Source organism: Toxotes jaculatrix, chromosome 2 (genome assembly GCF_017976425.1).
Source record: "Toxotes jaculatrix isolate fToxJac2 chromosome 2, fToxJac2.pri, whole genome shotgun sequence".
Classification (NCBI taxonomy): Eukaryota; Metazoa; Chordata; class Actinopteri; family Toxotidae; genus Toxotes; species Toxotes jaculatrix.
Window position 1 is genome coordinate 20,262,015 of NC_054395.1, and position 144,179 is coordinate 20,406,193.

At 38.6% G+C, this 144,179-nt stretch overlaps 1 protein-coding gene across 1 annotated transcript; it reads right to left on the reverse strand.

The window, feature by feature from the left end:
• Positions 1 to 48,324: 48,324 nt before the first annotated feature.
• On the reverse strand, positions 48,325 to 100,733 carry opn7b (opsin 7, group member b). Its single transcript, XM_041059417.1, has 7 exons — positions 100,562 to 100,733; positions 59,824 to 59,911; positions 59,570 to 59,732; positions 58,147 to 58,274; positions 49,415 to 49,420; positions 48,931 to 49,265; positions 48,325 to 48,825 (listed from the first exon to the last, which is right to left on the reverse strand). The coding sequence occupies exons 2-7, from the start codon at positions 59,909 to 59,911 to the stop codon at positions 48,325 to 48,327; spliced, it is 1,221 nt and encodes a 406-aa protein (XP_040915351.1). The 5' UTR covers positions 100,562 to 100,733.
• Positions 100,734 to 144,179: the final 43,446 nt, after the last annotated feature.

Below are 144,179 nucleotides of genomic sequence, written 5' to 3' on the forward strand. Positions count from 1 at the left end.
GTTTTTTATGACATTTTGAGGTCAAATTTTTTTTTGATTTTTTTTGTCCGATTTTGACGCCTTACTATACTATGTTTTTTATGACATTTTGAGGTCAAAAAAAATTTTGACTTTTTTTGTTCGATTTTGACGCCTTACTATACTATGACGTTTTTTATGACATTTTGAGGTCAAAAATTTTTTTGACTTTTTTTGTCCAATTTTGACGCCTTACTATACTATGACGTTTTTTATGACATTTTGAGGTCAAAAAAATTTTTGACTTTTTTCGCCCGAAAAAACGCCATACAACACTATGATGTTTTTTATGACATTTTGAGGTCAAAAAAAATTTTGACTTTTTTCGCCCGAAAAAACGCCATACTATACTATGACGTTTTTTATGACATTTTGAGGTCAAAATTTTTTTTGACTTTTTTCGTCCGAAAAAAACGCCATATTATACTATGACGTTTTTTATGACATTTTGAGGTCTAAAAAATTTTTGACTTTTTTCGCCCGAAAAAAACGCCATACTATACTATGATGTTTTTTATGACATTTTGACGTCAAAAAAATTTTTTTGACTTTTTTCGTCCGAAAAAAACGCCATACTATGACGTTTTTTATGACATTTTGAGGTCAAAAAAAATTTTGACTTTTTTTGTCCGATTTTGACGCCTTACTATACTATGACGTTTTTTATGACATTTTGAGGTCAAAATTTTTTTTGATTTTTTTTGTCCGATTTTGACGCCTTACTATACTATGATGTTTTTTATGACATTTTGAGGTCAAAAAATTTTTTGACTTTTTTTGTTCGATTTTGACGCCTTACTATACTATGACGTTTTTTATGACATTTTGAGGTCAAATTTTTTTTTGATTTTTTTTGTCCGATTTTGACGCCTTACTATACTATGATGTTTTTTATGACATTTTGAGGTCAAAAAAAATTTTGACTTTTTTTGTCCGATTTTGACGCCTTACTATACTATGACGTTTTTTATGACATTTTGAGGTAAAAAAAAATTGACTTTTTTGTCCCATTTTGACGCCTTACTATACTATGACGTTTTTTATGACATTTTGAGGTCTAAAAAGTTTTTGACTTTCTTCGCCCGAAAAAAACGCCATACTATACTATGACGTTTTTTATGACATTTTGAGGTCAAAAATTTTTTTGACTTTTTTCGTCCGAAAAAAACGCCAATTATACTATGACGTTTTTTATGACATTTTGAGGTCTAAAAAATTTTTGACTTTTTTCGCCCGAAAAAAACGCCATACTATACTATGATGTTTTTTATGACATTTTGAGGTCAAAAATTTTTTTGACTTTTTTCGTCCGAAAAAAACGCCATACTATGACGTTTTTTATGACATTTTGAGGTCAAAAAAAATTTTGACTTTTTTTGTCAGATTTTGACGCCTTACTATACTATGACGTTTTTTATGACATTTTGAGGTCAAAATTTTTTTTGATTTTTTTTGTCCGATTTTGACGCCTTACTATACTATGATGTTTTTTATGACATTTTGAGGTCAAAAAAAATTTTGACTTTTTTTGTTCGATTTTGACGCCTTACTATACTATGACGTTTTTTATGACATTTTGAGGTCAAATTTTTTTTTGATTTTTTTTGTCCGATTTTGACGCCTTACTATACTATGATGTTTTTTATGACATTTTGAGGTCAAAAAAAATTTTGACTTTTTTTGTCCGATTTTGACGCCTTACTATACTATGACGTTTTTTATGACATTTTGAGGTAAAAAAAAATTGACTTTTTTGTCCCATTTTGACGCCTTACTATACTATGACGTTTTTTATGACATTTTGAGGTCTAAAAAGTTTTTGACTTTTTTCGCCCGAAAAAAACGCCATACTATACTATGACGTTTTTTATGACATTTTGAGGTCAAAAATTTTTTTGACTTTTTTCGTCCGAAAAAAACGCCATACTATACTTTGACGTTTTTTATGACATTTTGAGGTCAAAAAAAATTTTGATTTTTTTCGTCCGATTTTGACGCCTTACTATACTATGACGTTTTTTATGACATTTTGAGGTCTAAAAAATTTTTGACTTTTTTGTCCCATTTTGACATTTTGAGGTCAAAATAATTTTGACTTTTTTTGTCCGATTTTGACGCCTTACTATACTATGACGTTTTTTATGACATTTTGAGGTCTAAAAAATTTTTGACTTTTTTCGCCCGAAAAAAACGCCATATTACTATGACGTTTTTTATGACATTTTGAGGTCAAAAAAATTTTTGACTTTTTTTGCCCGAAAAAAACGCCATACTATACTGTGACGTTTTTTATTACATTTTGAGGTCAAAAAAAAATTTGACTTTTTTCGCCCGAAAAAAACGCCATACTATACTGTGACGTTTTTTATGACATTTTGAGGTCAAAATTTTTTTTGATTTTTTTGGCCGAAAAAAACGCCATACTATACTATGATGTTTTTTATGACATTTTGAGGTCAAAAATTTTTTTGACTTTTTTCGTCCGAAAAAAACGCCATACTATACTATGACGTTTTTTATGACATTTTGAGGTCAAAAATTTTTTTGACTTTTTTGTCCGATTTTGACGCCTTACTATACTATGACGTTTTTTATGACATTTTGAGGTCAAAATTTTTTTTGACTTTTTTCGTCCGAAAAAAACGCCATACTATACTTTGACGTTTTTTATGACATTTTGAGGTCAAAAAAAATTTTGATTTTTTTCGTCCGATTTTGACGCCTTACTATACTATGACGTTTTTTATGACATTTTGAGGTCTAAAAATTTTTTGACTTTTTTGTCCCATTTTGACATTTTGAGGTCAAAATAATTTTGACTTTTTTTGTCCGATTTTGACGCCTTACTATACTATGATGTTTTTTATGACATTTTGAGGTCTAAAAAATTTTTGACTTTTTTCGCCCGAAAAAAACGCCATATTACTATGACGTTTTTTATGACATTTTGAGGTCAAAAAAATTTTTGACTTTTTTTGCCCGAAAAAAACGCCATACTATACTGTGACGTTTTTTATGACATTTTGAGGTCAAAAATTTTTTTGACTTTTTTCGTCCGAAAAAAACGCCATACTATACTATGACGTTTTTATGACATTTTGAGGTCAAAAAAAATTTTGACTTTTTTTGTCAGATTTTGACGCCTTACTATACTATGACGTTTTTTATGACATTTTGAGGTCAAATTTTTTTTTGATTTTTTTTGTCCGATTTTGACGCCTTACTATACTATGATGTTTTTTATGACATTTTGAGGTCAAAAAAAATTTTGACTTTTTTTGTCCGATTTTGACACCTTACTATACTATGACGTTTTTTATGACATTTTGAGGTAAAAAAAAATTGACTTTTTTGTCCCATTTTGACGCCTTACTATACTATGACGTTTTTTATGACATTTTGAGGTCTAAAAAGTTTTTGACTTTTTTCGCCCGAAAAAAACGCCATACTATACTATGACGTTTTTTATGACATATTGAGGTCAAAAAAAAATTGACTTTTTTGTCCGATTTTGACACCTTACTATACTATGACGTTTTTTATGACATTTTGAGGTCAAAAAAAATTTGGACTTTTTTCGCCCGAAAAAAACGCCATACTATACTATGACGTTTTTTATGACATTTTGAGGTCAAAAATTTTTTTGACTTTTTTCGCCCGAAAAAAAACGCCATAATATACTATGACGTTTTTTATGACATTTTGAGGTCTAAAAAATTTTTGACTTTTTTCGCCCGAAAAAAACGCCATACTATACTATGACGTTTTTTATGACATTTTGAGGTCAAAAAATTTTTTGACTTTTTTTGGCCGAAAAAAACGCCATACTATACTATGACGTTTTTTATGACATTTTGAGGTCAAAAATTTTTTTGACTTTTTTTGTCCAATTTTGACGCCTTACTATACTATGACGTTTTTATGACATTTTGAGGTCAAAAAAATGTTTGACTTTTTTCGCCCGAAAAAACGCCATACAACACTATGACGTTTTTTATGACATTTTGAGGTCAAAATTTTTTTTGATTTTTTTTGTCCGATTTTGACGCCTTACTATACTATGATGTTTTTTATGACATTTTGAGGTCAAAAAAATTTTTGACTTTTTTTGTTCGATTTTGACGCCTTACTATACTATGACGTTTTTTATGACATTTTGAGGTCAAAAATTTTTTTTTGATTTTTTTTGTCCGATTTTGACGCCTTACTATACTATGTTTTTTATGACATTTTGAGGTCAAAAAAAATTTTGACTTTTTTTGTTCGATTTTGACGCCTTACTATACTATGACGTTTTTTATGACATTTTGAGGTCAAAAATTTTTTTGACTTTTTTTGTCCAATTTTGACGCCTTACTATACTATGACGTTTTTTATGACATTTTGAGGTCAAAAAAATTTTTGACTTTTTTCGCCCGAAAAAACGCCATACAACACTATGATGTTTTTTATGACATTTTGAGGTCAAAAAAAATTTTGACTTTTTTCGCCCGAAAAAACGCCATACTATACTATGACGTTTTTTATGACATTTTGAGGTCAAAATTTTTTTTGACTTTTTTCGTCCGAAAAAAACGCCATATTATACTATGACGTTTTTTATGACATTTTGAGGTCTAAAAAATTTTTGACTTTTTTCGCCCGAAAAAAACGCCATACTATACTATGATGTTTTTTATGACATTTTGACGTCAAAAAATTTTTTTTGACTTTTTTCGTCCGAAAAAAACGCCATACTATGACGTTTTTTATGACATTTTGAGGTCAAAAAAAATTTTGACTTTTTTTGTCCGATTTTGACGCCTTACTATACTATGACGTTTTTTATGACATTTTGAGGTCAAAATTTTTTTTGATTTTTTTTGTCCGATTTTGACGCCTTACTATACTATGATGTTTTTTATGACATTTTGAGGTCAAAAAATTTTTTGACTTTTTTTGTTCGATTTTGACGCCTTACTATACTATGACGTTTTTTATGACATTTTGAGGTCAAATTTTTTTTTGATTTTTTTTGTCCGATTTTGACGCCTTACTATACTATGATGTTTTTTATGACATTTTGAGGTCAAAAAAAATTTTGACTTTTTTTGTCCGATTTTGACGCCTTACTATACTATGACGTTTTTTATGACATTTTGAGGTAAAAAAAAATTGACTTTTTTGTCCCATTTTGACGCCTTACTATACTATGACGTTTTTTATGACATTTTGAGGTCTAAAAAGTTTTTGACTTTCTTCGCCCGAAAAAAACGCCATACTATACTATGACGTTTTTTATGACATTTTGAGGTCAAAAATTTTTTTGACTTTTTTCGTCCGAAAAAAACGCCAATTATACTATGACGTTTTTTATGACATTTTGAGGTCTAAAAAATTTTTGACTTTTTTCGCCCGAAAAAAACGCCATACTATACTATGATGTTTTTTATGACATTTTGAGGTCAAAAATTTTTTTGACTTTTTTCGTCCGAAAAAAACGCCATACTATGACGTTTTTTATGACATTTTGAGGTCAAAAAAAATTTTGACTTTTTTTGTCAGATTTTGACGCCTTACTATACTATGACGTTTTTTATGACATTTTGAGGTCAAAATTTTTTTTGATTTTTTTTGTCCGATTTTGACGCCTTACTATACTATGATGTTTTTTATGACATTTTGAGGTCAAAAAAAATTTTGACTTTTTTTGTTCGATTTTGACGCCTTACTATACTATGACGTTTTTTATGACATTTTGAGGTCAAATTTTTTTTTGATTTTTTTTGTCCGATTTTGACGCCTTACTATACTATGATGTTTTTTATGACATTTTGAGGTCAAAAAAAATTTTGACTTTTTTTGTCCGATTTTGACGCCTTACTATACTATGACGTTTTTTATGACATTTTGAGGTAAAAAAAAATTGACTTTTTTGTCCCATTTTGACGCCTTACTATACTATGACGTTTTTTATGACATTTTGAGGTCTAAAAAGTTTTTGACTTTTTTCGCCCGAAAAAAACGCCATACTATACTATGACGTTTTTTATGACATTTTGAGGTCAAAAATTTTTTTGACTTTTTTCGTCCGAAAAAAACGCCATACTATACTTTGACGTTTTTTATGACATTTTGAGGTCAAAAAAAATTTTGATTTTTTTCGTCCGATTTTGACGCCTTACTATACTATGACGTTTTTTATGACATTTTGAGGTCTAAAAAATTTTTGACTTTTTTGTCCCATTTTGACATTTTGAGGTCAAAATAATTTTGACTTTTTTTGTCCGATTTTGACGCCTTACTATACTATGACGTTTTTTATGACATTTTGAGGTCTAAAAAATTTTTGACTTTTTTCGCCCGAAAAAAACGCCATATTACTATGACGTTTTTTATGACATTTTGAGGTCAAAAAAATTTTTGACTTTTTTTGCCCGAAAAAAACGCCATACTATACTGTGACGTTTTTTATTACATTTTGAGGTCAAAAAAAAATTTGACTTTTTTCGCCCGAAAAAAACGCCATACTATACTGTGACGTTTTTTATGACATTTTGAGGTCAAAATTTTTTTTGATTTTTTTGGCCGAAAAAAACGCCATACTATACTATGATGTTTTTTATGACATTTTGAGGTCAAAAATTTTTTTGACTTTTTTCGTCCGAAAAAAACGCCATACTATACTATGACGTTTTTTATGACATTTTGAGGTCAAAAATTTTTTTGACTTTTTTGTCCGATTTTGACGCCTTACTATACTATGACGTTTTTTATGACATTTTGAGGTCAAAATTTTTTTTGACTTTTTTCGTCCGAAAAAAACGCCATACTATACTTTGACGTTTTTTATGACATTTTGAGGTCAAAAAAAATTTTGATTTTTTTCGTCCGATTTTGACGCCTTACTATACTATGACGTTTTTTATGACATTTTGAGGTCTAAAAATTTTTTGACTTTTTTGTCCCATTTTGACATTTTGAGGTCAAAATAATTTTGACTTTTTTTGTCCGATTTTGACGCCTTACTATACTATGATGTTTTTTATGACATTTTGAGGTCTAAAAAATTTTTGACTTTTTTCGCCCGAAAAAAACGCCATATTACTATGACGTTTTTTATGACATTTTGAGGTCAAAAAAATTTTTGACTTTTTTTGCCCGAAAAAAACGCCATACTATACTGTGACGTTTTTTATTACATTTTGAGGTCAAAAAAAATTTTGACTTTTTTCGCCCGAAAAAAACGCCATACTATACTGTGACGTTTTTTATGACATTTTGAGGTCAAAATTTTTTTTGATTTTTTTGGCCGAAAAAAACGCCATACTATACTATGATGTTTTTTATGACATTTTGAGGTCAAAAATTTTTTTGACTTTTTTGTCCGATTTTAACGCCTTACTATACTATGACGTTTTTTATGACATTTTGAGGTCAAAAATTTTTTTTACTTTTTTTGTCCGATTTTGACGCCTTACTATACTATGACGTTTTTTATGACATTTTGAGGTCAAAAAAAATTTTGATTTTTTTTGTCCGATTTTGACGCCTTACTATACTATGACGTTTTTTATGACATTTTGAGGTCAAAATTTTTTTTGACTTTTTTTGGCCGAAAAAAACGCCATACTATACTATGACGTTTTTTATGACATTTTTAGGTAAAAAAAAAATTGACTTTTTTGTCCGATTTTGACACCTTACTATACTATGACGTCTTTTATGACATTTTGAGGTCAAAAAAAATTTTGACTTTTTTCGCCCGAAAAAAACGCCATACTATACTATGACGTTTTTTTATGACATTTTGAGGTCAAAAATTTTTTTGACTTTTTTCGCCCGAAAAAAACGCCATAATATACTATGACGTTTTTTATGACATTTTGAGGTCTAAAAAATTTTTGACTTTTTTCGCCCGAAAAAAAACGCCATACTATACTATGACGTTTTTTATGACATTTTGAGGTCAAAAAATTTTTTGACTTTTTTTGGCCGAAAAAAACGCCATACTATACTATGACGTTTTTTATGACATTTTGAGGTCAAAAATTTTTTTGACTTTTTTTGTCCAATTTTGACGCCTTACTATACTATGACGTTTTTTATGACATTTTGAGGTCAAAAAAATTTTTGACTTTTTTCGCCCGAAAAAACGCCATACAACACTATGATGTTTTTTATGACATTTTGAGGTCAAAAAAAATTTTGACTTTTTTCGCCCGAAAAAACGCCATACTATACTATGACGTTTTTAATGACATTTTGAGGTCAAAAATTTTTTTGACTTTTTTCGTCCGAAAAAAACGCCATACTATACTATGACGTTTTTTATGACATTTTGAGGTCAAAAAAAATTTTGATTTTTTTTGTCCGATTTTGACGCCTTACTATACTATGACGTTTTTTATGACATTTTGAGGTCTAAAAAATTTTTGACTTTTTTCGCCCGAAAAAAACGCCATATTACTATGACGTTTTTTATGACATTTTGAGGTCAAAAATTTTTTTGACTTTTTTCGCCCGAAAAAAACGCCATACTATACTGTGACGTTTTTTATTACATTTTGAGGTCAAAAAAAATTTTGACTTTTTTCGCCCGAAAAAAACGCCATACTATACTGTGACGTTTTTTATTACATTTTGAGGTCAAAATTTTTTTTGACTTTTTTTGGCCGAAAAAAACGCCTTACTATACTGTGATGTTTTTTATGACATTTTGAGGTCAAAATTTTTTTGACTTTTTTCGTCCGAAAAAAACGCCATACTATACTATGACGTTTTTTATGACATTTTGAGGTCAAAAAAAATTTTGATTTTTTTTGTCCGATTTTGACGCCATACTATACTTGGACGTTTTTTATGACATTTTGAGGTCAAAATTTTTTTTGACTTTTTTTGGCCGAAAAAAACGCCATAATATACTATGACGTTTTTTATGACATTTTGAGGTCAAAAATTTTTTTGACTTTTTTCGTCCGAAAAAAACGCCATACTATACTATGACGTTTTTTATGACATTTTGAGGTCAAAAATTTTTTTGACTTTTTTGTCCGATTTTGACGCCTTACTATAATATGACGTTTTTTATGACATTTTGAGGTCAAAAATTTTTTTGACTTTTTTCGTCCGAAAAAAACGCCATACTATACTATGACGTTTTTTATGACATTTTGAGGTCAAAAAATTTTTTGACTTTTTTTGTACGATTTTGACGCCTTACTATACTATGACGTTTTTTATGACATTTTTAGGTAAAAAAAAAAATTGACTTTTTTGTCCGATTTTGACACCTTACTATACTATGACGTTTTTTATGACATTTTGAGGTCAAAACATTTTTTGACTTTTTTCGCCCGAAAAAAACGCCATACTATACTATGACGTTATTTGACATTTTGAGGTCAAAAATTTTTTTGACTTTTTTCGTCCGAAAAAAACGCCATACTATACTATGACGTTTTTTATGACATTTTGAGGTCAAAAATTTTTTTGACTTTTTTCGTCCGAAAAAAACGCCATACTATACTATGACGTTTTTTATGACATTTTGAGGTCAAAAATTTTTTTGACTTTTTTGTCCGATTTTGACACTATACTATGACGTTTTTTATGACATTTTGAGGTCAAAACATTTTTTGACTTTTTTCGCCCGAAAAAAACGCCATACTATACTGTGACGTTTTTTATTACATTTTGAGGTCAAAATTTTTTTTGACTTTTTTTGGCCGAAAAAAACGCCTTACTATACTGTGATGTTTTTTATGACATTTTGAGGTCAAAATTTTTTTTGAGTTTTTTCGCCCGAAAAAAAACGCCATACTATACTTGGACGTTTTTTATGACATTTTGAGGTCAAAATTTTTTTTGACTTTTTTTGGCCGAAAAAAACGCCATACTATACTATGACGTTTTTTATGACATTTTGAGGTCAAAAATTTTTTTGACTTTTTTCGTCCGAAAAAAACGCCATACTATACTATGACGTTTTTTATGACATTTTGAGGTCAAAACATTTTTTGACTTTTTTCGCCCGAAAAAAACGCCATACTATACTATGACGTTTTTTATGACATTTTGAGGTCAAAAATTTTTTTGACTTTTTTCGTCCGAAAAAAACGCCATACTATACTATGATGTTTTTTATGACATTTTGAGGTCAAAAAAATTTTTGACTTTTTTCGCCCGAAAAAAACGCCATACAATGCTATGATGTTTTTTATGACATTTTGAGGTCAAAAAAAATCTTGACTTTTTTCGCCCGAAAAAAACGCCATACTATACTATGACGTTTTTTATGACATTTTGAGGTCTAAAAATTTTTTGACTTTTTTCGCCCGAAAAAAACGCCATACTATACTATGACGTTTTTTATGACATTTTGAGGTCAAAAAATTGTTTGACTTTTTTTGTCCGATTTTGACGCCTTACTATACTATGACGTTTTTTATGACATTTTGAGGTCAAAAAATTTTTTGACTTTTTTTGTCCGATTTTGACGCCTTACTATAGTATGACGTTTTTTATGACATTTTGAGGTCAAAAAAATTTTTGACTTTTTTCGTCCGAAAAAAACGCCATACTTTACTGTGACGTTTTTTATTACATTTTGAGGTCAAAAAAAATGTTGACTTTTTTTGTCCGATTTTGACGCCCGAAAAAAACGCCATACTATACTTTGACGTTTTTTATGACATTTTGAGGTCAAAATTTTTTTTGACTTTTTTTGGCCGAAAAAAACGCCATACTACTATGACGTTTTTTATGACATTTTGAGGTCAAAAAATGTTTTGACTTTTTTCGTCCGAAAAAAACGCCATACTATACTATGACGTTTTTTATGACATTTTGAGGTCTTTTTTTGGCATATTTTGAAGCCTTACCCCCTATGATGTGTTTTATGACATTATGAGGCCATCCTAAAGTATGACTATTTTTGGCTGATTTTTAAGCGTTACTAAACTATGATGTTTTTTATGGGATTTTGAGGCCATACTAAAGTATGACTTTTTTTGGCCGATTTTGAATCCTTAGTATACTATGACTTTTTTGATGACAGTTTGAGGCCATTCTTAAGTATGACTTGTGTAACTGAACGGATTATTATCACTGTCCTCCTCTTTCATTTTTCTCCCGCTGCTTTGTCGGCTAATTTGACCCCATGAACGTGCTCAAAAACTCACCAAACTGCCCAAAATTTGCCCCCAACGAAAGTTCTTGTTTGTCACTTTCCATGCGACCGAGCGTGGCCAAACGGCCCTGTAGCGCCCCCTAGAGTTTGAAAATATTCCAAGTAAGACCCACGGACTTGAAATTCGATACACAGATGCACTATGTTCATACGAGAAAAAAAAGTCTCTTGGAGGAACGTTCTACGATGTACAGGAAGTCTGCCATTTTTGAAAAATGCCACCATTCTGTGTTTCGCACAGCTTGCACTTTAACGAACTCATCCTAGGTGAATGGTCCGATCATGCTGAAAATTGCTCTGTTTGCTCTTAAGGCTTTCATAACTAAAAGTTGCGAAAAGCTTTGGTCTGGGTTACACGGTCTGGCTGTGGCACCGCCACGAAATTGACCCTTCGCCAACACACAGGAAATGGATGTATTTGTGCCTGTATCTCCCACATACTTCATCCAGTGTGGATCAAACTTTACAGTCATGTTGATCATGTGATTCAGAACAGATTGATGTACTGATATCATGATACACAAATAGCGCCAACTACTGGGAATAGGAAATATGTGTATTTTTCATGTAGTTCACTGTAAAGCAGACCAGATGAAGAGGGAGAAACTGATCAGCATACAAAAGAGAACACAGTGACATGCTCATATTATGCTACACACATACAGCACCTACTGGGGGAGAAGACATGTCTTTTGTACATGTGTATGTCTCTGTATCTCTGGAGAGCAGATGAGATTAGGGCTGTTGGAAAGAAGAGAAGATAGTGGAGGTATTGGTGCAGTTGAGCTCCTTTTACTTGGACCCATAAATGTCTATGTCAGTGTGCCATGTGAGCTATATAATGGAAATACATACATTCTACATAGATGTGTTAACATGGAGTTGTCATGACAAGCTGTGTAGATTTAGGATTTTGTGTGGATCTTACATCATCAATCTATTAGCAGGGCACTGCAGGGAATTGAACCCCACCCTAGTGTACTAGTTGTACCATAATCAGTGCCTTTTGCTTTTTGAAGTGATGTAAAGGTAAAGCAAAACCTATATTTCAACAGCATTTCTTAAATATTGTGTTATCAACATGTCTAGTTAGAATGAGATATGGCATTCGTGGAAATGCTGTTGTAATGTAGGAAAGAAAACCTTACTTTGAATAATGTATGTGACATATATGTAGGTATTACTGCTATAGAATCAAAGCATGGATTTATGACATATTATCTATAATGTGTTATGTATTTTTGCGTTACGTCTGTGGGTAAGTGGTGATGTACATGATTGTATATGATTTGAAATAGTTCTTAATTGTTGAGAAAGTAGAGAAAGCAAAGGATTTGGACATGTAAAGAGCACACAAACACCGTAGAAATGTAGAAAATGCACCAGAGCTCTGTTGTGCTCCAGCATTAAAAACACAGTACATATAAAAATTTAAGTTCAGAAAAACAGGTAAAAAAGACTGCAACATATCTCTGTTCTGCATCATATCTCAACTACACCAAAGCCAGAGCTGTTTAAATGTGTTTTAATAACACCTGTGTACAGGGGCGCCGCCAGGGGGGGAAAGGTTAGGACGATTCTAAGGGCCCAGCACTGACAGGGGCCCTGGGCCGACGACTGAGGGGCTAATAATATTATCTTAATAATTTTTCGTTGTTTAAGCTTTTTAAATAAAATATTACATAAATATTTCGTCTGTTAGAATAAGCACATTGAACATGGTTTTCGTTTTCTATAACATTTTCCTTGAATTCTTTATCATGTCCTTTACCCCCCTCTCTTATTAAAGAATGGTACAGTCTGACTCGAGCAGAGCGGGAGTGTCAAATGCGTATGCTGGACTCAGAGAGTGATCAGCTGTTCTGAGCGTTAGCGCTGCTGCAGGAGTAGGTGAAGTATGAAGTCATGTTACCAGAAAAGAAAGGAGAGGCAGGAGAAGGCTGAGAGGGAGAAAAAGGGCAGACAGCTGCTGACACAGTTTATCCCAAAGAAAGGTAGGCTATTAGCAGGTATTAGTCGTCATTCACCTTAGTGTTTACAATACCTACAGATTTCCCATCAAGAGAACAGTTTACAGTGCCATTTTATTTAAATTCTCTACCTTTATTGCCACGGTAGATAAGATGAATGTACAAAAGTGGATAAATATGTGTGATAAACTAGGCTGCTAGGCTAATATACAAGATAAATCATTACATTATGCTGGTGCTACTGCTAACTAGTTTCATAACAAATGAAGTGCCCTCAACATGCACAGATTCAGCCTCAGAGGGACACCTGCCCTCACCCTCAAGCGCAGTTGAAGGAGAGGAAGGTGAGCAATACAATCCATAGATAAAGGCTTTGGAATTTTTTGATATTGTTTTGTAGGTATCGACCTTGAATGTCTGAACATTTGCTGTGCTTTTTAATAAGTGAGTGTTGCATAAAAGAAAGCAAAAACACTCAGTGGATTTCTTGCAGTTCATAGCCTATAGCCTAGTTATTTATTAAGGCATACATTTCATCATATATGCTACAATGAGTCCAGAAATGTAGGAAACAGAGAAAATAATTTTTAGGTTTTTGCAATATCTTAAAGTCTAATTCTGACAATGGTGCATTTAAAATAATGCCATTTAATGATGTTACCATGATCACCTAAACAGATTTTCGCAAAAAAGGAGGGCCCAAAATTCTAATCTTTCATGGGGCCCAAGATTTCTGGCGGCGCCCCTGCCTGTGTACATCAACAAGCCACAACCATTGTAAAATTGCTTTTAAACACTAAAACATTCTCAACCTCCATCCACAAACTCTAACCAACACTAAGGTGATTTACAAATAACACACTGTCCATCAAACCAAATTACATGTTTTATCTGCACAGATAATTCATCTTACAATGCAGATCAACATTTGTACTGCCAAAATAAACCCCATCTAACAAAAACCAACACACTATACAAATTATACAAAGCTTTAACTTTTACCAAATCATCCACATGGCAAAAATGTCTACCTAAACTCACCCTGTTGTTTTATTTACACCCCCTTTTGTTTTGGCAGAATTCCCAAAACAAAAGGGGGTGTGGCCACAGACATCATTCATCAATCATAAGACACCACTGAACCAAACAACTAGTCCCACTCAACTAAAGTCCCACCTCCCTACATTTAATCATGAAATGTGTATGGTTAAAATACAAATTACACAATGCTTGGAAAAACAATGTCTAACTTTTAACAGGCTCCATTAACCTGCTTCATCAACATCTCTCATACTGAACACTGACCGCGTGAGTTATCCTCTGACAAACTTCATGATACTTTTTCTTAACATGTGCAACTTTCTTGTAACCACATTACACATGTAGTCACATAAACACAACTCATTCAAAGTACAAATGTCCATTAAAGTTAAGTTTTTCATATGTATATCCACAAATACCAGGATATATTTAACCAAGGACATCCTGGTATTCTTAACATATAGGTGGCTGAAAATAACACCATTGAAATGTCTACACAAACTCTAAACAACACTAAAGTCATTTACAAATAACCCACTGTCCATCAAACCAAATTACGTTTGCTATGCACAGATAATCAGGATGACCTTCACACTCTCAGCTCATTTATATGCTCATATGATGATACACTCATAGCGCCCCCTGCTGGGAGGGGGCCATGTCTTTTCTGTTGCTGTATACTGCTGTGCTTCTCTGGGGAGAAGAGCAGGAGAGAGGAGAGGACATAGAAGAACTCTTGTGCGTGGCTGCTCTGGCTGTGACTCCCGCGGCTCGCAAAGGGACCGAGGGTCTTCCCATTGCTGCTCTCAGCTTTAATTTTTGTTGAGTTTGCAGACTGCCCAGTTCTGTATGGTTTGGCTTTTCCCTGTATGACCAGTAGATGGTGATAAATACAAATGCATAAAGTGGCTGAAGTTGTATAAAAATAAACACCAATTCTGGTGGATAACAGTTGCGCCAACATATGTATGAGTCAAAGTGAGACTTTATTGCATTTAATTCCTTAGCTTGGTCTACATTAACAGTTATATCAATATTAATAATTATTATGAGCAGCTGTATGGATATGCTGTAAGACAAGTTTGAACTAGACAATTCCTCTTCGGGAGAGTGGTGTGGTGTGGTGTGCTGTCCCATTCATTGTCTGTACTGTTACTGTAAAGCAGAAACCAAAATATATTCATGACCTTTGTAAATGAAAGAATGATAAAAGAGAGGGTGGGAGAAGAAGAGGGAGCATAGGACGGATAGAAAAGGGTGTGATTCACAGAGGGGAGAGGAATGATAAAAATGGTCAAGTATGGAAAATCACTGTAGGAAGGAAAAAAAGGAGGGAGGGTAGAGGAAGGATACAGAAAGGATGGACAGATGGGGATGGGGCACAGAGGGGTTAGGAAAGGGAGGAAAAGATGGATAAAAATGAGTAAGAGATCTTAAGAGGAGTTAGGATAAAGGATGGAAGACTGTCAATAGTAGTCAATAGTGAATGTCAATAATGTCAATGGTAGTGTGTGTCTGTGTGCGTCTGTGTGCATTTCTGTGTGTGTGTGTGTGTGTGTGTGTGTGTGTGTGTGTGTGTGTGTGTGTGTGTGTGTGTGTGTGTGTGTGTGTGTGTGTGTGTGCGCGCGAGAGAGAAAGACAGGTAGCACAGTGGCTGATCAACACCTCAAAGCTTATCAAGCTCATGATGACAGGGTGCCATCAGAACACAACAGGGTGTGAGTGTGCGAGAGAGACAGGCAGAATAACAATTTTACTTACTATTCATTGATTTATTCTCATTCTGATCTGTTTGTCAACCTGAAGAAGAAAAAGAAGAAACAGCTCAGTCTGAGTCTGCAGATCAGAGCCAGTTCACCTGAAGACACAGGGTGGACTGATCCTATCCAACACTCACACTCTGGGGACATCAGTTCACTCACACACACTGATCAGGGAATAATCATTTCCTGTCATAGTTATTGATAGTATTGGAGACTGTGATGTTTGAGTGAGGATGACTGTGGTGCAGCTGAAAGATGATTTCAGACTAACTGCAGGTTAGTCTGAAATCATCTTTCAGACTAACTGCAGGTTAGAGATCGTCGTTGCATGTTCTCTTCACTGAGTAGCATTTCAAACTCTACAAACAGTCCCACAATGGGGAAATTACACTGTTACAGCAGCAAAGAGCAGATGCAATAGGGTACAGGCACTCAGAATATACAGATAATACAGATACGAATATAAAGACTCCAAGAAAAAAATTACTTACTTATTGTTTATTGATTAAATTCTGCTCAAGGTGTAAAACGGAAAATCAACACTTATCAGACTGATGAGGTTTATGTGGGTAAAAACTGCGTCTCTGTCTAACTCTGAGGAATTACAGGCCTGTCTCCACATACCCCTGATAGCCTGAGCACGTGGGAGGTGAACTGAGGGTTTACTAACGTTAACTGAGGAGGCCACTGAGGCCTAATTACATCTGTGCGGCTGCCCTGTCCCACGTGTCATATTCAGCATTTATCTTTACCACATGAACCACATCACGGTCCAGAATTTAAATATGTCAAACCACCAAGACTGAAGGAATATTTGCTACAGAACCAGGTGAGCTCCGCCTTAAAACATAACCCCAGGTGCACCAGTGCACCGTAGCACTAAAAACTGTGACTGTTTTCGGAACTATGTTGTTGGCGCGCTCGTTGGGGCTCGTCTGAAGTCGTGGACTGAAATGTTGTGTGAACTCACTTTTCGTATAAAGTCCAGAAAGCCCTTTCCAAAGCGTCTGTCCAAGGAGAGCAGTAGGATGAAGACACGCACACTGTGTCTGTGTGCGTGGGCGTGAGCGGAAAATGGCGTCTGTGGCTCACGAGGTGGAAGGCCTGGACGCCTCTGGTGCAGCATCTGAAGCACAGAGATTCACAGGCTGACACAGCTGATGTGTTTCTCTCAGTGTGGTCACACTGTCTCCATACTCACTCAGAAACTCGGTGGAAGTCTGTGTTCCGCGCACACGCGCTCTCCTTTCCTCCGAACCGGCGCAGTAATGTTGGACTCCGCCTGGTGGTCACAGTGGTACCGTGGTTTAGCTGAACTAGGAGCTGAAACCAGCTCCAATACACGGCTCAGTGTCCGGTTTTATCAGGTCACATACTGACTCAAAGTCCCGGGTCTTCACCTGATGAACAACAGTATTTAACAGATTTGAATGAACTCACAACCCGCGTCTCCCTGTCCACCTGTTTCTGGCTATTGGCTGTCATTCACGACCTTTGGCTAATGTCCTCTTTTGGGCCCTGTCCCCATGTTTAGAGCTACAGATTTATAGGTTTTTGTTCAGAAACAATAATGTTTACATTTTTCCCTTTTATTGCACTTGCTGCAATTGCAATTGCTGACCACTAAATCTGCTACTGCTACTACTTTTATCTATTTTATATTTGACTTTTACTGCAATTAATATGACTACTGTTATCACTGCTAATCAGAGAATAATTTGTCTGATCCTATCAATGGATCTAATGTGCCTGCACCATGTCAGGACACTGGAATCATTCAGATCATACCTCTGCAGTTGTACCAGCATTCCTTGCAGACGTGCTGGTCCTTTCTTTTGACTAAAGGACAAATGGAAACTTCCATATTGGTTATAACAATTGGATCAGTGTCTGGATCAGCGCCTGCTTCCAACAAACTGTTAGATGTCAGATAACTGTAGCTGAGATTATCCACAGAAGGAGACAAGCAGAGATGGACATCAGCAGAACCTCTGCGGTGACTGAAATGCCAAATGAGTGCCAGTCCCTGCGCCCTGCATCATCGTCTCCTCTGGGACATGTCAGAACTGTGCTGACTAACAGCGTTTACCGGCCTTGAGGAAACCTAAGACATACAGAGTAAAGAACATTGCGGTTCAGCGGGAGAGAGAGATAATGAATGATGGCACACTGCTTAGCCTTTGAATAAATCCACCAGCAGCAGCAACAGCAATAAAGCCATCGTAGTTCATGGTCTTGTTGAAAAGGGGCTACCAAAGAAATAATTACAGCACAGATATTTACACTGTTTTAACACAAGATCTAGAGGGTTTCTACCTGTATTTTCATGTTACAAAATTCATATAGAAATGTATCTTACATGCACTGCATTCTGTAATGCATCGGGCCAACTTTTTTCTCCATAATTGCCTCTACTTTATTCAACCATCTTTATAGTAACATTTAACCATAACTGCTGAAGAAAATGGACCAATTTCAGCAGCAAAAATTTCCACAGCTCGAAGCTCACATCAGCTGATCATTAGTCGAAGAAGGTGAGCACAGTTTTTAACAGACTACATTTAGAATCTGAGACCATGTCACTCTTAATCAGGTCACTGGATGTTATGTACTTATGTGTGTTCCACCCACATACAATCACAGTCTTACCTAACACTGCACCTACGCCCAGTATAATTCATACAATGATGCATACACACCTGCACAGACATGCATTTGTGACAATAATGAGGTGAGCAGTACCTGAGAACCAACAGTTAGAGAAGGAAGCCAAAGATTTGTGAATGTTAGAGATGAGATTTAGACCTTAGACTTAGTGTCAAATGTACCAGAGGAGGATTGTGATGGTTACTCTCCTTATGTGTCACTTGAAAGGCTTCTCTCTCTCTCCTCTCTTGCTCAGCATGTTTTGTTTATCTTGATGGTTGAGTAACGCATACCTTCATTAAATGCATACTCAGCGTTTCACTCTCAGTAATTATATTAAGCCCCACACTTTAATGAAAAGCATTTTAACTTGTCCCATGTATGTCAGAGTTGTTTGAATACCTGAACCACAACAAATGCATGTGTACACACACATAATGTATATATGCAGAGGCAAGCACTTAACCGCTACCCATTATCTTCTCAAGGAAAATTCTACTTGAGGTCTTTGCCCATGGTCGTAAATATTCTACTATGCACTACATAATTGCCTGAAGCAAATCTGTGGTTTTGATTTATAATTAAAGTTGCCACTGCCTCCCATTCGCTTTAACTTTGAAGCTTCATCTCGATGATGTCCTTGCCACTACAGAGCCTCAATTCATCACTGGTAAGTGAGTCTTTTTTTATGTTAACATTTTTCAGATGTGTGTGATGTGTGTGAAATATTGAGCACCCACTGACAATTATTAACTTTCACAAATGGCAACAAGTTGAGTGTATGTAGTAAGAATATACAGTGCATTGTACAGTTAAAGGTGACCCTGAGAGCTCAACATGCTGCAACTAAAAAAATGCAAATACCACATCATTTTCCACTATTTGACAATACAGGTACAGCCTTTAGATAAAAAAAAAAGATTACTGCAAAGTGAGAGATCACCACTAAAAACACAAACACACTGCAAAAACATAAAACAACCACATACTGAAACTCTTCAAGTAGCATATACTACAACAGAAATGTTCCTAAGGGGACACTAAAAAGCAATCAACACAGCTGGGACACACTTGTTGTTGCCATGGTGACTCATGAAGTTAATGAAGTCGATTAACCATTAAGGCTGTTGGAAAATAAGCTAAAATGCTTTTTTAGTTGTTGCTCTGATCTAATGAGCCAGATATAATTACAGATATCTGTTGTTAACCCAGCAGCCTTTCTGTACTTCGTTCAGCATTTGGTTTTGTTTTTTTATATTTGTAGTGTGTTTAAATATTTGGTTACGTTTAGTTATGTATTTGCAACTTGTCTCTGTATTTGGTTGTGTTTTCTTAAACTGCAGTGTGTCGAGTTCCTGTTGCCGCCTTAGACAGTGATACAGGTTCCTGCAAATACAATTCTCCCCACAGTTTAACTGAAGGGTTTAATGGTATTTTAATAGTTGAATTAACCTCTAATCTAAGAGGAAACTAACAATCAATATGAATAGCAAGACAAAAGCCAAAGTTATGGTGAAAACATGGACAAGTTAATGATAAATAAATTATTCTGGATCAAGTAAACAGATGTTAGAACAGTTGATGCCTCCTGCCTGCTGACATTTCATTGTGCTTCATCTCTTCGTGCCACCCACACAATATCTTGCTGGCAACAGCTCATTGCTTTACATTTGCTTTCACTTCCTTGTCTTGATTATAATATCTGGCACATTTAATACACACGAGAAAACTGAGTGGACTTTATATTAAAGCTAAACAAACAATCACAGCATGCAAATCATAAGGTCTTAAAGAAGGTCATTCAGCAACTCTGAAAATAAAACCTTAAGGCAGCATCACCAGACATCAGATTGACCCTCAGTGCAACAAGCAGACCACTGCCAGATGGCTTTAGGGGTCAGACTCGCTCATGGCTCATAAACATTTCTTTCATGAATTGTGGAGCGAGGCCATTCATTGCTTTATTGACTAGCAATAAACCAAGTCAAATCTTGGAGGACTGGAGTTAAGCAAACAGTATCAGGCCATCACACCAGCCTGTTCTGCAGGTTATATAGCACGTACAAGTGTCTTCAGGGCTGGTTTTGATGAAAACGTATGTGGACTGTGGAAACTGAGGTGAGCATCAAGAATAACAGTCTTCACTTCATCTGCACTTTTAAGGGGAAGGGATTAAAATAAAACTTTATTTCCAGTATTGAATTTCCGGGAGCCAAAAATTTTAAATCACATGGAATGTACAAATTTTACAAACAGTATGTTTCTGCATGGCATAAGCAAATGTGCGTTTAAATATTGTAGTGAATATTTGCTCAAATCTAAATTCATTCTTGTCCAAAATTTGCAGCCTGACTGGATTTTCCAAACAATCAAACACAGTTAACCATCATTTTAACTTGAGACAAAGACTTTGTTTTGTTACTTTGAATTATACAAAGACTGCAAGCCAAAACTTTTTTTTTTCATAATAACTTCTGGTAACACACTTCTGTTAGTGTGCATATGAATGTTCTCAGTATTTTCTGTCTTCACTCTCCTATTTCTTCCCAGTACACTGGCCTTCTCTGAAGAATAAGAAAATTGGATTGAGGTTTGATTGAGTCAGCCACTCAGCCTTGACACTCTACTTATCAGCATCTTCCACCACTTCAGCTTCTCATTTCTTTCATACCCTAACAATTATAAAACAGCTTTGGGCCATTGTTACTGCAAAAAAGGTGTAGCACATCCCCCATTTCATGGTGCAGAGACAATATTCCAGCAGAAACGCTTTGTTGTTGTGGCATGGTTACTGCCAATAAGATGTGATGAGTGGGATTCAGTGCCGTGCCCATAGCAAACAGCATGAACATACTTTCCACTGATACCACTTCAACACACACATATACACAATAATATCAAATTTACACATAAAAACAGAAAACTGCTTTTTACTCAAGCAATTTCCTACTTTTGATAGTGAAAAGTGCCTTTCCCCAGCCATAGATAGAATCAAATAATGTGTATAATGTGTGTGTGTGTGAGCGTTAAGTAATAGCTGTCTTCTACTCTGATAAGCCAGCTCAGTGGCCTGCAGCACGAACCAGAAAAGTTAAATACATTACGTCTGTTTTTATTGAAAACACTTCACACTGTCACGTAATACACAGTATTATATTGTAGGATGGCAAATTAAATTCAAATTGAAACTGCAATTAATGTTATGTAGCTGTTATTAATGGTGTCACAACAAGCTTATGAAAATGAACTGTGGCTACATGGGTAGTACTAAACAGACAAAAAGATCAATGTGCTAGCAAGAATAATGAAGAAAAGAGGGTTGACACTGTCTGTGAGCTTGCGTGTGTGTGTTTCTGTCTACAGATTGTTTTTCACCAAATAACTGCTTTTAAGCATCAGTGTTTGCTCAGGTTCCTTTCTGTCCCCATGCCCCAAATGGTTATGTATATATCTGGAAAAGGACATTGAATACTGCAGTAAACAAAGAACGCTTTTGGTAATAAAAAGTCAAAGTCAAAAATGGGGAAAATGCAAATGGGATGTTGATTTTGCATCAGAGTCCTCCTAAGAGGGTAAAATCAAATTTTCCTCCATTTTTGTGGAGATTTTAATGCATTTTTACTTAAAAAAAAAAATAAAAAAATGTTTAATATAATAATAAATACATTATTCCTTTTTTTAAAATGTTGCTGAAAATATCAAGCCACACCTATTTATGTTGAGCCAGAGATAACAAATACTAGGGAGAGACATACAGAGTCATTTGCCTGCTCTAACATGTAAAATTCAGCTGACCTTGTGAGAGACGTATGAGAAGTGTGATGGAGTCAGAATTGCAATGGTCGGTATTGATCAATATAAAAATACATCCAGGTTGATTTTGGTGCATTTTTGTCTCTGTGCATTCATCCTGCTCAAGGACACTAGAGTCAAGGGCACTGGAGTCAAGTGAAAAACATTTGTCACACAGGTTAAAAGCACTTTGGAAGTAACCGTTACACACAGCTTGTAAACACCCTATTACATCAGTCTACTAGGATTTTGATCTTTCAGAAAATCGGTTTTGTTGTGGTAGTTGGTTGCTTTTGTGGGTGGGAGACATGTTTGATAGATATTGTGCCCACGCAGGCACACAGTTAATAATCTCTCTAAATGATTTTACAGATATTCCTCTGGTGACACCACAAATCCATTTTTATTCTAGTTTTTATTCATGAAACTGCATTTAGGGAGTGGTGGTGTAAGGAGAGTCCAGCTAAATTAGAAATTAGGCCAACCAGACTTGAAGTCCCAAGAGGATTATTTTCTCATTCTCCCCAAGTCCATGGGTTAGTGTGCATTTGAAAACGAGTCAAAGTGTGAGTCTGACAGTGTATTAAAGTCCAAGTTTGAATCCAAGTCTTAAATAGCAGCGTGACACTGACATGCAGCATTCTACTATGCATGCACTGCACAGAGAGTTTTCATTGTGCATACACAGGTTCATCTTAAACCTGCACACAAATACTTTGGTGGCTTGTACTTGAACCAAGTGAGAGGAGAAGGAGTGTGTTTCTCCAGGAACAATTATGCAGCATAGTTTAATTCTCTTGTTAGTGGGTGTATTAAAAGATGCACTTTATTCTTTGACTTTTTGTTACCAAGTGATGTCCTCATGAACATTCTTTTGTTCTGCTCTTGTTACATCCCAGTAGGAAAATTATGAAATAGGAAAAATTGTATAGTTGAGCACAAGCTGTGCTGCAAATCATAAAACATACACTCAGTCTGAAATGTGGGTTTGGGATCACAGCCCAATGACTAAATAGTGATAGTTTCTCATAAAGCAAGAGATTATGTGCGCACCTTTATAAAGTGAAAACCTGAAGGATACATTTGAGGATTTGATATGGGTTTTGCGTGGTTTATCCTCTTTTATTGCTGTCCATTGCATCACACATTGGATTATAAAATAACAGATATGCACATTAAGTAATATAATACCTCAGAGCAAATAAATATATAATATTGCAGTGGAAGTGTGCAGAAAATCAAGAACACAATGCATTAATTTTACATTGCTCTCAAAACATTTACTATAAGAATCATGTCACTGGGATCTTATAACCCTATCAAGAAAATGGTTTACCATTTTGTTATAATTCTTCAGGAGCCATCCAGAGTGGTGACTAATTTCTTCTTATGGCCACAGGTGATCAGTCTTCCATTCACACAACTCAGTGCAGAGGAACTGTTCTTTATTGCACAACTATACAGAGTGACGCAGTGTATGTATCCAAACATTAAACAAAAACAACAGTTACATCATACAGATGTGTGAGCTGTCATGGTCACTGAGATGCTCATGTTCCTCTTTCCTCGCTTTTTCTTTCCTTCTTTTTCATATTTATTTACTGAGAAACGATGGACAATGGGTATATATGGAAAGATAAGAAAAGGTCAAATACTTGGCCGACAGACAGACACATAGATAGAAAGACAGATCCCGCCAGATACACTGCTTTCGTGATGTCCCCTTAGTTTTCTGTAAATCCTAAAAACTAATGATACTGTCAATCCAAAACTGGGCAAAAAGACACATATAGGCTACTGTAGGCAATACAAGGTATAGTGAGCACTGTCTTATCAGTTGTGTCCATCCTCAACAGAATTGTTACAAATTGGCTTTGTGGTAGCATCATCATTGTATTCTTTTTTTATACACAATCAAATCAGCAGGGTCACATGTTAGGATGTTGTATTGTGTCTTTGAAGGTATTGTTTAGTATATGAGTGATGACTGTAAAAGTTTTTATTGCGCTTCACCTCCAAAAACAAGGTTCTTAACAAGAGAGTAGAAAGTTCAAGGAACATGTTCATATTTTCCCTCTTCTGTCCACCACATATTTAGATAGGCTGTGTGATCAGCTCATCACTGTTCATTTATTTCAGAAACACACAGCTCTCTACCAGCCTCTAAAGAGATGATCCACAGGAAGAAAAAAGGCAAGATATTCCCTGCATTAAAGTGCTGTTTGGTTACAGGAGTTGAAGCTGGTTTGATTTTTAGATTCAAAGAAGAAAAAGAAACGTGGTGCTGGTATAATTTAATGTGTGAGAATATACAGTACATGTTGTGTATCTGGTGGAGCGAGACAGTTTCATATCTCTATAAATCTTGTTCCCTTCACCCTTGTCCTGAGCTTGGTTAAGGGAATTTGCATCAGTGTATAATGCATAATGAAGAAGTCATGGAGCATATATCACATGTTGTGCCATGTGGGTTGCCATGAAGTTGTAGCATGAAAATGAGTATATACCATCACTGTGGCGTTCACACACACACACACACACACACACAAACCTATTCTAGTGAGCGTTCTCTTAATTGTACACTGAAGCAAAGGGAAAGGAAAGCAGTTTTGATCAAATGAACACCACATTAGAATGACTAAAAAAAAAGGGAAAAGAAGAGAAATGTTTTGTAACTGGTTACATAAGATGTGCATTATGTAAGTGCTGAGGGAGAACATACATTCTACATGTTAGGGCTCCCCTCAGAGGAGACACCAGAGTGGAAAGCCTCAAAGTGTTAAAGAATCACTGGGTGTGAACACAAGAGTGAGTGTGTGTTGATGTGTGCTCGTGTGTGTAGGTTTATGAACCGGAGAGAGTGTTGGGTTTTGTTTTGCTTCATGGGTGAGGAGCCAGTGGGAGACACTTGCTGATATAATGAAGTGATGAGAAAAGATGAAATGGATGAAGTGCAGTGATGCAACAGAGAGGAAATGGAATTTGAGGAATATGCTGGAAAATGAGAAGGAATTGAGAGACGGAGAACAGGGAGGGGATAAAAATCAATGGAGGCAGTCAACAGAAGAGCTAAAAGGGCTGAGTGATCCACAGAAATGGACTGAGCCGCGGACAGATGTGTCGACAGAGAGTGAGACGAGGACTGACAGTGGAAGAGGCTGAGACAGTGAGAGGAGGAGATAGGGAGACTGACTGAGAGATTGAGGATAGGCAGGAAACAGAGTGGTGGGGCGAGAGAAACAGGAAGGAAGGGTGGACAAAAGGTAGACCTGATCGCTGTGACTGCAGACTGTGTCAGACTTGTAGCTGAATCATCGAGCATGAAAACAAATAAACCAAAACTGTTCACCCTGTGACACTGGGAGAGACTGTCCTATAAAAATGACCCCATAGCTATCTGTGCAAGCTGCTCATTATGGCCCATAGTTATAGTTTATTGTAGTTGATGGATGAATGGGTGTTAGAGACTGTGACACAAGACACCATGGCTTTCCATTTGAAAGAGATAGTATTTTTTCTTTTAATTGTGACAGTTTCACAACCTCAACCAGTTGTTTGTTACGGGAGCCATTAAAATAGAGGTCATTTAACCTTAAGAACTACTCATTTTAACCTAAGTATTTTTTACCTCTAAACCAAACCAAACCAAACCAAACCAAACCAAACCAAACCAAACCAAACCAAACCATGACTGTTCCACAATCCTAACTGCCCATTTATTATTCTTACTATGACAACAAGGGCTATATACACGAGACTTTGAACTAAAATGTAGTTCAGATTATTTGCTCACTAACTTTTCATTAGTAAGCAACACATTTTCATTGTGAGGAACAAAATGTAGATGGTTTTCATTTAATTTGTTTAACCTAATCTGCAGTTGTACTCTGGTTCTGGCAACTTAGATATTTTATCACATATTATTTCTGTACTATAATTGCTGAAGTTTTCGCAGTTTTTGTCTATTTACAAACATGCTTTACATTTGAATAAGACAAAGAATTTTTTTGCATAATCCTACTGACAAATAAACAAACCAACAAACAGACATGGGCGAAAACATTATTCCTTGACAGAGGTAATAAGAAAACACAATGAATTTCTCTGGTACAGCAGATGAATCTTTTATCATACTTTGATAATACTTTTTCATCAATGCAGATGGGACTGAGCAAACAGCCATGCAAATTGAAATTTGCTTTGCACTCGTTTGCAGCTGTCTTGATGAACCTAACTAAAATGCAAGATGACAGATGGTCTTCAATCTTCAGCATTCACATGCTGCTTTGTTTATTTTTTAACTCTTTATGTCACTGCTCTCTTGTTGGCTGTGGTAGTTTTATATCACCACCAGTTTTGCGTTTTATTAAACAACTCTTGTGCACACATGAAACTGCATTCAGAGGCACACATCCAAATACATACACTGTACAGAACTGCTTTTGAAATTCTTACAGGAGAACAACATCATCAATAAATAAGACGTGGCTGTTCTGGTTTTGGTAAAGGCACGAAAAGCAATAATAAGCAGTCTGGACACAAACACACAGTCAAGGGTAGCAATACAGCAATGCTGGCCTCACTCTGACAGCCATAGCTGCAGGGACACTGTAAAATGTGCTGTATGTCCCGATCAATGAGTCATTTATTATTACAGTTTTTATTGTTGTTACTCTATATAAATGAGTAGGCCAGTCTAAAGTATGCAGTTTTGTTTCCAGGCTCACCCATTTCAGGTGACTGGTCACTCAGGTCCTTTGTAAAACTACCGAATAACCACGACCCAGAAAGAAAGAGCATTAATGAAGTCTACCTCTCTTCGACTGTACGTCTCAAAATTTTGATTTATTTACTACAGGATTATTTTAAACTTTTCATCAGTCCCAGCTGCTCATGTGCTCTCCCTTTTCTCTATACAGGATTTAGTGGAGTAAAAGGATGAAGTTAGGTGGAACAGTCTCAGTGGAGCAGCTTAAATTGATTACAGTGGCAGTGATACCTTGTGGCTGTCAGTGAACAGCCATGGTGCTTGGCAGAACAGACCTGTATTCATTCAGTGGAAATCTAGAGAGACTCACCTCAGCATCATTACTGGCCTTACAGTATGGAAGCAGTCTTGTGTGAGTGCTGTTCATGCTCAGCAGGAACACTGCACTTTAATGAGGTGCAGGGCTAGCTTTCAGGTGATTAGGAAGCAGCAAAGGCTTTTCTCAATACAGAATATAGTAAAGTATCAATACAGTATACATATTTGTAAACAGAGAGAGTAAATTTTTTTCATAGTAGATGTTTTGACATATCTTCAAAGGAAAAGCACAAGAATGTTTCTCTCAACCATGACAATGACAACCATGACAATTGTCATCACAGTAACAATTGTCATCATGGTTGAAAGGTGACAGCTGTTCTATAACCTTAATCATTATTGTAACCATGATGACGAAGGTCCTTTAACAATTAAGGATGTCCTTGGTTGGGGGACTTGTTGCCCCATGAACACAAGCACAGACAAGAGCACAGATTGAGAAGGGCTTAAGAAAACAGTCCACCTTCATTTTGCGCATGGAAATCGACAATACAGCTGTTGTGTGTCCTGTGTGAACAAAGTGTACAGACAGCATAATGATATCATCATACAAAATTTCAAATGAAACAAATGATGAACTGATTATTAGCCATTAAAATTGTGAAGAATATTAATTGTGCCATTAGTTTCCCTTGTCCATGCCCTTCCTTGTCCTTCAAGTGTAATTCATGTCTTGTGTGTGGGTGAAGAGCTCTGATGAATGTGAGGATGGATGTGTCCAGTGAAAAGTAAGGAAATGCCAAGATAAGCTGTGAGTAGATGAGTGAGAAGAGAGATTAGAACCATGAGTCGCACTACCACGAGGATGAATATATAGCAAATCTGGGGTAGAAACTATATCTCTATAAGGTAGATAAGTTGTAGTCCCCATGGCAGCTGGAAGCCTTATCAGCTCACTTTTGCATGATAATGAGGGGATAATTTCTCAGGACTGTAAAAAAAATTGGAAGCAGATGGTATGGATTGTGTTTTAGAGAAACATCTGTCTGACTGTGTTATCATGAACAACTGTGTCTTTGCGTCACACCGCTCTACCTAATTTGGCACTGGCAGCAGAATTTGATGTGCAGCACCTTAGCACATTGGAAGGAGGATGAGTGAAAGATGTGGTGATGAATGGAAATGAGGGAAGACTTGAATAGCTAAAAGGGCGTATGTGCACTGCTTTCTTTTGGACTACTTTGCAGTTTTATTTGAGTCTCATCTATATATGATGAATAGAAAAGATATTGTAAAAATGATGATCATAAAGACAAAAATGCATTTTTTGAGATTATCTCTTCAATGAATAACATCTGAGAGAATCTAAGGCCTCTGCTTTCAGTGTACACTTTGGAAATCGCAGATTTCTAAGGACAGGTCTATGGCAGAAAGTGCAGATGCACATTACTATCCCAGTTATCATCAGGTTTTTGGAATATCTTGTTTCTGTGTTTGTACATTCAGAACCCTGTGTACTGGTTTTGAAAAAACAAATGAAGAAGCACCTCAACCTCATCGAATTCATGCTGACACTGGTGGCTTTGGAACTCTTAACAACTTAAAAGAGAAGGACTGCACATCGACTTGCACGTTTCATAAACTTCTTTTCCATTCAAACAGCATTGTATTGAATCAAAGCCCAGTGTTTACACTCTGAGCCTAACAAGGATTCTGCAGTATGTAAATGCCCTCTCCAGTTGTTGTGGTTGCACTCAGTGTATCAGAGAAGACTGCCACACCTGCGGTCACAGCGGCAAAACCTTGAAAGTGGAAGCTTGGCACAAAATGTTAGTAGTGTTTGTCTTTCTTAGCTTCAGTTACTGGTGAAAAACAGACTGCACTGATACAAGCCCTCAGTCCAAAGTGCTTTACAATTTGCCTCTTGCAAATGGCAAAATGCAGCAGTGTTCAGGCATCCATAAACCAAATAAGGTCCATTCTCAACTGTTAAGATATCTGGTACAGATGTCATAGAGGTCAATGGAGATGTCAAGAAGTCAAAGACACTGATCACAAACCTGGATAATGTCATAATAACATAGAGTTGGACATGATAAATAGCCAGTTTACTCTATGTTCCATGTACTGTATAAATCGCATACCAAATATGATCAAAAACACAATGTGAATCATAACTTGGATACTGGGATGCATGTAAGCGTCCTTGGTGAAAAGAGCTTATTTCAAAATTCAGCTGTACTAGGGATTATGAGTCATTATGGGTGTTGCGAATGTGGGGTGAAATTAAATGGAGAGTAATAGAGAGGGATAGAGAGGAAAACATATGGTGGTGTCACAGTAACAGAAGGGACATGGAAGCACAGTTAACATGTGCACGTAAGGAAAAACGAAAAATGCAGGGTCAGCAATGGCCTCTGTGCATGCGCGCACACACACACATTAGATTATGTAAAGTTGATGTATTCATACACTTATAGAAGCATAATTTGGCAGGATGCTTGTTGTCTTGTTGTATGATGTGCCCATTCAGTCGTGTAAAAAACGTGTTGCGTTAATGTTGAAGCTTCTTATAAACGGTGCACTTGAAGATGAATGTAAACAGGGAGATTACATTTATAATATATACAATATAAATTCATAATTATATGTTGAGCTCGTCCTGCATCAAATCCCTCAGTAGAGGCTTGCAATTACAAAAAAGCATACCAGAAAAATAGAACAAGGTGGCAACACTCCATAAGGGTGGCAATAGGCTCGTCTCCCATTTTCATCACAAATAAACATCCTGTAGTTGTACTTTTGGGTGCAGCAGAGTTGATTTTTTTTTGTACTTTTGAATATCAGTAATTTATTTGTATAAATTCAAGCATGTATTTCAAAACATTTCAAATTGCATCTGTGACAGAGTAAGATTAAAACATCACCTAGAAGATCACTGGAAACCATGTGAGAAGCAAACAAAAAGAAGCAAAATCAGCAACTGCAACCTGTCAAGAGAAGTATAGCAGGCAGCTGACACTGTGAAAGATAGATGTATAAGTTTACTAGTGGAATGTCTCGTGATACCGGTGGGCGGCCTGGCCCTTTGTGAACAGCACAATAATACACATTAATGCAGCAAAATTAGGGATAACACCATTATGGGTATGGTAATGGTAAAGGATATCATTACCTCATTACCATTAATAAAGAAAAAAGCTTGCATTACTATAATTAATCACTAATATAATGCATCACCCTGCGAGTAAGCCAAAACAAACACACCTACAATGTTGCGTAACCATGGGCCTTTGTAATAAGCGAATCCCTCAGCGGGAACTTTTGCATTTATGTGGGAACTTTACAGTCACGCCAGTGTGCCAGGCCTTTCCGCCGGACACCTGGCGACCCTTCAGCTCAAAATGTTTGAAAGCTTTGAGGAGTGCAGTGGCACAGGAGAAGTTGAATTGCTAGCTAATATCATGCGTTGAGAATGAAGGAGCAGGGGATTTGGATGTAGGGAATGTGCCTTAAATTGGCCCCTGGGAAATAATAAAGTTCTCTGAACCTGAATCTGAGGAGAACTTCGTGGTGCAGAGGGACTTTCAGAATGACGTTCAGACAGGTGAGTCCAACAACAGACCCACTGAGGAAAAAGTCTTCTTTTTTCTTTTCTTTAAAGTGTGTTCGTGAGCCGTAGTTGTTGTTGAGTTAAATTGTTTACACCTCTGTGTCGGCTGCCATGGTTATGTAACTTATGTACCCTGATATTAGATATAACTTTTTTATTTGTTGACGGTCATTTTGTTTTGTTTTGTTTTTTAGTCTGAGGTTCGCTTTATTTTCTTAGTGTTTTCCGGGGGCGGGGTGGGGGAAGTTGACTAGATTTTTTGGAGCATACTTGACCCAAACTGACCCAAGAGTAGCCTCATGACCTGTCAGATTAGATAATATACAAGTCTGATTCTTGTAAAAGGACTGAGGCTGAAAACAGGTCAGAGATGTCGTAAGAGACAACTTTTAATTGTCTTACGGTTTCTGTGTAACTGAACTGTGTGTCCAAAGTGCCACAAGGATTTCAAAATCTCCTCTCCAGTCTACCCCAGTCTTATGTCTGACAAGCTGCCAAGATACTGGAACATGTCTGACCACAGGATCTGTAGCCTCAGCTAATGTCCACGCTCTGATATCACTATCAGATGACTTACTCCCTGTAAGTCATCCTGCATTATGTCAAAAAAACATGAGCTGTCCTGTTAAATCTGGAAGATTTTGCAATTACTCACTGTACAGGTACAGCATTATGAGTTTGCCCTCTCCAAAAAATGCAGTAGCTGAGATTAATCTGGAATGTGCACTCACAAAGAAGTAATTATCCAAAACATTTAGTGGACAAACAACTCACTCATCACAAGCTTGCTGATCAGCAACCAGACATGAGGTCAGCTCACCCAGGAAGAAATAATGGAGTGCTTGGATCAGCTGACACTGCTGCTGGGAAGCCTACTGTGCAAGTGTGTCAATGTCACAGCACAGCAGGAGGCATCGCAGCCAGCACTCCTACTCCACTTCAGGCATGATGTGTATTTCATTTTATAATAAATTTATTGTGTGTGACCACACGGTCTGCCACTTTGGAGGAAGTCACCAAGAGGCAGAACGCATTTTACCTGTGGCGTTAGTCGAGAGAGATCAGAATCACTGTTAGACTTTCCCCTGAGACGTTCCTGTGCAAGTACCTCTATCCCAGACTGAATGGGAATTTACATGCTGTAGCACACACCACCAGAGAGAGTCAGAGCCCACTGCCCTCCTGTGGCTAGAGAGCTGTGGATGTTCACTCGCCTGAAAAGTTTTGTTATGGGGAGTCCTGACTGTCTGCAAGCCCACGTGTCATTCTGAGCACTGAAGAGCTACTGGAAATCAAATACCTTTGCTTTGAGAAGCTGCTGTGGGACATCCTCTGCAGCAAATTGTTTGAGGTGAAGATGATATCCCATCTGCAATGTCATGGCACTTTTATGGGCAATCAGGCATGTCCTGTGTCAGACTGGAATGATGCAAAGTGATCCCCTGGAAAGGTGAATATATATATATATATATATATATATATATATATATATATATATATATATATATATATATATATATATATATATATATATATATAGAGAGAGAGAGAGAGAGAGAGAGAGAGAGAGAGAGAGAATGGTATTAACAAAAAAAACTCTGTCCTCAAGTTTCCTGTGTCCGCTTCCACATAACAGTACACATTTCCACATTTGTCTCTAGTGACCAATAAATCACTGAATAAAAATTATTCAGTGATTTATTCAGTGTCTGCTCCACTACTTGGTTTTGTGAAATCTGCTTATCCCTCCAGCTCATTATCTAAATGAAGACTACATGGTGTCACATCATGTCAACATATTTCTGATGCAGTTACAATGGAATTTAATAATTTTATACATTGGCTTTATGCAGTTGAAGAACAAGGGCTTACGATTAGGATTTACAACTGTCACGCAGGGAGAAACCCATTGTGGATGAGTTTTTTTTCACTGCAGTGCAACTCTGAAATCTAGTTTTTTGAGTTCAAGGCTGTGACTAATGTTTTTTTTATTGTTGTTTTTCTGCTTGGAAAAAGAACATGACTGTTGTGTACGTTTTTATTGTCTGTGTTGCAGAAAAGATAGGGCAAATCCATTTGCCACAGAAAATCACTCCAGTCAAAGCAGGCGAGACACTGGATAATGCTGAGGGACACATAAGGGAAGGTGAGGATACACATACATGGCTTTCAACAACGATACAATAATAAAAGAGAATGAGAAATTGAATACACTGTCAAAGAGAGACATAGACAACAGATCTGTAGATATTGATGTACCACAGTGTAAATCAAAAACCAAAATAATAGCATAAATACAGATAGCAACACACACACAGTCCCAGCGTTTACGTAATTTATAATTTTCTGTATTTTGTCTTTTTTATACTAATTGCATTCCAATACAGTAGACGCAACTACCAGGTACCTACTCGACTATATTATTTCAAATAATAATGTAACATACATGCCCGCTTCAGTACCTCACATGCACAATTCAGTCAATTCCTGTCTTGACAATTGGTCTGTCAAGACAGGAAATAGATTCTTCAAGAAGAAACCTCTCATTTTCCAACCAGCTTTAGATTTCAGTTCAATGTTTTTAGCTATTGCCACTTTTGTCTTTTCGATTGTTTAGTATTTTAATTTGGTTTGACATTTTATTTCATTTTAGCCCTTACTGTTTTCTTTTTTAATACAGATGTTGTTTTAGGACTTAGACTTGAGAAGCGTGAGGTAGCACAGGTTTATGTGGCTGTATATTGTTGTTATGGACTAAGATTATTGACTTTTGCTCTCTCAGAGAGTAGCAGTCTTGAACAGTGGAGGACACAAACATTATAGTCACTGAAAAACTTTGAGTCATTGCACAAAATTGGTCATGCTCATGTAGCTCAAATTAGAATAAGTACCAATTAGTTAAAAAATACCAACAGTAAAAGGATTTTTTTAAGTTCCCCAGTTGTTACCCTCTCATTCCTTAACTTCACATCTTGTTCCCTTGTACCTGCATCAGTACATACTGTACTGGAACACTGTAAATTGATAAGAATTATCGTGTGCACTGCAGGCAGTAATCTGATATATTACCAACAAGTTACATGAATTAGGTATATTGAATAGGCAAAGGAATGCACTTAAATCACAGTAAATACACTGAGGATATTTGGCAGAAACAGAGTACAGGGGCTTGTAACTAGATTAGGTAACTACACTGACTATGATTGTGGGGAAGCATCCAGTAAGATTGGGTGAATACTAGCAGAAACAGACAAGCATATTGGAGCCAAGTGTTGGAAGTATAGTTAGGACTGAGAAGAAAAAGAGATTTGGGTGCTTGAAATTGGAGAGCAGCAATTTATAGTGGCTACAAATAGAGTTGGCAAAAGATTGAAGGGAATGTAGTATTTGCTTTGACTTGTTGAAGGATACAGGATCAATGAAAAGGATGCATGATGCAAACAAGATGTTAAGCAGATTTTGCTTTCCTGTAGGAAGGACCTTCAGGATGGTACTTACTGTGAGAGAAAGATGAAATAAAAGGAAAACTATATGTTTCACATGGAAAGATGAAAAAATGATGAACATAGAAGAAGAAAATAGCACATGAAGCCAGGAAAGGCACCTGTTTCTTCATAAGGGGAAAAGAGATACAGCTGAATCTGAATCTCAGCTGACATTTACATAACCTACAGATAGTTCATTCTCTTTCCAGTGTTTACAAAATATTTATAGCACTGTCCCGAATCATACTCTTACCTCTTAAGACCCTTCACACACATACAAACACACATCTGTTAGTGTTCAAGGGTTCCTATTTTGAGATGTTCCTAAGGCTTAAATGTTTAATCCAGTTAAATTTGTACTTTTGAGATTATTAAATCCACCGTGAGGAATGTCAGCTGAGTGTACAAGGTCAGCGAAATGTAAAAAGTGATTATTCATTGACAGTCACAGGCTTTCTCTCTTACTTTTGCCTCAAGGAAAACAAGGAAAGAACCACCTTATCTTTTCAGTCTTTTTATTTTTACTGTCCCCGCGTGTACCTGGTTTTAACAAAAGTAATACTGTGCTACCTTGGCTTACACATGCGGCTTGAAGGCTGTAATGGGCAATACACACATGAAAACAACATTTGATGGATTCAAAGTGGAGAGAAAACTTTGCTATCCTTTGATCAAACTAGTGAAGCATAAAAAGAAGAATAAGAAACTTTTATGACCGTAGTGGGGATTCAGACCAAAAACTCAGTGCAGGTGGCTGCATTGTTTAAGTTTTGAAATGAAATTCAATTTTTTAAGTCCGGTTGTAGAAACAGATGCCAAAATACTGCTCAACAATTTGTCACAGCCATGGTCGTAGAAAGACTTTGCTCAGCTTTAACCAATCCACCTGTATTTTGCACACATGAAAATGCATGTGTACACATGCATTTAGCATAATGCTAATGTGTGCTACCATACTGACGCTGAAATGTTAACATGCCACAGCTAATGTTTAGCATGTTAAGTTCAGCTGATGTTGATAGGAATTTTTTACCTGCTGATGGCTCCAGATGAAACATTTAGGGATCACCAAAGTCATTGGGGGTTTAGCTTCTGAGAGCTCTCTGAACCAAATTTCAGCCCTAGTAGGATTTAAGTGAAGAACTGTTTTTGAGTTGTATGAATACCATTTGTTGATTGTTGAAAATTATTCCTTATGCCATCTTTCAAGAATCAGGCAGTCATCTGTAGGTACAGGCACATTTGTTGCAGGTGCTATGTAAGTGTTTCAGTGACAAATTATCTTTTGTCAGGTAGAAGTAAGTGTGTGAACACATCTTTGGCTTTGTAAAAACTGAGGCATAGAAATTGCATTTCCATCAATCAAACCTGAGTTGTTATATCCAAGACCAGTAATGCTTCATGTAATAAAGCCTCTATTGGTATTTAAAATTATTATTTTGAAGTTATCATATCCACTAACAATTTGAAATCTGAATTAAGCAACGTTATTGGACAACAGCTATCTAGAGTCAGATAACCCTTTGTTCTGTGCACATTCATCAAATAGATTCAATTTTCTCTCTAACATCCCATTCTACTCCTTTCTAATGTAATTCACTGTGCTTCTCTGACCTAAAGGATAACATTGTTTTTGCTCTGAGATCATGAAAAGTCCACAAAGCCAGTCTTTTCATGGCCTAGATATACTAAATTTAACTTAATGATGTGTGAAATTAAGAACAAAGGAGAGTCTTTTACCTAAATTATATCCTGGTCATGTGGTCAGACTAACCACAGTTTGATTTCTTTTTCTCCATTGAATCATGGAAGTCACATGGCATATGACATATGAACGGTAACTGATTTGTGTAGAGTTGAGGGTTGGGGGGAAAAAGTATTTCATAACAGATTCTGATGAACAGTGAGGAACAACATAAAATAAGAAACAGTGGGATCAATATGTCAACAACTTATGAGAGAAAGAAAAATGTGCTGTAGATTGTAATAACAGCCAAGAAAAGAAAGAGGAGATATGGTCTTTGTATCTAAGAGAAAACAGAGGGATGATGATGCCTCATCTGAAGTTTTAAAGAATATCAGGAGAACATTGTTAGACCAGAAAATAATACAAAATACACACTAAAATATAACCAAAATAACTTGCTTAATATTTACATTAGGAATTTTGGAGCATGTATTATTTTTGATAATGGACATGAACACAGTGCCATCGAAATTCCATTATTCTTGATGCCAAATTCTGGAATTTTAGCATCGACTTGGTACCTAGGTATCGGTTCTCTTGGCATCCCCAAGGAATGATACTGACTAAAAACTGTAGTAAAAAGAACTCCTCTGAGGCTGAATTTGTGGCAGTTACCACCCATGAAGGAACATATAAGGCATGAAAAGTTATGCTGATTTCTAAACTTTTTTTTTTTTGTGGTGGTTTAAACTTTTTCATAAAAGAAAAAAAGTACCATGTAAATGATTTAACTTGATTACTTTATGGCTGTATTCCTTCTGGGCATGTCCTCCATCTTGACTTGAATGCATGGGGACATACGTTTCCTCATTTCCCAAAAATGGCAGCTTCCAAGCTGAACACTCCTGTAGAGAATCAAAAAAGGTTTATGATGAGTTTCTAAATTTGGACTGCATGTTTTCTTAACACCATGGCACCTGTACACCAGCCTTAGTTTGTGTAAACACGGATTCCACCTCCCCACGTTTTCTGCAATTGCTCTGTTACATAGTCCGCTCGGTGGCCAGGTTTCAAGTTAAGCATAATGGAGCTGAGCACTAAAACTCACAGTTTGTCTTGTTGATGAGCAGCAGTTCATCCATTGTGTTGGCTAGAGAACAGAGATTTGCCAGGGGAATGGATGGAAGCGGTGTTTACAATCCCTGCTGTCTTAACTTCACCAGTGCACTGGCTTGCTCTCTGGGCCTTCACTATTTCTTCTTTAGTGCAAGTAATTGTCATTAACAGATCATTATCCTTTGTAACTTTACTGTGCAGTTAGCATGCTTAATTTGAGTCCACTCTTAAAACCTTACTTTGCAGCCGCAGTAAAAATGAATTCTGAGGCCAATAATTCATTACTGATCTTAAAATCAGTAATGTTCTTCTTTTAAGAGCTGATGCAGGGGACCTCAATTCTCTCAGACAATAATTCAGCCTTTGACACTGTACAGTTTTACTGCCTTAAGCTCTGGATTGGTTTGCTTATCTGTACTACACTATTGCATTCTTAGCCCTTTTACTACTGTATAAACCACACATACTTTACGTTACTAGCATTCCATAGTTATTTATATATATATAATTTATAAATTATTTGAACAGTGATAGCTCATGATAATTCACCCATTTGTAAAAACCCAGGTGTAAAGGTTTGTTAAATCGAAAATTCAACAAAAGTAAAACTCTCTCTAAAATTCTCTTTTTTAGTTTTGTCCATACGGTGTGTCTTACTTGAAAAGGAAATTCTGCAACAAGCTTTTTGTTGTGGTTTCATATCAGTGTCAGCATGGCTTTGGATGTTTTTAAAGGAGCTAATTATTCTGACAGGTGTGATAAGAGGAGATTCTTAGGTCTTGGATGATGTTCAGAGGATTGAATGAGGAATGTAAAATGATGAAATTATATTGTCTTCAGGAGAAAATGTTCAGTATGATTTTACAGTTTTACAGTATTGGTCCCCTCACATGCCAACATATTATCTAGTTTTGGGTTTGGCATGTTTTGTTTGTCATGTTTGCAAGTTTTTCTGTCACTTAACAAAAAGAAAATTTAGCTTCAGCTGAACTTCAGAATGCATTTTCACATTACAGCTTCAACGGTGGCAGACTTATACTTGTGCATGCACATTGTATATCTGGAAATAGCTGTTGTGTTGTGATATGCTTGTATATTTGAAATTTGTCTAATCTAATTCAGTTCTCTGCCTTGCAGAGAATCAAATTAGACTAATATCCTGTGTTAGTGGATGGCACATTCATGTATGGGAGATTGGATCTTAATGTTCAAAGATGAAATTATTTATATTCGCAATGTAGTGCAATTTGGTTCAGCATACCATACAGACTGTGGGAGCGAAGACAAGGACAGTCGTTCTATATGAATTGTTTGTTTTCAGGGAGTCTGCCCAGGGGCAACAAATGCCTGGCTTTGGTCCCGACAGACACATTTTCACATTATGAGAAGTGGGAGTAGCACCAGGAAAAAACAGAATGATATACTGTGAGATGTCAGTGAATTTGTGTTAGAATAATTGCTGTCACTGCCATTGAAACCTTATTAACTTTACTTCATTACTTTATTCATAGAAATACAAAACATCCTTTGTGACTGGTCACTTACCAGTGAACTGTCTACACAAAGAATTTGGTATTTATCAAATGTACATACACACAGCTGTGTTAGCGCAGCAAGGTCAGCCAATATCTCCATCATAATGTCCTTCACCTACTTTTAAAGTGCTGGCATTAATGTTCTGTGCTTATTAATACCATGTGCTTTCTGAACAACAAAATCTGCCTTTTTAAGTTTTTTTTTTGCCCTGTTTCGTTTTTGATAATAGCACTGAAGAGAGACAGGAAATATGGGGAGAGAGAGGGTAGAGGAGTGACATGCAGTAAATGCTCTGGCCATCCAGGAGTCAAACCAGGGACCTACTGCTCAGGGCATTACACCCACTCAGCTATCAGGTTGCGCTCACAACAAACTGTACCTTTGAATTGTTACTCCTACTGCCATTTTGTAGTGGAGACTAGCAGCTGAAAGGACTGATGTTTTGTTTTTAATTTCTCTTGGAAATAAATTTTCAAATACCCCAAAAGAATGTTTACTTTCATGTGCCCTCCAGTAGCTGTAGAAACCGACTGATTAAGAGAGTAGTGTAACGTTGCTATAGAGCCACATAAGCCTTCATAGGAAGGACGCTGGGGTTGATAGATGGATCAATAAAATTGCTTCCCCTATCCAGAGACCGTCAGCTTTGGTTTTGTTTAACCACGACCACGATTGCTTCTTAACCTGAAGCAAATAATCATTGTTTGTTATTGTTTTTTCCTCTTAACTTCTGCCTCTTAAAGTCCACCACACATCCACATTTTTGAGGAGGATATATGTCCTGGTACTGCTACATACACCACAGATCTTTAATAAAAGAGTTGATTTTTGGCACAAAGTTACATTTAGTATTAACTACTTTACAACTAGATTAACTAGCTTGATCTGCGTTACAGTGGCTTTTTCGATGGTGACAATTTTTATAGCTCACTTACTCTAAACAGTGATGTATTGATATCATGGGAAACTGGACTGTGGGTACTGTAGTGTGACAAACAAAATGAGTCTCCACTGTGCACTGTGTTTAGATGAAGAAAAATTGTATTAGCACATTGTGTGTCAACTTCTGTTATGATAAATTGTTATAGACACTGCCAACACATTCTGATCAGTCACCATAACTATCATATCAGTAACATGACCTGCTAATCCTAGAGCTGTGTGGACAAACTGATGTAATCAAAATGTGTATCCGCCAATATGTGTAAAAAGCAGCTGATGCTTGTCAGACTGCTGTAGAAAAAAGTTAGCCATTTTCTTCCAGCTCTGACAGTCCTTCACTGTCTTAAACTGGTCTGATGTTTGATAAAATAGAGGCAGACAAGTAGCAGATATTGATCTACACAACATGATGCATGTCCACTTCTGGTGTAGAGATAAGTTAAAATGCAAAGTAACGGAGTTAGAGCATTTTACAAGGTCACTAAATTATAGGATATACTTTTTAACACTTAATCAGTTTTTTTGAACAGTTATGGTCACATATACTGTTTATGTATCAGTGATTAAATCACACTTAGAAATGTGAATTAACAACTGAGTGTAATTAAGCCATTACACTCAGTTGTTATGTGAAGCCCCTTGTGTACCGCTTTCATATCTGCTGAAACACCAGCAAAGCTCATATGTCAGTCACACACATTCATGATTGACATAAACTTATGCTTGGCTGCTGCAGTCCAGCTCACAGTCACACATTCCTACACATCCTGAATTCTGCTCTAATATGGACCTGGCAGATTGTGGATGTTTTGGCAGATGGTTGTTCAGCAGGGGCATATTGTTAAGGTGCAGCAGCCAGATCATGTCCATCTGTTTGCATACGCTGCAACTGCTCTGGACTATGCCTATTTCTGTGGGGTTAATGCAATAGGCCAGGTGTGCAAGGACGAAGCAAGAGGACAAGGTGTAGAGCAGGAACAGTGATCATTCAAGGTCATATTGCACCAAAGCCTGTTAATGTCATATTAATACTAATACTAATACTAATACTAATACTAATGGTTTAGCTTCTCAACAGAGATTATTGATTTCAAGACTCTGTTAAATAATGAAAAATAAGGGGAATTTTGTTGTTGTTTCATAATGGGGCAAAAGCAGCTGTGTAGAGTGAAGTGTGGTTAGTAAGTCTCAGCTTTCTGCATCAACAGGAAATACTCATGAATCTCAATCAATAGCCTTGTTTTGGATCTGCAGAACACTGTGACAAAACCAATTAGAGCTAAAAATCCATGCCAGCCTGCTAAGAGATCCCACAAAAACACTATGTGTGTGTGTGAGAGAGAGAGAGCGAGAGAGAGAATGTGTGTGTGTGTGTGTGTGTGTGTGTGTGTGTGTGTGTGTGTGTGTGTGTGTGTGTGTGTGTACATGCAGTACAAAATGTAAAAAAAAAACAAAACATGGATAGGCACATGAGAAGAAGTGTTGGAGTTGATCTGGTGAGACAAGCAAAGCGTAACCACAGCAGCTGACTCTGACAGGCTGACCCCCATCTCAATACATATCTCTGTTTAGGACTTAATAGCTCCTCAATGGAAATGTTTTTTTTTTTCTCAAAATTACTACCAAGACACACATGAGCAGAATTAAAGTTCCACTCAGAGCCAAACTTGCTGGTGGGGAAAAAATGTGGTGACTTTGTATTTCAGGAGCAAAGTTGAAGTTGTTTCCAGTGATTTCAACAAGTTATCATTTTCTTGGAGTATAGTTCTAGCTTAAAGGATAGTTTTTTGGGTCTCTCTTAATACATTTAGCTTCAACTGAATTTCAGAATGTATTTTTACATAGAACAAACCAGCCACTGAGCCATTTCTATATGGACATCAACACTCAGCTGTGGTGATTGCCACTTTGTTCAGTCTTGCTGATTATGGACAGCAAATGTTTTGTGGTGTGACCTTATTTTTTTGTTTATTTATTTTTTAGCATTTATGGGATGGCAGTATCGGTCAGTTTGTTGGTACGCTTGCTCTCACCACCTCTCAACATCGTTCCCATGGATTAGTAAGTAATTTTGAACGTTCATGGCCCCAAAAGGATGGAAAATACTGACACTGCTGATCCTCTGACTTTTCCTTTACCATGAGGTTGACCTAGGGCTGGTTTAGGGCCTGAGGCTATAATGTAGGCTATGATGGAGATAAAACACAAGGACTGCAAGAACTGTGATTGGTCAGCTTGGTCTGCTTGTGTTTTCTCCCACAAGTTTCCGACGCCTGTAGGTTGTTCAGAGTGAAGACGTTATAAAGCAAGCTGAAGAAAGACTCTCAAGTCTTCTCCTTTTCAGTAATGCACATCTAACAGATCTCCACTGCGAAACCTCTGCTCACTAATCTCTGCTCTCTGTCACAGTGAATGAAGGAGTGAATGACAGAATATTAAATACACAGTGGCCAATGCTGAACTACAAATTAAAACAGTTTGTATTTCACTACAATGAGCATTCCAGCCTCACAGAACAGCTAGATTAGCTGTAAACCCTTCTAGAGGTGTGTACTGTATCTTCATGCTTTACTGTAACTATTAAAAACCATTAAAGAAGGAGAACATAAAAGTAGTGATATTTTCGTTTATAGAATCCTGAATTATATTTATTTATCTTTCCATTTTACCCCAGAACAAATGGTACGCCCTTGGAAAGATGTATTTAACTCTTTTCATACAATCCTCAATATTTTTCAGCAAAAAAACCCAAAAAACAAAAGATGTAAACATTTTCACAGTGCATCTGAAACTTCACTGACAACAATAATTGCAATAATTGTAATGTAATAATAATAGTTTAAAACCTATATAGATAGATAGACAGACTTCCCATATACAAACATACATATATGTACAACACATTACATTCACCCTTGTTTGTGTCTTTGAAACTGGGGGAGAGGGACTGTAAAACGTCTGACGTGTGTGTGTATTTCTATTTACATATGCTAGCGTACTACAGTGCAGTCTAAATTTGCAAATCTCCTGAGGACAGACTGTTTGCTTTTCCAAAGACAAAAGGAAAATAGGGCTTCATACAAAGACTCTGCTTTCCGGCTGCAGTCAGAAGATTCAGATTCTTGCTGCATCCTTCTGATCGCATTTAACTTTATTTACAGCGGATTAGTGCAGACATATAGAGAGCAGTGCGTATTTCATTTATCACATCATTCAGACCCAGAGTAGGCTTAGAGAGTTCAGTAAGTGCTTTAAAAACCATAATAAATACTGCATAAGGAATTTCTGCTGATTCAGAGTCTTGTGTCTCAAAGGGATTAACAAAGTCTTTGTCATGTTTCCCAGGCTGCCTCTTGACAGGTAAGATTCAGAAAGTAGAGAGAGTTAAGATTAGCATGTTTAAAAAAAAAAAAAAAAGTGTTGATAAGATACCTTATATTGTACTGGTGACAAGAGACAATTATTTGATACAAGGGCAAATGATAATTACATCTGGCTTGAGCAGTTTCATGCACAGTATCGACATATTAGCTTTTTTCATTTTTATGTAATTAAGATAACTTGCATAACTGATAACTGCTCATCCAAGTGGCTGTAATCACATCAAACACTAATGCTACTTGGATTCTATCATATTAAATGCTGTATAACTCCAATTTAAATTCAGCAACAAGAGCCACAAATACATTCCATGATTAATTGGGAGGTAGAAACAGTCACCTTCATAGAAGCTGCAAATACAATAACCTCAGAATAGATTAAAATTCCCACTTGGATTATTGTGTCTCTGTGGAACCCAAAAACTCCATAGTGGGAAATGCAGCTTAAGTTATAATAGTCAAAAGTAATGGCCATTATATTACAGCTGTGAAATATTACTGATCTTGCTATTAGGATATAAGGTATGCTAAGTCTATCCTTCTCTCACACAGCTATTAAAAGGGCTAAAGGAAAACAGATTCCAGCTGCAGCGAGTGAAGCCACAAACCTGGAAGCTGTTTTCCACTAAAACCTTTTATAGTAAGAAAAACATGGAAACACTTTCAGAGCTACCAGTCAGAAGCTGCAATAACAAAAATAAAATCCACCACCCCCATTTCAAGACACGGCAAGGGGTTTCTCCATCCCCTATTTATACATTTAGGCTGATATTCATGATAATATATGAATTATATTTGGTATCTGTACATACACATAATATCTACATACATGCAAACCAATGTCTACATGAAATCCCTGACATCTGATTTATATATATATGTACATTGTGTGAATGAGTAAAGCCAGCAGAGATGACCCAGGTGGGAATGGCTAGTGATACAGAATATACACCCAGGTACTTACAGTATTTGTTCCTTGAGTAGAACAGAATAGAAAAAAGAGACATCAGAATCAGATTTTCACAGTTGTGTTACCTTGTTTGAATGTCCGTCTTTGCCCAAAAACAAAGACTGTCCAGCACAGGAGTGGAAGCCAAGTCTCTGATATGTATGTTCTTTTCATGGTAACCTGCATATTGGTAGAAAAATATGAGTGTCCAAAACAACATTTTGGCTTTGACAGCGAGTGTAAAGGTGACTGTAACCTTTGGTTCCAGCAAGACGAGCAAAAAATTCCTCTTGCATTTCACTGATCCTTCAGCTTTTACATCCTTTTTCCCTTTAATCTTATAGCCAACATGAAACCAGTATCATTCTTGACATACCAGAGTAGTAAGTACAATCGTGCAGCTTTTTTCCAGAGAAACAATTGTACCATATGCAGTTAGTAGGCTACTTGTTCGGTTCATCCTGGAGGTTATAGAGCAAGAAACAGTAATGAGCTGCTACCTTGTAAATCCATGTGGTCATATTAGGGCTGGGCAATATGGAACAAAAATCACTTCTTTGTATTTTTGGGTTGAATGGTGATAAATTATGTATATATACTATATACTATATACTATATATACATATACATACACACACACACACACATATATATGTATGTATGTATGTATGTATGTATGTATGTATATATATATATATATATATATATATATATATATATATATATATACACACACACTAACTGCATATGGTGTATAAATATATATAAGTATTTGTTAAGAAATAGGCTGATATACACAATAGTTGTTTTTACATAGATCAAAGAAAGATGACGATAGCATCTTGATAAGAATCATTGACTACATCAGTGGAAAAGCGTGTTTGTCTTTGCAAACAGTGCTTCGTTTTACTGTAGTAAGGCTTCTCACATGTAGATGTTAAGTCAACCCAGTGCTGAAACTAAGTCAGGCAACAGAAAGCCTGGGGCTTCCTTCACCTTATCTCACTGCTTAGCCCCAGCTCAAGGGTTCACACTTGAATGTCACAGCTCTGGGTTACTGTTAACAGAACGCATGCAGCATATGACTTGTTTGCATTGACTCAGATTTAAACTTTGGGAATGGATGTCCCAAGAGTGTGAAACAACTTTAATTGGACATTCAGACCAAAAGCAAGCAGGCTTCTCAGAAACCAAAACAATACTATGAGAAATTTTACAACCATTCATGTTACCAGGAATTTGATATTTGATTGAGTGAGTAGAGTGAGTTGGTAGATGCATTATAGCAAAAAATGATGTTGATGTATTTAAAAACAAAACAAAAACTGTTATTATTTTTTGCAGGAGCCCTCTGCATCAATGTAGGGATCTCTTTTAAATGAATGCCTGTGTTTTTTTTTCATGCAGTGCTAATATCGGTCTGAACATGGCCTAAGCCTACAGCTAACAGGTCAGTAAGCCCTGAACTAACGAGGGTCTTACCCCAGGGCTAAGTGTTCTGTGAAAAGCCCAAGCAGGGTGGTTTGGCATCAGTTTCCTCCTACTACCATTGTTAGAGCAGTAATTCAAGAGGTGCAGCCAAGTGGCAGAATACATCACATGTGCTGACATGGTTGTTTTGCATGACTTAAAGCAAATTATTTTATGACAACGTGAGAGAACTAAATGGGAACCCCTTTTATAGCCAGGTATTCTGTGAAAACTGCAAGGAATTGCAGTCTTTACTCTCATCATGGCAAAGAAAGGAATCATGACATGCCATGAAAGTCACACCAGTCAACCACAACATGCGATTGAGCAGATCTAATTAATCTTGTCCATGGCAGGTCTTTTTGTACCTTCATCTGATGACCTATGCTGCCAGGGGAAAAATACAAAACTGCTTGTTGGACAAACTGCGGTTAAGCTTAGCAATGCTCACTGGGCATTTTTCATTAGTATAATTTTGGTGCTGAGGCAAAGCCTTATGTCTCTCATGTCACAGATCTTTTTTTTTGAACAACAGGCCTTCTCTTTTCAAAGACGCAAGAGGAGCACTAAAGGCAAGTGGCCTATATCCATGCATAGACATAAAGTTAACTTCTCTTTTGTTATAATGGCTTGAGGAACATGTTTAATATGCACATTTCAGTGTTTTTTTGTTTGTATTTTTTTTTCTCTTTTTTTTTTTTTTTTTTTTTTGGTTGTTTGTGCGTCAGACCCAAAAGAATTTGCTGATACACTGTTGGTTTCTCTTAGGAACTGCACACTTGTACTTCTGCCCATGAAAGCACATGCTCACAGAGGCACATTAGAAAAATACACACACACAGTATAAATAAACCACATGATTTTCCTTTCTCTCACTTTGATGCACACACACAAACGAGCTTCGCTAAAGGTTATCTGAGCACTTCAAAAGATAATTCCAGTCTATCACAATTTGGGTCTTATTTTCATAGGTGGGACCCTCATTGCTGTCGGTAAAAAATTAACATATTAACCAAGGTAATTGCTCAAATCTGGGAATGTGGCAGCATAGCTCAAAAGTAATCTGATCAAAGATGCAGGTTTTTACCTCATACAGGTTTTAAACAAAGCCCCAGGATAGCCAGACTTATTTGAAAGAGGAAAATAAAGGCAAAATTTATTTCCCCAGCTGTCCTTTGTAAACATCCATCAGAGTTTATAGATAGACCCCCCTCAGCAGCTTACTGAATTTGCTCCAATTGCGTGCACAGTTTTTCCTCTGCAATTAAGGATTGTTTTCCGCTTTAAGCATGCTTTGAGTTTAAAATAAACTGGTTTAGATAGTCATCTGGCTAAAATATTGGCGTATTTACAACCTCATCTGACTATTCTTTCCTTGCCTTCTCAGATTTTGTTGTAGCCATGTTGCTGTCCCCAAATCTCAGAAATTACTTTGGTGAGCACATTTTTATCATAACCAAGAGAACACAACCCAAGATATGAAAACAAGACCTAAGTTGTTTATAAATAGAATTGTTGTTAAGACCGCTGCAGCTGTCTTTTTTAAGATGTGATAGGCCTGACCTGATATGTGAACACAGTTCTCTCTTCTTCTCTTCTTACTCTCCCACCATGTTAATAAGAGCCACCTGTCTGTTTTATGAACACTTATGGATTTTATAGCACGGCTAAAGAGCTACAAAATTTTTATATAATTTGAAACTTGTATTTTATTTTATTTCACACTGTCATCTTCACCAACTGTGCATTTTGGTTAGATGCTCAAACTGTTTTTCTGTCGCTATCTTGAACATTTTTGTCTTGAGGTCTCCAAATAGAATAAATCAGGAGAGAGTAGAGCTTACTGAGGGTTATACATTTGGTTATACAAAGTCTTCTGCTTGTATAATTCAGTCGTGTCTTTTGTCCTGGACACAGCCGATTATGCAAAATTGCCATTGGCAACTCCTCTCTGCAGAGGGAACAATACAACAACCCTGGGCTAAAATGTTCATGTTCATATTTATACGTGTAACAGGGGGCTCACTAAGCCTAATCTTTACCTCACTGCTTTGTTCTTAACCTCATAATAGGCCTAGTTTATGAAAATGAATGTAGAGACTGACACACTGTAGTTAAAGTAACTGGGGCTTAATTTAAACCTTTTATCATTTATCTTCAGCAATGAGGAGACATAACTAATTTCCTATTAGATAACAACAGCAACCCTGTGGTCCTTCAGTCTGAGGCATGCATGAATAAATACCTATAACATCAAATACATCATCAAATACAGTACTTGTAATAAATAGATAAAAGGTAGTTTAGAGAATATAAAGTTTCAGTATTAGCTCCTCCCTCTAAGTCCAGCTTGAATTGATTTGCATCGTGACTCCATGGATGCTCAGTCTCATTTGCTTAATGCTGATCAAAGTGATTTAATAGTTATTGACGCAATTTTTGACCTGAAGAGATATTGATGTACACATCTGTGCTTGCATGTTGGCTGTTTGGCTCACTTATCCTCCTGCACTGACTCCTAACTTTATTGTCTTGTCATGTTTTTTTTTTGGCAGTATCACATATTTCCTTCAATCACTCTCGATCTCTTTTGTTTTTTAATTACATTTCCCTTTTCCCTAACTTGCAGTTAGTTTCTTTCAACCTTCATTTTTGCTGTGTTTTTCTCCTCTTACCCCCCTACCCCCACACTTTGTCACTGTCTGGCTGCACTTTTTTCTCTAGAGGAAGTCGCTCTGCAGCTCATTGGAGAGCTGACTGACAGCCACCTCACTGTGCAGAGATCCTTTGAGTATCCTGGCAGTTTGCTGGGGGCTGTAGTCTGTAAGGTTTTCTCTGGTACCAGTGCCTGTTTCAGGGAAAGGACAGTGTCTGCAGGCCCTGTGGTTCTCTGGTAGCCCATTGGACAACCTTGTAGAGTTGCACTCTTCTTTGTGATGAGACTGCCTGCAAGTTCCCATCTGTGCGGAGCTGTGCTGACACAGACATCCACAGAGTGTCCTTCTGCACTGGGCCACATCCCGACACAGGAACTTGCGGAAGTTCGGCTTGAAGACCAGATAGACAATAGGGTTGTAAAGGGTGGAGGACTTGGCAAAGATAGCTGCCAGAGCAAAAGCCATAGGTGGTACAGTTGCTGGGTTACCAAACGCTGCCCACATGGACACAATTGCATATGGACTCCATGCTGTCAGGAAACCAATGCAAACTGCCACAGAAAGCTGAAAAGAGACATGATAACATGCAAAATATATTTGTCATGTGAATACATTTACTCCAAAGTATCCAGAGTAATCTTGGAAAGTGAGTCTACAATGCGCTTTTACCTTAATGATAAGTGTGTGTGCATTGGTGATCTTGTTCTGTGGGGACATGTGCTGCTGCACAGCCTGGCGGGAGCCTCGGACGGTCAGGAGGATGAATGTGTAGGACAGAAAAATGACAGTGCAGGGCATGATGTAGCAGAAGAAGAAGAGGCAGATGATGTAGCTCATAGCTGCTGGGTTTTGGCTGGGCGCATGCCAGTTGATGCAGCACGCTGTACCGTATGGCTCGGCTCCATACTCTCCCCAGCCCGACAGGGGACCCACTGCAAAGACTCCAGCATAGCACCAAACCCCAGCAACCAGGAGGCAGGCATGGCAGTACGAAAACTTGTTACCTGAGAAAGAGTGTAAGCGGGCAGAGACAGAGGCAGAAGCAGAGGAGGAAGAGTTGAGGGAGTGATTACTGACATGAGGACATAGAGGAAGGATACAGAAACAACAGCATAGCAACAATATGCTACTAAAGCATATTGAGTCTGATTACCTGATGCTGATAACATGATTGAGGAGGAGAGAGAGGAAGACGGAAAGAGGAGGAATTGGAGAGATATTGTCCAATAAAGTGAATTTGACAAGGAGAATGAAGGGCATTCTACAGATAAGACATTTATTTTATCCTTTGTTTTGGCCAGTGTATATTTTGATGTGGCCTCAGACCTGTTTGAATGAGAGGTCACATGGCCCCCAGGAATGCACATGTGAAGTCAGTAATCTTCATAATGCCAGGGACTCAAAGGTAAACATTATTCTGAGTGTAAGGAGAGCAGCTGCACGGTATGTTTACTTTGAGGCCAAAGAATGTGAGAAAAACCATTTGAAAAGCTACACAGTTATTTTCCTGTACTCTCCAAAGTCTGAGCACTGTTCACATTATATTTGCACCAGGATTGCACTTGAATATCTGAATATCTTGTATATCAAGAAAATTTCAAAAGTTTTATTTGTGATTCACAAAACTCGCCATTGTCTTGCAGTGACAGTGCCTTGCTATTTCATTGGTCGCTTCAGCTGTACAGAGTTATAGTTTAATCAAAATAAATACGTTAATCTAAATGGTGAAAAATGCATTACTCTAAACCTTTCAGATTTTACTCTCAAGAAATGAATAGACTGCATAGTTCGTATGAACATACAAAGTCACAAGGATGTAGGAAGTTATCCTTTATCCTCTGCTTAATGATGATTTGACACACAAAATCTAAAGTCAATAACAAAGTTTTCTTTGTATGAGAAGTGACTGCTGCAACAACAAATCGAATAGTTGTACAGTGTAATTCTTGTATACCTATTAAGACCTATTAAATGTGACTATACTGCATTTATGATGCATTTCTGTTAGCACTCACTTGTCATTATACTCGTGCAAGAGTGTGAATAAGGGAATCCGTGGGAAAAAGTGAAACTGTAATTGATTTAGACAAGAGCTTCTTCAGTGTGGAATCAGTGAGGAGGAGAACACAGGGAGCCTTATCTGCTGTACCACACAGCCTCTTCAGCTGGATGTCATCCCCCTCTTACAGTTCAAGCTGAGAGCCGGGTGTGGCGGGATGATAAAGCCATGTGGAACTCGCTGAACTGTGTGGTGGGGAAGAGGGCTGGTTAGCAATTTGAGATGGCTTTTATCTGATGTGAAGCGTCCCTTCACCGATCAAACTCTCCAGCTATCTGAGTGGCACATGAAGGATTCAACCTGAGCTCTTTTTATACGGAGAGCTGAACTCAATTTCTAACAAAAGCCCTCAAACATACTCTTACATTTTGATGCACCAAACTTTTTTACTCCTGATGCTGATTCAGATACTTCAATCTTCGTATCTGACAATATCAACTACCTATCTGATATGAAGCTCTCTTTTTTTTCTCAAAAATTGAAAATCTGGGTATTGCAGTGCATGGGACTCACTAGAATAATTTTTCTTTTTTTTTTAAATAATTTTTTTGGGGAGCATTTTGCCTTTATTTGGAGACTCAGCGCAGAGTGCAAAACAAAATGTTGGGGAGAGAGAGAGTGAGGGTTGCGACATACAACAAGGGTTCTCTGGCCAACAACTGAAATTTGTACGTTGTGGTTAGTAAGCGTACCAGAATGATCCGAAATGGCAGCACCATCAATAAACAAGTAAACAAGACAAAGTCAAAATCTGGTAAAAAAAGCTGCTAATTGTTGCTCAATGATGTAATATTAGTTTGTTGGCATATTTATGATGTCATTGTGTTGTATATGCATTCTGCCTGGTGTCAGCAGGTTTCAGCCCTTCATCAGTTTGCTTCTCTCTGTGCTCACATATACACTATTTTAATATAGCAGAATTCCAAATTAATCATATCATGTACATGTTTTCCTGTTTCTGTTGTCAGACAGCGGAACACAAGCGTGTGCTGTGTGCATGTTTTGGGACTGAGCTCAATAGCCAATCAGTTTAAACCCCCTCACCACACCCACTTTAACCTCTCTCCTAAACCATTTGGCCACCAGGGCACCCCAGAATAATTTTCATGTGAGCTAAATCAAGGGATTGCTGTAGCACAAAAAACTGAGTTGGGGCCTCGCTGTGACTGAATGAATGTAGCTGAATGTAGCAATAGCCAATTCTTCTTCTTTAACAATGTGAGCTTGTTTGGCTGCACTATTAAATGATGCACCAGCTGCTCTCCCAATTTTATTTCTGGCACAGTAGCTGCTCAGGAAGTATCTGCTGTAGCATTAAACCACACTTTCTTCTACCATCATAACTTTAGATATCACTAAATCAGTATGGACTGAAAATTTAAAGCAGCTATAATTGATATTTTTCTAATAGCTATTTTTCTAATAGCAATGTATCAAATGACTTTAGCTTTCGTTAACCTTTATAGCGTTGTTTTTGGCTACAGCAAGCTGCTGTTTTTAGTGAAAAACCCAGTGTACACTATTTGCTCAGCCCCAAACAGCAGATAGACACAGTTAGCAACTAGCCGGTGAACATAGTGGCACATTTAGCAGCGAAAAAGCCAGATATTTCCCTCTGGGGTGCCTATCAAACAGAAAGAGGTTACGCGAAGACAGCGAGACCAGTCAGTCCATGAATTTGTAGGGAATGGAAATGCTGACACCAGCCTTTACCCTTTCAGTCCACCCTGCTCACTGTGTATGTACCATTTCATACACACAATTTTATGTGTGATGTTGGCTTTGACTATGATTGAGGTCTGTTTAAGCCCAATGGCACCTGAAAGGCTTCAATTTTCACAGCTAATACCACTTAGCTTCAGGACAGATATCCCACATTGATTCTGTTGTCAGTTAACTGTAAGTCAGTCCTTTTAAACTGTAAAGCAATTCCCCAGCTCCCGTATTCATTCTCTGCTATTCATGCCCCACCTCACTCTTGTCGGTAGACCCTCTTATTCAGTGAACCACAGAGGGGGAGGATAAGTCCTCCTAATGAGAACGTGCTTGACTCATCCACCCTCAGTCTTTTGTTTAATGGACTTCGATCCAGCGTTCACAAGTTCATCAGCACTCATGGGTGGCGGTAGATTAAACTAAATAGGAAGCACTAGATCCATGTGCAGCTGTTAGATCACCAAGTGCGGGGTAATTTGTCAGCAGGTGTCTATTAAGAATAGCAATATACACGTGAGGTAGTACAGCTGTGACAAAGAACTAATAAAAGAGAGAAAGGAAGAAGCACTCTCCATCACACTCACCCATCTCCCCAGTACTCTATCTCTTCGCCTACCAATGTGTTTAAACAGTTGGTCCTCGAAGAATGTTCTAGGGTATTTAAGCAAGAATGTGACATACAGTTTCAGTTACATGAGCGGTAACAACACCCCCCCTCCCAGTAGATTTAATGATTTATATCCTCTGCAGTTTGGTTTTCTCATCTGATTTTGAAGTTTTAATATTCAAACTCGGATTTGTGTTTGAAACTGACAAATCCTGGGAGAAGAGTTTAAAAAAGGAAATGCAGTTAAATACCTTGGAACAGAAATCTTAGTAGAAACTGATGAGGGAGTTTGCTGCCTCATCAGTTCTATGAAGAAATGTGTGTAGCTCTAGACCGCAATCCCAGTTCAATATCTTTTTACACAGTCAGTGTCTTTAACACTTTAAGACTTTAAGATGGTATTTCATATTGAGTCACGAAATTCGCTCATGCACATCCAGTCCAATTAAACCAGTTTATTGTCCTTTGAAAACTGATACAGTAACCCATGCTGAATGTAATGTGATAATCTCTCCATAATAATGCCACATGTGGAAACTGAACCTTTTGTCAACAGTCCATATATGTTATCATTTTTTTCCTCTCTGCACCCCAGAAATCCAATCATCAGATTGATATTTTTGTCATTATTCTATAAACAGAGTTTCTACACTACTGTTTTTTTTTTTTTTTTTTTAAATCATGATTATGCCGAGCACTCCATGGAACTAGCTTGTAACTTCTTAATAAATGCATTCCACTCTGTCACTTTTGGCAAACTACAGATTCTTCTCATGGGGGAATTGATTGGTCATTGCCAGGCTTCTTATTCACATGACTAAAAGAGCAGCAGCAGTAGCAATTAGGCCTTCAGGCAAAGAAAGTAATAGCTTCTGCAGTTTTAACGTCTATGTCACCTGCAGACAGTGAGAGCTGCAGTTTTTTGGTTTTATTTCTGCTGTTTCTTCTTTTGTTGCATGTGTGCTCAAGGTTTTACATTTGATGAATAAATTCAGCTTGTGGCTGTAAAACACCAACATTTAGTTTATGCTGTTTTTTTTTTTTAATTTCTTTCTTTCTTTCTTTTCATAACCATCTGTTACATGTGCATGTCCTTTAGCTTTTTCAGGCTCCATCAGACAACGAAATAAGTAAGTGTTAATTGTTTTAATTGATAATTACTCTTCTGGAGCTAACTACTTTGGCCTCTTGAAGCCAGAAATTTTGTTTCAGTTCTCAGTTGCACAAGTAAAGCAAGTATAAGAGACCCTTTCTGCAGCCTGGGCAGACAGCTGTATTGATGTAAATAGAAATTACGTGTTCCATTAGAAGTATGTGAGGTGGACAACTGAAACACGCAGCTGAGGAACTTCCTGTGTAGAGAAGACGTAACATCATGCTGATGGTGATAATTTGTCGCCAGTAGGTAGAGCAAGTTTTTCTAAAACTGCTTGTGCTGCAGGTCTGGAGTTATTTCCTTGGTCTGATTTTGGGTAATTTTTTGTGTGTCTGTGTGTACAACTAGGGAAGCAGACTGGTATAGTATATAAAGTAGTTTGAAAGAGGACAGTGTGGTTTAACAGAGTGTCTGTAAGCTGAATACATTTGTACAAGGTTCCTTGCAAAGAAGTCTCATAAAGGCATAATTATTTGTGCTCATTTGCATTTCAAACACTTATTTGTGAGGCTTGTAGCCTCTGGGGTTTTACACTCTCCATTATAGACTATGTTCCTCTGGAAAACAGACAAGAGGAGCCTTTTAACAACACAGCCTTGACTTCAGATATAGTGTGCCTATTAGCAACAATTGTTGAACCTACTGGAGTCTGGAATAGACTTCTAATTCCGTTCGGAAATTGCTAGCTGGTGCACTAATTTTTCAAAGCCTTGTGAAGCTGGATATAAACAAAACCTGAATTAGTTCAGTTGTGAAATAAACAATGTTCACTGTGTATCAGATCTATACAATATCCAGCCGTGTTTGATAACTCATCCAGGCTGCCAGCATGACATTTCTTATGCTTTCTGCTACATGCTGCCGTTGAGTTGTGACTTGTGAATTACTATCTTAACCAAATCTTCCTTATTTGTTCTCTTTTAATGTTAGAGTGGTTATACTTTTCTATTTCATCTTTACCTTGTATATTTGGCATTATAAATTCCATTGATGCTGAATGTGTCACATTAACTCTGTTCTGTGTACACTGAGGTCTCTATGGGTGAGTGTGAGTGTGTGAAGCCTAGCATCCATTCATAGAATATGGAGGTGAGGAGAGCTGATGCTGAGAGTGTTTCGGAGTGAAATTAAATTATAAACAGTTTCTGTCAACTGCTACCAGTTCATACATATTGCTTCTTAGATGTTTCTAAATTAATTATGATTCATGAATTATGGCTAAGTGATGCTGTGCCAAATGTTATCATTTTCACAGAAAGACTAAAAAATTATCTAATGATGGTTTAATCAGCAAATTAGGAGAGATTGATGATTCTTGGGAAAAACTGAATTAACTGCCTGCAAAAACAACTAATGGCAATGTCTGTGTGAAATCAAAGGTTTAATATTTTAATTCTAACTGCGTATTTAAAAAGAGAAAAAAAAAAACCAATATGGACCTTAACTCGACTGTCTGTGCAGCTTAGAGAGATTTGGCTTAGACTCAGGCAATCATGTAAATAAATCCTCATTGGCAAAAAAGATAATTATGCTCATTTAGCAATTTGCTGTTTGAACAATTTGCAGTCATACCGAAGTGCAGTGAAAGCAGCTCACATGCACAAGAGTAAAAAAACTGGAGAGTTAAGGTTAAGTGAAACTGCCTGATAACTGAAGAGTCAAAGACTTCCACTATATGTCAGATATTTGAGAACTTCTCAGTCTTCTGTTTAAGGCAGTATTTTGGAGCTATGCTGTTGCAGGATCTCTCGTCTGTGCATAAATGTTTCTGATCTTAGAATGGATATGTCAAAGCTCCATGTGTCGTCCAATAAAACACTTGGTTTCAAGAGGCAGGAGTCCCATCAGTTTGGAAATTTGTAGGAGTAAGACTTGTAGACAGTGAGAGCGAGAGAGAGCTAAATCCCGGTATTAAAGAAAGCATTACATAAGTTTAATCTAAAACAGAAATAAATCATAACTCAATAACTAGCTGATCCTATTAATGCCCTTGGACAACATCAGAATTAATTTGCATGATTACATTAACTGGATGTGAGTGAAAAATTACCATGAAGTCTAAAAAAAAACATTAATACGAGGTGCGATCAAAAAGTTTTGAAACTGTTCCTGCTGCGGACAAAAGAAGCGCTGCACAGTAATGTAAGCAGTGACTTTTGTGACTCAGTGAGTCTCACAATCAACATGGGGACCTGTTCTACACACAGAACAGGACTTCCAAGGTTTAAAGCACATACCGTTGTGGCTTGTTATAGGAGTAGTCTCTGAATTTTTTTTTTTTTTTTTTTAGCACAGCTCCTAACTACAGGATAACTATGGATAATCATAGATAACATAACTATTTACAGTATGTTATCTATATGGATAACATCATCTCTGTTGGTTAGTTTCAGCTTGTGACTTCTGTTCCTCTTTGTTGTGACTGTTGTGTTTGACATAATTTGTTCTGACTTTTGGGACTGTTCCTCTTGATAATTTTGCATTTTTTAAAACTAGACCATTTGCATTGTGGGCACATTTGATTGGCCTCACTGGAGCAGTCTTAGTTTTCTTGTCTTGTTCTGACAGTATCACAGTGCTGACTGCCAAGCCTCTCTATTACTGTTAATAGGCAAATGCAACTAATTAACATTCCACCCACAGTAACAATTTTTAATTGTGACGGAAGAGGATTTCATTATATTCTTGTGTCTCCTCTGTGGGAATTTCATCAAAGCCACCTAACGTGCAGATCTTTGGAATGTGTGAGAAATTCAGGGCAAACAGGACATGGAAACCTCACACAGGCTTGGGTTCAAACACAGGTCCTTCCTGCTGCAAGGCAACAACATAGACTATCGTTTAACCTTGCTGCATGATTAAAGACTTGTGCAATATGTCACACAATAACTAAAACTTGTATTTTAAGCATTCAAGGTCATTACTGAACATTTGAAAAGTAGTTTGATAAATAGAAAACAGACAGTGAGTTGGGGTTGTTTTGTCCTAAAACTTTTTCTTTCTTAGTCAATTGCAAATGTATCCAAAAAACTTTTGAAGCGGACTGAAATCCTATTGCTCCAGTTGCTATACTTAACAGATGTTGAGAAGGTGGAAATGCATCTGTCTCTCCAAGAAACATACATAATCTTTACTCCTCCCATGTTTTACTATGCTGGTAAGCAGTATGTAGATGTGGACTCTACAAGGTCTGTTCTCTGTGATAACGGCAGAGAAATTAACTGTCATTCTCCCTGCCATATCAAAGCGACAGGAAAAGGTGACAGTGGTTTCAACTCAGACAGTCATACAAAAGGTGCATTCAGCTGTTGTAGCATTTATCTGATCCCTGATCAGTTAATTCACTGAATGATCTATGCGGGTGAGAAGGTGGCATGAATGAAAGCCATTAAGATGATAAAGCTTTTGCCTTGTGTCGGTTAATGGGTAGCTGTTAGTTTGAAATGTATACTATAGTTGAACTAAAATTTGCTTGTGTACATAAGTTATATTTCTTCTGGTGTTTTTTTTTTCTTTTTCTGCAGTTTCAGCTGCATCACAGCCACCGTCTGGACTTGACTGAATCTGACCCTGACCTGCTTGCAGCCCATGAAAACCAAGAGATCTGACCAACAAAGATGAGTATATTTACATAATGTACATTAGATCTTTTTTTTAATTTTATCCGGCCATGAGACACTTGATATGACAAGTGGGGCCAGAGCCATCCTTGACATATATTTAGTCTCTCTCTGACTTTTTTTTTCAGTGAGCACTGATGATGGATTTGTAAAGTGAGAACAGCTTACTTTAATCCACACTAGGACCTTTAAAAATAAGAGAACTCTTTTTACTTGACATCACTGTAACCTGTGCAAACATCTACTATTTAATGCTTTGAAAAAGAATTTGAATTGTACGGTTATCTTAATTGTACTTGACATCTGAAATTCAACTGTAAACCTTAAGTTAACCACACGTCATTATCGCTGCACGTTGTGAATAAACTCTTTTTAACTGTAAAGAAAAGTGTTTCATGTTGTAAGCACCACAATGGCTATACTTAAACCCCAGCTAAATTCATCTGTCAGTCCTCATAGGAGTGGTACTTCCTGTTAAATTCACATGGGCCTGTCATAAAAAAAGGAGCTTTCTTTCTTCAGAATAAAGGTTTTTGGCCTGAAGGGCAAGAAGTGAAAATTGTCAATACAGGGAAAGCAGCCCTGCAGCCCTCTAGTTAATCAGTATGAATGAATGAATGAATATCAGCAACACTTTTAGTAAATTCTTCTGCTTAAAATAATGTGTTCTTTTCACTGTGGATTTTAGATATAATATGTAGTAAAGCATAAAAACTGTATGTCTTACCATAGTTTGGGCAGCAGACCTTGAGCCAGCAGACGCAGGAGAGCACCGTGAGATTGGTCAGACTGCTCAAACCAAACAAAACGCCACAGAAGGCATAGATAGTACATGTTGTCTTATTAAAAAGCCACCTGAACACAGGGAGAGAAATAGAAGAGGACATTTGTCACTGACTGTCTTCCTGATATTACGCCAAGATTTCTCTGCAAAATCCTTTTGGTGAATTACACAATTCATACCCGGCAGATGAAACGGCTAATACATTTTCCGGGCTTCCCTCTGGTCTTTGCTTACTGCAGTCAGCAGTGATGCATTTTGACCCAATCATGGCATATTTGACAGCTATCAGCCATGCATGCTCAGGGGATCAGAGAAGTAAGCAGGGAAAGCCAAGGGATGAAACATGAGGCATAAGAGAGACAAAGTGCATGATATGAAATGTTTCATTTACCATTTTTAATGTTATTTTTTTTTGTCTGCCTTTCTTTTTTATGTGTGACTAAGATCTTGTGCTCCTCTAAGGCACATAGCCATGTTTTTGGAAACACCGAGGTATGGGTCCTAATTTCCGAATACAACAACACTACCCCAAAGGAATTTTTGGATTCTCCACCACTGAAAAAATTTCAGTGTTTTTTTTCATCCATTCAGTTATCAAGGGTGTAGGTGTGGTGTCAAAAGTGGGATGATAACAATGAAATCTGAGGTTCTTCCAAAAAACAAAAGTGAATGCTATTTCCACAGTTTATAAATATTTTTATCAAGCTAGCAAATAAATGATGTTTGGTTATTGTGCTTTCAATAATAATGGTAGTATAATAAAAAAATCTAACCCTAACTAAAATCACATTCTCTTTCGTTGAGTTAAAAATGTTGTATTTACATCTTTTCTACAGAGAGCACTGTCCTATGCTGTTCTCTTTGATTGATGCTCAGTCCATTGTTACTAGTGTCTTTTTACAAGAATAATAACTGTAACATTATTACTGTAACAGGAGGTGTTTTTTTTTTTCAGGCCTGAGAGGATGGCTGCAGATGGCCACAATAACCTTCACCTACAAGGTATATGTTTTATGAAACCTGAGCGGCAAAACCTAAGGCATAAAGTCTAAAAATCACTTATCTTCAGCTTTATGCAGCTTTATAGCGAGTTTTAGCTCATTGTTTAGCTGCCTGCACCCAAATTGTACTGTTTTAGCTCCTTCTCACCACTCTCATAGCGTCAGTTTTGGCCATAGCTTGCTTGTCTAGGATCTTGAAAATTAGGGCAGCATGTCATCCTATCCCCAGTGGTAATTACACCTTTGTTTGTAATTTTAATTGTTGTTACTCTCTTATCCCTCAGGAATACACTGAACATGAAGATGACATAGCAACAGAATAAATGAAAAAAGGAAGAATGGTGGAAACCTGAATGGTCACTCACATGTGAGCGTAGGCTGAGGGGATAGCCAGTGGGAACAGGGTTATGGTCATTCCCAGGTCACTGATGGCCAGGTTAACCACAAAGAACTCTGCTGGCTTCAGGGAGGACTTCTTTCTATAGGCCACGAACAGCAGAATCCCATTCCCCAGCACTGACAGCACACCTGGGATACGGAGTGACAGAATAATATTAGGATGTGAACACACAGTCATGCAATTGAAAGGTGCAAATCTAGGGGAAAAAAAATCACTCACCAAAAATGGTGTAGAGAGTTCCCATGAGGAAGTCATTGTCTTTCGATATTCTGGACACGAGCAGAAATGTTTCTGAGGCATTTCCCATCTAGAACAAAAATGAAAAAAACAGACAGGGGAAAAGAGAGACAGAGAAAAATCTTTAAACTTGTGTTTTCACCTTCAGGCAATTAAAAAAAAAAAAAAAGCACAAGTACCGGTAACTTCCTTACAAACTTAGGTCCTGATACCTTAGACAGGACATAACGTGTGGATCAACTACAACGTCTTGAAACAAAAGTGCAATAATAAACCAGATTCATACAGGCCCCAGTGCTTCTTGTGGTTTATATTTGCACTACTGCATCTATAATTTCATGATGCATATCTCCCACTACCACTTAAAACTACAGAAAACATATAATAACCTGCATTACAACACAGCACAGACATGTACTTGCTTCAGTATGTGTTTGTAGTTGTAGTAGCTGTAGCTGTATTTAGTACTCCCTCTGCCACTGGTTAGTTCTTTACTCAATTACCCATTTATTATCGCGACATAATAAACCATGAAGGACATCTACATGTCATTCTCTTTTTATAATTTTGAACCTACACCATCTCATCAAAGTACAGGGAAGAGAAGAGTTTTCCCTTTGTACAGTTTTCCCCGAACAAATTCAATATCATCCTTCAAAATCAGTCTCATCTTGGACACTTGGCATACACAACATCACCTGCTGCCAATACCATATCCCTTGTGGCCAAAACAAGTTGCTGAGGAAATGGAATTTATAGGTGGAGATAAAATGAAAACATATTCATAGCCTTTCTATTTTACTCAACGTTACTCAAATACTTACAAATTAAAGAGAACCAACAAAGGAGAGAGACATGTTCCATCACCTGGTGTTATGAGTGGAGCTGCTTGTGGATAAATCCATATTACCATGCACTCAGGAGATTATCTTCAAAGAGAACCAAAGGTGAGAAAATTATTTAAATGTTATTCTGTGTGGACTTTCTAATGGAATTTTATATGGCCTCTGGTACATTTAGCACACGCTGTATGAAGTCCTTTCCTGTATTACTGCACACTGTATGTAAATATAAACACTTGTACATGAGTGTACAAGTGTTTATATTTACATACACACTTGTACATGAGTGTGTTTACGGCTTGAGGAGTTTCATATGTACAATGTGCACGTGCACAGCAGAATCATCTACAGTACTACTTTGTTCAAAAACAACTACTAATTCTTACTCAAGTGATATCAAACAGAATTACACTGTTATATCAAGACATGCAATATAATTATTTTCCTAAATTACCCCAGTGTGTTATGTCCCCAGTTTGCTTAGTCATAACTTGCGCTTGGGATAGGTCAACATTTGTCAACATTAACTCTCTTTGAGCGTCACAGAACATGCCTTGTCTTGTGATGTTGCAATATGTTCAGCTTTTATCCTTTTCAGAGGTTCCCACAGATATTCAGGGGGGCTGAGATCTGGTGACTGTGTAGAGAATGTGTGGGATATGATTCTTTACTGAGCTTAAGATGTCACACCAGCAGATGACTACATAGATAAATTCCACAACTAGATGAAAGGATACACTTGTTTTATACAAAGAGTACATAGCGTACACAAGTCATTACATTATGTACAAAAATAACATGAAGAGACTAGTTCACCAGTTAATTAAATAAAATACAGTGTATGGAGTTGCTAAATACAGATATATACCAAGGAATGAAATGAATACATTAAAAAATTATATATAGAATTTAATGCATTCAGAATATGAAGTACATGTTCAGAACTTTATTCTTTCTAGTGCTGCATTGCTATACTAAGTAAAATTAATTTACATAAGGAGTGAGACACATCAGTGAAATCTTCTGTATCGCGAGGATGCCGGGAATTAATGATTTTCTCACTGGCTGACAGCATCATACAAACAACTACATAATACATAAGGTATAGTATTGTTTTTCAAAAAAATCCCCATTGGCTGATGAATGAGTAATCAGCTAGTCCTTCTGATGGCATCCACATGTAAAAAAATAATCTTCTTAAACATACAACATATGCAACATAAACATAATAAATATTTCTAGAACGCTCAATGCAGAAACTACATTGAATAACAAACTGCGTGACATGAATGACAATAACATAGTTTTCCTTATACTTATCTCAATACCAGGAATGGGCTCTGATAACTAGTTCCATTTTGGATCCGGCTCAAAATGGTCCATTATGGAATTTTTGAAAATTTATTCACGTTCTTTGCTTAGTTAGCCTCTTTGGCCTCTCTCTCTCACACCACAGGCATCAGCAATGAATAAAAAATAGACAATGTATACAACAGTGGTGTTGTTAAAAACACAACAACAGCTTAAATGTTCCATAGTCACCGAAACAACTGAAAAATGAAATAGTTGCAGGTAGAAGCGACAAGTCTTTCGTCTAGTTACTCCGCTACTGTCCAACACATTAAAGTGAGAACTTTAGTACAAATTTTGGTGAATTTTTGTTAACTTGACCCATCGGTGTTATGCTGTATTCTGTAGCGGAATTAATTCTGCTTTATCTAGAAGCAAATATGAAGCAAAATTAATATTCTGCTTTATCATTAGCTTCTGCAGCTGCAGCAGCACAGACCCCTAGTGAGAAGCAAACGCAGCAAAAGGAAAAACAAGGCCGGACTGGGTTAATGAATGTCACAGAAAAATATGGGGTGAGAGCCCATGTCCGTGGTGTAGGTTTGATCTTGAATTATTCTAGTTTATATTACAGTCACACTTTTCTGGTTATTGGTCCCTAAATAACAATCAAAATTATCGATTGTTATTCAAGTGATTAGAAGACGGTAGATTCTTGAGTATTAAGTTGTATCTTTTGTTACATAAAATAGTTGAAATTGGTTTTGTTAATATGCTGACTGAAATAAAAACAGTACATTTTTTTTTAACTAAGATATTTTCATTTTCCAACAAACTACTAAAAAAAAAATCCAAAAAGGGATTTGAGAGGTGGATTTGGAACTGGATTCATGCTCAATAAAATGCTATTGAACTCCATCCCTAATCCACACTACAGTTAATCTTCACATTAGTGTGAGTGCCTCCTGTTCTTGCCTTCTCATTGCTCTTGTGACTACAGAGAAGCGCTCTATTTCCATATAGCAATCTGGGAGCCAAGCTGAATTTCCATCAGGGTTTTATACGCCTTAATGACTCTAAATATTTTTATACAGACTTCACATCATGGTTGGACGACCGGCAAGTCTTTTATTAACTTTGACAAATGAGTCACCTTCAACAGTTCTCAGACCTGCACCAGCCTATGCCAAGCTAATGTGTCTTTGTGGAAATGTATCTCCCTGCAGATACTGCTGTAAGTTTGCTGAATTCCTCCTCTATGATGGCATCTATGTGTTTTTCTGCACATTTACTGGTAGTGATTTTAGTCCATACTGAGACCTGAACAACATTTTTTTTTCTTTCTTTCAAGAAAGAAGTAAGAATTCTAAGCTTTAAACATCAATTTTGTCCAGCCTATTTTACAGTCTTTGTATTCTCCAAATACATGACCTCCTGGGCTCATAAAACCATTTTAAATCATTGGCAGTAACTTAAAATTGCATGGTGGTAAATTCTGAAAACAATACTACTCTTTCTTACAAGAGTACTTCACTAAGTACAGACATCAACTTTAAGTATAAAACTCTGAGGCAGAACTAGAGGTCTTGTCTTTTTTTATTCCATGCTGCATTACCCACAATGCAACTCTGACTGTCGACTTGCTAGTAGTGGTTAATGTAGTCTCAAACCTCAAACAGAGACGAGGAGAGGGCTACAGAGGCCTTTCAATCTCAGCCCATAGTCTTCAGCACCAACCGATGTTAACTTCAATGAAATCATTTGAGGCAATTCATCAAACATGGCCAAATTTATACAACTTGTTCTATGCAAATAAAGTAGTAAAACCTGTGTAAAATAAGTGAAGTTCCCTTTTAATTCCTGAAAAATTGACATTTGGGATTTCAAGTGGTTTTCAAGCGACAGTGACACTGTGTAGCAGTGATCTTACAAAAGCTTAGTGGAACATCTGTCAAAAACAGACAAATTTAGTACCTTCAGATGATACTGTGTCTGCCTGCCTGTCTTATTATTTACATTAGTGCCCACTTGCCCTTCTACTGTCTGCTCTCCTCTCAGCGGTGTCAGGAGTACAAGGGGCAAGACTGGATTAACAGTCTGTCTGAGAGGATGAAGTCAAGAGAGAGACACTGAAAATGAGAGAGAGGCAGAGGAGGGAGGGGGGCAGGGTGAGAGGGAGGAACCCATCAGTTTGAGAGGGCAAAAAAGTGCGATAAAGAGTAAGGGCGAGTCATAAAGTCACTGTCAATCTGCAGCTGAATGGTGGAATTGGGGCTAATCATTGTTGAGGATGCCTGTGACAACTTAAGCCCTGCTGTCATACAGCATGGAAATTACACTCTATAGACACACACACACATAAACTACAAACAAAAAGAGAGAGGGTAAAATCGTCAAGGAACGTGAGGGAGGTAGGGCATTTGTAAAAGAATGGGAGGCTGGAACGAATAAGCGAGGACAAGAGAAGAATGAGAGAAATCCCATAACTGGAACTGTCGGAAGCATGGGATTGAAAGCAGAATGATGGAGATTACCCATAAGACCAATGGGACAAAGGGACAATGTCAAAACTCAGTGAGAATGAAAACATCTACTGTGCACACGCATGTCATCGAATGCCCTTGTGGAATGCATTAAAAGTGTGCGATACAACTGAGAGTGAATTTTCTACTGAATATATTTGAGAAAATATTATTACTGTAGTTATATTTACTCATTCACTGATCCCATAAGTCTTCAATGCTATAGCATATTTCCATTAAAAATTCCAACTAGACACGTCATTTGCTGATCAAAAACAACTAAAAAAATGATACATCTATACTGTTTAGGCCTACATGTGCAGAACAGTTGAGCAACAATAAAAAAAAAAAATGCACCACTTATACAGGCATCATCATGCGTCATATTGTAAAACATAAATGCTATCCTATACAGTTTTGCATGGACTGTCAGTAGCAGATACTTCATCTAAGTACAGACATCAACTTTAATTATCACTCCAATTACAGATGGGGCAGAAACTGAAAGTCTGCACACTAATTCATCTGCACTGTTTGTGTTGAGATCTGCCTGATATGTGCCAACAGCTACTGCCTAGATTATGTTTGCTAACAATGTAAGTAGTCCCCCCATTTTGTCTAATCCAAGTTCAGAGCCCAGGGGTTTAATGCTGGAGTTTCCGACCTGTGATCCATGTGTTGTTGGTTTAAAGCTACAAAAAATAAAGAATTGAAGATTTGTTTTAATGTTCAAAAATAAAACGTACCTTTTTAAGTATGTATATGCTAACCACCTCCTTCCACAACCAACTATAGAACTGACCTGAGTTCAGGACACAGCCTTGTCTAAACCGTTCTAAATTAATCAACGGTTGTAACTCACCTTCTGGTTTAAAACCACCACAAAGACAGATCCTGCGTTTCATTATAGTGGCATGAATCTGATAAGGAGTCTCATTTATGAATTTATCTCTCATCTATCCTCACTATTCTTCAGTGTTATGTGCCAAGACACTGTATGTGATTAAATGTTGTAACGCTGATCATCTCATTCATTTCCAAAAGGCATCACTCTTCTGGCTGTCATATATCTTCTTCAATTCAAACTCGTAGTTGATCATTGCATGCATTGCATTCTTTCATACATTACTCTTTCTCATCAGAAGCACTATCTCCTGTATCCAGTAGGACATACAGGACATCTTCTACAAAGACACAGGTTGCTTCGAAACATACACTCAATATGTAAACAATGTGTTTTGACCTACATAGATTGTAAGGGGAAAATGACTGAAATAAAAGACGAGAAAAGCGAGATATTCTAGAAATTGTAGCATGATGTATTTAAATATCTACTACTGTATGTATGTACAGTAAAAAAATAATTGCTGCAAGCAGAGCTAATAAATTATATATAAAACACACACATAGCGCATGTAAATTTGGAATTAAAAAAAAAAAAAAATTCTAAGATCTAATTCACTGTCTGAGCCCAAAATCAAGAGGTACATATGGAGTTCAGAGCAGCAAGACTCAGACAGCAAAGACCCATTTATCCTTGCTAATTATGTGTGTTTTTGGAACAACCACACCAGGGGCTCTAGGGCTGCGCCTAGTCTCATTAGGAACTAACAAATCCAAAGTGTAGCATGACCCTTAAGACTTTCAATGTGAGTGAAATCATAATAATGTAATCATGATTACTGGAACCTGACAGAGCCCAGCTGCATACTCTATCAGCTGGAGGTGGGAAATGGTTTTTCTGACTGAGTCTGGAGTACAGGTGTTAAATTATTCCACCTGCGATGAAATAAGGGCATGAATTCACTTTTCAAGGTGGACAAGAGATAGAAAAGACTGAATTTGAATACAAAATGTGAATACAAAATGTTGGTTAACTGACATCTGAGAAGCGGGCACTGTAGACACTAGCTCAACACACACACACTTAAATATAGCCATACGAGAGCAAGTTGCTCTATTTGCTCAACGCTGGGCACTTACTGAGCCATTACAAGTCTAGTTAGACTCATGAATAATGAGTCAAAATGTTGCTACGGTGACTGAAACTGTGTGTGAAATAAGATCCAGCCCTCTGGAGGGGTGACCACACATTACCTTCCAAATCACAACTTATTTAAAGGTGCAAGTCTCGCTTTTTTTCTGTTATATAATACAGTAAGTTTGCTGTACACTGCGACATGAGAGGGCTGAAATTATTTTCTTCCAGAGTGTTAGAAAGACAAATGAGCGAAAAAGAGACCAGAAACAATGAGCAAGGGACGCATCTTCAAGAGCTGAGCAGAGTCAAGGCTCAAATAAATGATACAGTGGGAACCAATTATAATAAATAAGCATGATTATGTAAACAGGACATGAGTGATTATCCTATTTCCGCCAGAAATTACTGATGAGAAAGATTCGAAAGACCAAGAATCCTTTTCTCCCTCTCCCACTGTCTCTCTAACCCTTTTCTATTTTTCTCTCCCTTGGTGTTGTGTCTCTTTACCTTCTACAATCAAAACTCACTCACCCTTTACTCCACAAGCCAGAAAAAAAAAAAATGCTAACACATGTTTTTGCTGTCCTGTAACACAGATAGCAAGAGAAGCCACAACTCAGGACTTTTCCACAGTACGACACATAGGTGTAGCATTCACAGGAAGTCATTAACAGTTTTGAAAGGTGACCTGAGCTTGCTCTGGACAGCATTTAGCTGGAAGAACTTGAAAAACACAGCACTGCGATTCAGATTTCGGGCTTGGTCTACATCACTTCCGACAGGCCCACTTCACCCATAATGCGTCCATTTTTAATGACGCAGTGGAATATAAACTGCCCCAAATGGCCTCCATTATGGCTGACTCCCTTCATTCCTCAACTACGCTCCTCCTGTCAGTTCCTGCAAGTCCCTACTTGGTGAGCGAGGGAATGAAAGGAAGCAAAATGAAAATGCTTTTAGATCCACCCCATCTCTCTTCTTTCCTTCCACCGTCTCATGTCTTCATCTTTCATCCTCATGCTCCCCCTAAGGGTATTCATTCATCTACAGTTCCCCCTGCTTTTTATCCTTCTTATCTCCTTGGTCTCTTTGCTTTTGCTGTGAAAGCAGAGTACACTGATTTGCTTTATGAGTGCACATGAAGAGTTCTGTGTCTGCTTCTCCTGTATGAAGCCAATTGTTAACATTCACTCACAAATGGTAAAACCAAACAGAAAGTTTTGAGGCTCAGAAGTAAAAAAATAAAATAAAATAAAATAAAATAAAATAAAATAAAATAAATAAATTGTGTATGGAAGTATCTCAGAGGCTGTAAATGTGTTTTGGATCAGCAATTTGCAGCCATGTGTTAAGATGTGCTTTTATAAAACGCTTATAATTACACTTCCACCCACATGGCCTTGTCCTTTAAATACAAGTACCTAAAATTTAATATTCAAAGAAGGGAAGATATTTTTTTATGCACTCTGAAAAATAGAAAGGCTTTTTGATTATTCCTTTTTCAGATGTTTTATTGAACAAAACCTTGCTGTTTTGGTTTTCCAACTAGACAAAATCTCGAAATGTCACCAATGACTTCAAATTGGCATTCAATGTCTCTATATCTATTTGTTGATTTAGATACAACCCCCAAATGAAAAATAAAGTCTTCACCTTGCACTAAACACTAAAATACACTTTCTCCTGAGTGGTTATGGTTAATTTGCTGTATATCCTTATTTTGAAATTTAGTTTCCTGTGTTGCTTCTTGAAACATAAAAATAAAAAAATGTGTATTTTCTAGTAATTATTTATTTATTTATTTAGTTTAACAGACAACACATTTAATTACAAGCAATACAAATTAGAGATAAGAAAATAGAGCAGTTTTATACATCTTCCAACTAGTATATAAAATGTAGAACTGCTCACTATGGTGTTGAAAAAATAAAAAGTCCCGATTTACGTTAGTTTACGATAAGTTTTTTTTTTTTTTCCAAGAGGAAACCTATCAACATTTCTCTGGAATCACTTAAAAGCTCAGATGAGTCCTGGAAGATGACCCGACAATCTAGACACCTTCTATAATTCACCTCAAGAAAATAGGAGGTGATACTCTGCCTGTCAATCTCATGAATACCAGTGCAGGAAAATCAAGCCTTGCCTTGGAGGCTGAACAGGTAGAAAATGACAAGACAAAATGGGTCTTAAATTATTGAGGGCACGAGCAGGGTATCACTGCGTTGCCCTCTCAGTCGACATAAAAGGGAGATGACAGTGATTATATAACATCCCCTAAGCTGTGCATATGCTGAGCAAAATGCTGGTAAAGTTTCTTGTGCATTTTATTTCAAGTTTTAAATTACATACATACATCAACATAATAATATGTTATCCACATTTTTCAAAATAACAATTCTATCTCTTTCATTTGGTGGCGTGAGCAGAAGCATCCTGTGGCATTTAAAGTGACAGTCATCGCCCAGAGGTTATTGGTTACTGCATTGCATGCCACCGAATGTATATCTTGCAGCACAGTTATACATGAGACCATATTTGAGTGTATGTGACGTCCACTTCCTGCGAGCCAGATGGAAGGTTATGTTTTCTCTCCCTCTTCCTTTCCTTTTATTTCTCCCTCCTCCATACACTCCTTTCCACCTTTCAGTCATCTACCCATTTAGCCAACATCTCCCCTTTTAATCCAAACATTTACCCAAGTTCATGCAAATTACATCTGTTGCAGTGGTCTCATGCATTCCCCACATGTCCTGTCCCTCCGTCATGTATACATCCATCTGTTCACCTCTTTGTCACTGACAAAAGCCTTTCAAACAGCACAACGCTCAAACACTGACATCCTCTCTTGGTGCTCTTAGTTTGTCTTTAATATTACAAGCAACTCCAATCACTCATCCCTCACTCTCCCATTTGTTCACCTCAAGTCAAGCTGCTGCCTGCTGCAAACTCGAGCCTCAGACATTCCCATATCTCAGAGGGGGTTTTATCTTTGTGACAAACAGACCGACGTAGACTTGTGTGTTTCAAAACAAACAGATCGCGCTTGGGCTTCATTCCTCGGAAAAAAAGTTATCATTTTTTACTTTGAAAAGTTTGCAGAAAGCCAGGGTTCGAGCAACATCGCTCAGGACTTCCTAGTTCTGTCATGTTTGCTAAACAGTTTGGGGCTAAAAGGCAACAAACATTCTTCCTCCTCCATATATATCATCTTCTTTATTGCTAATGTGCTTGCCTCTCCGTTTCGCTATCCCCCTCTCTCCATTCTTATTCAGCCTCTCTCGAAAATGGGGGCTTTGAGATGCAGCGTTTATATTATACATATGAATAACTTCTTGTTCTTATATTTAAATATGGTAATTGCATGGTATATGGAGGAAGGAAAACATTTCACTTTGATGGGCAATTCTCCAACGAGCCAACAATAGCAGCATGTGTCACAAACAACAAGCAGGTGTTTGATAAACAACAAACCTCTAAGCCGAATCTTATTACACACTGAAAGAAGCACACACGGAGAACACAGATGAGAAACAAATAAATCTGCCACAGATGGAGAGAAGACTCTTTCTACAAAAGAAATCTCTTTGTGTGTTTATGCCTCAAAAATATGTGGAAAGTTTCAATAATCAAATCTTGTTACCTTTATCACAAACATCATAGCGACCACAATGAATTAAGACAGTTCTGTGGTTCTAAATCGTAATCTGAAACACTCATCATCATTGGTAAGAATCTCATTTCTATGCTTACGCAACACTGGACAGTTCACTGTACCACACATCATTTAAGAGGTTGGGATCTAGGTTAACTGCTGTCTTCAAAGCAATGTGTCCATTTTTTCTTGTACCTAATTAAAGTATGCAATTTGTCCTGTTTGTTGCTAATCCTCAGATCTTGCCTGAAATCTTCACTGTTCAGCTTTTGTGCATGTTGCTCTCAGCTCTTAAAACCTTAAAACCATAATCGGTGTCTTTGGTTTATTTCATTAAATACTGAAGATAAGTATTAAAATCAACATCACACTTATTTTTTTTAAAATCCCTTTAAAAAGAAAGGACAAATAGAAAAGAGAGAAGAAAGACTTGGTGAGAAGTTAAACCACTGGATTCCTTCTGATTTGTAATGACTATCATTGCATCTGCTGCGTTTTATCCAATACTGTTTTCAATTTCACAGTTGCTTCCAGTAAGGCCAACATCTGTCTGCAACCTTTATTGCAAGTGTGTTTAGTTTGTTGCACAGTTGTGTACCTACACACACAGTGAGGGCAGAACAGCTCCATTTGTAATGTGTCATAGTAGTGACATACTCCAACAGGAACATGCACAAAACCCATCTAATATATTAACTATTAATGCACTCTATGCCATTTTAAAGACATTGTGTCAACATCACAGCATTGTCACACTGCATACATTCTTGCTGAGGTTTGCTCAGATCTTACAGGTATGACACTTACTACCCATCAAAGGCTAAATCACTTAGCTCTTACTGGAATATCATACACAAATGCTTGTTGTTTGGGTTGAAGGAATGAAATGCATTGAAGGATTGATATAGGTATACACATTCATCCATCAGGCTCTTAGTAGAAAGAAGAAAAAGAGAAATAGTTCAAAATGAGAAGAAAAGATCCTCTGCTTGTCTCTTTTGGACACCCCTCTACAGTTGGTGAGTAACGGTAAGTGCTGACCCCATGCTGGTCCATCTGACTCCTGCATGCCCTGCCTGAGAGCTCCTACAAGGGTAACATAGGGTTCAGTGTGGGAAACAAAGAGATACTAGTTAGCCTAGACCTTTACTATCTCCATAGGTCATACCTGCTGAAGACTGCAGGATACATGGCAGAGACGGATGGATGCACATATGTGATACGAGTTGGCAAAAAAAACACCAGCTCTAATATCCTGTATGTGTCTGTGCTCCATTAGTACTGTACAGTGGGTAATGACAGCATTGTGTTTCAGAAGTATTTTCATCTCATTGTTGATAATAAGTGAAAATGTCACCCACTGAACAGGTAATGTGAATGTTAACGCCTCCACTCAAAAATAAAATGCATTTTATAACTTTTATTTCACTTGGATGTCCTTTATTGTGCCGAATGTTGTGTGTAGTTTGATACTAGAAGATTGTTTTCACACTCATCAGATGAAGGGGAAAATAGGAGTGTAAGACAAGTAAATGTGAGTATGATTCATACCATCCCAACTTGTTTGGAAACCAACTGTTTTCCAATACGTACCCCCACAAGTGTGATGTGGAAACCTGAAGCCTCCAGTGCACATGCACTGAAAGCGGACTTTTCAGTAAATTAGGACACATCTTGCGTCCAATATTTCAACTCAAAATGAACAATATTTCCATATTCATACATTCTGGTTTTTCCAAATGACAGAGGAAAATTAAATGTAATTTTATGAATTTGTAACTTTTCTGGAAAAACCATGTAAAACACAATGCTATTCCAAGCAGATTGTTTTTAAATGAATTAAACCATGTCTGGGGGCAGAATCCGTCAAACATTTGTGGAGTGAATAGGCAGAGTGTCTCTAACTAAAAGAACTATTTTTTTTGTGTTTCCCTCAAGTCGAGTCAGGTTCAGTTTATTGATGTATCTCTAAAATATAGCCACAAATTTGGCTCAGAGGCCTTTACAAACCATATGACTCCCTTTATCATTATAAAGAAAAGCTCTCAAATGAAACCTTAGTGAGAGCAACAGAGGAAGGATCCCTCTTCCCAGATGGACAGACTGCCATGTGTACAGAGTAGACAGTGATAGCAGTAGCAGAATTACAATTACAGAGAAACAGTTTTCCAAAACTAAGTGCATGATGTATAATTTAAAGTTAAATAAATATTAAATATAGTTTGTCAAAGAGCTCACTCCTCCGTCTGTCTGCTTTGCACTGATTTAAGCTTCATATCCTTCTTGCCTCCCCTTCTCATCTCATGGCCACCTCTGTCCCTGCCAGAAGGGCTATCATTTATCAGGATGTACTTGAAAGCTCTTTAAATCACACAAATTCTCCCAGTGTTCCTCCTCTTGACAAATATAAAGTTTTTTGCAGAGAAACTGCAGTTGAGGCGAACGGAGTGAAGATTGCAGAGAGTTGGTTCTGAAATAAAGGAGCCTCCAGTGTCTCATTTTGACTGGCTGTTCAATCCTTTCTGATGTAGTTTCTGGCCTCAGATCAGTTTCACCATTCTTATAGCTGAAACAAAGTCACAAAATCTCTGATGGAGTCTCTTTAAGGCTGCATCACTGGCAAGGTTCACAAAGCCAAACCTGAATGTTTGCTCGGGTTTTCACTGTTTTCTCTTCACTAATCCCTCACTTGTTAGAATCGAAATACATAAGCAAATGTCCACAACATTCAAACACATGTACATAAATCCACAAGGCCAGCACAGAGTGGCTGTTTGAGAGATAATCACCAAACAAGATGCGTGTTGAGAATTAAAATTGAGGCATGTCTGCAGCTCGTGTGAAAACTGTGAATGAGGTTGATATTGGTGAGCCCCACATGGAGAGGATAAGAGGGAAAAGAGACCGTAAGAAAGACAAGGAAGTTAAGACAGCTTGTCTGTGCTCCTGTTTCTGGAGTGTGGCTGACGGTAGTCCAGTCCAAGACTTTTATTCTCTCAGCTGGCATGCTGAGATCTCAGTGAAAACAAAGCTTTCTGGAACTGGGTCCCAGTACTGACAGTATATAAACAACACTCACAGATACAGCAGCCTGGCAGGGCAAGATTAGCTTGGCAAGTTCAACAGTTAGACGAGAGTGAGCCAAACCAAGAGACAGTTGCACGGCCTCATAAGAACTGACACACACATGCACATACGCTGTCATGCAGGAGAGGTGTACTTACAATATTGTAAAAGACTGAGTCACCCAGCTTCCACTCCCTAGGCTGTGTATAATTGATGTATCCATCATTCATGGAAAAAAAACTTGTTACTAATCAAAAGCATGTCTCATTACTAATCAGATATGTGAACATGACTCACCACTTGTCATAACCCAGCTTGCTCTGGATTTTGAGGAGGGATTCACTACTTGTCATGCTATCGTTACTGCTCAGAGCAGATTTGTTTTTCACTTTTAGTTATAGGATGATGTCTGTTCTTGTTTGCTCAAATGCTGCTAAGATACAGCCGTCACATCGAGCCATAGCACATCTCAGTTGCTTTACATTATACAAGTGCTCTTTCTTTCTCAAAGGTACCTTCAGGTTCCTTTGAACCCTCCATATGTCGCAGGTAAATTAGCTATGGTGAACTACGCTACCATGATTAGATTTAATGCCATGTACACTAACGTAGACAGAACACTTATGTAATAGATATTGAAAGTATATTAAATGTCCCAAACGTAAGTCATAAATCTTCTGAAGATTATTATCCTGATCCTCGTGGGAGCAGGAGAGAGCGAAATCCTCGTCAGAGTGGGATTAATAGCTTGTTTCAAATAATGTAGTTCCGTCACTCACATAAGACAAAAAAACCCCTGGGTCATCACAGCTGAGACCTTTGTATAGACAACTCCAGTGCGTACTATTTCCCATAAGGCAACTGTAAAGCTTACAGGCAGTAGAAACTAATGAACTGCAGTAAGGGGTCTCTTGCTCTTTATCAAATACTAATACAGAGAGCAGCAGAGGGATGTGGATCAATTTAATACATAGTAAGAGTAAAAATGTCACTGATAATGCTGTAATCCAGTGTTGTGTCCTAACTCCAAACCCACACATGCACTTTCAGTATATATATGCAGGGCTTGTGATCTCAGTGATAGAGGGCCTGATTCTTGTTGTGGTGTCTTTATTTTTGTTTGTGACTGCAGTATACACACATACTGTGAATGATGCATAATAATGTGCTAACATGCTCATCCCCTCTTCTTAATGTTTCATGTTTGCTGTTTTTACTTCACTGCTAACAACATTTTGTGGTATATACCAAAAAAGGGAAAAAAACAAAACAAAAACACAAATCTAGGGAATGTGAGGTAGTGTCAATCCTCAATGGGTCTCATTTGAGAGAATGATGCGGTGATAATTCTTCATTTTGTACTGCAGTCTAGTGAAAAATGCCTGTCACAATATCCTAAAGCTGAACATTATGTAATCCAGAGGCTTGCCACCAACAAATCAAACTGGTTGATTGTTTTATGCCAGAGCCATTTGGCCATACTTCCATTTTTCAACTAAGGTAGAGTCCTATGTAATGCTGACACTCTGGTCGACCTTTTCTCACAGAAAAACAACAAGGATGTGTGTTTGTTGCTTTGATGCAGATGCTGAACTGAATCTGAATCTCTGCTAGATTATTATCGAAATGTAATGTATTGAATAACAATATTTGAGCATATAAACAAAAACGCACACACGGTCCCACACTAGCACACAAACAAATTGATTAACCAGGCAGTGAAACTGAATTAGACCCGATGAGAGGAAAGATGAAATAGCAGTCATATTTCAAGATGGAACAGAAAACTTAAATGTCATGTCATTCAAAACAAGTGTGTCTTTTATAGAAGAACTGTTTGTCTTGACAATCTCTCTAAAGACTGGGCTGACCTTCACAGCTTGGGCTGGGCGATGTGTACCGAATTGGTAAACTATTTGTTTAATACAGGTATTGCAAAGAACGGGAGAGTTTGCTCTGTAGGTTGTAATCCTCAGTTTTGTGAAACAAATAAAGACTTGACCCTTATCACCTGAGGTAGAGATGCTCTGAGCTGATCCAGGCATATTTAAATGGCTCAGTACTGGCCAATATGACACAGATCAAAATCTGATCCTTTCATCACTGTACTCTGCTGTGTTTTGTCTGCCTCAGCCTTATCTTGCTGCATATCCTTTTGCTGCCTTTGTTCAATACTATTACATTAGATTTATCTATTATTTCATTATAATATCAAGGCTGAAATAATGAGTAGACATGCTAGCAACAACTGCTGTAATGGTAAATGCTAATAGACTTTCTCCTAGCTAAAAAAATCACTTATCATCAACACAATTATTTTCCTCAGATGCTCCATTCGGAAAACTCTGTGAAACTGATGGTTTAAAATCTCATTTAAAACTTGAAATACAGTAATAAACCAGAGGTGAAGCAGAGGCGTGGCTGATAACACTTCACAACAAACTCAGACTTCAACTTTAATTTGATTGTGTGACTCACAGCATACAGTGTTACAAGACTGTTAATTTTGTTTTCTGCCCGCAGCTATTCTGTTCCTAATCACGCCCACCCCTCTGTAAGCACTGCATTCACTTTACATTCATTCCAAGATGATGTTCCTCAACCCTTGCATACAATCCTTTACAGCCTGTTAAACACTAACATAGAAAGTAAAAGTGCTTTTGCTGGAGGAAATCAATGAATTAATTACATCTTGCAATCAATGATAATTAAAACAACTCATCCAAGAAAAAATATGTGTATGCTTCAGTGTTTTCATATATGCATAATGGAAGACTCAGAAAACAATTAAAAGAAAGAAACCATGTCAGTCCATTGGTCACTCCACCACTTTGGTCCAGACTCAATCTCAACAACAACTATTGGATGATTTGGCGTAAAATTTGGCACAGAGACGGTCATGGTGTCTGGAGGATAAATCTCAATCTCCCATGACCTAATGATCCCATGACTTTTCATCATGCACAACCATGAGGTTCACATAGCCTACAGTTTACAAGTGGATTAGAAAACCAAAACAATAAGGTAAAACACGCTAAAAGCTGCACTGAGCTGCAAAGGTGAGAATTCATACTCTGACACAGTGAGTGACCTTTTTCATATTACATGGAGTTATCTGATTATTAATATCACTAATATTGCCTAATGCAGGTTTAAGACAACATCGCTTTTAATTCAGTTTGTGCCCCCTGCCATCCTCCCACTCCATGCACAGGTCTCAGTTTGCTGGATCATTGAGATGATGCCGCAACACAGGGGAGCTCCCAGCTTCAGCACCGAATCAAGTCTGTCAGCTTTAATCAATGGAGGGTTACTTATGTTACTGTGCATATATGTGTCATTCTCCATTTACATCTCGTCTCTCTCTTTTCTTTTTCTTAATTCTTCCTCAGTCTCATAACTTTTTTCCTCCAACTACACATTGTCACTTTTTACTGACTCTTTTAAATTCTTGTCTTGGTTAGCACACAAAGATGCTACGTTAGGTGTAGTGCATGTGTGTGCTTGAGTATTATTTTCTATACAGTATATTGTAACAAAAGAAGGGAATATCGGACTATTTCGGAAAATTTCTGTACACATTACAGACCTGCCTTATGTTTCATATTCTGCTTGATATTCTGTTATGTAACATTTATTTTCCATAGCTTCTGTTACTGTTTTGCACTCAATTTAGAGCACAAATAGAACAAAGAAAAACTTTTTTTTTTTCCTCTGTATCACATATACCGCTCACAATAACAACGGTAACATGGATATTTAGAAGGCATTATTTTTCTTATCTTAGTTGTGTGTGTAAGCATGCTAACATTAGATACTTAAAGGTAATCACAAAGCTGAGGTTGATGGCTATGTCACTGGCTGGTCATAAACCAAATCAGAATGATACATCCTTGAATCAATGATGGACTATCCCAAAGACCAGCATTGCCATAGCTAAAGCCACGTCACTAGCATGGCTAAAAACCCCAAACTCTCTGAATCATGAGGGTTTTGCAGCCACTGCACAGACAAAGCTCCTTTAATGTTGTAACTGAGACATTCAATCCCTTCCCTGTTATTTACAGTCTACGGTGTCAGGACAACAATCAGTTACATCTAATGTAACAAAGATTTTCTTTGAATACTCATACAAAGTGTTTGTTTTACCTGTTGCACCCAAAGGAGCTGAATTTCATCCTGACACTTGTACTTCTGAGGCACAAATGGACTAACTGTGCCCTCAAACAAAAAAGAAAAAGAAAGAAAGAAAAATTAAATACTGAGGCTTTTTTCTATAGTTTGTTTCTATAGTTCCAAATTATTTTTCTTAACATATAGATAATAAATAAAATAAACCAAACAAGAAGGAAGTTTTTACTGACTGTGTTATTATCTTTTGAAAGCATTTATGAGGTCCAGTTCTTAACAGGCTTCAAAAGAAAAAATCTCTATATGTGGTTGTTGGAGTCATACCATATGATTTTAAATATTCTTTTAGATCCATTTTAGAACATTTAGATAAGAAAAATGTTTCAGCAGGAGCTAGTCTGACTTTATTTCAAGGGTGGAGATTAACAGTATGACACTTCAATTCCAGATTAAACTGAAAGCATTTATCTTTGCCCTCACTTAAAGGTTGTATGCAGGGGGATAAAAACTACCAAAACTGAGACCCTGAGCATTGCAGGTAAGGAAAGCTTGTTGCTCAAATTACACAATCCTTGCAGACTCAAAGCATCTACTGCATTACACTCTCACTTTTTTCCATGCTTGCTTTCAAAACTTGTGCATTTGCAAGTCTGTCCCTGCACAGTCTCAGAGTTTTGCACTCACTCCATGGTCTTATATAACTTTCATAAACACACAACATGACTTCACTACTGTATGTGCGTCTTTGAGTTTGTAAGCAGTAAAAAACATCAGAGCAGTCCTATACAATTAGGCTCAGTTAAATTCACTACTACAAATGTTACTCGTTTGCACCACATACCACAGAGAAACATGAGAGCAGCAGATGGGAGTTGTATGTGTGTGTGTGTGAGAAAGCATTGGTGATGGGGGCTAAAGATGGATCAAGACAAGACAGCATGAACAAAAAAAGCCTTATTTTGCTTTTGCTGCACTTTAAGCCATTGGAATACTTTTAAGTTCATCTGTGGACAACAATCAGAGCTTGAGAGTGCACTGCTGAACATTCACCATTCACGCTGCTGAAGAAATGTTGGCTCGCTTTTTTCCCTTTACTACCCTTCTTCCCATACAGATTGGAAAAGGCCTGCAGTTTGTATTGTAATATTATGGTTTGGAGGATTTATAAATGAACAGCCAATAGACACAGGGTAAGAAATGGTAATTAAAGTCCTAGATTTTAATGAAATATCTCAAAAATGAATTCAGCAAATCGCTGGCTTTCCTTTGTACCATTCTGTTCTTTAAGGCTTTTAAATTAGAAAATAACAGAAAGTTAATTAACCGAAAGTATTAAAACACGTTTGAGGCACCTTTTGAACTGTAGAGGATACTCAGTTCAGTATGTGTGAAGCATTACAACACTCTTGAAAGCTTCTTAAGTGAATGAAAGCTCTATACAATTTCTGTCTGTCTGTCAAGTAGACAGTGTTAAAACTTATCTGGACTTATCTTTGTATTTGCTTTTGTGCACAGTGCATGTGTCTGTTCTTGTGTGCTTTGTTTTGTTGTAGGAGTTTTGATATTTAGGGTTTCAGACTTCTAGCGTGAAGTTGCTGCATGAAGGGAAAACAAGCAGTGGCATTTGGAGACTGAGAGAAGCGTGAGTCTCAGGTGATGTTTTATTCGGAGCACTGGAAAGGAGGGGAGAACGGCGACACACAAAAATGGGGATGACAGAGGGGTTCAAGATGTGACCATGAGAAATTGTCAGGTTTTCTGGGCTGTGTATGTGTTTGCATCTGTGTCTGTCACCTGCTGCCGGCACGCAAGACAGATTAAATCAACTTCTGTCTGGCCACCATCACTTCAGAACCTCCTGACTCAATTTATTGTTGAATAAATCGGTGGTGGATGATTCCACGGTATGGGTCACAATAGCTGGTTCAAAATGGCAGAAATTACTGGTGGCAGATCAGATGCACTGTAGCTAATTAACATTATTTCCATTGTTGCTAAAATGAAAAGTTTGGCTCTGTTCTGGTTAATGTGCTGTCTGCAGCTGGTATCTGTATTCAGACAAAGATATATCAAACAGACATAGTCATATTACTCTGTAACACCCTTGTATGACCACCAGTGGACTGTGTGTTTTTCTAGTTCAACAGGGACCTACAGACTGACCCCTCTACTCTAGCGGGTCTTGGGGTTTAACATTGTGGCCCCTTCCTCCCTCTGTGGAGGCGCACTTGACAGTTTGAAAACCTCTGATCTAGCTGATCACCTTATGTCAGTTTAAATCTTGCAGCTAAACTTTATATCACTCATATCAAATTTTAATCTGATCAATTCAATAAAAAAGTTCTGTATCAGTTCTGAATTCATTATTTGGAGCAAGGTGCTTGTGAGGTACAGTAGCTACAGCTGTCCACTGAACATTTCATATACTATGTTGCTCATCTCATTTTCAGGTTATAGGTAGACTCACCCTTAACAATTCCTTTCTTGCAAGGACCCCATAGGTACTATAAAAGGTGCACGTGACTACCTTGCTACAAGACCTTCAGGATATCATGGTCACTTTTGAGCCAGCCAGAGGAAAATCTGTCCATCTGTATGACAGGAGTTGTATGCTGAAGTCTTTATGGGTCCTGTAAATGAGGAGACTGAGTACAGCATTGCTTGACTTCAAATCACGCAGCAACGCTTTTCTACTAAAAAATAAAAGCACTTTATATGACCAATTCAGCATACTTCAAATACAGAAAGCTACCTATGAAGAGGCAAGATACAGAGCATTTCAAACATCTGCATTACAGTCAAAACATGTAATCTCAGTCCATAAAATAAATTCTGAGATAACCTTTGTATTACAATAAGTTGTCAATCACTCTTGGCACTCTTGGTAACTTGGCATTACAGAGGAGGCACACTGAGAGGACTATCACTCACTCTCTGCCACTCTTAGCCATTCAATCACACTTAGCTCTCAAGATTGTTGTCTTTATTCACCACCACTGGTCAAGAACCCAACCTTATTCTTCCAGAGCTTTTGCTCCTGATTGTCACATTTTCTGCTTTACCCTTTCTGCTTTACGGTGTCAAAGTAAATAAAAATATGATGAAGGTTGAAGAAACTGATCAAACACGGAGACTTGAGGGTGAAAGTATACAGCTTTCAAGAGTGTAGCGAGTGTAACAAAGTGCAGTTATGCCATGTGGCAGACATATTGCCACAGTGAAACATGCTCTCCAAAACATATGAGAAAGCTGCTTTTAACCTTCATTTTTCTGTGAAACTAGAGAAGTAAAAACTGGATCACATTCATGTGTGGTGCACTCAAGGCCTTCCAAAAAGAACAGTTAGAAAATGAGTCAAATGCAAGAAGAAAGGTTGAATTTTTGAACTCCATATAACTGTGGGGCATAACTTGTGGCAAACCATTTCTTTTTACCTCTACACTATGCTCTATTGAGTATGAAAACAATGGGAGTATTTGTCAGTTAAATTTATGATAACAGGGTCTGACATCTATGGTTAGAAAGTAATGAACAGAAAATTAACAAAAAAAGGAAAAGCCAACACATAAGCTTAATCACAAACAAACATTTTCATTGCTACCTGAGGTGGGGCCGGGAGTCTTATCATCTTGTTAGATGATAGAGATTGAACAGTTCAGATCAATGCATTCCTCTAATCTCATGGAGTGCACAACGAATTAAGCATTTGGTCTGCCGCTCTGCACGAGGATGTCATCGAGAGGGAACAACAACAATACATACAGTGGAGCTTTTGTTCCTCTTTTAACTGTGAACTGCTGAACAGACCAATGCTACGAGAAAAATAAAAATACTTTTATACAAGACACAGGGCCTTCTGTAAGACTTCTGCCTAACCATAACGGATAACCCATTTCAATCACACCATTAATAAGGCTCTAAAACTAAGGTAGTAATATAAATTACTTAGGTGCAGAAAGAAACTGCTGTGAAATATGTTTCACTGATTCAGAAAAGGAGTGGTTTGAAAGCAAAGTGTAAAATGGACGATTTTTTTGTTGAACAAAATGTTGTTCTACTGTTTAAAGTGTCGACTTTAAAGGAGAGGAGTAGATGTCAAATAAGTTACAGAAAGAATCATAGAGGAAAAGAAGTGAAGAGAGGCCTTGTTTTGAGACTAGGCACAATTCGTAGTTTTGCCTAAACCATTTAAGTGAATTTATTGATGCCATGGTCAGCTTCAACTTGTCTCCTAATAATTACATTCATATACTGTACAACTAATCAACTTTGTGAAGTACAAGAATGTCATACTTCCTGGACTGGAAAAAAAAATGTTGATAGCCAACAGATCGTCCATACCTTGTCTCTTAATGTGCCTTACATGTGGTTAGACATAGTTCCATCAAGCTGTGGTAATATGGAGGACATTTAGTGCAACATAAGCCTCCGGTAAGTGTATTATTCTGCTGTGTTGCTGCATATTAAAAATTATTTATAAATAGCCTACCTGATCCTGATTCTGCATGTGTAAATGTGCAGTGATGTGACACTAGCATACCTTCCAGAAATTCCCACAACATTTAGAGAGAAGAGGCGAGGAGATACAGAGAAACATGTTATAAGAAAAACATGGGAGTCGCATTTGGAACTGAAACAATCCCTAAAAGCCTGGAAAACAACTCAACTGTGATAGAGTCCTTTCTCAGACACAAGCTCAGTGTTAACAGCTTTGTATTGAGTGACAGAAAAGAGGGAGATGGGAAGCCGACTAATGAAAGTGATGCTTGACTTGTACCCTCAGGTGCTCTGTTCTCTCTGGGGAGCCGCACTAAGAAAGCTGCACATGAAGCAAGCATGTAGCCAAAGAGAAAATAATTGAAAACATGTTGCGTGATATGTGTCAGCTGATGACACAATGAGTGAATGAATGGGATCTTTTGGTTTTTATTTTTTATGCTAAATCTGTCGATTACCCTTGTAATGGGAGAAAATACAATAGGAGTTAGTATCTAATCTTAGGATGCACCGTCCCTTTATAGGTGGCTTTCAGTTGTCCTTGAGCTCAGTGTTTTGTTTGTTGGTATGACAAAAAAAATCAAAATGCCAGTATTCAACCCTGGGGTGTATTGTATGTTAATAAAATGGTTGTGCACACACACTTCATTTACTTACTAAATGCGACTCTCCATATTTATTACATAATGTGGTGCAAACAATTATGAATGCCAATTATTTTTGCATGCACTGGCACTTTTCGCTCCATAATTTAATTTATCACAGTGTTACTGAGTTCAAAGGATTTCAGTCCAACACTGTAAAGAAGCTTAATAGATATTTGGTTTGCAGATAGGTGTTAATGCAAATGTCAGGATGCTCACATGCACACAAAGACAACGAAAATTTGCTGATGTTTATGCAAGGACAGAGTTTACCATGTTCAGCATTTTGATTTAGCATTTTAGCATGTGTATCATTTGCTAATTAGCACAAAAGGCAATGTACATAGGTGTGATGTTCATTGTGTTAGCCAGTATGTTACAGCAGCATGCTAACATTTGCTAATCAGCATTTAACACAAAGTACAGCTGAGGCCGATGAGAACGTCACCAGATATATTTGCATATATTTGGTAGTAAGCCAACTCACTGGAGACAATGAAATTTTGAAATGAAGAGGTTGCTAAGTGAAAAGTCAGCCAGTAGAATGGCTAAAAATGTGAAAGAAAAATGGTTGCCTTTGTATAGGTCAAGAAGATATGGCTCGATTTTAAAACACAGATGGTAGGGAACATTTCCAAATTATTTGGGATCACAATACCAAGCATCATCCATCTATGTTTTGCAAAAGAGTGGTGGTTTATTATGCTAAAATGATGCCGTGAAAAGGAAGTGATGGTCAGGGGTCAGGGTGATGATTAGGTGTATAATACCTTTGCCTTGGAGGAACAGGAGGTCTGACTTAAGGTCTCATCCTCAACTACTGTATGCACTAATCTAATCCCCTAGATCAGTATCAGGCTCAATACTGATCTTTTTAAGTGGACTGGGTATTAGCAAGGTATGACCAACACACAATTAAATACAGTTTCAACATCTTTGTAAAATTCAGTGTTTCTGCTTGCAGTTACATTTATTTAGTCACAGCTGGCTGTAAGTTTTATTGTCTCACAGTAGTGCTTGGCCTGATGTTACCTTCCTCATGAATGCCACTCAATGTGGTGCACATTTTAAGTCTAGGAAGAAGAGAGCTTGGTATTGGATTAGGAATCATTATTGGCAGATGCACTGAGCTGCTTCACCTCGCTGGCTTAACTTAACCATATCTAAACCATGCTCTACCTGCTAATATATGTGGATTTTACAGAAAAAATCAGCTGCCAGCGAACATTCAAATTGCAGTCACTAAAACATAATCAGAGTTCACAGTTTGCAGGGCAATCAACACTGTGTTTGTCAAGTGGTTTGCATTTTCACAGCGCTGTGGATCATTGTTGAGCCGGTGCAGTTTCAGCATGGATGAGTCTGGGGTAAAATAAAATGGGACAGCCACATCATTCTTATGTTGCTAAGTGAGACAGTTGTTTGTGATGTTATTCAGTAATCTAGTGTTCTCTGGAGAATGCTTACTCTGAAGAATCTAAATCTAATGTTGGTTAATCAGATGTTTTCATTGAGAGAGATGAAAGACAAAGGATTACATTGTGCTCCTGATAGTTTTGGTTTTTGTTTGTTTGTTTGTTTGTTTTTTGTTTTGTTTTTTGTTTTGTTTTTTGTTTTTTTTGTGTTTTTTTTTGTGTTTTTTTTTCATTTCCACAAGGAGCTACACCTCATTTATTTGCGAAGCCTGCTGGATGGGCCACATTGATGGATTGTGAGCAGAAAAACATGTGCATGCTAAAAGCCTTCAGGAGATTCCACAAAGCACTGGCTAGATGCCAGTGCTCACTCAATCATAAAACTTGCCCACTAATTTAATTTACATCCAAGCAGAGTGAAGGTCAAAAAACTCTAACACAATGTTTCATAGATATTTTGTTCCTAATTTCCAGCCATCAATGTTTTTTTTTTTTTTTTTTTGTTTTGTTTTTGTTTTCTATGATCTTAGCTAAGCTTTCACACAACTTCCAGTCTTTGAGGAATAATCACATAAGGACAGTCTTTCCAATCGCCTAACAATTGTCTCAAGCAGCCTATATACCAGCCTGCAGTTACTGGATCACAGCAAATAGATAAGATCCCCCAACAATATCAGTATTGGACATTAAAAAAAAAAAAAAAAAGAAAAGAAAAAAGAAAGAAAAAGAAAAACATTTAGTTGATTTTGTTCACTTCGTTTGGAATTCATATGTATTCTGTGTTAAATAAGGTTATTTCCTATTGAGGGAGCGTTTCAAAGTGCTTCCACATCAGAGGAGTATGGGAAGGGATTTTTCTCTCTACCATCATGAAACACCTTCAACCAAGCGCTTCCCTCACACTCCAGTAGCTACAGTTTGAAAATCCATTCAGAAAGCATTCAAAATGCATCGCATGCAGGTCATTAAATAAAGATATTAAACTTAAAAAGAAACAGTAAAGGCCTCAGTAATAAATGCTTTTTTTGTGCATTAGAGCAGGTTTTCAGAGAATTTCAGAAGCCAAAGGAATGGATGGAATACCAAACAAAAAAAAAAAAAAAAGGTTGATCAAACTACCACAGTACAACAGTCCATCCAACAGCATAAAATTTCAGCATAATGCAGACCTACAGCTGAGATGTTGTGGCTCAGTAATTACCTAAACTCATTAGTCACACTCAGGACAGTTTCCTTGGCCAAACAAACATGACTGACAGTGTCCTTGCTGCTGTATATTTCCAATGAGCTGGTATAACTCTTTCCTTTCTCATTACTCCCTCCACATTGTCCGCTAACCACTATCACAAGTGCTTTCCTCTTTTTTGTCATTAACCATTGCCACTGGTCAGCAGGTGTCAATGAATGTTACCATGGAAACATGAGTCTAAGTTATGAGTTATCCTGGGCGTAGGGTGGCAGAGTCTTCTCTTCAGCAGCCACATTTCTGATACAGTCCAGCGTTATTACACCAACATTTTTTTGTGTTTTCCAGCATACTGCATACACATTTTCAGCTTGTTCTGATCCTTTGTGGCTGTACTTGACTATGAAAACCCTTACAATAATGTCTCCCTCCCTCTTTCTTTCCCTTTTCTGTATGTGTACAGAAAAAAATAGTCTTTCTGTACAACAATAACATGAAATGGAGGCTTAAAAATTAACTGTTGTTAACTGTTAACTGTTACTAAATTCAGTAAATTTATATATACTCACTGAGCACTTTATTAGGAACACCAGCCTTATATTTGGCAGAGCCTCCCTTTGCTTTCAAAACAGCCTCAGTGCTTTGTCCAATTGATTCAACAGGATGTTGGAAACATTCCTTTGAGATTCTGGTCCATGTTGACATGATGGCATTACATAATTCCTGTCAATTTGTCAGCTGCATTTTCATGCTGTCAATCTCCCACTCCACCACATCTCAAAGGTGTTTAACTGGATTCAGATCTTGTGACTGGGGAGGCTGTTGAAGTATACTAAGCTCATTGTCATGTTCATGAAACCAGATTGAGATGAGTTTTCCTTTGTGTCATGGTGCATTATCATGCTGGAAGTACACATTAGAAGAAGGTAAATCGTGACCATAAAAGGATGCACTTGGTCAGAAACAACATTGAGACAGGCTGTGGCATTCAAACAATGTATAATTGATATTAAGGGGCCCAAAGTGATCCAGGAAAAACATTCCCCAAACCATTACACCACCACCACCGTCAGCCTGGACTGTTGACGCAAGGCAGGTTGGGTCCATGGATTCATTAAAGCCAAATTCTGACCCTACCATCTGTGTGCCTCAGCAGAAATCCAGATTCATCCGACCAGGCTACGCTGTTCCACTGCAAGCTCAGATATCTGTTCTTGGCCGAGAGGAGTGGAGTCCAACATAGTCAACTGCTGTTGTAGTTCATCCACCTCAATTTTTGACATATTGTGTATTCTGAGATATTTTTCAGTGGTTATTTGAATTACCATTCGGTCAGCTCCAAACAGTCTGACCGTCCTCCTCTAATCTCTCTCATCAACAAGGTGTTTTCATCTGCAAAGCTGCTGCTCACTGGATGCTTTTTGTTTTTTGCACCATTCTGAGTTGAACTCTAGAGACTGTTGTGTGTAAAAATCACAGGAGATCAGCAGTTTCAGAAGCACACAAACCAGCCTGTCTTGCACCAACAGTCATGCCATGGTCTGAGTTACTGAGATCACATTTTTCCCGCCATTCTGATGCTTGATTTGAACATCAACCAAAGCTCCTCACCTGTATCTGCATGACTTTATGCACTGCACTGCTGCCACATGATTGGCTGACTAGGTAACTGCATGAACAAGCAGGTGTACAGTTCCGAATGGTGCTAAAGGTGCTTGTACACTCACAGTGAGTGTACATTCACAAGCGAACGCACAGGTCATGGACCCAGTGGACATGCACAAGCCAGCCAGAATGGCAGTGGACTGGCGCCAGCAGCCACGAGGGAGGTGGAATGCAACGCAGACACTTGCTGTTGCCTGTCATTTTCAACACTAGCAAAATTCAGACTGGCTAAATACAACAGATCAAAATGTCTTTTGTGAAACTACCCACTGGAGTTACAACCTTTTCACATGATAACTGATGAGCCAGTGTATGTGAGACGTGACTTTTTAAAGGGTTCCTCCCCTCCCCTGTTTTTTATGACAGTTTTCCTCCTCGCCCAAATGTAAATGAGCACTATCTATACCTATTTAGAGAAAGGAGCCCAATTATTCCTTTCAATACATAAACACCCACTTACTACCCCACATAATCACACAATACCCTATTAAGTACGACTTTGTACTTCAATCTGTTGCTTATGCAATTATGTTTCGTAACTGAAACTGTCTGCATTCTTATCTGCACTGTTTCAATCCGTTTCCTGTCACCCAGTGAGGTTGTGGCTCTTCACTCACCAAGCAATTTGCTGAAGGGCACTCTATCCTTTGTCTCAATCTTGCTTATTGTGCTATCAAGCCTCTCTTCACCTCTTCAGTGTTTCATTCATCATCTGCATCCAATCAAAAGACGCCTCCTACATCTGCCCTGTCAACTTTCACCTTCACCTTTTTTTTTTTTTTTTTTTACAGTCTTTTTTAATCAGTGGTAGCTGCATTATTGCATTATTTTGCATAATCATTTACAATTCCACTGTAATCTTAACTTATACCTTGAGTATAAAACTACTGTTACTGCCCTGTATATCCTATTGTTTTTGTTCATTTAGACACAAGAACAGGGTCAAAAAGAAAAAAAAAACACAAATAAAAAAAAAATACTAAAAGGAAAAAAAAAAAACGGAAGAATTGTTTGACCCAGTCATACAGTCTATATACATACTGAAATAAGAGTCTAGAGCTATATTTGCAGCTCTGTAAGCCTGTTGGTACCAAGGCACTTTGAGCTAAACTGTAATGTCAGCATGCTAACAGGCTGACAATGACAAAACTATCATGGTGATGTTAAGCAGGTATAATGGTGACAATTTTCAACTTCTTAATGTATTAGCATTCAAACATTTGCTAATTAGCACTAAGCACAATGCACAGCTGAGGTTGATGGGAATATTGATACTTTTGCAAGTATTTAGCCATAAACCAAAATATGGTGATGATGAGACCACCAGATAAAGAGTCAGGGGATCCTCCAAGTTGTCGCAATTTATTCTGAGGGGGGTGTGAACGTCAATACCTAATTTCATGGAAATCCATGCATTAGTGGTTGATACATTTCACTAAAATCCACACACATCAACCTCCAGAGTGTCAGAGGAAGAGTCAGGGGATCACCAAAGTCATCAAGATTCATCACCTGTGGACCACGAATGTCTCTACAAAATTTCATGCCAGTCAATCATTGACAATATCTTGAAAATAAATAAATAAATAGTGTTGCAGCACTTTGTTATAACTTTTCCTGTGTTCTGCCGTAGCACAGAGTTAACCATCCAGCCACAGAGATCTTACCAAATAATCACAAGCGGAGTCAAAGGTAAAGAGAATAAATAACCACTCTGCACTCCCACCTCCCCCCTTCCCCAATAATATTGTGTGTATTTTAGCCGAGCCTTGCATCATATTTTCGCTCTATTTCTTTCCTCCTTTAAATTTAGGAGTTGTGGAGAACACTGATTTTGCTGACTGGAGAATGTCAACCACGCAAGTTTTAGGGTTTATATCTATAAGCTTATGCAATTTATAGGTTCCTGCAAGCTCTTAAAATAATGAAATTTATTACATTTTCTTCAGTATTATAATTCATTTTTGCTGCCCACATAACTGGCCTGTCAAGAATTCACTTGGTCGATGATATATGACTTCACCATAGTACATGCACCAGTAGCACTCCTGTGTCATAACCCTACAGTATGCCATTTAGGTTCTCCAATACTATTCTTCAATTATATGTGGTTCTTTCAGTCTTTTGTAAAACTACAATACCTCTATCTTTGAATTGTTCCTTCCTTTCCATCCTTCATACCAATCTTCATTTCCACTTTTTTTCCTTAATATTTTCCTTTCCCAGTTCAAATTTCAGTTGACAAGCAGCAAGTGCTGAGCATCCTTTAACTGCACCTCTTTAATGACTTGCTCTCTCATCAGACTTTGTCATCCTCAGACCTTGCACAATAGCATGATCATAAGTGTTGAGAGTTGGGGTGGGGGGCGGTGTTACTGTAGCTTAGGATCTTTGTCAGGCATGAGAGGCAGAGGGCCAGAGGGAGAGTGAGGGAGGCTGTGATGTAAACTTTTCAGTAGACAAAGAAAGTCATGTAAGAGATGAGGAAAAGAGACAGCAAGAGATGTGGCCCTCTCTGCTAACTTCAAACCAAAATCCACAGAGATGCTTAAATGATGGTGCATTTTGGAGTTAATAAGATCGGAGGGCTTGTGTGCATAATACATGTTGTGGGAATTTGGAGTCTGCTGTGTTTATTTAAATGTGTATGAACGAGTGAAGGTATTCCGAACTGTGTACATTTGATCTTGCAAATGTGTTTGCTCTAAAGGTAGTCCTCTGTGGTGTTTGAATGTATTGGTGGATTGTGAATGAATACTGATGGTAAACATATAGCTTGGTTGCCATGGATGCAACTTGGGAGCAAATTTGTCATCTTTCATGACTGCATATTGATTTGAATTAGAGTTACTGTACGTTGATGATGGCAAAGCATTTGGTGTAATGCTGATGTGGAAGCACTTACACAATCATCACAGCGGAGCAGGATTGCAGCAATTACACAGAACAAAGTAGGAAAGCAGAAATAAGTAAAATGAAAGTAAAATAAAAATCCATCTGAAAATATTCACTTTGAACAAAAGATGGTCAAAACACATAAAGATGCACTGATGTGGCCAGTATTTTAGCAAACAGTTGCCTTTTTACACAAAGAACAGACAGAAAAACAACATTCATTTGGAATCATGTTACTGGCCACCCAAGAAACAGATTCAGTATTCACACTCCTCCAACTTTCTATCTGCCGTTTGGTGCTGTGCAGGTAGTGTACAGATGGTTTAACAGCTTTCTTAGAGAAAACACTTGCCTGCTCCAGCTGGAATCAAGGTTTATGAGAGAAGTGAGAGTTAACCAGAGCAGTAAAGTTACTGACTGTAAAATGAAAACAATGACCTGAAAGATGCAAAAAGCTCCACTGGCCTAAGGGCAACTCCAGAGTCAGGTGTTAATTATCCATGGATTTGTGTGGACACAAGTGACGTACATTTCACATTACATTTCTACTAATCCATTAGTAAAAAAGTTTTATGATTAATAATAATTTATACACACACACAGACACACACACACACACACACACACATATGTATGTATATATATACACACACATAGACACACACACACACACACACACACAACTGAGCAGGGAACAGAGGAACCTTACGCGCCCCACTTTGGCTCTATGGTGCCACCAATGTACTACCAGGTATGTGGGATGGGTCCAACTCCTCTCCACTCTGAATGTGTGTCTTTTCCACTGTCACCATGTGCTTGCTCATGGTGGGAAGTGCTGGGTTTCTCTCTATAATACTGGGTTTCTCTCTATAAGGTCATGACCTTAGTCTGTAAAGTGCCTTGAGATAATTTATGCTGTGATTTGGTGCTATGTAGATAAAAACGGAATAAAAGTGAATTGAATTGAATTGTCTGGACTTCATCATCACGGCAAATAACAGGAGAGTGATTCTGAACTAAAGTTAATCAAACTGCAAGTTACTAAGTTTTTCATGACCCACTTAGCTGCTTCTGTGTTGCTATTACTGTTGCAACTAACTAGCTAAGAAGAGAAAAAACAAAAATATTGAGCATCTAAGTGAGGAAGCTTGACAAGAAGGCAGAGTAGATACAAGGCATAACTCGTGTTTATAAGATCCAAACTAGAGCTGAAACAATCAGTCAATTGTTCATTGGTTAGAAAAATAATAATTTGATAATTGAATGATCGCTCCAGTCATTTTTCAATCAAAAATATTTGAAAAAAACAAAACAAAACATTTTTCTAGTTCAAGCTTCTATAATCACTAGTTGCAACCCTAATCCAAACTTTAAGTTTTAGCACCATACATAGCGCAACTGTTTGTTCATAACTACCGTTCCTCCCTTGGCATGTCAGCAACAATGCTATCAATATATGATGCAAAAAACTTTGAGAATATTACATAAATATATACAACACATGTTTATATATAGCATTTCACTCACAGTTCAGAGAGAAAAGTATACAGGAACGGAGTGAATAAAAAAAAGGAAAAGAAAACCTGTGGAGAGTGTAGTGTTAATGCAGAATCACATTTACAGCTACATGACACTTTTTACCATAATATTGTCATTCCACAGCAATTTGTTAAGCCTTAACATGGCATGTTCTGAGCCAAGGTAACGAAGTCATTATTCAAAAAGGCAGGGAGGTTGACACTGGGTAACAGTGAGCACAACTCATTAATTTGGCGGCCTTACCCTTGCCAGTGGAATTCAGTGAGTAGATATATGTCTGTGTGTGTTTTTATGTATTTATTAGTATTAGTGTGGTGTCTGTATTCATGTTGTTGTTACAGTCTGAGCTGGGAGTGACAGCCTCATACATAATGCATGCAGTACATGAGGATAAGGATAGCTGACATTTGGTTGCTTGTCATTCAGGATATATCTCCCCTGGGGGAATGACCATGCTTGCAGATAATCACACATGGGTATTTATACACACACACATACACATACTGTACAAACGCCAAAGCGTATTTCTCTTCAGGGTACTGTAAATGGCAGATGTCCCTGTCAGAGTCAAAGGTTCCATTCAGCTTTCAGGCAAATCACCCAATCTCTGTGTAACATCATTAAACAATTGTTCAGCTTCCCATTTCCTAACATATTACACCACTCACTCTACACTGTATACGCAGTATGGGTTTAGAGAGGCTGAACAGCTTTATTACATGCAGTTAATATGTTAAATTCACAGTTGAATATCTCATGAATAATCTAGGTATGCCGTTTCAATGAGGCAGACAGGGGTATTAGAACTTTACGGTGTAAATTCAGCAGCGAATTGCCTAAAATTAAGCAGAACTTTGGGTGGCGTGACAACACTACATTACTCCCATTAGTCCTGCATACAATCAGCACATTACACACACTCATGTACAGAGCTGCACACACGGCATAGTATACACACACACACACACACACACACACACACACATCCCTCCCACAGAGTCATGGAAAAAGCAGCTGCTCAGCCAGGGCTTACTGTTGGAATCACACTTTTATTTTTAAACAGTCTGTTTGTGTCACTTCAGTGAGAGCAGACCACATGAGACGAGCCATGTGAACTTGTCACAACAAAGCATTAAGAGGGGTGTTTAAAAATTGTCAGTTTGAGTTTTTAGTCTCTCATGGATTCCCTTGTATAGTCATCTAAACCTTTGTCTTAATTATGTAACCACACTCAATGAGTGTATATTTGGCTTGAGAGCTGCGACAGGGGTGGGCAGGGGGTTGCGGGTAGAGTTTTGTTTGGATACAATCTGTACTAGCAAAGATGTTGAGTCTGTTTTAACTTGACCCAAAGATGATTTAATGAGTCAGGATTTAACGAACCTGAAAAAAACAAATGCTAATTGTGTTATACTAGTGTCATATGTCGATGAGGATTTAAACAGTCCAGTTACAGAGTTAGCAGTTTATTAGACACCTAGCTAAATAAGGCAATCTAACAATAAATCCTAACTTCATGAAAGTTTTAATGCTCAGCTCGTGTTGACATTGTTTTAGAGAGGTATTCAACTTTTGGCTTCTTGTGGAAGCTGCAGTTTGCACTATTCTCTCTATATTTTTTCTGCATCATGCAACACAGTTCAACAGCACCACACACTGCATCCTCCAAAATGATCATACAGTTGAATCAACAACTATCTAAAACAGTTTCAGTAAAAACTGAACATTATAACCTTCTTGAAGGTAAGATTTATTCCAGGACTGTTGCATTAGACTGAATAAGTTTTAGTGAGGTGTTCCTAATAAACTGCCAGCTGAGTGCATGACCACAGTTTTCACTCTGCAACATTTAGCAGATCATGTGAATATCTTGCCACCATTGACAAAGCTAATATTGCTCCATACCTCTGACTTGAACTCTTACTTTGTATCCATTTAGCTGTATTAATATGCGTAACTATGGCAATGTGACTATCTGCTAAATGTCATGAAGGGGAGGGGGCTCTGCAATATTTAAAAAGAAAATGCACTTTTCATGAGTGCAGTCATGAGCTTAAGGCTGAGGGTCAAAAGCTCTAATGAGGGTACAAGAGGTAGGTGATTATAGTCATTTACAATTGTCATAATGGAATAAGATACCTCTTGTCACCAGTGAAACCTATGCCCATGGCATTCTCACAATCCCCATCTGACATGTGGGAAACTGAAGAAACATGCAAATTACTGCTATGAACGGCTTTGGTGAAATGAATGGCTAATAAATATTTCATTTCACATAAGCTAAATCCAAAACTTACAGCTGAGAAGCATGCAGACTTTGTAATTAATGTAATGCTCTTTTTAATCCTCTTCCATAGACCATTTAGTATCCATTTAGTACTGGCGATAGCTGCAGTCACAGCTGTTGACAATGTGATCTCAGCTCTGTGTCAGCTGGCTGGAAATTAACCTCACACTGGCCACAACACAGAGCTTGAGAGAGTACAAGCATAATCAGGAGACACCGTTTTCCAACATTACACCTTAGTAAAGCAGCAGCATACAGGCTTTGAAACATAAACGCTATCTCCAGAAAAGTTGATTTTAAAAAATGGTTTAAAATCTAGGACAACGCATACCTGTATTTTCATTTCGTGTTTAAACAAAATACAGGCAGCATCTTGTCTTATAATTTACACACAAACAAGATTTTGGTTAGATTTTGGTGTGCAAGAGATGGGAAAAGGGAAAAGATGATTTTCAAACATGAACATGAACATGAACGTGCAAGGCATACCTGGGGATTAGGAATGATAAGGATTGTTAATGGTACATTTTTCCACTGCACATGGAGAAAAAAAGGTGCTTCCTTATAGGCTTTTTTTAAATTATGAAAATCTTGTTTAGTGTTGCTTTATACAGTATGTTCAAAGAAACAACCAATAATGGAACGGTACACATTATTCTTCAGCTGTGAAGAAGAAGAGGGAGAAGATTTTTAGGTACCAACCTACCCTGGAACATTATTGATCGACAATAAACATTTCAGATAATGAGGAAATCACAGTAAATGCTCTTAAATGTGTGGTTAACCTATTGTCGTCATTCACTGACAAGGTTCTTTTGGGTTTTTTTGGTTTTTTTTGTTTTTTTGTTTTACAAGATTCAAAAGCAAAAGAAACTGTGGGAAAGTATTTTGTTTACACTTTCTCTGAATATCAACACCTTTTGTCGAGCTGAAATCTATACCTTCATTTAGTTTACATAGTATAAATTTCTGTTATCTACTTGGCGTGATTCTAAATTTGCATCACCTTACTGCATGTCTGGTTTCATCAATTCTAACTTATCGATTCAGAACTTAGAAAACAATCTCACAAAGAGTACAAAGTGAGCCAGTAACAACAGATCTCTAGAGGACCAAACACCCCTGTGGGAGCAGAAGGTTGCATATTAACCGCATCACTGCTTCATCCAGTGGTTCCCATCACAGCGCTAACCATCAGCCCCACTGGGGAAAGCCATATTCGCATGACACCTGCGCAATAAACCCCTTTTCCTCTCAATGGCATCAGTTTCCACTGGGATTGAAACCCTCCTTTGATCAACAAAATCTATTCACCATCACACAATTTGGCTCCTTTTCATAATAGGACTGTATTTACTGTATGTGACTCTGAGACCTTTTGGAGTGCGTAATGCACTAACCTAACGGTTCAACAACTTAAGGGAAAAAAAAACATCATATCCATAAAGAGCAAGCTGCGGAGAACAAATTGCATTGGTAACAGGGGTTTTGCAAGCTCTTGGGTAACTGGTGCTTTGTCCAAAAGATGTTTATGCAAGAGTCGTGCCTTGACTTAGCAATGAAAGGTTCAAATCCCGCTACAAGAGAGAATGACTCAAAAAGAAACAAACAACTAACACCTTACTGGACCTACTTCAGTGATTGTAGCATTGTGTTTGCACACAAGGTGCACGATCCGAGCACCACATGTAGAGCAGAAATTTTATATAATCTATTATCTATTTTACAATTTAATCTATATGTAATGACTCTATTTCAGTGATCTTTTTCCTGATCATTTCGTTTGATTTCATTATGTTGATGAAGTCATTTGTAGATCATTAACTATAATAATTTCATGATGTTTGGTCCCTTTTGTTTCCCCCCGAGTTCCAGGAATGGAATATCATGCTGTATAAAAGCTCTGAAAGAGTGTTAAAAGGAGAATGTAGTAACGAGTGACAGCAGCTATTAAGTGTCCAACTTAGACCACTTGTGTTGGTCAGTATGCCATTAGCGAGATGTCTCTCAAACCACTAAAACTCTCAAAATATCTTGGAATTTTCCTTTTGATCAGTACAAGGTTTTTTTCCATTCTTTCTATCCACTTCTCTGCTACCTTCTCCCACAGTCTGCAAGCTGCCACTGCATTGACGCAATACCCACAAGCAAGAAAGGCTTTCCTTACTGTTGACCTTGATGTTCTACACATCTTGTCACAACTATCTGCTGTATCTGCTGTGTTACATATGCAGTTAGTGCCTTTGTGTCTTGTTTGTGTTAGTTATTAGCTGTAGTACTAAATGTGTACAGTTAAATAAAGTTTAGTTGGCCTTTTTAATTGCTGTTTAATTGCTCTCATTTGGATCATCTGCATGAAATGTTTGCTCTTCTGTTCTTAATTATAATCAATAAAAAGCCACAAAGATTAATTCAAGGAAAATTGTCCTGACTGTTGGATTGGTTTACTGTGCAGTGATGGCAAAACCGTTGGTATGAAATGGGTTAATTTAGTTTGAAATACTGAATTGTTTATTATCAGGAATATACAAGGTTAATACAGACAACCACAACAAAAGTCATGCTGCTTAATGAGCTGGCAATTATTTTCAGCACAAACTGCAGAAGCAAAGCAGAAACATGCCCATGTATGCATGTGCATACATCTTAAAGCCAAATGATGTGATACACCCAGGTGCAGACAGCAATTCATTGGTAAATCATAATCTTCTGAATCTGAAAAACACAGCCAAGAAACCCAACATTTCTATTATTTTCTATTCTGGATTAGCTACCGCAATCCTTTTAGCATTTTATAATACTTTTATAGCGCTGTGTTTTTGTGAGGGACAGGAAGTATTTCTAACTTGGCAGAAGAGAGACAACAAGCTGCCCTAGTCCTCAAAACAGGAGAACTCGCTTGTTTTCACCTTAATTTAATGATCTCTCTCACTTAAGAACAACAGAGTTTCTCTCTTCAAATTATCAGTTTTACCGTATAAAAGTTGAACCGCTCTTTAACCCGTGTAACACAATCTGAAACTTTGCAGCGAGTATTACAGTAGAAGTATGCAGAAAAACACAGATAGGCCCAATATAAGATGATATACAAAACAATGTAAACATCTCAAGGAAAAAGCCAACAGCAGCTGGTGGACTGTTTGATTTCTACTGAATCATGGGAGTCCAGTTTGCAGTCAGTATGCATTTCAACCGCAGTCCATGAGGTACAGTGTACACGATCCAAGTGGAAATGTGGATGAAACATCTCAAAACGCCTCACTGAGGCACTCGTTTAGTGGTTATTTATGGAGATAAATGCCTGCTTACACCTGCGTTATTTTGCTTCTCTTACTCCAGTGCTCACTGGGATATGAAAAATTCATCTATGTCAAATGACAGCAGATCACTGGATGTCTCAACAAATTTAAAAAACATCAGCCTTAAATTTTTAAATTTCCCCACAGAAAGTTTGGTGAGCTGGGAAATATGGAGCTGAGGCAATAGACATCGTTCCAGTAAAAGTGAATGAATCAGAGTAAGCCAGATCCATAATACTGGAGGATGATTGGTTTCATAAGTCAATGCATGGACGACCTTCTCTGCGTACTCCCACGTACTACGACAATGATCTCTGCCATTCATGTCTGAGTACATAGATGAGGATAAGAAGACTCTTCTTTTTTCTTTTTTTGAGTGTGTGTTTGTGTGCATGTGTGGTCATATGTGTGCTCATGAATGCAAACAATCCTTAACCATGATAAACGGTGTACCCTTGACTGTTGTTCTAGCATGTTTGCATATTTCACATCTACATATGTAGATTCAATTAATTTGATGCAACAACACAATATAATTTACTCTATTTTCAAGTACAGAAAAAACATTAACCGGAAGCAAAGTAAAGAGACAGGGGTAATATCTGGAACAGCACGGCACAAAGAGGATGTAACCACCACAGAGCCGGAACACACAGCAAGTGGACAGTGGTCTTACAAAACATCACCTTCCTAACTCAAAGCTACATGGGAGTTCTCCTTCATCTGCTCCATAAACCTGATTAGTTGTGGGCTGAGCCTTTCACCCCCACTGGCACATCACTGCAAAACGCCTTCCCTCCCACACTGATGTGAAAACTGCTGCTTACAATAACACCTCCGTACTGTCACACAGTAGGACTAACTAGGTTATATCACCTCCACACAGAAAGTCCAAAGACACAACGTAGACATTAGCACGCATTCATATGTATCTACCAAACATACAGCACAGATGGATACAAAACCTCATAATAATTAGGGCTGCAACCGATGATTACTTTCATTATCCTTTAATCTGACGATTATTTTCTCAATCAATTAATTACTTGGTCTATTAAATGTCAGGATATAGTGAACACCCAATACCCATTGCAGTTTCCCAGAGCTACAGACAATGCCTTGAAATGTCTTGCTTCATCAAATCAGCAGTCCATAACCCAAAGATGTTCAATTTATATTTGTACAAAACAGAGAAAATTCTTCACATTTAAGAAAATGGAATAAGAAGATATTTGACATTTCTGCTTGTAAAATGATTTAAATGACTGTTTCAGAATCACAATCACTTTATTAATCCCCATATAGAAATTCTTTTCTGATCAAACTAGTCAAACTAGTATTCATTTTCTGTCAGCTGCTTTGTGGATTAATCATTTCAGTTCTACTTTTTGTTTTAAGACCAAAACCCAAAGACACGCAATTTACAATGATTGGAAGTTGGAACCAGCAGTGATTTGTGATTTTCTGTGTTAAATATATGTGTGTGTTAAATCCAGTTATGGGACATCCTGGGCTGGAAATCCAGGAAGTCATGCAACTGCATTCACATCCGCAGGAGCCTTTGTGACATGTCATCCCTCATCTATTTTCTCATGTTTACTACTGCAAACAATCTAATAAAGGCAGAATCCAGAAAAATATATTTGAAAAAAAAAAAAAAAACAGACACACAAAGCATTTACAGTACAGTACCTTCTGTTACATTTACAACTTTGCTTTCTTTGCTTTGATGTATTATTTTGCTCAGTGTGGTCTTTGCTCCCACTGATATTTTATTACAGGGAGCTTTTGTGGTCCGGAGCATCATGTGAATCAAGAATAAATTTGGCAGAGAGCAGAAGGTATTACAGACTTCCTCTGGCAATGCTGGCAGCAGAGCTTGACAAAGCTTGGTCTCTCATGTTGGACACTGGATGTGAGTCTCTTAATTATTATTATGGCTGGCAGGGACAGTGTAGAATATGAACAGCATAGGATGTTTGGATGTCTGATCCTCAGCCTAATAGAGGGATGTATGTCTTCTCCAAATAATCATGTGGCCTGGTGTGCATGGTGTCAAGGAACTCTAGTCCTGCCATTCATACTGGAACTATAATAAATGGAATCACACAACTGAAAATTTGTGCTTTTTATAAAAGTTTGAGCATTAAGTACCTTGTATAAAGATTTATTCCTGCTGTGATTAAATTAGAGAACAAAAAGCCTTAAAGGCAGTCAAATTTGAATCAGTGATTTTTGCATTAAGAACCATGCGTGCAATCAACAGTTCAGGTTTGCAGCATCAAAACTAAGCAGAATCAATTACATGAATCAAATTAACATCTATTCAGTTCAGGCAATAATTAAGCAAGCCAATCAGTCATCCATCTAACCATTAGCTATGCCACTTATCCTTCAAGGGTAGGCGTGTGGAGTGTGGAGTAGGGGTGGGGGTGGGGGTGGGGCTGGAGCCAATCCCTGCTGACACTGGGCGGAAGGCGAGGTACATCCTGGACAGGTTGCCAGTCTATCACAGGGCTGACACACAGACACAACCATTCATGCTCACATTCACACTTGCGGGCAATTTAGAGTCGCCAGTCAACCTAATTAAATTCAAACCCAGACCCTGTTTGTTGTGGGGAAACAGCTTTAACCACTACACCACTGTGCCACCAGCAAGCTCATCAATTACACTGTATTTCAAAATTCCAATAATTATGCTTACAATTACTGAGAGAGCACTCAAATGTTCAAAAGCTGCTCATTCAAACTCAATTACTTAATGAGTTAAATGTACCTTGATGTTCCTGAAGCAGCATGATGATGATTAAGAAGTGATGTAAGGTCATAATAACTAAGATGTAAAAGCAGAGCCTGTCAGAAGACGCACACAGGAAAAAAACTGTGTCTGAACGTGAAGCAGAGAGATGCAGCAGCAGAGAGAGCTTCAGATAGTTATGGTTCACATTTCAAAGGGAAACATGTATATTTAGGAAAGCTGCTGAGGGAGACATTTGATTATCCCCTATTTGTGTTTTATGAGAGTCTCAATTACAAACACAACATTCATTGCAACTCCCCTCATCCTGTTAGTGAAGGAGCAACAGGCAATAACAAGTTTATATAGTTTGAAAACCAATTTCTATGATGATTCACAATTTACACCTAATATTACATCTATATGTACTGTAGTATTAAACATATATACAACTCACTGCACAATGACTGACAGTCAAATATGGTATGTTTAGTGTATATCGTCTTGAGAGAACTGTTATGTCACAGCGAACGCAATCCACATGACAGATTCCAAGCAACTTTCACTCAATAAGCAGCACTGTACACGGTTCAGAATCTGCCCTGACTCAGTTAACCTTCAGCACACGTGTTTAACAGATGTAGAGGCTTACAGATGAATAAAAACTCATCATCATCAGAATCTGTTATAGGCATATGAGAACAATTCACCAATCCACCTGCCTTCTACAGTTGTGAGGCAAAGAGAGAATGTGTAATAACATTATGTGCAATAATTAGATGGACACAAGAGCTGGGAAGAGATAGCATAGGGGTCTTTATATAGGCAAGTCCATCAGGGTGTTTGTACACACAAAGCAGGTCAGACCAGATACAGTAAACAGTGAAACTAGAGCCTGGGACAAATGCAATGTGATCTGCTGTGCTATGCATTCAGGCTTGTTTTTCTTTTTCCAAATTAACCAAGCACTCATATTATAAAACTCTGAGTTATTTTTAAAAAAATCTTCTACAAACAACAAATAAATACATACTTTAAGTCCAACTAAAACACTTTTTTTTCTGCTTACCTTAATGAGAGGGTATGCCAGGTTTGGCTAGGGATCATGGGTGTTGAGTCAAGTCCAGAGAGAAGATGGTCAAACCTTCACCCATGTGTGGCAGTACCATAACCAGACCAGCCAAATGCAGGTTTGTGCGTAACCGCTGGGAAACTGTGACACTATGCACTCAGACGCTCCCTCACACAGTCACTGAGCGAGAAGATCCACTCGACAGCAGCCCAGCAGCTGCGCTCAGGGAGATCCAAGAGGCAACAGATAGAGACAGACGTGCTGGCGCTTTGTGCTGCTGGTCTCTGCTCTCTCTTCCTCTCGTCCTCACTGTTTCTATCAGTCTGCAGCTCCCACTCTCTCCCCCAGTCCCTTCTCTGTTGCTCTGCTCTCGCTCTCTACTTAAATCTCCTTCTCATACACACATGCATTCTCTACACCCCCCCCCCCCCCCCCCCCCCCCCCCCCCCCCCACACCAACCCAACCCCCTCTGCCTGCCCCTTTCTCTCACACACATGCACACACCTCTGTCAGTCTCAGCCTTTTATGTTCCACATTTTTATCCTTAACACAGCATGCTCTCGCTGTAATTCCCACGTGCAGGATGTCCTTCAAAGGGTTTTAATATCTCAATCTTTTTTTTTTTATATTAGTACACTTATCTTTCAACCTTACCTTACATCTCACATTTTCACCTTTTCAACCCAGAGACACAGACTTGTGCTCACTCCTGACAGTATTTCACCATGCTGTACAAACCTCGGTGGACCCCTAATATTAATTTTCAATGTTGTACTCCATACAGTGTAAGAGAGAGAGAGGAACTTGAGATGGAAAGACCAAGAAAGAAAGATAACAGAGTGGCAGAGGGATAATGACATAACACAAAATGGATATCTGGATGTGGAGAGTTCTGCAGGGTGGGGTTGAGACTGGGGGCACGGGTTTGGCTTTGAAGTGCAAGTGAAAGCAAAATGTCATGGTTAATCTTCGCCTGCGAGTGCGGTTTGTTGCCACCAGCAAAGGCACACTGGTGTGTGTACCCTTGTTCCCTAGTCTGTTCAAATGCTATTTCACAACACACTGGAGGATCTACTGGGAGCATTACTGATAAAGAAAACAGAAACAAAAGGCTTTGTATCAATCTCCATTCCTTGGTCGCATACAAAGGAAATGGATGAATGTGTAACCTTATAGACTGCAAATCATACATGTTGCGTTATGAAAATGCTAGTACTATTGCATCCATTCATGTATACATTTGAATATAGATACGTGCCTTCATTCATTTCAGAGCTGTGTAAGTGGAATAAATGAGAGGGAGATGGAAGAAATGGGGGTGGGGGGGGGGGGGAAGTAGCAGCCAATCAGCATTCACATAATCCTGTTTGATCTTGATCACACTATTTTAGCTATAATATCATGCAGCTATATGCCATGAAAATCTATATGCATACAGATATATTATTATTAAGCACAATATGGGTAGTTTTATATTTGTTCAAACTTTAGTCTATTTTGTCATATTGTGCCACACTAAATGTCTCACAGGTTACACCGAAAGTAAATCAGCATTGTGACTAGCATTATGGACAAAGGAGAATATGTTTATGGAGGAATTTTGTAAAGCTCACAATGCATTTCATACATCCTATTCTCTGTCTGTCTGTCTGCACTCCCTTTGTGTTCTCTCTCTTTCTTCCACAGTACCATCTGCTCAGTCTTGGGCAGGATACCTTGATGTTTACCTCAATCAGCAGTAAACATGGACAGCAGTAACAGAAACCCACCTGGTGAACATACAGACAGCTGCCCAGCACCTGGCTCCGGTGTCTTATACAACAGTATGAACAACACAACTCAAGGAGAGAGAAAAAAAAAAAACAACAACATGATCAAAGAACAATGTGCATTCCTATCTTTCCTTAGATGTCATAAAGTTAAGGTGTAAAGAGTAACATGATTATCATTAGTATGGTGTACAAAGTTGGATTTGGGCCAGCTAATTTGTTCAATATGGGATGTCCTTCCTATTCTAATTCTGAGTCCAATACAATACCCAGCTGTAGCCAACTACATTTGGCACACCTTTTTGTCAGAACTCAGTCACACTCACAACTGCGGACAAATATATTCACATACACATCCTCTAGTATGTGAGCAAACTGCTTCACTGTAGAGGCTGGCTGTCTTAAGGGAGAGCAACACTGCAACATCAGCAGGCTGGTGTTTGGAGTCCAACAAAACACAGCAGGGTACAGTAAAGGATCAGATTTTGATCTTATTTTAGAAGATATAATCTATATAATTGCAAAGTAGGAGTATGTCCCAAAAGTAAAAGTGCATTTCCTTTCTCCAATAGACAATGTTACATGACTCACAGTTGGAGCGTCAATAAGCATGAAACTTTACTGGGTAAATCACAAGCTGAGAAGCTCAAAAACTGTGAAAAGAAAATATCTGGCTTTTTCATAAAATGTCAAGGGTACAAGCCTGTGTGAATGCTTCAAGGTAGACATTAACTACGACTAAGATGCATTTCAGCAAGAAGCATCCTATCACCAAGCTTGAAATTCTGTTACATGCGCCACTAACGATGGGTGGAATCTGAAGATGGGGATGTTGCAAAAACTGAAAAAACAGTCTAGAGCTTAAATCAATTCACTTTTAAATTCTGGTTCAATTGCAGGTGAATTCAGAAACTTTGAAGCCGTGTTTTATTCTCAACTGTAACAACAAAGCTTTTTAATTCACTATCACTCTGATTTGGTCAGAGTACACTACTCACAATAAGTTAGGGATATTGTTATGTGCATGAGTGCTTTTCCTATTTGGTCTGAATTTTAAAGAAATAAGTAAAAGTTCCCTTTGATATTACTACACCATTTTCATTAGTTTAATATTTATTACCCCCAAAATTTAGACAATAACAAGAATAGACCCAAATAACAAAAATTGGCAATGTCAGTAGTGGGTGTTTCCACCATTTGCCGCAATGACAGCTTGACAGTGATGTCTCATGATGTTGTCCTGAAGCAATGCGTTCCACTCTTCCACAAGTGCTACACGCAGTTCTGCCAAGTCACGTGGGGGTGGGGTACGATCATCCAGTCTCTGCTTCAGCTGGTCCCAGACATGCTCTATGGGGTTCAGGTCAGGGGACATTGCTGGCCATACCATATGAGGCACTCCGACTTCCTGAAGTCGAGCTGTGACAATTCTGGCACGATGTGGTGGAGCATTATCATCGATGAACAGAAAGTTGGGGGTGTGCTGGCGAAATTGGGGCATGATGATGGGTTCTACAATGTCTCTGAAGTAAGAACGTGCAGTGACTGAGCCATCTACAATAACCAGATCTGTTTTGCGCTGACTGGTGATGCCTGCCCAGATTGTTGCACCTCCACTGCCAAAGCAAACCCTGGGGACCATGTTGACCTCGGCGTATCGCTCACCACGCCTTCTCCAGCAACGCTAACAACCATCATTTCTGTGCAAGGTGACCCGACACTCATCAGTGAACAAGACAGTAGACCACCGCTGCATTGTCCAGGTCACATGGTCTTGTGCCCACTGCAAACGTTCACGGCGGTGTCTTGGTGTCAGTGGAGTCACCTGCAATGGTCACATGGCATTCAAGCAAAAGCGGTGGAGTCGGTTGCGAATGGTTTGTCTGGAAACCCTCGTAGCCCTCACATCTTGTAAACGGGCCTGCAGCTGTGTGGCAGTTGCATAACGATGTCTGAGTGCATAGGTCCTTAGGTACTGGTCATCGTTGCGGTCTGTCACTTGTAGGGCTCCACTCCTGGGTCTGTCACGAACTCTGCCAGTAGTTCTGTGTCTTGATGCAAGTCTGCTGATGACACTTTGAGACACACCAAGTTCATGAGCAACATCTGACTGCCTGCCGCCGACCCGAAGGCGCGCTATGGCTAGGTGGCGCTGCTCATCCGTTAAGCGACGTTGTGTGTTCATGGCTGTTTGAATGATGAACTTGGAATGACTTACTGACAATACCAGCTTTTTATACCCACAGAATGTTGAAATTGATGCCACATTGAAAAGGGTTGTCTTTTAGTATTTTTTGGTATTGGCCCCAATATGTAAGGCACACTGTACACAGTGAGACCATTACGTGGAAAACACAAAATGAGGTGTGGCTATCACCCCAATACAATTGCCTCCCTATCCCAAAAATCTCGGAAGTGAAACAAACACCGTATGTATGACATCCACTGAGTCTCTCACAATATCCCTAACTTATTGTGAGTAGTGTAAGTCGGTTCCTCTGACTGGCCTCTTATTTATGAGCCCATGAGCTCATGGGTACTGCAGTATTTAAACCTGTCCCCATGCCAAAATTACAGACAAAACATGATTTCTCAGATACAAAGTTGAAATAATTAAACATGAAAGAGAAATGGCAGAAATGTGTATGATCATTATATTATCAATGGGAATAAAAATGTAGCAAAACAGTTCCAGAGCCAGCAGCCCCTATTAAAATATCACTGGACTGGACTCAACACCCGATCCTTAGGATTGGCTTGCAGCACCCTTATTGTTTAATGTATTGATTTAGTAGTTTATCCTTCAATGCACACACAGTGATGTGCTGAACAGATTGAGCAGAAGCAATGCATCTAAATAAACTGAAAACTCCAGTACATTTCACCAAACTCCCTACCAGGCAATGTAGCTGAAAACATTATTATACCTTGGTTTATTTTAATGTATTCCTTTAAGCAGACACAGCCTGATTTTCACTGAAGATCTTCTTTGAGGAAGAGTTACTTTTGTGACCTAATAGGGGTCATGACATTGTTGTGTGCCTTTTAGCACAGTGAAGAGGAATGCAGCTTAGGCAGACCACCCTTCTCTCATCTCCCTCTGGCCATCTCTGCTGTGTCTTGTGATCCAGTGTGACCACTTAAATGACAACAGTGAAGTCTACAGTGGACAATTTCAACTGACCACTTTATACTTTACATTTGAGCACACACAGACTGAATGCCCAAATGACAACACATACAGAAATGCACACACAACAGAGTACTCCTAAAGGCAAATCTTAAATGTGACAAAGGCACACACCAATTTTGTTGCCATTCTTTTCAATCATGTCTTTGTGTGTACAGTTTGCCCCTCTACATAAAATCAAGCAATCATATGTAGATATTCATAAGTAGGAACTTGAATGCCAGAGTTATTATGGAGGTAATCTAAAGCTTAATGGAAGGCCAGGCCATCAGAACAACCAAAAGCATAAATCATCAGTAGAGTAAAAAAAGAAAAAAAAAAGAAAAAAGAGAAAAAAAAAAAGAAAGAAGAAGGAAAAAAAAGCTTGTGGCTAGAGCCATACAGCACAGCAAGTCATCACGTGTTTTAACTGAAAAAAAAAGATTTACCGAATACTGTCTCCAGTATTACCAGCATATAAGAATATATTTACACCGTGAATGCCTGTGTTTTTTTTGGTTTGTTTGTTTTTTTAATTGGCCTAAATTTAGTTCAGTTTACACGTTTTTGCTGAATTAATAGATAGCCATTACTTTTATGGTATTGTAGCAATAAGATAGCATTGTACACTGTATATATCCTTCCTTCTTGATTGTTAATTCACAAGCATCTTCCTCATCACCATGCACCATCAAGGTCATCATCATGCATCACCATGATGATCCTTCCTTAAATACATATGGATGCAGGGGAAGGGCACATTTCACGGATCACATGTAAGCCTCAGATGATGAACTACACATTCAGGCTTCAGTCTATATGTGCAGAATGCATGGGAAAGGCATAAATGGTTTAGTAAACACTTTTTCCACAATTTTGCAATTTTGGTAGCAGTACAAATGTCCTATGATTCTGCTGTGGCTATACAGACATGGACAGCTGAAGCTGTGCTCTAAACTGTAGGCCACAGATTGACTATCTTTATTCCTTAATGCCATTAAAGTAACTACAAAATAGTTGTTTTTTTATTACTTTCACATCCTGTTTCTCTCTTTTGATCACTCAGTTTCATTTTCTTTCATTTTCACTTGTCTGAAAATTACATTACTGTTATTTAAATGTCACAGACATTAAACAAAATTCTCATCTCCAGTTTTAATATTAATAATTGATCATATGAGGAATTCTAAATGCCATATTCTGTACATCCCCCACTGTTCCTGGCTGTCAGGAAAGTGTACCAATGTTTATTTCCTTTCCTAGACGAGATCCTTGACGTGATTCTAGACTCCTTAGCAAAGCTAATTTTTAACTTAAACTTAACTTTTAACTTAAAGGGATGAGTATTGTTTTGTTTTGTTTTAAATCTCATTTAATTTCTACATCCTCTTCGCACACATACACACATGAATTAACTGAGAATGCCAACTTAATGTTGCCCTATAAAATTAATGCTGCTGTCCACTCAACCACCACATCTCTACACTTTATATCTAGTCATTTTATTGACTTTGTTAAGTTTCATAGAGAGTCAATTATTTTTACACTGGGGATATCTATAGTATGCCAATATGGCAGCCAAGTGGCTTCCACTGCGAGGTTCTGAATGACACTGTTGACTGTTTTAGTCAGTATGATGTCATGAGCTATCTCCAGCACTTGCATGATTGTCTCAGCAGGGGCACAGTCAGCCCAAAAGCCTGTAAGGCCCCATTAGAGAGCTCTGTCTGCATTCATAGATCTATAGTTACAATAAACAACCACCTCCCCCGCCCTCATCTTCATCATCTCTGGATGTATCACATTCCTCATTCTCTGTCTCTCTCTTTGTCTTCCTACCTTTCCCTCACTCTCTTTCTCTCTTTGTCTTGTTCTTGAGCAAGTGAAAGCAACACTTTTGATATGTGGGTTTGGATTCCTTGTTTTTATTTTATGAAAGCCAAGAGGAAAAAAAAGACTTGTAGGAACAGAGGGAGTGAGAATTGTTTTGTTGAGAGACAAGAGAGGAGGACAGTCACATGTCAGTACACGTTGGACTGTAATTAATCAGTCAATCAAGCTGGTCCAGCAGTAATCCAACGGGACACAAGCAGGTGCACTTCCTATGACGCTGTCATGAGGAGGTTACAGAATAACCCACGTGACTTCAAAAGGTTCTCCGAGTGATAGATGTGAGAACGCGAGGACTGAATGCATATCTAGTAGATCTGGTAGATCAAAGCTTGTTTAATTTAGATTAGCGTCCAATGTGACTAATTTGTAAAATGTCACGTACGTATATACTGTGTGATTCAAGTACAATTCGAGTACAATTACTTAAAAAGCATTTAGAATGACAGATAATGCAGCACAGACATTATTAATGGAATAAACTCTGCTCTGAATATGTGTCTATGCAAACTGATACTGCTTCCTCTTCAAGTTACAGTACTTTTGCATGCTGTCTAATGTTAATAATAATTTGTATAGTGGAGTGTGTAAGCTACACAATGAACTTGTTCACTATGTTCACCTGTCAGTAGTTTTGTAGCACCTGCAGCAGGAGTCGCTGCAGTATGTTTTGATTCACGATTACAGATTTTTATATTTATCTTTTTTTTTTTTTTGTATTTATTACACACAAGCACCTTAGAGGGAAGTGCCACTGTAATTTCATTGGACATTGTTCAATGACAATAAAGGCTATTCTATTCCCAACTTTCATCCAACCTACAGCAGCAACTGTCACGGCTCAGCAGGAGACTGGGATTACAATGCAGACAGTTCTCAGCATGAAGGCTTAGGCAGTTTACTTGTAACAATGATCACAAAAATAGGAATGGCTGGCAAGCGGCAAAGAATCAAATCCAAAGGCCTGAGGCAGGAAATAACAGGTAGGCAGAACCTTAAAGACACGTGAACATATTTCTGTCAAGTAAAAAGCTAACGGGTATTAGCAGAAAAGCAGAATAGCATAAAACTCTATTTTATGTTGTCACAGCAATTCATCTCCGAACCGCTTACAAATGGTCCAAAATGATGTTGCCAAGTTTCTGACCCAGTCATTCAGAACGTCTCCACACCAATCCTGATTTCTTTACACTGGCTTCCAATCAAACTCAAAACCCAGTTCAATCTTCTTGCAATTACATTTTCAGAGCCTTGCTTGGTCAGGTACCACATTAAAGAGCTACTGCTTCCATGTAATGCCAGTAGAAATCTGAAGTCCTCTGATCAGGGTTTGATAGTCATTCTTCACTCCAGGCTCAGGACAAAAGAAGACAGTGCTTCTGATGTTGAGGCTCCTATGCTCCTATGCTCCCACTGGACTTAAGATCTGTGGATCCCATGGACACCTTTCAAAAGCTGCTTTTTTAAATTTTTTTTATTATGAAGCACTTTGTGATGTCTACTCTTGAACAGTGCTATTTAATAAAATGTACCTTCTTATAACAACTGCAATCCATAGAGCCATGTGGGTACTATGGATTAAAAATATAACTTACAATTTGACATGGACAGGAAAAAACAAATCCAAAGGGTTGAGGCAGGAAGGCAGGAAATAGGAAGGCAGACAGTGGCAACAGGCTGGTAACAGGTTAAAAGTAAAAGCAAAAAGGCAGAATTTACAAAAGGGAAAACTTGCATCTACTGTAATGATAAAATGGAGTGACCTGCAACATGTACACACTGACTGGAAAACATCCAGCAGACGCTAGACAACTCTTCTGTGAACTACAGAGTTGAGCGTTCACATCAACTTGAAATCAAAACTTCCTTTCATGTGCCACACACTCCAGTCGTGGAGGTGATGAGTTTGAGTGTCAGTTTGAGTCAAATCCCACAGAAGCAGCCGACTGAAACAAAGTGATTAACGACTAATACTAATTGAGTTTTACAACTTGACAAAGCGATAACAGTGACTTTGAGCTGCGGTAAACAAGCTGCGCAGTGAGAGAAAAGGCCTCTGCCTCTGGTATGAACATGAATAATAATAATAATAATAATAATAATAATAATAATAATAAATGATTAAATGAAAGGATATCTTTAGGTTACCAGGCATATATGCTTTGGTATTTCAATGCATATATGCCATTACTAGGTGAGAACCCCACCGAAAGAAACTAAATTCCAGCCAGGCACTTTGCAGCTTATGTGTACAACTGATAAATACAAATATACACTGAGTTGGCAGCTTGTTTGGTACATATAACTAAAACTAATGCAGTCTAACAAAACAGTTCTGCGATGAATACTATAAGTTGCAGTGGCAGCTGTTATCTCCTTCTGTCTTTAAAAATTCTTTACCACACAAAACATCCAAATACAAAAAGAAAGAAGAAAACTGGTGTAAAGAGTGTGCTCAAAAAACATAAAAGACAGAATATATTATCATCAACAATCAAACAGAAGACAGATGTATAAACAGAATAAACTCCACAGCTGCTGCAACCAATGAACAGTCTCTAACAGCACTTCTGCAGATGAGTGAATCACGGTGAATCATAACTTCATCATGTGACTTTTGTTTTAGCCTGTAACGATTTTAACTTTAAATGTAGCAAAGTAAAATACTGGACTATACTTAAAATACTTATGTAAGAGTTAATCCTCCAAAAAGTACAGTAACACAAAAAAAACAACTTTATTACAGTAACTAGAGTAAATTTAACTCGTTACGTGTGACAACTGTAAATCACCTTCTGCTACATGCCGAAGTATTACAGTGAGTGAACATTAAGCTCTGAGTTTGTTAAAACCTGCAGAGGAGACAGAATTGTTTTTTTCTTTTTTTTTGCTCAATCTTGAATAATTGCCATTGATAGTGCAACACCAGATCTTATACAAAACCACTGGACGGACAGTGGTTTTGTATAACATGAGAGAGAGTCAAATGAAATGAAATAATAAAATTAATCAATAATCAGTCAATAAAAAAGGATCCCATCTGTTCTGATGGGGGAACACAAGATATTCAGTTTTCCTTTTTTGTGCAGAATATGTGACTGTGTGTGTACCAACTGTATGTGTGCTTGCTCTGACTGTGTTTGTGTGTGAGGATGTGTAGCAGAAGGCAACCTCGCTGGTGATAAATCACAGTTTTGCAGCTGGCCAACTTTAATCTTTTCTTATTGACTGATTATTGATTAATTTTCTTATTTCATTTCATTTGACCCTCTCTCATGTTGTATTGACTATCTTTCATTTTTCACACCTGCTGCACATGTGAATTTTTTTTTTTTAGCTTGTCTTGCCCCTCAGGCAGAGAAAACTGCATCATATCCTCCACTGCTTGCTTGCTCTACATATTACTCCTCCCCTCTCCCCCTCATGGCAGCATCTCGTGTCTCATGTCACTTGTTCCTACGACCTGGGTCTTTCTTTGGCATGCGCTTGCTATGGTGCTGCTATAGCAGCCTCTTCAAATGTTGCCAAATAATATTTTACTTTTGTTTACAATTTTGATGATCAATTACTGAATTAATAAAAGCAGAAAACTCTGGCAGTGGGCATTCACACAGCTGACAGACAGCTGGAATATTATTGCAATCTCAAGCACTGTTTGATATAGACCTATAAACTGCTACTTTGGAACACAATATTTCTGAGTTCTTCTGAGTTAATGTTGATACTTGCTCAGAAAGAATTAAGTTGTTTCACTTTCATTCCAACAATGAATGCAATGTGTATCCATACTTCTGTTTATCAGTGAGTCACCACAATCTACCAATTAATCCACCTATCAATTCTAAGGAGGAAATTTACAGATATTATTTAATTCAAAATATTTTTTTCTAGCTTGCAGCACAGTTTGATACACTCCAATAATCATATTTTTTTCCCTCTTCCCCACTTTTTTCCCCACCTTAAGCAGTTTTATTAGTACTGTAGGTTATCAAGTTCCAGCTGAAGCGAAACTTTGGCAGTTAATGCAACTGCAGGTACAGTGCTGCAAAACAACATCACGTATTGAGCTATTTATAGAGTGATACAGCTTGCAAGTCAAATGTTCTGCATTGTAGAGCTGCATGTCGTGATGACGGTCAATATGTTTACTGGTCGATGTATAGATTTATCTACAGAGGACAAAATAATGGACTGCAAGTATATTTTCACATAGCAATGAAATGGAAAAGTGTGTCCTGCTTAAATAGGGTAATTGCAACAGGCTTTGCTTGTGTGAGGTTTTCCTGAGTTTACCTTGAGTTGAAGTCAAGTGGGGACTTTTACCCTGTGCTGCAGTCCTTCCATGCAGGTAGGAGAATGTCTGCACGTTTTACAGGAACATAATGATAAAAATTTTGGGATACACACTGTGCTGGTCTGCCATAGAAGCAATTAGGTGAATAATTGTATTTCTTTTTCACTTTCTCAGACTAACAGCACAAAATAGTCAAGTTTCAGTCCAAATGTAGCACAACTTTAGACCAAATTTCAAGAAAATCTGACAAAAGAAAATGCAAAGTAATGCATGTTTCCATTCACTGTTGCCATGTAAATATTAGGAGATGGGCCAATTGGGGTAAAGCAGTTGATGGTGCCGATTGTGTAGTGAGGTGCCATTAAACCACTGCAGGAGAAATAAACACATTTAAGGTCACTGGTATACTTGCTTTTTACCAGCGTATACGTATAGACAATAGCTACTAAACTGGTATCACTGTTCACATACTTGCTTGCATATTTAATGTGTATCTGGGGGATTAAAAAGTATATGTATTAGGGGGCAGATTCAGGCTTCATCATCCCTACCCAAAAACTGAATAACTTCCATTCCACCATTGTTGTGGTGATCCAAAAAAAAAAAAAAAAGTCAGATGCCTCACTCCACAAGAGCCAGTATGGCAGTCATGGATTACCTGCATCCTATTTACAACCACATGGTAAACACAACAGCTGACAACATCCGTATTTCAGTTCCATCAAAGAACAATCCAAACAAAGAAAGAGTATAAAAAGTTTTGTTTTTTTAACAATCAATATTGACCGAAGTTCATCTTATAGGTATGATGTTTCAATGTTAAATATAATAACCTGCACATATGTATGAGTTACTGTCACTGTTGCCAAAATTCAGAGCCTCTTCCACTCAGAGGTTCACAATCTCGCACTTCGCCCCATGTTCAATCAGCCAGCCTGCGGCCTCTGCACTCAACAAGCTCGTCAACTCCTCTGTTTCCCATCTGATTTGTCACCCTGGGTTCTCACTTTCTCTGCCTTACAGCCTGTGTCCCAACAAGCTAGTCTCTCTGTTTCTTAGTTCTCCTGCTACTTTGATGACTTCACACTTTGAACACTTTCTCCATCCCCTGGATCTTCTTTAGTTTCTGCACCTTTGTCCACTACCTTAACTATTCCCACTCGCCTCAACCTGGACTGCACTTTTTCCAGCTTCCTGCCTCCAGACCCCAAACCACAACCCTCCTTCTCTGTCGGTCGGCCTTCTTTTCCAGAGTCCCTGCTCATGTCTGCACAGTTTGCTTGCTGTCTATATTTGTGTACACTCTTACAGTCTTAGAAATCCATAAAATGACTATTGGCAGTTTGTACAACAAGCCTTGTACACTCTTCCACTTTCACACTTAGAAAGTCGTCAGTTTTACAGAGATATCTGACATCACCATTATCCATTCCATGGGAGTTAACTCTGTCAGTATCTGTTGTTGTCATGAATGAAACAGACTGTGTGGTGAAAATCATAGGCCATACTCAACATACAATCAGCAGCCAAGCCTGGTCTCTCCAAATTTTGCCTTTAATTTCTTCCATTTTAAACTTTTCTACTTCTGTCCATGTTATGTGTGATGGGGATGGGATTGGAGCAAAGTCAAGCAGCAAACATTTACACACACCCTGTGTGTATATCATCAAAATAAGCAGTTAGGGATAATAGATTCTTCCAACAGATAACTTCATATTCCAGATTTACTTCTTTCCACACTTTTAAAGTCAGTGAAGGTTCAGAATCTCTTTTTACAATCCTATCTTTTCCATTAGTCCTCCTGTCTGTAGTCTCCATGATATGGATTAGCCCGACCAAGGGCCAATTTATCATTTTCAAATAGCACGGCTCTCCTTCTCAACACAGCACTGCTGTTTTTGCTGCTGTCACTGCTCCTCTGTCAACCCCAAGTTCCCTCTTCTATCTCTCCCTCTAAATCTTCAAATTTAATTAGTCTTCTGACCTTTAATATTATATATATCCCTCCCACTGAGAATACATTTATGTCCTCTCCACATTTGTCAGAAACACTTATAAAATTAGAACCATTTAGTACATGGTGTGGTTACACACATTGGCAGAATAGGCTCTGCTCCTGACTGTGCTCCCCAATGACTCCCAAGCAGCAGCGCAGAATTCTGCTATATAGAGCAGAACTCAACTGACACGTCATTGAGAAATGGAATACACAAACTGCACAAGGCAGGAGACGCCAAGTACGATAGTATGTAACTAGAACAGAAAAACAGTGGGGTGGTGGAGGGACGTATGATGGTAGAAGTAAAGCATTACTAAAAGCAGAGGCATGTACAATTAAATGACTGAAAGCTTATTACATTATAAAGACTGTGTCACTGTCTCAATGAACATGATCGGCAACTTACTTATTCCATGATCTACGATTCTAACGGTCAGACGACAATTTGGGAAAGGTTACACCCTAAATCCTACCAGCTTAGATGACATCAGATATCATCTAAATTGATCTTGTTAACAGTTCTCAGTCTCACAATGGCTGCTGAGCTAACATTAGCTAATTTAGCAATCTTTGGGAAGCCTCCAGACACCAGTCTGCACTGCACGTTTACTTAGTAACAGGCGACAGATTCATTTTGAAGTGTGGCCAACTCACAAAATGAACAGTGACACAGCTTATAAAGACTAAAAATAAGGGCACAGTTGGGCACAAGGAGGCTGTAGTGACAGGACATTTGATATTTTAAGACTGCCAATTGTTTCAATGCCGCATTCTGGCTCACATCCTAACTTAATTAAACTAGCCAAATAATTATTAACAGAGACCCTGTGCAACTGAGATGGGGATTAGAAATCTGGCAGGTTGTAGCAGTATTTGTTTGTGTTTTGAGACAATCATGTTGATGCTCCAAAGTCCCAAGGCTATGTTTTACCACTGTCTCACTGTTTTCGCAAAAACATATACTTTTTACAAAAAAAAAAAAAAGATTCTTTTTTTCCTTGTTTGTTATTGCTTGTCTTGTGTGTGGCCAAAAAATGTGGTTTTCATTGATCAAAATGTTGAAATAGTGGTGGAAGCACATTTGTCTGCACCAAATCAATACCTGTGGGGGCCAGCAGCTCAACTATTTCCATGGAACAGGCACTCATGAGTACATATATAGAGTTTTGGTAGCTAGGCATGAAGAGGACAACTTATATAAAGTCTTGATGAGATATCCCCACATGATTACTTAAAGTGACAGTCTGCTATTTATCTATGACAGTACAGTGAGACAGGAAATGGGAAGTGAGGATTCAAGTTTCCAGTTATGGTTAGGTGGCCCCTCTTGCTGGTTTGCTTTTTGCTCTCTCAACCTCTTTCTTGTTACCCGCTTTTCTAATCCCTTTGGTTGTACAATGGGCCTCCCCTCTGGACTCCCACTCCATCCTTCCATTTCTCCACCTCTATCTTTCTCATTCTGAACTGAAATGTTAAGGGAAAATGAGCAAGGACAGAGATAAATATTATATAAACACAGACAATGTGAATCATAGAAATAATCCTCTGCTACTGAGCTAGCGCTGCTCCAAATCATCCTTCAACCTAATTGTTTATCCATCCTTACATCCGAGTAAAATCCTCACTGTCCCATTCTGTAGGTGCCCTGCCAGCCTCTAAAGTAAGGAGCAGGGATCAAATTTATAGTGAACCTGTAGAAATGCACAGTATGCTATAATGGGGCTCTGAGGTTAAGTAAATATGCTTTGTTTATTCAGTCTTAGTCATTTCTACACAAGCAAGCAATTTCAGTGTTGTTCAGCGTTGACTGCCGTTACTACGTGACACAAAAAAGGTAGTGTTTCTGAGAGAATGCAGTGAAAACTCTGAAAAGCACAGTAATTGTTGTAGTTATGGATTCGAACGACTTATGCAATCCATAAACCAGCTTAGCTCAAGGTTATATATAATACAATGTGCTTTGTATGAAACATGTCAATAGCAGCAGATTTGCATTTGTAGATAGACACCTGAAGGTCAGGGCCACCCACTTATTCCACAGTATACACCAGACATGTCCAAAGTCCGGCCCGGGGGCCAAATGCGGCCCGTGGTCAATTTTCATCCGGCCCGCAGCCTCCGTCATAAAATCAATAACGCCTGGCCCGCTTGTAGAATTACGTAATACATTGGGCAGCAGCGCTGTTACCTGCGTGTTCTAAGTGCCGCAATCTAGAGGCTCAAATAGGAACAGCAAATTAGTATGTGAGGCCCCCCAATTTTCTAAAATGGCGGCAATTAACAAAAGGAGGAAAGTTGACTGCGAGGGCCGACGGTTCAAGGATGGGTGGAAATTGGACTATTTCTTCACTGAAATACGTAACAACTGTGTCTGCCTCATTTGTAAAGAGACAGTGGCTGTTTTTAAAGAGTTCAATGTGAAGCGACATTACCAAACAAAACATGCTGACGCATATGACAAGATCACAGGTAATGAACGCAGCGAGAAACTGAAACATCTTGAAGCTAGCTTAATCTCACAGCAGCAATATTTTACAAAAGCTCGAGAGTCAAACGAGAATGCTACAAAGGCTAGTTACGAGGTAGCAGCGCTGATCGCAAAGCATTGCAAACCTTTCACCGAGGGTGAATTTATCAAAGACTGTGTGATGACAATGGTAAAAAATATCTGTCCTGAGAAGCAGCAAGAGTTTGCCAAAGTCTGCCTGGCACGTAACACTGTGGCGCGCAGGATTGAGGAAGTGTCATCGGACATCAAAAGACAATTGGGAGTCAGAGGAAAGGAGTTTGACTTTTTTTCACTAGCTTGCGACGAAAGCACAGACGCCTCTGACACTGCTCAGTTACTTATTTTTTTGAGAGGAGTAGACAACGAAATGAATATTACTGAAGAACTACTTGACCTACAGAGCCTGAAAAACCAAACAAGAGGAACAGATTTATTCTCTTCTGTTTGCGCTGCCGTGGATAACATGAAACTCCCGTGGAATAAAATTTCTGGGATAATTACGGATGGCGCGCCATCGATGACTGGCAAACAAAGCGGATTAGCAACACTAATAAGTAACAAAGTAAGTGAAGAAGGAGGGAAAGCTGTAAAACTCCATTGCATCATTCATCAGCAAGTTCTGTGTGCTAAACATCTCCGATACGAACATGTTATGGGACCGGTGATAAAGTCAATTAACTATATCCGCTCCAGAGCGCTATGCCACCGTCAGTTCCAACAGTTTCTCAGCGAGATTCATGCGGAATATGGAGATGTTGTCTATCACAATGACGTGAGATGGCTCAGTCGGGGTTCTGCACTGTCACGCTTCTACTCACTTAGGCAAGAAATCGGTGAGTTTTTGGCTGAAAAAGGACAACCTATGGGAGAACTAAGTGACCCTATTTGGCTGGCTGATTTGGGGTTTCTAGTTGACATTACAAAGCATCTTAATGTCCTCAACACCAGTCTCCAAGGACCAGATGCAGTCATAAGCCAACTATATTCACATGTCAAAGCCTTTGGAATCAAGCTGCAACTGTTTGAAAGACACCTGTCGTCGACCCAGCCCAACACTGCACACTTTCCAGCGCTGCAAGAAATCATGGCCAGATTCCCACAGAGCGATGTCAGTGTGCAAACAAGGAGGTACGCGTCAGATATTTCATCTCTGGCTGAAGAGTTTAAACAACGCTTTCAGGACTTTGCAGCAATCGAGAAGGAGATCACTCTTTTTTCCTCACCGTTCTCCGTGGACACAGATGATGTTCCAGACCATTTGCAGCTGGAGGTCATTGAGCTGCAGTGTGACGCAGAGATCCGCGGTCAGCACCAGCAGCTTACTCTCGCCAACTTTTACCGACAGCTGAATAAGGACAGGTTTCCAGAGATTCGAGCATTTGGTAAGAAAATGCTAAGCTTGTTTGGGTCGACGTATTTGTGTGAGAAGACATTCTCGATTATGAACTTAAATAAGAGCCATGTGAGGACACGGCTATCGGACTCTCACTTACAAGACATCTTGCGCATCAATACTACTGCCATTGAGCCAGACCTGGCCTTTGTCCTGCACTCCAGATCTCAGTTTCACCCATCACACTAATGCGGACAAGTCATCATTTTTCATTGACCTAAGCCTGAATCAGAGGTGTGAGCAGAATGGCATGTGTGGGTGGGCAGTTAACTGTATATAATAGTAATACCTGAAAAATCGGACTGTAAGGTACGCACTAGCGGGGGGGGGGGGGGGGGGGTTATGTTTATTGTTTATTATTCTGGAGTGAAAGCCTGCAGGGTTGGACTGTAAGGTACGCACTAGCGGTGGGGGGGGGCTACACCGCTAGTGCGCACATCACCACCGCGCGTCCTGTCCCCGGGTCGCCAAGCGAGAGAGAGAGGTGAGAGAGAGGTGTTCCAATCAACATTTATAGTTACTGTCATATTTTAAATGAGCCCTGCACTTGTTGATATGACAATTTCTCTGTTATTGTGTTTAAAAATTCTGTAAATATTAAACTGCCATGGTGAGATATTTTTTTTATGTTTCAAATGTAATTTGCACCCAAGAGTACAATTACTTCTCTTCAACTGTTACAAAAAAGTTAATTAAAGTGTTAAAAAAAAGTGAAGTTAAGTGAATATTTAATTTCAATTTTCAATGTCAATTGAATTTTGATATGCATGTTTCAAATGAACCAAAACATATGCTTAAGATAGCTGAAATTAAAATAAAAAAGCAAATGTGAAACACAGAACGGCTCGCTGAAATGTATTTAAATTAATTGCTGTTATATGTAAAGAACGTCCGCCAAGGTTGGCCCCCCTACATTTTTAACACACCAAATCTGGCCCCCTTTGCAAAAAGTTTGGACACCCCTGGTATACACCTTTGTTTTTACGTTATGTTTTTATCTTCTTTTCAGTATTGTCTGTCCCTCACTTACTTCTTTTCCTCACTTGTTAGTTCCTCCCACTTAGGACAGCAGGAAGAAATCTGTGGAAATACCGACAGAACGCGCACAATATTTTGTAAAAAATGAGATGCCCTTCCCACAGTCAACTGTCATCTCAAGTGAGGCCACTGATGAAGGGCCATACATCTGGATTAGCAGTCTGCAGTGGTGCAAAGTACATTTACACAGGTACAGAAATTAAGCACTAAATACTGATACTTCATTTGTTTCCATTTTTTTTTAACTTCATACTGCTCTAGATTACAGAGGGAAATACTGTACTTTTTATGTACTATACTTTTACTTAAGTAGTATTTTAATCTTTACTTGTATTATTTATTTGTGTTTTTACACTAATGAATTGGTATTTATACTTTTCTTTTTGAATATCTCCCTTTAGCAACCTCTACACCGTCACTCTCTAATAATGATAGAAAAACTACATCAGGAGCACTAAGTTATTAGTCAACGCATATTAAACCTACAGGAAGAATTAGACTTTGTCTATCACCCCAATCCCTCTTGGTCATAACAGAGGTAATAAAACTGTAAAATAGCTATTCAGGCTGCTATTAACAATTATTATCACTATCCTTTAATCATAACTGATGACTCCTTTGGTCATAAAACATATAAAAAGTAAAAAAACGCCCATCAATAATTTGCAATTTGCACCTATGTCAGTCCAGACTTGTATAATATATCTAACAAAGAATTTAATGAAAGGTAGTAAGTTTAGTATGTCATAATTAGCTTATGAATTCTTGAGTAATCGCCATAAATGTGTTTTGTGAGGTCACAGTGACCTTGAGCTTTGACCACCCATTTCTAATCTGTTCATCCTTGAGTTCAAGTGGACGTTTGTGCCAGATGTAATGAAATTCCCTGCAGGCGTTCCTGAGATAACGCATTCATTTGGACCGATGGACAGACGGATGGACAGATGGACAACCTGAAAACATAATACAGCCATGGCTGTTGCCGGCGTAAAAAGAATAAGCTCCAATAGCCATAATGGCGAAATGTAGACTACCTACTCCCTATGTCAGTCAAATTCCTCAAAGTTTAAATCGCTGTGACTGTCTCATTCTTTTTAGCTACTACATTAACAATACTTGTCAGATCCCTGATAAAGCTGATATATTACATGTGCAGACTGACATTTTGTAAAAGCTGACCTGTAGTCACTGCAGGTCTTAAATTTGTAAAAATGTGTCCTGGTTGTCATAATTTTGATGTCATCATTTTGATGACAACCAGGTGTGAGAGGTGTGAGAGAGGAATTGACCTACTGATCTTTTGAAGAGAATTTCTTCTCAGAATACTTGTTACCACACTAGTAAAAACAGATAACACTCTCAGTCTTTTTTCCTGTTTCAATGTATATAGTACATCTATATAGTATATCTACAGTACCTCTTCCTACACACCCCTGCAGTGCAAAGGTTGCCAAATCCCTTTGAGCTCCACACCTCAAGAGAGGGTAGAAAATGGATCCCATGGTTCATGTGCAAAAGAGAGATTATCTGGGATTACAGCATTAGACAAATAGTCAGTAACCTACTGCAGTGCTGTGCAGCCAGCAGAGGGGCGCTGCAAGGTGCATCTGTACTGTGAAGAAAATAAAGATTAATTCAAATAAAACATGCTGAGGAAGTGCTGCTTTACTTTCCCACTGATCAGAAAGCAGACTTGGATAGGAACAGGCAAGCATGAAATGTGTTGTGTCATACAGAAGAGAGGAAAGGAAACATTTGCTGTGCTGGGAAATCAAAATGACATGTTGGTCCCAAACCCTTAACTTGTCCTCTGGTATCTTACATCATAAAGATAGATGTTGTTCCTCTCTTACGATATATTCTCCTTCAATTCAAAGTAGATTCTTAATAGGGTTTGAATGACTTTTTTTCTGACTTATTTTTGTCTATATCTGAACTGGGTCTAACTGAGGCAGCATCGTGTCTGTTATGTCATTTATCCCCAGTCCACTGGCTTGAAGGAATACACACCTTTTGTTTGGATTCACAGATACAGTACAGTGGTACAGTCTTTCCAGCAGTATGCTGTCAAGCTGTGGCACCTATTTTCTCCATATTCTTCCATCCCATTGAAGCTGCTGTGCTGTACTGGACATGCATCAGGGCAAGCTGCTAGAGTTAGAAACAAGGTTTCTCTATGTGAATGACCAAAGCAAGTTCATGCAACCACTTTCTGAAGCATGGTGAAGTTGGTATCTTCCAGCAGCCCCTTCAAATTTGCAAGTCTGTAACCTCAAAGTTTCATTCCTAGCGAACCTTCCCAGCCTTGGCCTCAGACAAGATGTCAGTTTATCAGTAGACTTTGGTGCTGTCTTCCTCATTACATGATCAGCACCACCACAGCTTAGCAACCCAACATATTTCAGGAAAGGTTTGGGCACTATTCCAGATGTGCTTGGCTGGACATGCCATACCTTTATGTAGGTTCACGCTTGGGAGTGCGAATATGTGTGTGAGACAGAAAAGTATAAATGAAGTGAGCAACGCAGTGGTGAGTCAGCTGACAACAGGTCATGGCGAGAGGTTTGACGAATGTGTTCCTCAAACTCTGGCCTTCTAAGTCAATGGAAAAGTCACAGGACCAGCATGACGCCCCTGGAGAGTCCCTGACTGTATACTGCTGTGGACAATGCTGCTCATTCACACTGGCTGAAATAATTATTTATTGATGTATTTAGAATTCCTTTGTATTGTCAGAACACATTGTTCTGTGAGTGGTTTGTCCAATGAAATGAGCAACGGCTCAAAGACAATCAACTATCATTTGGTAAAAGCTGTTGAGATTCATTTGTAAGCACCAGGCTGAAGATATTAAATACACATCCCTCCACCAAGTTTGTTGCAAATAGATTCACTACTTTCTGCTTGTTATCCTGCTGACAAATAAACAAACAAACCAACAAACGCACAATGGGGAAAACACAACCTCCTTGGTGGGGGTAATCAACATTGTGCAGGTTGTGTGGAAAAAGAGTTTTTCCTTCTATCCAGGCAGTAACTGACCTACACTTCACAGCACTTTCAGCACGATGCAGAGCTTAAAGGACACACACCACATACTGCTCTCAGTTACAGTGCGTGATACTTTCAACAGTATCCATACTTTTCCTGAGAGTCATGGCAGACAATGGAAATCACTCAGCTACTGCTCCCTCTACTGCCTCCCACCTCAGATGACAGTGCTATCAGGAGCAACAGAAGCCAGGAATGGCGCTTCACAATGCGTCAAGCTTTTATCACCGAACAACAACTACGAAGCATACTTTCCTTGACTGTGTGACAGCTGGAGTGATTTTAACTTTAATAATCTGATGTGAATATATGGCATTTGCTTGTAACTTGAGGATTAATTACCCAATTGAAAAAGAAGCTGTTGTTTGTTGATTAACTTTTTTTTCTTTAGAAGCCATTTACACTGCCTTTTCCCAGGATGCAAGTGAATTTGCATAAAAAGTTATCATACATTTTGCAGACATTTTCAGTTTTCAAGATACAAGGACCTGTAACTGAAGATCATGGTGATGGACAATAATGCTCCTGCTTTGGCAGAAGGGTAAAGTAGAGTTAAAAATTGTAAAAGGAAAGGGAAGAAGAGCAGGGATTTCAGCCCCAACTTCACCTTCTTCTAGGGCGACAAAGGCCAAATTCCAAAATGCACTGGTCTCATATTAAAGCTGTTCTACAAGTGTGGCTGGAGTTGTGACCTTAAAAGAGCAGGAAGCCTCACAATGTGGGGATGAAATGCCATTTCAGTGCTGAGGAAGAAATATGTGTGATATTTAGATTCAATCAAATGACTCCCTTTAGTGCTAAAGGGTAGTTACTATTGCAACTCCCAGTGAGAATCAACATCCACCTCTGTAGTTTTACACAGCTTTTAGCCACTTTTAGCTAATCTAATATAATCTTAATCTGAAAAGTAACAAGTAACTATAGTTGTTAAATAAATTAGTGCAGTAAAAGGTTTCTTTCTCTGAAATGTAATGGAGTACAGGGATAAAGTAACATAAAATGCAAATACTCAAGTATAAATGTACTTGGTTACATTCCGCCATAAGGTTTTGGCCATTTTACAGTTTTTACCATTTTACAGTCCTTCAGTTTTAAATGCCTATTAAATGATGGTACCCTATAAACCCTCACCCTGCTCCAAACTTCAGATATGATTATTTTCTCATGTGAAATCCCCTGCTTATGACTCAATTATGCCATGGGACTGTGCAGCAGCCCTACTTGTCTGTGCATGACTGAGCACCATTCTAAAAGCTGTCAATGTGAAGAAGAATCAGCAGACATTATTAACTCCTAATTATTTACTGTCACTTTGATAATGTTACTTGTCAGTCACGCAGACACTGGAAAACACTATTCCATATCACAGAGTCCTGCCTCATGATGTTTGTCATCTTGTATTTAATGCCATCATTATGTTAATCCATGTGACAGTGGCAGATATTAACTGGCATCATGTGACCCGACCCAACAGGTTTGAAACTCCTCATGGTCTGTGCTTGTCTATTCATAGTAAATACTGTCTATATCATATACAATAACAATACCATACAATATTATATACAGTCAGCTGCATAAAAAGTAATGTGCATTGCTGAGACTGAACAATCAGTGTGACAGATGCAGTGATCTATCCTCTTGTGCTTTAACTGTTAGACATTTAATTAACGTGGTGATGTAACTTTGTTTATTAAACCTCACAGAGTGATAAGAGGAAAGCTTGTGACATGAATTAGGTAAACAAATACAATTATATCACTGCATTATTAAAAAAACGGTTTACTGTAATTGTGCTATCATGTATTTACAGTATTTTACACTTTAATCCTCGGAAAATATCTGTAGTACACTGTATTAATAATACATAGTACCTTCCACTTAAAGGGGAACTCCACTGATTTTCCTCATCAATGTCTGTTGTAGAGGCAGCATTGATTGAGGCTGAAGATTCCCAGTTTGGAAATGAAACGTGTGGAGGGTGTGGAGTCAAAAAGAAGAGAGCTCAAAAGACCTCTGTAGTCTGATTCTCATCTCTGTTTGAGGCTCGCAGCTTGAGGCTGCATTAGCTAGTAAAAAACATCACACACCTGACATTCCAACTAAACTATGAGGTTTTGCCAAGGAAGAAGAATGCGTGGAACAAATAAGCCAGGATCACTGGTTCTGTTGCATCAGTTCCGCTACCTCTTTTAAACTATTCATTATGAGTCCCGCAATGTTATAGGAGTGCAATGTGAAATCAAAGGAGTATTCTTTTCAGTGAAACACTTTGGTATTCACAAAATAAATGTAAGCATTATATACGGAATGCAAGTATTCATTCTGTGTTTATCTTTTTCTTCTTTCTGCTCTTCTAAAAGTCTTTGCCACTTTTATATTTGTGCGTATAAAAGAGCTTTGCATTAGCAATATCACCACCTCTTTTGATACATACTATCCTTAAACTCAAAGTGGACCACAATGTGACTTGAATTAATACGGCTGAATCAAAGAGAAAAATGATTTCGCCCACTGTGATGAACACTTCTGTGCGAGAATGAAACGGATGGAGGAGGGGTATAGTACAAACTGAATGTCAGCAGAGTGAGGTGTTAAACATGAACAAGAGGAATGTAGTAATTAAAATGCATGTAAGATTTAGCCTAAGGTTTTAGCTCTGGCTAGTCTAATGAAATATGTTAATTTTATATTTATGACTTTTAACCTTAACTCTAAACCTAAGGTTATTCACTAACGCCCTATTTTTCTTGTGTATAATGAGCTGCAGATTTAATTTCATGAGGGAAGGTAACGCAACATCAGTAGTAATTGGTGTTGGGCCAAAAGCCGTGGTGCATTTTTAGCAGTCTTTGAAAGGTCTTTGCTGAAAAGAGAAATTGAATCAATCATGCAACCATATAGGTGTCGGCTGGGGAATGCATGTGTGTGTGTGACATGGACATATTTCACTCTTTTTTTTTTCTCATTCCCCATTACTCCTTTACACTCTAAACATGCATACAAATTCAGTATGCATGTTTATCACATGCATCTCCCTATGAATTCTGTCAGGCAGACCCTGCTTAGTGGCTAATCGCTGTAAGGGACTAGATGCTGAAAGCAAAAAATTTGAAAAAGCATACTTGAATTGCACCACAACCCTTTCAGAGAACCTTTTCATACAGCATCCAGTAATTATGGCACATTTTCCATTATAATCACACTAGCTACATTATAGGAAACTTGCCTGTACCAACCCAACAGCTCTGTACATACAGTAAACAACAAAACTGGGAACCTTCCTGTGTGGGAGAGCATCAGAAGGCTACAAGAGGTACAAGAAGAGCCCTACTACCAATAACAGAAGGCTCAGTAATTGTCACTGAAAAATGATGGCAATTGGCTTTTTAAGCTACCGTGCATTGAAAAACGGAAGGGTACTGTATGTGATTCTGATCTGGCAGGAGGATTATCTGTGGAAACTGATGTTTCAGTTTCTTATCAGACAGTGTGAAGGACATTGCTTGAAGTCAACCTCAAAGGACAGTGTCCATGAGGAAAACCAGCTGGTTCTAGTTTAATTAATTAAAAAAAAAAAAAAATGTTTTTCAAATAAATGGGTTTCTTGGGTTTTGGCTATAAGCAAATAAAACTAGATTAAATTAACAGGATTTGTAATTAACATTTTAGTCATACTGAGGGTTACACTCAGTTTTGTTGTACATGGTAAGTGGTAAGGGGATATGAGAAAATGTGTGTGCACATGCATCACTGTATATTAATATATTTTGCATGTGCTGGACTTTCAGTATGATTATGGTTGATTGAAGTGACAGACACAGTGAGGACTCAGTAACCAGGCCACTCCAAGGATGTGATGACCTTTAATGCTAGTGTAGCAGTCACACTATAACCAACAGATGGACTGTGGGACTTTAATCAACAAGAAAGAGCTTTAAAGTGCGCTGGAGAGTAAGGTGCAGTAAGCTCCATTTCAGCTGCCGCCATCACTTACCTCCTACAACATCAAGCTGATGTTTCACTACGTAAAGGGACAATGTGCAAGAGCTGGCCAAATTCATACTACAAACAAATAGGGGGCAGCATATCACGAAAAAGTTGGTAAGAAATTAGCTTCAATAACTCTACATTCAGCATTAGAGGTTATGTAGCTGGTAGGTTGTTTTCTTCAGTTAATATTAGACAGGGATTTCACACCCAGTCTGCCCAGTCAGAGAAACAGGGAAGATGTCGTGTTGGTAGGACTAGAGGATGAGCCACAAGAAGTCCAGGAACCAAAGGGAGAGGGAGAACCGCTAGAGCAGCAGCATCAATTACTGAGCTTGAGGAAAGAGTGGAGGAATGTCACTGAGAGAAGATGGCTGCAACACAGATTTATAGCCTAATCGCGCAATGCATAGACATCTTTGACATAACGTCAAAACTGTTATTACTTCACATTCTGTAGATAAAATTAACTTTTGAGTGTTTTGAACTAAAATATTATGGTATACAGGTCAAATGTTTGTGTGTGTGTTTAAGAGTATACTGGGGCTGTTACAACATGTGTGTGTATTTTCTGCTTCACTTATGGAATTCAATTGCATTATACAGTACAGTGTGTCAATGGGGTCAGGTTTTGTGTCTGTTACTGGGACAAATATGATATAAATAGGCTTGATGGCTGCATTGGATGAGTGATGTATTCTAACAGTCTCTGTCAGCTTGTAAATTGGTTTTGCTACTGCTGAAAGAATTCTGCAGTCCTCTTCATATTGTGTGTGAAAATGTGCGCATCTGTGAGAGTGGGAGATAGAGAGGTGCTTTGGCTGCAGCCATTAAAATATACATTTTATTTAGCAGTTAATAAAGATTTCCCACACCCGTCCTGACGTAAATGGCCATGGGTATCAAATTCATGCCAGCATGTCGGCAATCACACATGCACACAGGACTCAAATGGAGTCCTATTACACTGGAGATTGAAATCTATTCCTCTCTCTGGCCAATACAAATGCAGATGTATGCACATACACATGCAGGCAAAGTCAACAAGCAATATATGACCTGAAGGCATTAGGTTTGAATTTCTCACATTAAGGCTTGATGCATGATTAAAAAGTAATTTTTTTTAACGTTAGGAATTTAATTTGTATTCATGCAATACTGGAGCAAAAGTGGACCTAGAATATGAGTTTTGGTGTGTTTCGAATAGTAAAGAGCACCTCTGTCTATTCCACAGGCTTGAGGGTTTCTTATTTTCATTATGAAAAACCTGGGATTTTATATTAATTGCAGTGAAACTACTCTGCCATTTTTTTTACTTAGTCTGTAAGCACAATAATCATCCATCCCTACTAAAAGATTTTCTAAGCCTTGCTCATCACAACAGGAAAATGTTACTGTAAACTATGGCATTCAGCATTGTCTTGCAGAGGGAACATAAAAATATGCTCCTTTTAAAACATTCGGTGAAAACTCAGCAATGAGCTGTACATTTATTGTAAAGATGTATACATGTGCATATAATTCACATTCTAGACTGGCCGTTAAGGGGAACCCCACTTTGATTGTACTGTTTATAGGTTGGGGGGGGCACCTCTCCCCAAAAACTTATGTGAAGTGTTTTGTTGCTCCAGAGGGAGCTGAGCAAAATCAGAAAAATTGATAAAGTTATGTTACTTGAGTCAGCAAATCAAGAATCACTACTACAAGCCTGGAAATTAAAAAATCTGTGGATATGGAGAGAAAGAAGTCAGGTTACCATGCCTACATAGTCCACACCTCATCAATGCTTGAGGCTAGTGGATCAAGGCTACATTAGAGAGCATTAACAGTATACAGGCAAATTGGAAAACACATTGTAAAGTTGTAAAACAGTACAAAAATATATACCAGATGGAAAATGAGGCAGCTGATGGTCTGATTTCCCAAACAGAAGGAAAAAAATGATGACTGCTCATTGCACATTATTCTGACAGTTGCACACTGCAAAACAATACCGTCAAACTCATGAGTCACGTTACTGGAAATCTGAAACAGGAAGGAGCCGGGAGGAAGAATCAGTCCAAACCTTCTTTTCACAAAGAAAAGATCACAACAGTGCTGGTTGTAATGTGTGTAAAATGGTTATTTCAAGTAAGGGTGGAAACACCAGCAATATGCTGAAACATCTTTTTACACAACACAGAGAAATTTCACAAAAACACCACTGCTTCCAACTGAGCAGCACGTCTGTTACTAGCTCCATGTTCAGACTCCACTTTACTTCTTCTGTAGTGTCTTATAACACCCTCGGATTTCCCAAGTTTTTTCATTCTCCAAAGTTTTATAACTCTACCATCAGCTTCCCCTCTCTCGATGGGAAACAGATTAGGTGAAGAAATATTTGGCTAGATCTAGATATTTCCCCATGGTGCTAAATATCTATCCTGGGGGCACCATGCAGTATGCGACCCAGACCCTGACTGATAACTCAAATCGATAAACCAGCATAGCAAAATCCCTATTGACAAACTGTCACCTCTAAATTACATGCTGGACCTTCTGTCTGTCCAAACCAGCCATGTGCCATTGTGTGCTGATGCAGGGGTTCTACATTGTCCAAACAAACTCTGTGCCAAAGACTGATGATTTGTAATGATGTTTAGTGTATACCTTACAGGAACATGCACACAATATATCAGAGCTATAGGCACAATGCATGGCCATGCTGATTCCCCCTGTACCTCAAAATCCAAATCTACTTTGCTTCAGTCTGTATCTGGTTCCAGATACTCTCAATACACTGCACAACAGATAAAGCCAGCAGTTATGGAAATTATACTGTACACGCTGTAACTGTTTCCAACAAGCTTATCAGAGTGAGTTGTCCAGGATATCAAACTAACGAGGTGATCACAATGTAATGATTTAAAGCACCTTAAGGACAAAGCACACAAATGGCAACTCAATAAACTGTTCAATCAACACAAAAATCAACACGTTCACCTTTCGGCCTTCATCATGTCCTTTGCAGCTGATCATGACACACAGTGATTTCTGTTTTCTGTGGAGAAAGATGAAAAGTCAGAGACTACATGGGATACAAGGAGAGTACATAGAGATGAATGCTGTATAGACCTGTTTAATGAATCAGTGTATCAACACAAAATCACTTGGCAGGTATTTTAATTATTTTAATCAGCTTTTAAGCAAAAATGCCCCAAAAAATCACCAGCTCTAGCTTCTCAAGAGTGAGTACTTCTTGATTCTGTTAAAGTAAAAATGAATATTTCTGGACTTTGATTTGTTAAGCAGACAAAGCAAGCAATTTGAAAAGGTGGAGTGCAATTTAGCAGGGCATTCTTTTATTATATTGGTACTTTTAAGCAAAAGATTTCAGAACTCCTTCTGAACTACAAAGACTATTTATTCAAATGTGAATGTGTATTTTGTGTGCGAGATTGTGTATGTTTCCTGTTCTGCATACACGTGCCGGCATGTGAGTTTGTGGAAATGTCCTCAGCAGGATGTCTCCACTGACCCTGCGGGGGGTTTGAACTTGGACTCTGATTAGTGTGAAAGATCACAAGACGACCCAATATACCTCTTTCAGCGTGAAGAAACCTCAAATAAAAAGTTCATAAATGGCTCGGTTGCTGTTCTGATCAGCATCATCAATGCTGACCATTGATGAATCATTTACTGTAAGCCTACTAGCAAATTGCAGAACATTTCCTTCTTTTAATCTATAATACTTGTTTTTAATATGTTGAAAGATCAGGGAACAAGTGAGTGACTTTTTGAACAAAATGTGAAATGAATGCAGCCCATGTGACGCCAGACTGACATAAAATTACTGTTTTGATTTACTATTTTTCCTTTGAAATGAATAATACTGTTTGTTATTGGAATTGTATGATACAGCTACACAGGAACTACACACAGAAAGAGACACGATAGATAGATAGATAGATAGATAGATAGATAGAGATCTTCAAACACTCTCAAGGCCCTCTTTTCATGCCTGCACAAATTCCAGCGCAAGCAACCACTCAAAAGTTTGATCATTTCCTGACCTTGAAATTCACTTTGCCCATCTGTGTGAGCACACAGTGCACAGGTGGGACAGGAGTTGCAAACAGGTGTGGAGTTTCATTCACTGAGGCTGCACAAAGCATGTTGTTGGTATTTTAGTGGAAAATGTGTCTTTGTCACATTCTGCTCTGCCCCTCTCCTGCCCTGCTGCTCAGCCACACCCCTTATCAGCCCAACTGCTTCCACCTGCTGCTGTCACCTGCTCACCATCTCCAATCAAGCCAGTATATATGCAGCTTCACTCCTCTCACTCATTGCCAGATTGTCTTCGCTCTCATGCCTGACTCTCAAGCACTTATTCCCGGACTGCTTACCTGGTATCGACCGGTCTTGCCTCCGACCTTGCTTCACGTCTCTGTCCCGGTAATCCACCAGCCTTCTGTCCTTGACTACGAGTACTGCCTGCCTGTTCTGCATTCCTCATCTGCCTGTGGCTGGGTTCGAATCCTGTTGTACTCACCTGCACTGCATCCTCTGGTTGATTGAGTACTTGCTGAATAAAGACTGTTTATACTGATTTGTGCTGCAATTGGGTTCTTTCTATACCCGTTACAGTACAATCTGGCCAGCTATGGACCCAGCACACAATCCTACACCACTTAGTCGCCTCGAGACGATTGAGGGCGTCCTGCAGCAACATGAGGCCATGATGACTGTGTCTGCTGCTGAAGCCAGACAGGCTACTGAGGCTCAGGGACGAGCACTAGCGGCATTAGCCGGACAGATGCAACAACTAGCAGCCCAACTTTCCCAGCTCTCCTCATCCACTGGAGTTGCCCCTCCTTCTGAAGCATCAGCTTCTGCTCCTGCACCTGTACCAGCCTCTTCTCCGCCCAGAGATGCTCCTGAGCCCCAGGTGGGAACCCCGGAGCGTTACGACGGTGATCGAGAGACTTGTGGTCACTTTCTCACCAACTGCTCTCTTCTGTTCGCCCTACAGCCCCGCGCCTTCACCTCTGAACCGGCTAAGGTAGCATTTGTCATCAACCACCTGACAGGCAGAGCTCGGCTATGGGGAACAGCGGAGTGGGAGAGGCAGTCTCCAGCCTGTGCCACCTTTGACCTGTTTGTTGCCGAGCTTCGCAAGGTTTTTGGCTTTGAGAATTGTGGTTCAAAGTTTGCAAGGGGACTGATGGGACTGAAACAAGGCGAGCGAACAGTGGCAGACTATTCTATTGATTTCCGCACCAGAGCCAGCCAAAGCACTTGGAACAGTTCAGCCCTCTGTGATGCCTTCCTTCATGGTTTGGCTGACTACATTAAAGATGAACTGGTTTCTCATGACAACCACAACACCTTGGACGGGGTGATTGACTTAGCCAGCCGCATTGACCTTCGTATCCAGACTCGTCGACGAGAGAAGTGTCAAGGGGGAACGTAACGTCTTCTTCCACCTCGTTCCCGTGGGGGTGCTGCTGCAGTCAACTCCGCCCCTTTGGGTCAGCAAATGGGGGATCCTGAGCCCATGCAGTTTGGTTGCACCTCCCTCTCCCTGGAAGAGAGGGAGCGCCGCCGCAAGTTCAATCTCTGCCTCTACTGTGGGGCAGCGGGACACTACATCTCCAACTGTCCAGCAAAAGCCAGAGCTCACCAGTAGTTGGGGAGATCCTGGTGAGCTCAACTGCCCTGTTCGCTCCCCAAAACCAGAGACCCCTGTTTCAAGGCCACCTCCTCCTTCCAGATGGCCCTCACATCTTGGCTATCTTCACTGACTCTGGGGCCGATGCCTGTATGAGCCTTTTCTTGTGTGGACTTGATGAGGAGGTGGTCCTCCAGCTGGGGCTCAAGCGGGTTCCCTTGCCTCATCCAGTTCCTGCTAGAGCTTTAGATGGACACATCATGGGCACCGTTACGCATCAGACCTCTCCTGTTCACCTGCTGCTTTCTGGTAATCATCATGAAACAATCCAGTTCCACATCCTGAGATCTTCCTGCCTGCCACTCATCCTGGGGTATCCATGGCTCCGCCTTCACAACCCTCATATCGACTGGACCACTGGGGCCGTTCTGGAGTGGAGCTCCTCCTGTCATCTGAGGTGCCTGCAGCAAGCCTCAGCTCCGCTTCATTCCTCCAGCTCCAGATTTTCACCTGACCTCACTGGGGTGCCTCCTGAGTACCATGATTTCCGCCAGGTCTTCAGCAAGGCCAGAGCCACATCTCTGCCCCCACACCGCCCCTATGACTGCGCCATAGATCTCCTGCCTGGTACATCACCTCCCAAGGGGCGCCTGTACTCTCTGTCTGAGTCCGAGAGAAAAGTCATGGAGACTTACATCAATGACTCCTTGGCCGCGGGCATCATTCATCCATCTTCATCTCCTGCCGGAGCTGGGTTTTTCTTTGTAGAAAAGAAGGATAAGACATTGAGACCCTGTATCGACTACCAAGGACTGAATGAAATCACTATAAAGAACCGATACCCACTGCCACTCATCTCCACTGCCTTTGAACTGCTCCAGGGGGCCACCATTTTTTCCAAGCTTGACCTGCGCAACGCCTACCACCTCATCCGCATCAGAGAAGGAGACGAGTGGAAGACGGCCTTCAACACCCCAACCGGACACTACAAATACCTCGTAATGCTGTTCGGCCTCACCAATGCCCCTGCCGTCTTCCAGGCTCTGATAAACGTTGTGCTCCGAGACATGCTCAACCGATATGTCTTTGTTTATCTGGATGATATACTCATCTTCTCCCGGTCCAAAGAGCAACATGTTCACCATGTCCAGTCTGTTCTCCAGCGCCTCCTGGAGAATTCCCTGTATGCAAAAGCTGAAAAAAGTGAGTTTAATGTCTCTTCAGTGTCTTTTCTGGGGAACATTGTGGCACAAGGCAACATCCAGATGGACCCAGCCAAGGTCTCGGCTGTCACCTCCTGGCCTGTTCCTGAAAACCGCAAACAGCTTCAGCGTTTCCTGGGGTTCGCCAACTTTTACCGTCACTTCATCCGTAACTACAGCTCCGTGGCTGCCCCTCTCACCGCCCTGACCTCCTCCTTCCAGTGGTCACCTCCAGCTGCAGCAGCCTTTCAGTCCCTCAAAGATCAGTTCACCTCATTACCCATCCACCAGGTGCCTGACTCTGAACGCCAGTTTGTGGTCGAGGTGGACGCCTCAGATGTTGGGGTGGGGGCCGTCCCCTGCGGAGAGAAACTATGACATAGGTAACAGGGAACTGTTGGCAGTTAAGATGGCCCTAGTAGAGTGGCGCCATTGGTTGGAGGACACCAAGTGTGGACTGACCACAAGAATTTGGAGTATTTACGCTCAGCTAAAAGACTGAACTCTCGCCAGGCCCGCTGGTCCCTGTTCTTTGCCCGGTTCAACTTCACCCTCTCTTATCATCCGGGATCCCGCAATGCCAAGGCCGACGCCCTTTCCCGCCAGTTCCAGAGGACAGAGGATTCTGTGGACATACCTGAACCCATCCTCCCTACATCCTGCCTTGTTGCCACGTTGACCTGGGACGTAGAGGAGAGGGTTAGAACAGCCACAGAAGGACAGCCAGGTCCCAACTCCTGCCCATCAAACTGCCTTTTCGTTCCTCCAGCCTTGAGGTCACATATGCTACTATGGGCCCACTCTTCCAAACTCTCCTGCCACCCTGGTGTTCAACGGACACGGCACGCCCTCCTCCAACATTTCTGGTGGCCCACCGTGCTGGAAGACGTCCAGGAATTCATCAAAGCCTGTCCTACTTGCAGTCAACACAAGACCTCCCACCGGCCTCCTGCTGGACTGCTTCAACCTCTTCATGTTCCTCACCGCCCATGGTCTCACATATCCCTGGACTTTGTTACTGGTCTTCCCACCTCTGATGGCCACACTGTCATCCTGACCATCGTGGACCTTCAGTAAGATGGTCCACTTTGTGCCTCTGTCCAAGCTACCCACTGCTAAAGAGACTGCTCAGTTGGTTCTGCTCCATGTATTCCACCTGCACGGCCTCCCTGTTGATGTGGTGTCAGACTGTGGTCCCCAGTTTTCTTCTGTGTTTTGGAGGGAGTTCTGCAGTCTGTTGGGTGCCACCGCCAGTCTGTCCTCTGGATTCCACCCCCAGACCAATGGACAGACTGAGTGCATGAACCGCAGAACATGGGTCCAAGCTCGCTCCCCTCTCCTTCGTTCTGTGGGTCGCTATGCTCGGCGGGGTAGAGGTCTCCAGTACCTTGTGGACTGGGAAGGTTACGGTCCTGAAGAGAGGTCCTGGGTTCCTGCTCGCCATATTGTGGACCCCAACCTCATGGCCGACTTTCATTGGCAACATCCCGACCAGCCAGCCAATGTGTCGGTTCGTTGTGGTACCCGGATCTTGCCCCCATCTGTCCAGGAGGTTGAGGACCGTTCTATGGGGGAGAGGTCTGATGTGTTTATCATTAGTGTGAGTAATTCTCCCAATATCTGTATCTGTATCTGTACCACAGCTGCTTTATTCTGCATGTGAGAGGCTTCTCCTCCAGTTCATTAAATCCCTGCAGCCAATGAAGGCTGCAGGACACACATGTTGATAAATGTGCAGCCTTTGATTTCAGAAGTGTCGCGTTACAGCGCAGTGCCATTACGCACAGCTGTCTAATGTGTTTACCTTTACTAAATCACGTGCATATAACACCAGGCTGCGACAAAGTAACCCCCATACAGCACTACAGACTGGTCTGTTGTGACTCAGTATTCTGGTGTTGAAGTGGGGGATGTTTATAGCAGCTCATCCACCCTCTGGATCACTAATTAGCTGATGTAGAATTTCAGTTTAAGTCTTGAAATGCATAACAGTGCAAATCCTGTTGTGTCACATTTTAGAGCATGATGTGACCATTTATGACGTGAGATAAAGTAAAAATAAGACTGAAAAATCTGCAGATTGATGAGGTCACGTAAACAGCCTCAGGAGAATTTTTCTTATTTATTTCTATCTTCTTTGTACAAGTTTAATAAAAACCAACACCCCCTGCCGCTGGCTGCAGATTTGTGCTGTGCTATGTGTACAGAATATGCTACTCTATGCCCTTCAGACAAGAACATGATTGCCTAAACAAGCCTCTTTCCATTTGTTGAGCTATGATTGGCACAACTGTTTCAGAGCAATGAGACCAGTGATGTGTTTGGCTAAGACTGAAATTATTAATCATGACATTCACCAATTTGCACTTTTGTGCTGCTGCACCTACACAGACAAAAATAGCAGGTCCTCTAGGAGACTCTCACACAGTCCATGCACTTGTCAATATATTTGTATATGTGGTTAAAGTAGGGCCCTTCTTCATATTTCTACAGATACTCTTGAGCTCACGAATGTCTAAGCTGGACAATACTGTGTTCAAATCCAAATCCACTGTACTGTGCTTGCCATTTTGTTAAGAACCCCCCCGCCACCCCCTCCCCTTGCCAAGTTTAAATCCACACAGTTCTGTTTCAGAAGTAAGAAGAGATCATTTTGGAATAATTTTTTAAAAAATTAATAATGAATTTACTGTTATTGTTTTTTTTTTTATATTTGTTTTAGTTGCCTTACACTGGAACTATTTCAAACACCATTGGGGATAAAATGTTAAAGCTCAACAGAAAGGGCGAGTCTGTGGGCGAGTTGTGTGGGATGAAGTTTTAGCTAAAAAACTGGACAAATTACTTTAGAAGAGAGAATTTGAAGATATCATGAATATGGAAGAAACCAAGTTGCAATGACACCTGCAGGCTCCTGAACTGGTAAATTTTCATGGGAGCTGTAAACCAAACTTTTCAAAGATTATGAAGGCTTTAGCTTCCAACAAATAGTGCAGCTGTTGTCATTTTAGTCTTTACTCGCTGACAAAATTAAGCTATAATAACATCAGACGTGTGCATACCCTTTGCTTGGCATAATTTTTATCAGGAAACATTTTAGTAACTTCATAAAAACTGTATTATAATACAATGTTGTGATTTTGAGTTTTCCGAGTCTCTGCACTGTGTGGAAAAATAAAATATTACACACAAAGTTTCAAGTTGTGTATTAGAAGAACCACTCACTTCTGAGCTGTGTTCAAATTCTTGTTAGTCTGATCAGGTGAGGAGGAGTGAGTCCTGCTTGGGGAGGTGACCTCTTTGGAAAATAACCCATGACTAGATGTAGGTCTGCATCTAAGGCCTGCTTATCAGAGCATGCACCTCTCAATTTATCCTTATTCTCTCTCCATCTCTCCTTGCCTCACTTCACACACTTCCCAAAGCCACATGCTTTTTTCACCTTTATTCATCTCTGTCTTCTTAGTTTCAAACCCATTTCATTTTTAATAATTTCATTCTAATCCCACACCACTGCAATTGGGTTTTACACTAATCTTATATTTGCAATCTATAATTTAATACTTTTAAAGTATTACTGTTATTCACAGTAACATAAAATACCAATAAGCTTATCGTGTGCAAAAGAATTCAGAGTTAAAAAAATCCTCACCGAAAGGAAAATATAAGTGAGCTCATAGCTGTATGGACAAACGTAATGTTTGTTTTAATGTGGCAAAGCTGAGGAAATGATTTAGATGACGGCAGACAGCTTAGAACAATAAACAAGACAAATTCTCAGCAGTTTGTGTGAGATCTTGTTTATCCGGATGTGTGTGTGTGTGTGTATATATACATACAGTGTACAAATGCTTGTTAGTATGCGTGCATGTGACTATGTATATGTGTGTGCACTTTCTTGCATATGTGTATCTGCCACTGTAAGTCACATCTCTGCCTGTGTTCCTGTGAACAAAGTTACATAATCAAAACACGGACAGAGAGAAAGAAAAAAGGGGGGAAAAACATTACAGAAGTCATTATGAGGCTCGTTCTCCTCCTGGCTCAGACCCCTGACAAGGCTATGAGTTACTTAAAATAGCCCCCTGTGTTGTTATCCACATTAGAGAGTCAACAATATCCCACGGTGGATCAAGGCCAAAGAGAAAAAGAGAAATCAGCAGCCTGATGTGGGACGTTCAGATTAGTTGTAGGCACGATGCCCAACTGGAGAACTGTGTTTGTGTGTGTGTTTGCTTGTGTGTGTGTGTGTGTGTGTGTGTGTGTGTGTGTGTGTGTGTGTGTGTGTGTGTGTGTGTGTGTGTGTGTGTGTGTGTGTATGTGAGAGAGACAGAGAGAGAGAGAGAGAGAGAGAGAGAGAGAGAGAGAGAGAGAGAGAGAGAGAGAAAGAGAAAACATTAATATAAATAATATTAAATATTGTGCAAGCTTACGACCATTTGAAATAGGCAGCGTTTAGGGAAATACACTTATTGGTTTTCTGTCTGAGAGTCTGATCAGAAGATTGATATCAACCTCATGTTGCTGTGTTAAGTTTTGAGCTGGTACTGGGAGGTGTTTAGCCAAGTTTAGCATAAAGACTGGAAACAGGGGGAAATGGCTTAGCTGGCTCTGTTCCAAGTTTTAAAATACTCTTAACAAGTATGTATGTACTTGTATGTAATATATCGGCTGATAATTAATCTACGTGGCCACACATAACATAAACAAAGCTTTTCTATGACCACCTACATTTGGTTATTAAAAGAACTAGGACTAAGATATATATTGAGTTTGTGCCACATTTTTGGCAATCTATCCAAAACTTCTTTAGACATTCCCTTAAAACCAAAATCGTCAACCTCATGGGGGATTACCAAAGGTAGTGGGATTCGTCCTATGGGAACCATGAGTGCCTGTACAAAATTTCATGGCAATCCATCCAATAGTATATATAGTTATTCGGATATTTTAGTCTAGACCAAAGTGGCACGGCTAAAAATGTTAAACAAGTTCATATTTCTCAAAGTAAGGTACTGAAAAAAGCATAATTTGGTATTGGTTCCCTTTCATGGAGGTATTACGAGACCCTGAACATGAATGGGATCAAAAATGCTGTAAGTTAATGGAATCATGCCAGTAATAATGATAGTAATCCCACCACTGAGGGGCACGGGAATAAAACAGGGGTGGGAAAGTGAAGCCACAGAGGGGAGAGGAGTCACAGAGCAGAGCAGTCCGTGTTCTGCCTGATATCCTCCTCTGTGACACCTTCTCCCTCAGGGTATTGTGACATCCAGAGGACACGTCTAAGCAACTCTTATCAGCCTTTGCAACACACACACATGCAGACACAGGCACACACCCACTCTCTCACAGGATCATCCCCACTCAGGCCCCAGCTTGAGGAGAGTGCGCACCGTGTAGGTTTGCAATGACAAAACTGTTGTGGGAGATTTATTTGACATCTCAGCCTTTCAGTACTGATCCATTACTGTTATGGTCTTTGACACAAGCTCATGGTCCCTTTTTAATTCCGACAGACAATTAAGAAAGAAAGATAATGACTTCAATGTGAGCTCTATACGAGCCACGCAGACATGCATATGTGCACTGAATCATTAGGAGACCTCTATCTTCAGACCTCCAGCACGCCAGGCACTGTTCATGGTTCATTTAAGAAGGGACTATTTCTGTCCTGCACATCATGCAGAAAGCCCTTCAGTAACATGTATAAGGGGACACTTCACACGTGTGGCCATCATGTGCTCTGTACATATGACACTTACAGTACCATAGCACTATGTGGACTATAAGTGGCTGAAGCTGTCGCGCAGATAAACGTCAGCACAGTTTTAGGCAGTTTGCCATGTGGCCATGCCAGACAAGGTGATAAATAAAAGGGCTGAGGTATTTGTTGTTGTTGTAATGTTGAAGTATTTGTGGTGAGAGGGAGGAGGGTGATTACAGACCATAAATAGCAGCATGTTGTGTACATGAGTCACTGCACCATTCAGAATTTTAAGAAAGTTTTTCACAGAAGACCTTTTTATATGTCACAGTAGGAAAAGCACAGGTGTTAATAATAAAACGAATGCTGGCTGAATTCTATTTAGCTGCTCCAGTTTTAGGATCCTGGTATTGTGCATGCTGGCTCATTGTCATGCTTCACATGGACACTTGAATAAAATGGAGCTGTCATTAATGTTATTAGTAACACCACTTTTTCTACTATAAAAAATCAAATGTGCTGTGAAAAAGGTCTGCTATTACCTGACTGTGCAGTTTCCTGCAGATCTACGGTGCTTCACAGCATCTATCATGTCATTGCTTCGGCTTCGGCTTCCAGGCCCTCAGCTTTTGGTTAATTCTTGCCATCCTCATCAGCATCACTTACTGAAGCAGCAGGCAATTGTTTTCAGCCAAAAAGCTTTAAAAACCCACTCTCGCTACCTGACCACAAGAAAACTACAGAGAGACAAAGTTAGAAATTAGCTGGTGAACATAGTGGAGCATTTAGCCACTAAAGAGCCAAATGTTTCCCTCAGGAGTTGGTGGAGACCAATACAGAGATAAAAGGACAGTAAATGTTGGACTTTGTCCACAAATGTTAACGTTGCTTCAGTCTGCTGGATGTATACTAATATTCACCACCAAAGGTAACAATATGTCAAAGCAGAGTTAATTTTACCGTGTGGTATTTTAATCTGTAATCATGCATCATATTTTATACCACAAGACAATCATATATTTTGTATAAGAAATCTGAATCTGCAAAGTCTGTCTGTATCTGTATCTAAATATATGTAGTGGAGTAAAAAGTACAGTATTTGCTCATGACATGTGCATAGTACCAAGTAACGTAAAAGGGAAGTATATGAGTTACTTTTCACTATTGGATGGGAATCACTGATCACAGTCCAGCTGCTTGTGTTTCTTGTATTGCAGTTTCTTTTAGGAGCGGGGCAGGTGGGCTATCTTCACCTAAGGTACTTCTGGGGATCTTTCACCTGGCACTAAAGCAGTATATTCTGATGACTTACAGCAACACATGGATGGGATTCAGCAGCTGAAAGCCACAAAGCTGTGGGTGTGGGCTATGAACAGTTTTCATTCTCAAGTTCTTTTATGTCCCAGGCTGTTTTCAGACTTTATGACTCAGCGCAGTCCAGCTGGATGGGGGTGGATCTGCTTCTTGTGAGACAGAGAGGTCACTGTCCACTGTGATTTTCTGCTAAATGGAGTTAGGAATCTTCCTCTGGGGCTTAGTTCTTAAACAGTGTCAAGTAAAATATGCAAATAAAAAGGAAGAGAATTATTTCTTCATAAAACAAGACCTATTTGCTTTGAGTCATTTACTTTGCATCTGCATAGAGTCATATTCTGCAAACACATGCATGCACACAGCTGCTTTTGCAAAATCAACACTGCCTGACTTTCTACTGTGTGTGTGTTAGTGAGAGTACAACAGCTGGGGGGGTGCAGATGTTACATGGTGTCCCAGGGGTAGCAGGAGGCCCCGCACCATCTCACCCTATCCCAGTGCTTACACAAACAGGCAGGCTTAGGGTGAGGACTAAACAGGCTGAGTGCTGCAGGGGGCCAGGGCAGAGAAACCCACTCATCACTGATGCTAATTAATACAGTTGTATTAATTACAACTGTATTTAATACAGTTGTACAACTTTACTTGATGCTAATTAATACAGTTTGCAGCAGTAATTGCTGCAAACTGTAACTCCAGCTTACCTCACTAAAAATGGTCAGATCCCATGTCCTGTCTTGCTCCCGTCCCCTTGGTCTCTTTGATTTTACCTCTCTCCTGTAATTATCCACCTTTCTCCCTTTTATACATATTGGTCCAAATTATCCTCCCCTTTACAGATGTCATACTACGTTTCAGTATTTTAAATCCCATCATTCAATAGGCAATTCTCTCTTTTTTGTAGCTGCATGTAAGCATCCCTCCAGTTCCAGGAATCTACATCTAAAAATTTCTTGTGAACATAATTCCACAAAATATTGTGACACTACTTTTTTTTTTTTTTTTAAACAACAATTAAATGTGACACACTAGGGTTTGAATTATGGGGGGGACTGGGTGGGTCTGACCTATCGTATCCATTCATCTTGGTATTGGGACTGGAACAGAATCTACAATGTGGAAGGTTCAATGAGATGAGATGGAATGCTGATTTATTTTTTTCTATTATACTATTTTGTTTTCCAAAGTAAGAAAACAGTGGACAAATTGAGATTATTGGATGATGTATGCATTTAATGTTGGTCAGGCACAGGCCTAGATGCTGTACGATAGTAACCCATCTGCCTACCCCTCTGGCATGTTGATAGAGTCTTTGGCTCTGGTACAGAATTGTGTGGGTCTGTTTTTGAGCAGAAATGATGGTCTGCTGTTTTAGTGCGTTTGTGTGGGTCTTGACTTCCTGGCAGTTTTGCTCTAGAATACTAGAATAATGGATGATGTAATGAATCATCATCTACAGACTGCAGACATTAGGTTACGTTACATTACGTGACATAGACACAGACGTCAAACAAGTAAGATACTGTAAGACTTCAGTTCACTGAATCACGTGCCTGCGATGCACTGGGTTCCCTTCACACCCTGGAGACTGTGTTTCCACGTCTTTGAGAATAGACACAGCCTTAACATTAAAAAAAAAAAGTAGTAAATGTCACTGAGGAGAATGTTGCTGCAGTTATTGTATATTTTCCACAGCTGGACTTCTAACAACTACAGTACATACTGGCTCTTAAGCTATTTAAGTGTTGTCTTTTTCTTTCCTTTGTACGTTTGTGCTGTATTGTGTTCTGCTCATCCATCATGGGGGAGGCAGGCTTTGCATGAGGAGCCCAGGTGGAGGGGCTAGCCACTGGAATTTTCAGCAGACAATTGATTTCTCTCCTCCATACAACTTACAAGCAGAACATGCATGTAGAACGTACATAAGCTGGACAATCGTCTACATCCACTATAAATATGCCATATCACAAAATGCACTGCATATAAAAAATATATATGTATAAATATATCATCTCCTGAAACCCATCAGGTACAGCCTTCTTTACATCTCTTTTGGACTTTAAGCAGACTTGTTAAAAAAAAATTTCAAGTCCAAACACATTGCAGCCATGAATCTCAAAAGCCAACTCCTTAATACAGTGAAGGTTCAAATATGTATTGCGTGATACATTTATGCAGACTATATGTCCATCCCATACATTTTCATTAGAGTGGGTGACTAGCTCACAACCCAGTCTTGTAATCTATGAGCACTGGCTCATTTCACACCAATTTTCCCCAGGTGTCGAATTTCAGTTCAAGACTTGTGATGGACAAGAGTGCCGTTCGCAAATGTCCATACCGTGAGATCTCATGGTATGAAGTGGGGAGTGTGCAACCACCTGACTTTCTGTGCACCTGACTTTTAGCTCATTGTAAGTCACATCACGCCTCAGAGTGCTTTAGGCAGCCAGCACCCTGCACTCATGGTCAATTATGATTCCTCTGTGGCTTTATGGGGTTCTGTTTGGTAGAAATGCAAGGGGTGTTTATGTTCAAGGGCAAGTCCCTGTAGAGTAAATGACACCAATCCCAACCCCCCACCCCACCCCACCCCACCCTTCACTCTCCTCCCCTCTTCCCTCTTCATTGATCCAGAGTGGAGACAGTAAACGCCACACTGATTTATCCGTGTGGAATGAGAATTTCCAAATATAATAAATCCTGTGCGGGAAAATCGGACTTCAGTACTTCAGTACAACATGGGCCTAAAGCTATAGCGGTCTTGATAGGTGAGCCTTTTCATTTGATTAAAAGAGGCCTTTTTATGGAAAATGTTTCAGCCCCAAACTGTTATGTCTGGTCCTCATCCATTCTTTGAAACTGTGAAATTGTTTGTCCACAGCATCTTTTGCCAAGATATTTCAAAATGCAAGAGAGCATGATTATGCATGTGAATATTGTTGCTTTAGGAATGAGATGACAAAAGCACATATCGCTTCATGAATGCTGCACATAAGCTGTGATAAATATTGTTCATGTATTCACAAATCTGCCTTACTGCAAAAAATCTGCTGGTACTTTACAGGACTGTTTGGTATGCACAAATGCATTCAGACTTCCTTCATACATCATTTGCATTAAACTTAGCTTGTTTTTGTGCAGTGCGATCTCAGTGAAAAGGTGTTAGGCTGCAGTGACAACCACATTTCTAGCTTCTTTTCCTTCTCTGAGACAAACATCTTTCCTGTTACTCATAATTCTTGCTTTAATATGAGATCATAGCACTTCATATGCTGCGGTACATATCACAGAAACCTGGATGACCTTGGGCAGAAAGGTGGCCTTGTTGGACAGAAAAGATTTAGTCCAGTGCCATTAACAGCTGTGTGTCTTTTCAGAGGATCCTTCAGAAAGACTTTTAATTCTTTCCTGCATAATCAGTGTAGGTAAGAACATCAATTAGAAACCTAAATTCCAGAACATCAATTAGAAACCTAAATTCCAGAACATCAATTAGAAACCTAAATTCCAGAACATCAATTAGAAACCTAAATTCCAGAACATCAATTAGAAACCTAAATTCAATTTAGAGTCCTTCCTCTCTCAATTTGATGAAAACAGTTCAATCTCAATGTTATTTGGAACTGAGAAGATTAGACCATTACACAACATTAACCAGGTCATAAATTTTGCTCTCCATCCCAGACAGGTCACTGCTTACACCTTAGAACAGCTCATTTCCATTGCTTTGGGAGTGCAAGATAAGGAAAAGCAATCCCAGAATGTAGCAGTGGGAGTAGGAATAATGTTTTTGTTTCTCAGTTTCATTTAATCAAATAAAACATGTCTGTATTCCAATTTTAATATTCAGTTTCCTGCTCATAAAAGTGAGAAGAAAGAAAAAAATAAATATATAAAGTCACCCAGCTGCAGATGCATATTGATCCCAGCAGTCCAGAAAAGAATGGGCTAGTTTGAATGAGCATTTACAGGTTTTGACAGAATTGATCCACTGTTCAGACCAGGTCTATAATTATTTCTGAACACGAGGTGAGATTGAGAAGCTCATTCAGAAGCTCATCATTTTACACTTTTCAATTTCAGCTTTTAATGGATCTTAAATCTAACCACCTCTCTTAACTGACCTGTTGCCTTCCACACGAGGAAAAAGTGGTGAAATATTACTTTCTAGATCTGCAGATAGGGGGTAATTGCAGCAAGATTGAGGCAGTGAGCTTTCTAAGATGATCGGTACTGCCTGGTAAAGAACACCCGGACAGTGATTAAGGATGTTGCAATATTTCTGACACTACTGTACAGCTCATCAAGCAAGAGATCATAGTTATAGTTTTTCAATAAAGGTTCCCTGAAGGAAGACAAAGAGGTAAAATATATGCTTGGTTAAGGTTCTATAAACATCGAACAAAGCCAGAGTGAATTTCTATAATTGAAGTCACTGGGTTGAAAAGCCCTTATTACAAGCCACAGCCCTTCCCCAAGGGTATTTATGTCACATATGCATGTTTATTATTGCTGTAATCTGCACATATTGTGGTAGGTATGGGACATAAAATCATGTTTATTATTGACGGTGTATAACACAAATACTGTAGTTTATAGTAAAGTCCTCTTGTTACACTGACAGAAAATAGTTCCA

Excerpts from the sequence above, each read along its gene's own strand:
- opn7b (XM_041059417.1), bottom strand. The coding sequence starts at position 59,911 with ATGGGAAATGCCTCAGAAACATTTCTGCTCGTGTCCAGAATATCGAAA. Across the intron at positions 59,733-59,823 it reads AACTCTCTACACCATTTTTG|GTGTGCTGTCAGTGCTGGGG; the intron begins GTGAGTGATTTT and ends TCCGTATCCCAG. Across the intron at positions 58,275-59,569 it reads CCCTCAGCCTACGCTCACAT|GTGGCTTTTTAATAAGACAA; the intron begins GTGAGTGACCAT and ends CCCTGTGTTCAG.